General features: G+C 42.7%; 1 protein-coding gene across 1 annotated transcript; it reads left to right on the forward strand.

Annotated features, from left to right (window-relative positions):
• The first annotated feature begins 545 nt into the window (after window positions 1-545).
• RCHY1 (ring finger and CHY zinc finger domain containing 1) lies at window positions 546-61,207 on the forward strand. The gene is made up of 9 exons (XM_073601021.1): window positions 546-690; window positions 4,438-4,557; window positions 32,986-33,101; window positions 34,788-34,866; window positions 43,547-43,591; window positions 48,082-48,140; window positions 51,922-51,948; window positions 53,940-54,060; window positions 60,391-61,207. Exons 1-9 carry the CDS (start codon window positions 616-618, stop codon window positions 60,517-60,519), a joined length of 771 nt encoding a protein of 256 aa, XP_073457122.1. The 5' UTR covers window positions 546-615; the 3' UTR covers window positions 60,520-61,207.
• The last annotated feature ends 80,876 nt before the right edge of the window (window positions 61,208-142,083 follow it).

Genomic DNA, 142,083 nt, shown 5'->3' on the forward strand with positions numbered 1-142,083 from the left:
ATAGCGCAGCGCAGTGCCGATTTCCTGGCGGGCTCGGCACGTGCAGCATGCGAACACGCCGCAGCTCATCCATACTGACGACGAAGATGTCCGCTGCTGGCTTTGTGTTCTGTCACATTAGGAAACATTATTATTAAATAACATTAGCGCAGTCAGCATTTTTTGCTCAGAACGTCACTTCCGTTGGGTAGCTGTATTCTGACAGGACACCGGTGTTGTAAAAAAAATTCCTTGACTTATGAAAATCCTCTAACTCGTCACGCCTAAAGTGAAGCGCAAGAAAAAATGCACAGGTGATGCTGGAGCAAGTGCACCTAGATAGGAAGTGGCTGAAGGACATCAGCAGCATTGAAATGCAACAAAAAAAAATAGAAATTAAAAAAAAAAAAAAAAGTATATGAGTAGTAGTTTAATAGGAAGTCCCTGGACAGAAGTATGCAGGTAGGAAGGCAAGCCATGGTCCTATATAAGAAATGTGAGGCAAGCCTATATCTCTTGGTTTTCCCTCAGGCTGCTGCGAGCGCCGTACACAGAGAAGGTAGACTTTAGCACAACCCTCCGCCTGTCCTCGCTCTGTAATAGGCTGAACCGGGCTTCCGCTTCCTCGGGTCACACATGGCTGCCAGCTCGGGCTCCGAGGACATGGAGACGGCGGGCTGCGAGCATTATTCCCGGGGCTGTGAGCTGAGGGTGAGGAGGAGAGTCCGGGGATGGGAGGTCATGTGACTGTGGGGTGCGGGCCTTGTCCTTGCTATAACAATGTATACACACAGGGGAGCGCACAATAATATCCTCCAACCACACGTCCTGGGAAGCTTCGAGGGTCTTCGCTTTCTGCAACCTCAAGCCATTTAACCTCTTTATAAACAATTCTGATATTTCGCTTCTACTTGGGGAAAAAAAATCAGCATTTTTTTTTTTTTGCTGGAAAATTACTTGAAACCCACCAACTTTTTTCCATTTTATTTATTTTTATCTCTCTGTCTCTCCTCTTTCTTCTCTCTCTCTCTCTCTCTATATATAGATATATATAGATATATATATCTCTATATATAGATAGAGATATCTATATATATATATATATATATATATATATATATATATAGTCACAAGCACTGGAGAAAAAGGGTGGTTGCAGATTTTTTTTTTTTTAATATGTCATATGATATTTGCGCAGCTGTTTTTAAAACACGATGATTTCGAAAAAAAATGCATTTGATGAACTTTAGTAAACGCAATCTAATACCTGACATTTTGTTAGAATAAATATAAATGAGGTTCTGCCAAGTAAATGGACACCTAACCTGTCTCGCTTTAAAATTGCGTACGCCCCGTAGAATGGCGACGCATTCCGTTACTTCAAAAATCTCCAGCTTTAAAAGCTTTTACAGGTTATCAGTCTAGAGTTATACAGGAGGCCTGCGTTAGAATTATTGCTGTCGCTTTGACGTTCGCGCCGATACCTTACATGTGGGGTGCAATCACTGTTTACATTTGCGCATGAGCACAGGGGGATAGAGTGCTTCATTTTTTAAATTTTATTTTATTGTATTTATTTTATTTAACCACTTCAGCCCCAGGAGGATTTACACCCTTAATGATGACCAGGCCATTTTTTGCTATACGGCACTGCATTGCTTTAGCTGACAACTTGCCACTCATGCGACGTTGTACTAGGGGTGCAACGGATCAAAAAACTCACGGTTCGGATCGTTCCTCGGATCAGCAGTCACGGTTCGGATCATTTTGGGATCAACAAAAAAAAAATCTCCCCCACTGTAATATCTACAATCTCCCTATTGGCAGAGTATTGTCAGGACATTGCAGAGTATTGTCAGGACATTGCAGAGTATTGTCAGGACATTGCAGAGTATTGTCAGGACATTGCAGCAGGGTATTGGCAGGGCATTGCAGCAGGGTATTGCAGAGTATTGGCAGGGTATTGCAGCAGGGCATTGCAGAGTATTGGCAGTGCATTACAGAGTATTGGCAGGGCATTGCAGAGTATTGGCACTGCTGCCATCCGATCTCTCCCCTCCACTGTACAGATCAGTACACAGAGGGGAGAGATCACGTGCTAAACGGCCGCCGGGTGTACCAAGATGGCCGCCGCTCCGGAGCTAGGCCAAAGCCGCAGCCTTTCCTATGGCCGCGGCCACCAACCCCTCACGGATCGCGGGTGTCCCGTGCAGATCAACCTCCGCGGATCGGATCACGGATCGATGACGATCTGTTGCACCCCTACGTTGTACCCAAATAGAGCTGTCTTTTGGTGGCATTTGATCACCTCTGCGTTTTTTATTTATTGAGCGGTAACCAATAAAACATAGCCAATAAAAATCTTTTAAAAATCGAATTTCTTCATCAGTTTAGGCCAATATGTATTCTGCTAGATATTTTTGGTAAAAAAAATCCCAATTAGCATTTGGTTTGTGCAAAAGTTATAGCGTTTACAAAATAGGGGATAGATTTATGGTATTTTTATTTACTTTTTTTTTTCACTTGTAATGGCGGTGATCGATCTTTAGCAGGACAGAGACACTGCGGCAGACAGATCGGACACCTAACTGACATTTTCAACACTTATTTGGGAACCAGTGACATTATTACAGTGATCAGTGCTAAAAATATGTACTGTTACTGTACTAATGACACTGGCAGGGAAGAGGTTAACATCAGGGGAGATTAAAGAGTTAACTGTGTTCCTTCAGTGTGTTTACTAACTGTATGGGTGATGGGCTGCTTGGGATAACGGACAGATCTCAGTGTAATCCCCTGGCAGAACGGAGATCTGCCTTGTTTACTTCGGCAGATCGCCGTTCTGTCTCTGCGGGGAACAATTGCGGCCGGCGGACATCAAGTCCGCCCTTCCCAATGATTGGCTCCCCTGCTGGCCATTCGGCGCACGCAGACACCCACAGAAGCTAGTGCACGAATCGCCGTACAGGTACGGAGATTCACGCAGCCAAGCCACCTTGCCGCAGTATAACTGCTGCGGGTGGTCGGCAAGCAGTCAATTTTTTTTTTTTATTAACTTTATTGCTTTCACAAGGGATGAACAACATACCTTGTAATATCATGGGCAATAACAGGTACTGTTTACTGAGAGATCTATTAGACTTCACACATCTCCTTTGCAGCTAGAGCAGGGATCTCCAAACTACAGCCCTCAAGATGTTGCTGTTCCTGAACAACTGGAGGGCCATAGTTTGGAGACCCCTGAGCTAGAGGGAGCAGTTGCAGTCGCCCCATCTGCTTACACAAGCAATCGGTTGGCTGTAGAGCCGCTCAGATCACTTCTGCAGGAAAGCCCATCACTGTCCACAAATTTTAATTCCAGGATGATGGCTGCAGCCATCATCCCAGTATAACCACTTCAACCCAAGGGCATACGGGTACGTCCTAAGGGCGTGAGGTGGTTAAACAAGTTCATTTAATTTTTAGTGACGTCGCCCTCCTGTTCATATAATTGTGCTGTTAGCACAGGTATTATTTTTTCCCACGCCCTCTAGAACACACGGTAGTGCAACGCGTGTCCGTTGGCAAGTCATTCTGAATGGTATAGCATCGCATCAGCACGCATTACTGTGTTCAGCTCTTGGGGTAAGAGCAAACTCACACTTCCCCTCTGTGAAATTGTATAGCAGCGGAAGTGATTCGCTGCTCTGTTGCCACTGCGCAAGGGGTCAGTGTGACGCACAATTAATCGCATTGCACTGCTCCCCCTTTTTTTGGTTTTGTACTGTTTTGTACACTTCATTTACTGCAATGTCAGGCTGCGCTGCGCTGAAATTAAATGCAGCATGTCTGCATCTTATTGCAGCACCAGGCTGTATTGAAGTATGAATGGGACACATAGGAAACAATTGTTTCCTGTGTGTTCCTGCAGTGACAGACGTTTTACAATGCGGTAAAATGTCTGTCACCGCATATAGGGGTTGGTTTATCAAAACTGGAGAGTGCAAAATCTGGTGCAGCTCTGCATAGAAACCAATCAGCTTCCAGATTTGTTTGACAAAGCTTAATTGTACAAGCCGAAGTTAGAAGCTGATTGCCTGGTGGATCTGATTTGGATCCGATTTCCCCATAGAGGAGAGTGGGACTGTGTCCGTGTCCACTTTGCACAGCGGGCACGGACACAGATCTGCCGCTGAGCAAGCAGAATCCACTACATGGAGGCGCCCCTGTGAAAGGAGCCTTAAGGGGTGGTTTAAGGCAGTGGAGGCAAGAGGTAAAGTAGAAAGATAGCCTAAAATGTTGGGGCCCAGAGGCACCGATGGTGCAAATAGTTCCTTTTTAAGTGAACCCATGCAGATAGAAATGTGAAGGTTTACAGTGGCTGACTTGATTTAAAGATGCAGGCTCCTGGGCTGTTATCCTAGTCTTGATCTCAAGCCTTGTGTTTTTGTTTTTTTTTTGTGTTTTTTTTTTTTTTAGGCCCCTTGCTGTGGTAAATTTTACACTTGTCGATTATGCCATGATAACAAAGAAACACATAAGATGGACCGTTTCAAGGTTGTGGAAGTCCAGTGTCTGAAGTGCAAGTGCGTTCAGAAGGTATGTTATTTTACTATATTTTTACTATATTTATTTTTATGTATATGAGTAAAATTGAAAAGAACGCTTCTGAAATGGTTCTTCACACTTGTGAGATTTGTCATGTGACTTTGGACACCACAAGTCACATGACACCCCCCTTCTTTTCTCCCCCTCTTCCCTTTTCTCTTCTCTCTCTTCCCTTTTCTCTTCTCTCTCTTCCCTTTTCTCTTCTCTCTCTTCCCTTTTCTCTTCTCTCTCTTCCCTTTTCTCTTCTCTCTCTTCCCTTTTCTCTTCTCTCTCTTCCCTTTTCTCTTCTCTCTCTTCCCTTTTCTCTTCTCTCTCTTCCCTTTTCTCTTCTCTCTCTTCCCTTTTCTCTTCTCTCTCTTCCCTTTTCTCTTCTCTCTCTTCCCTTTTTTCTCTTCTCTCTCTCTCTCTCTCTCTTCCCTTTTTTCTCTTCTCTCTCTCTCTCTCTCTTCCCTTTTTTCTCTTCTCTCTCTCTCTCTCTCTCTCTCTCTCTCTCTCTCTCTCTTCCCTTTTTTCTCTTCTCTCTCTCTCTCTCTTCCCTTTTTTCTCTTCTCTCTCTCTCTCTCTTCCCTTTTTTCTCTTCTCTCTCTCTCTCTCTCTCTCTCTCTCTCTCTCTTCCCTTTTTTCTCTCTCTCTCTCTCTCTCTCTCTCTCTCTCTCTCTCTCTCTCTCTCTCTCTCTCTCTCTCTCTCTCTCTCTCTCTCTCTCTCTCTCTCTCTCTCTCTCTCTCTCTCTCTCTCTCTCTCTCTCTCTCTTCCCTTTTTTCTCTTCACCCTCTCTTCCCTTTTTTCTCTTCTTCTCCATTTTCCCTTTCTCCCCTTTCTTCTTGTCCGCTGCGTCCCTTCAGGAGGGGCATCAAAAGAGAATTTTAGACCATAGTGTTAGATTACATTTTAAAATAGAACATGGTCAAAGCACGTTTAGCCTGCTGGTTTTTATAGAAGGTAAGCACCCCTTGACCAATAGTTCTGGACTGGTAGTTACATCTGTGCAGACTTTTTTTTATCTTTAGCTTTTTATACCTTAGCATGTAAGGGACTAAATGAAGGGCTAGAAATACTAGGCATTTTATTAATATATAAAGTAAGTAAAATAAGTATTGCACACGTGCCGTGTTTTTTTTTTTTTTTTTTTTGGTCTACTGTTGCCATCTAGTGGCCTAAATAATACCATCACTTTCAAGGATTTATTTTGGCGATCAGCATAAATCCTACTTGCTTATATTTACCTATACCCACCAACAATAGCGCTGCACCACCACTGCATGCTCACTACATAACTTCAATATAGTATTAACTCATAAACAAGGAAAATGGTACAACACAACCCTAACCTATAAAATCAAACATAGCCACGTTCTTAAAACAAATATCCTCAGTAGTTACAAGTACAAATAATTCCAATACTAACCCCTATCCAAATACAACAACCTTTAACAAATATGTAAGACTAGCACAATTGGCTTGAAAAAGTACATATTTGTATGTATATACTGTGTGTATGCGTAACTTTCCTAAAGGGGGAGGAGCGCTAAAAATTTATGCTGGTATGTGTTTATCTAGCTATATCATATAATTTGGTCCTGTGTTGTGCCACAATGGATTTGAAATCAAGCAGTCAAGTTTTGATTTGAATGAAGTACAGACTTTAATTTCCGGGGTTTAACAATAAATATTTTGAGTTTTTAAAAATTAAAGCCATTTTCCCAAGGCGTCATCGCACCTGAGAGATAGTGACTCCTCCCACCGGACCACAGGAAACACCTTCTTCCTCCAGATCTTTAAAGGGTGGCACCTCCCTATCACACCTCAGTTTTTGTGTTTCCTCCAGCCCAAAGGGAACATCTTTTGGAAGAGAGCCAGGATCTCTTAGGTGCTCCTGAGTGACCAGGATCTCATAGGTGCTCCTGAGAGACCAGGTCTCCTCTCTTATTTTTTTTCCTCTTTTTTAGAGACCTTCAGCCCTCCCGTCTTACCAGGGCCTTGGGAGCAGTAGGTTCGGGCTCCGGTGCTCGGGGAGAGCCGCAGAAGATCCAGTGACCCACTCCAGTGTCCTGGGAGCGATGGTTGCACGTGCACTGCCAGGAATTCTCTGCCTCGCCAGAAGTGACACTTCCTAATAGCAGGTCACCGGGTCAGCGCCCAACGTCATTTCCGTCGGCTGACGCAGAGGGAGGAGGCAGGGCAGAAGCTGGCACCTATTTCTGCTTCCGGTCCGGTGCAGTGGCACTATGGGAATCCGGAAGTGGCGTGTGAAGCCACGAGTGGAGCACAGCACACCCGCTATGGAGGACGCGGCATCTGCAGCGGTGGGAACAGGCACAGGCACCAGCAAGGCTCAGGTAGGGAGCAGTGGATTAAGTCTGCCCATTTCCTTTACCTGGAGTTTCCGACCTCTCCTTTTTTTTTTTTCTTTCTTTCCCCCTGGTGACAAGGGCCTGTCAGTGCACAGGAGGCTGTGTTTGGTGCACCTTGTTGGGTGGTCTGTAAGAGGAGACTGGGTCTCACTAAGGGTCCCCTGTTTTGTTTTTTTTTTTTTTTTTTGTCTTTTTCTCTCTCAGGCCAAAAGCTCTGACCCGGGGAAAAAGAGATGCCCCTCATGCAAAGCCAAGATGGGAGAAAATTGTAAAAAAAATCCCTATGTATTACTTGCATTGCTTCTTTCGTCAAAGAGGAATCTGCTTCCGTTTGTGATGACTTGGTTGCCTCAGTAAAGAAGGAAGGATTGAAACATACCGTGACTCATTAGTTAGTCCATCTGCTAGTCAGCCCACCACATCAGAGTCTTCCCAGGGTTCACTTCCTGTCCCAGTGTTAGAAACTCTGTCTGAAGGTCTGTCTACCAGGGAAAAACAATCCCCCACACCTTCCATTGATGATTCGGAAGAGGAGGAGGGTGAAGGGGCTGAAGTGGCCCCCTCCAAGTTTAAGCCATCCCTGGAAGAAGTTGATGGGCTTCTTAGAGCCATACATGTTACCCTTGGCCTAAGTGGAAAAAAAAGGAATTAACTCTGCACGACCGCATGTACATGGGTCTAAGTAAGCCTAAAGTTAGGATATTTCCAGTTCATTCCGTCATTTCGGACTCCATAAAGAATGTCAGTAACCAGGGAAAAAAACTTTTTTCTCGAGCCCACAAGAGATGCTTTCCATTTGAGGAAGACCCCTCTGTGGTATGGAACAAGGTCCCCAGGTTAGATGCTGCCTACTCCCAGGTCTCTAGATCCACTGACCTGGCCTTTAAAGACATGGAGTCCTAAAGGATCCAATGAATAAGAGTATGGATCTCTTGCTCAGGAGATCTTGGCAATCGGTCATGAGCAATTTAAAGACAGCTATGGCCACAACATGCGTAGCCAGGAACCAGGAGTATTGGGTTAACCAGCTTAAAACTCATATAGTAGCTGACTCCCCCAAACAGAGGATTTTAGATTCCTTTTCTACCTTGTCCTCTGCAGTAGCCTATATAGCAGATGCTTCAGCTGAAGCAATTAGAATGTTGGCTAGATCAGCAGCCTTAAAAAATTCACCAAGAAGAACATTATGGCCGAAGACTTGGCCAGGTGATGCGGTATTAAAGAGTATACTCTGTGGGATTCCTTTTTCAGGTGACCTTCTCTTTGGCCCTGATCTAGATACCATTCTAGACAGGACTGCCGATAGAAAGAAGTCCTTCCCGGTAAAGAAGAAACAACCATCGAAGCGCTTTTTTTTTTCTAGTCCCAGGGGAGGAGGAAGAATTGGTCCACGCAAAAAGCTCAATGCAAAGGCAGAATTCTTTCATCCTCCTACGCAAGCCGAAAAATCCCAATGACTCGACCCTGCGGGTGGGCGGAAGGCTGAAAAATTCCCTTCCGCATTGGTCAGGCATAACATCAAATCAGTTTATACTGACCACTCTCTTTCTCAGGGCTACACAATATCCCCCCCCCCAAGAAGATTTCTTGTGACGAATACCCCAAAGGATCCAGGCCATGAAGTCCTCATTAAGGGAACTCATGCAGTATGGTGTAGTGATCTAAGTGCCACCAGAAGAGCGGCAACAGGGTTTTTATTCTCACATTTTCTTGGTAAGAAAGCCAACAGGGAAATTCCAATTGATTTTCAATCTCAAACCTCTGAACAAATTTTTCAAGTACAGAAAGTTCAAGATGGACTCAATTTTTTTCAGTTAGAAACCTGCTGACCCCAGATTGTTACATGGCGTCAATAGATTTAAGGGATGCATACCTGGATATCCCAATCTCACTCCAGTCCCAGAAGTATCTCAGGTTGGCAGTAAAGATGGAAGGCGTGATTCATCATCTGCAGTTCAAGGCCTTGCCGTTCGGGCTGTCGTCCTCACCTCGGATCTTTACCAAGGTGATGGCAGAAGCTCTAGCCCCGCTTCGTCTTCAGGGAATCGCAGTAATTCCCTATTGGGACAACCTACTATTCTTCTCCCCCTCAAGGGAAAGGTTGCAGGAAAACTTGGCCAAAGCACGCAACCATCTGGAATCTCTAGGGTGGAGTCTAAACCTTCAGAAATCCTCCCTAAACCCGTCCCAGGAGGTTCGCTTTCTGGGCTATCAAATCAACTCAATAGAACAGAAGATTTTTTCCCACCGGAGAACAAGGACAAGGTTCAGTGCACTGTCATTGCTGCAGACCAACCAGCCGATAATGATGAGGCAAGTTAGGTCGGCATTATGGATACTGACCTCAACAATTCCGGCTATTCAGTGGGCAAGACTGCACTTCAGATGTCTACAAGCTTTTCTCCTAAAGGTCATGGGATCACAGCTTAAGATCCCTGGACACTGAGGTGAAGTTTCCAACCCGTGTAAAGAGGTCACTATGGTGGTGGAAGAGTCAGGAGATCCTATCAAGGGGTCTAGATTGGGCCTTTCCAGTCGAAAAAAGACTGACAACAGACGCCAGCTCTTGGGGGTGGGGGGCCCACCTAGAGAAAAACTTCACTCAAGAAAGTTGGTCCAAGAAGGAGGCTCCAAGGTCCTCAAATTGGAGAGAACTGAAGGCGATCACTTTATCTCTAGTAGTATTCGCACAAGATCTCTGGTTTTACCACGTTCAAGTGTTAACAGACCACGCCATGGCTGTGGCTTATTTAAACAGACAGGGGGGCACAAGCAGCAGGTCCTTACAAGCACTGGCAATGGAAATACTTCTGTGGGCAGAGAAGCACCTGCTATCCCTGTCAGCAATCCACCTAAAGGGGACCCTGAACAGAGTGGCGGATTTCCTGAGCGGGTACCTCATTCAGGAAGCAGAGTGGTCTCTGAATCCGGAGGTCTTCGCAATGATTGCCAATCTGTGGGGACAGCCAGAGGTGGACCTGTTTGCCTCAAAGGAGAATGCACAGGTTCCTCAGTTCTTTTCCTTAAAGTGGAAGTCCTGCAAATTTTTAATTTTTTTTTAAAAAGTCAGCAGCTACAAATACTGCAGCTGCTGACTTTTAAAATAAGGACACTTGCCTGTCCATGGCGCCCGTGATGTCGGCACCCGAGGCCGAACCGTCCCTCGGTCCTCAGATGCTGCCACCGCCGTCTTCGGTAAGGCTTCACAGCCTGGTTCCCTACTGCGCATGCGCAAGTCACGCTGCGCAATCCGGATGGTCCCTGCAGTCTCTGGGACCCGTGTATCTCCCAGCAGACAGTGGGGGGGGGATACGGGAAGTGGGTGCAAATACCTGTATTATACAGGTATCTGCACCCCTCTCCCCCCTAAAAGGTGCGCCAAATGTGACACCGGAGGGGGGGGGGGGGTTCTGAAAAGCGGAGGTTCCATTTTTGTGTGAACCTCCGCTTTAAAAAAAAAAACTGCGACAGATCTCTAGGGATAGACGCTCTGGCGCATCCTTGGAGATTTCACCTTTGCTACGCTTTCCCTCGTTCCAATTAATCCCACTGGTATTAAGGAAGATCCAACGGGAAAAGGTACCAGTCATCCTAATTACTCCGTTTTGGCTGAAAAGGGCCTGGTTCTCAACCGTTCTGGGAATGGCGACCAAGCCTTGTTGGCATCTACCTCTCGGGCAGGATCTGCTAATCCAGGGTCCAGTAAATCATCCAGAAGTGGCCAGCCTGTCTCTCGCAGCCTGGTATCTGAGGAGCAGCTCCTAAAGAGCAAGGGGTTTTCTGACCGTCTGATTACAACATTACTATCAAGTAGGAAAAGGGTAACAAGGGCAATCTATACCAAAGTCTGGAAGGTCTATAATTCATGGTGCGATTCATCTGCCCAAGACCCAAGGAGCCTTGTTTCCATCTTGGACTACTTGCAAAATGGAGCAGATAGGGGACTAGCAGTCAGTACCTTGAAAGTAAAGGTTGCTGAGCTAGCGGTGTTCTTTGAAAAATCTGTGGCCTCTTAAACGCTGGTAGTCAAATTTGTTTTAGAGCTCTTGCAAGATTAAGGCCAGCACCGGTCAAGAATTTCCCTAAGTGGGATTTGTCGGTAGTCCTGCAATCCATAGCAAGGAGTCCATTTGAACCTCTGGAAGAGGCATCACTCAAATGTCTTACCCTTAAAGCTGTGTTCCTAATTGCCATTACTTCAGCACGCAGGATCAGTGACTTACATGCTCTGTCAGTTAGGGAACCTTACCTACCAGTGTTTCCGGATAGAGTTATTTTTAGGACAGACCCAAAGTTCTTACCAAAGGTAGCTTCAATATATAATCGTTCACAAGACATTGTGCTCCCAACCTTCTGTGCTAACCCATCGGGGAGCAGGAGACCTTTTTTCATACGTTGGATGTCAAAAGGATTTTGTTACGCTATCTAGAAATTACAAAGGACTTTAGACGTACAGACTCGTTATTTGTCCTTTTTTCGGGCAACAAGAAAGGTTGCCAGGCTTCTAAAGGATCATTAGCCAGATGGCTGAAGTTATCCATTCTGGAAGCCTACTCGCATGCAGGGTTGTCTCCACCAGAAGGAATTCGTGCACACTCAACCAGAGCGCTTACAGCCACTTGGGCAGAAAGGGCTGGTGCCACCCCTGAACAAATTTGCAAGGCTGCAACGTGGGCAAATTTCATTACAGGCTGGACCTCACATCTAAGTGGAGAATGATGGATGAAGGGCGCGTGATCAAGCTCACATCAAAACATAGAAAATTTAAAATTTATTTCAGAGGAAATAAAGAGCAAATAAAAACAGTAGAATAATACCAATACTACGTATCATGCAAACAGGTGACAAAATATAAAAGACATCAAAAATTAAAAATGGGTTAAAAATATATCAAGAGCCCATGTTTAGGCAGGTATTTAGAGTTGGCTAACGCGTTTCGAGGATGACCTCTTCATCAGAGCCTGTTTGAGAACCAGGGTGCAGTCTTTAATCGCCAGTAGGCCAAAGTATGTACATCAACATGATGGCTAGTTGGACAAAGCGGCCTGAAATGGAAGATGCGGTTTTCTGTGTTCCATACCAGTCCACCATCAAGCGTTCTAGGTGGAACAGAGAACAGAAGAGAAATATATATATATATATATATATATATATATATATATATATATATATATATATATATATATATATATATATATATATATATATATATATATATATATATATATATATATATATATATATATATATATATATATATATATATATATATATATATCTCTATCTATCTATCTATACACACACATATATATATATATATATATATATATATATATATATATATATATATATATATATATATATATATATATATACACACACACGTGTACAAATTATAGACGCGTGTGCACAGGCACACACGTATACACAGACAGTATAAAAAGGAGAACATTTGAATATGTGTGCAATTACATACATAGACAGAATATCAGCTAAAATTGCAGTATGGAGCACATGACGAGAAAATGCAACAAGAAATCAAACAAAACAAAACAGGAAGCGCATGATGGGTGAATATGCATAAAACAAAAGACACAATCACACAATAAGTGAATAAAAATGGATTGATGTATGAATGTGATGGAATGGGAACTCATATGTGTACAGAGAATTGGCAAAGGAACAATATCTATCCCAATTGGATATGGCATAGTGTTTAAGGATAGTATACATGAATGGTCAAAGAGAGAAAAATATATATATATAAAAAATATATATATAAACATATATATATAAAAAGATTTTTTAAAAGAAAAATAAAAAGAAAAAATGCATACATACGCATATATGTATATATATATGTGTATGACTCAGAAGGGTTAATTTAAGAGGTTGTTGTATTAGTTGGAAAATATATATATATTGACAAAGGAAAAACTGGTGCCTTGTCATGTAGAAAAAATACACCTACCTATGTGATAGTATATGGTGTGTGGGTTCTCCTTTAAGTATGTAGAGATTGGTTATGGGGTGGTGTGAACCTGGTGGAGGGGGCAGTGTTGCCAACCGTCAGTATTTTTACTGGCAGCCAGTAAAAAACAGGCATTTTTCTCCTGCCAGTAAATGCCAGTAAAAAGCAAAGGTTGCCAGTAAAAAATATGGCTGTGACGCTTGGCCCGGAGCCAGCCGAAACCATACGAGTGCCTGCTACAGTGTGTTCGGGCTGCTCTGGTGGAGGCGGTGCCTGAGCATGTCCTGTGATGTCATGGTGCAATGAAGCCAAGCAGAGGGGCCAGAGCCTTGTGTGCGGGTCTGCGGGGTGGGAGCAAGGCAGGCCGGGAGCAGGACCATCAATGCTGTTTGGACTGGAGGGACCGCCTGGCTTGGAGAGAGACTGTCACTGTGACTCTGGAGGGGACATGTCGTGTCGGTAATCTGTACTGCTGCACACTGCTATCAGTATCACCGTGAGAGTCAATTTCATGTTTGTGCTGCCCATTTTAATTTCTTGCCCTCCTGAGTCCTGTCCCTGAGCTACCTACTTACTATATCGAAAATAAAATAAGAAATATGTTTTTTGCCTTATTATCTACCTTAAATCACATTGCTAATTACATATTGTACTTGTTTATAGCCTAAATAGTGAAATTTGTACTTAAAACTATAGTTTTGTAACTTTGCCAGTAAAAATGTGGCTGTGCCAGTAAATTTTGGGTGTCGTGTCAGTAAATTTCAATCTGTTAGGTTGGCAACACTGGGAGGGGGGAGGGAGAAAAGGAACATGATGTTAGAGGAGGGGGGATCCCCCAGGACACTGGCAGGAAATCATATTTAGGCATGTAGCTAGATAAAAAGATGGAGAAGGCTGTGTACCTGTCACTGGCTGGGTGGAGGGAAGATCTTTTGTCTTGTAGCACTCCTGGAAAGGTATTGTCCAGTAAATGGAGGATGGAGGGGGGTAGAGGTCTCACGAGAGAATGCTGCAGCCGTGTGTGTTCGCAGCAGTCACTCTGTCTTATGTGAGGGAGAATGGCAGACGAGGATACTTACTATAAAGCCGGTTGAGGGGGCGGGCCTGAGCGTGGGCTGTAAGAGGATTGGATGACTGGGAGGTGTATGTGTGGCCAGCTGTGGAGCGCACGCCGTCAGGCGGGTGGGCGTGGTTGTGTGCTCCAAGGGCGGTCACGTGATCTGGCTCCTGTCAGCGCCTGGAGACAGAGAGAGCTCTAGGCGGAGAATGAGCCGGTCTGGTGTGTGTCGTGTGGAACGGATGGAGACACACGGACACACACACTCACACACAGGCGGCTCAGGTGTGCAGGGGCATCGGGAGGGGGGGATGTATATTGGAATACAGATGTATTGAAAATGAAAATGAAATGAATTTATGGAATAGCAATAGATGAAATGAGAATGAAACATGAAAATGAAAATGGAAAAATAAATAAAAGAATAAATAAAAAAAATAAATAAAAAATTAAATAATTGAATAAAATTAAAGTATTTGGAATGAAAATGATGATAAAAAAAAAAAAAAAAAAAAATGAAAAGGTGATGAAAGAATGATGAAAAAAAAAAAATAATGAATGGAAAATGAAAGTAGAAATAAACCTATTATTATAAATGGTAATATTACCAATGAAAGTGGTAACAGCGGCAAAACCGGTAAAAATTAAGAAAAATTATATATGTGGAAAAAATGGTTATTATATATAATATAATTATTTAATTATTATTATCATCACTATCATTAGTAAATTGATGAAAAATGATGGGAATGACAAGTCGGCAGAGGGTGGGTTGGACAGAGTGGGACTGGGGAGGGGTTGTGGGAATTGCTCAAGAAGGGGAATGGTGATGATGGATGCTAATGTAAATTTGGAGCTAAATGATGCCATGTATTTCCAGATCTTCATTTAGTCCATCAGGAACCATAGACCCGAGAGAAAATATCCAGAAGGATTCTTGTCTGCAGAGTTTTTTGAATCTCCTCCCAGCATCATCGTCTTTTTTGATGGTTTCGATACCAAACACTTTGAGACCTGTTGGGTTTCCATTGTGGTGCTCTCTGAAGTGCCTGGGTACTGAGTAGTTGTGGTTTTTCTTATTTTTTATGGACCGATGATGTATATTGCTGTTGATGATGCTGCATTTGTGCTCGCTAAACCTTGTCCTCAAGGGACGTGTTGTACGTCCGACATATAGTAGCCCGCATGGGCAAATAAGGCCGTAAATCACATAGGGGGTGCCGCAATTGATAAATTGGCCAATCTTATGGTTCCGGCCGTCTGTTCCAGTGACTTCTTTTTTTCTATGTGCCATGAAAGGGCAAGCTCCACAGTTTCTGATTCCACATTTGTAGTTACCCTTCTGGTCAAACAGGGATGTCCAACGGTCTGTAGGAGTCTTGGTTTGGTTCAGTGGTTTGCGTACTCTGCTTGGTGCTATTAGACCTCTGAGGTCTTTTGCTTTCCGGAATACAACTTCAGGTTTGGGTGGTAAGATTGAATTGAGAATGGGATCTTGCTTGAGAATGTTCCAGTTTTTCTGGATGGCTCTCTGTATGTCAAAGGCTTTGGTGTTGAATTGTGTGCTAAATCTGATGGAATCCTTCATTGTCTGCTTTTTCCTCTCTGTTTTTTTGAAGGTTGTTACCATGGTAGCTGTGGGGTGTTCATCATAGAGTGACCAGTATTTTAGGAAGGCTTGTTCAATCAGATGTTCTTTATATCCTTTCTCAAAAAATTTCTTTTTTAGAATGGACCCTTGTATTTCATAGTCACTTCTTTTGGTGCAGGTTTTTTTCAACCTACAGAATTGCCCAAAAGGGATGTTGCGGATCCACTTGGGATGATGGTGGCTTTTGGCATGAAGATAGGAATTCCCTGCACTGGGTTTGAAATGGGTTTTAGATGTGATCATTCCTTCTTCGTCGATAAAGAGATCGAGGTCCAAGAAGACAAGTGATGTGTCGTCAGTTACGTGGGTAAAGTTGATGCCAAAGGGATTGGAGTTGCAGTAGTCCAGAAATTTATTGAGATCTGTATGCGATCCGTTCCAGATGATCAGAATGTCATCGATGTATCTGGTGTACAGTGCAAGCTGATCCTTAAAGGGGTTGTTGGCCCAGATGGACAAGTCTTCCCATAGGCCCATGAATAGGTTCGCGTAGCTGGGAGCAAATTTTGCTCCCATAGCTGTCCCTTTTGTTTGTCGAAAGAACTCACCCACAAAAGAAAAGTAGTTGTGAGTGAGGCAGAATTTTATGGAGTCGAGGAGAAATTTAGTCTGTAGGGGGTGTGTATCGCTTTTTGATAGAAAGTACTCCACTGCTTCTAAACCGTATTTGTGTTCTATGGAGGTGTAAAGAGATGAGACGTCAAGAGAAAGCCATTTGTATTGCGGCTGCCACGAGACAGATGAGAGGATATCGAGCATATGACCAGAATCTTTAACGTAAGATGGGAGTTGTGATACTAAGTCTTGTAGGAAATGGTCTATATAGCAGGCTAGATTACTAGTTAGACTGTCAATACCAGCAATGATGGGTCTGCCTGGTGGATGTGTCTGGTTCTTGTGGATCTTGGGGATATGGTAGAAGTGGGGGGTGAGTGGGTATTGTTTGTTCAAGAAAAGGAATTCACTTTTTGTGATGACTCCGTTCTCCTTAGCTTGTTTAAGTAGAATTTCCAGAGAGATGGAGAAAGATGGTAAAGGATCGGCAGGGAGTTTCTCATAAGTCTCAGTGTCTCCGAGTAGTCTAAGAGCCTCAGCCATATAGTCGTCTCTATTTTGAATTACAAGACCACCGCCCTTATCAGCTTGTCTAATAATGATGTCTTCACGGTCTTGGAAGTTCTTAAGGGTTTCTTTGCAGACTTCGGAGTCTTTGTTCCTGATTTTAGTATATTTACCGTTGGTGTGGTCGTTCTGGCAAATCCTTTTAATTTCATCCAGCACTATCTCATAGAAGATGGGAATGTATTTTCCTTTTGCCCAGTGGGGATGAAAAGAAGACTTGGGTTGGAACTCTGTGTGTACGATCTGTTTTTCCATAAGGGCTAGGAGTTCTGGTTCTATTTCATAGTCCTCGCAAGCTCCTTCTTGGTATAGACTCTCTAGATTTTCGAGTGCATTATCTACATACGGAGTCTTGTCAAGTCTAGTACTTGTGAGTGAGGATGATGCTTCAGAGGCCGATTCCTGGAGAGCGAGATTTCTTGTGTACCTGTTGAGGTCTACGAAGATCTCGAAGAGGTTTGGTGGATTTTTAGGGGCAAAATTAAGGCCCTTGCGTAGGACATCTGGTTCTGTGTCATCAAAGACTGAACTGGATAGGTTAAAAATTTTGATTGTGGTGTGTGTAGGAGTTATCTTTTCCCTTTTTTTGTTTTTCTGTCCTCCTCGTCGTCCTCTTCTTCTCCATCTTCTCTTTTTCTTATCATCCTCTGTGGGAGTTCTAGAGGGATTTTTTGTTGTTGTTGTTGAGCTGTGGGGTTCTGACTGTCCACAGCTCTTTCTCCTAAAAAAATGCATGGTGATGTAATTTCTATCGGTTTTGGCTGGGTCGATGGGTTGGCCTCCTGTCGTCTGATGAGGTGGTCGGTGGTGGTGGCCACTGGTGGTGAATTGTGATTTGTATGCGTATTGGCAGTGGTGTTGGTGGGTGGATCTTTAGTGGGTGTTTTTGTTTTTTGGGGCTGGGCTCTTGATGTTGGGGTATGGCCCACTCTTGAGTCCGGAGGTTTGGTCCATTTGTTTCTGTTTTGGTTCCCATCATTGTGAGAGGAGGGTTGGGGGAAGGCTGATGCCTGAGGATCTTTATTGGTCAGAGAGTTCCCCTTATTTGTCCTCTTGAAGAAGTGGTTTGGATGGTTTTGTGGTTGGGAGCTTCTGTAAGGTCTCGGCTTATATGTGTTTCTTTTATTGGTGTTGTGTTTCGTGTGGTGTTGGGGGGTTATGGGGCATATGTTGTTTTGAGAGAGTGGTGGAGGTTTTTGGGGGTGTGCATCATTCGCATCTGAAGTTTTTTTTTTTGGACCTCGCATCTGCCAGCGATCGGGCATTTGGCAGGAAGGTCCTGCAGGCTGTTGTCCCGCCCTAAGGGGTAAGTCTCTGTTAGCCTCTCAGGTGCTGTCCTGAAAGACACCTTGGGAAAAATTCAAGTTAGACTTACCGGTAACTTGTTTTCCAGAAGTCTTTCAGGACAGCAACGACCCGCCCTATTAGTTTGATTTACTATGCTGTGAACAACGTATTTGCTTATGTGTTCCAACTGGGGCCTGAGGTTCTCTTCTACAACTGAGGTGTGGTAGGGAGGTGCCTCCCTTTAAAGATCTGGAGGAAGAAGGTGTTTCATGTGGTCCAGTGGGAGGAGTCTCCATCTGTCTCAGGTGCTGTCCTGAAAGACTTCTGGAAAACAAGTTACCGGTAAGTCTAACTTGAATTTTAAAAACAGTGCTTTGTCAGTGTCCAATTCTTTATGGATCTAATTGTATAAGGGAACATACCACTTATTTTCTATATCCAACTGTTTATATCTGCTCTGCAAACATGGCTTCTTAATAATTTTGCCTTCGATTCAAACCCAGAAGGGCTGTCAACATGCAATCCACCCGACACAGATAGAGCCATGTTCTGTCTGTGACAACCCAACCATTAATATCTATCATATCCTTCTTTGCATCGTCCATCTACCTTCACATACACATGCAAAGTATTTTCCAAATGCTTATAAAGGCATTGACACTTACAAGAGTACGGCCACGTACACACATTTACTTGTACAGCACACTGTACGCAGCACATGCAACTCTCCGAAAGGGGGAGGAGCACTAAAAATTTACGCTAGGCACATTGAAATGCCTAGATATCTTTGTGTATGAACTTCTTTTGTTTCAGATTGTATAGAAGTAATCCTATAATTACATTTCTTATGCTGTGTAAACAAAAATACATTTTCTGGCAGATTTAGGAAATACACTAGTGACATTTATTCAGATATAAACTTGTGTAAACAATACATGATCCAGCAAATTCCAGCCTAGTCATTACATGTTATTTGGAGAATCACTTGACTTCTAGTCATGTGGCTGAACATCTTGTGCTCTGTCCTCTCAATCGTTACAGCTTTATGAACCATGTCTGGGTTTTTTTTTTTGTTTTTTAATATTTTTTGCATAGGTCAGCAAAGTACCAGAATATCTGACATCTGCAATTGAAAAAACATTCATTTAGAATAACTTTAAATTCATGCTCTCAGTAAGAAACACTTATGTACTGCTTTACCTGCCAAAGGATTTTAGTTCTGTAGGGCCAAACTTGTGATCCACGCACATCTGTCATAGTACACAGCCAGGCTGATAGCATGATTATTTCCTGTAAATCAGGTAAGAGTAGTCATGTTCCTCTGACTACCAGAGGTGTGTTGCAAAGGTAAAGTTTTACAAAAAAAAAATCTTTTGGCATGCCAACACTAGACATATGTGTAGCACCCCGGTGTTTAGGCAGGGTTGCTACTAAACTTACCTGCCAGGTATAGCTGCCTTGGCTAATTGCCGCGTTCACACGATCGGTTTTCTCATCTGAAAAAGATATGATGGCTTTTCCGGGACGGGATTCCGCTCAAGTTTGCCTTGCATACACACGGTCACACAAAAGTTTGCTGAACTTACGACTGTCAAAAACGCGGTGACGTACAACACTACGACGAGCCGAGAAAATATAGTTAAATGCTTCAGAGCATGCGTCGAATTGTTTCTGCATAGGAATTTTGCGCGTCGGAATTGCCACAGAAGATCGCATTTTCGAATAGCAACTTTTTCCGACCGATAAAATTGAGAACATGCTCTCAATCTTTGCTGGCTGGAATTCGGCCAGCAAAAGACCGATGGAGCATACACACAGTCGCATTTTCCGACAAAAAACTCTCATCAGTATTTTGCGGGCTGAAATTCCGATCGTTTGTACGCGGCATAAGTCTGTAATTGCTGCACTTCTCTTTTTTGCCGCTAGGTGGCCGGGTACCTGGTGGCATTAGATATGAGAAGGGCAAAGCAAGGTCAGATTATGGGTATATGGGGTTTTCCAGCCAATAGGCAGTGGTTTTCTTAAATCCCTTGGCCTGCTGGGAGAACTTATATATTTGGGTGGAGTCAGGTGATCAGTGTTCTGTGCCACCTGGATGGCTGTCTGGGTGGACGTGTGTTGCATTGCCCAGGCTGCTAGGCTGGAGATTGGGCCTTTCCCAGGCACATCTGACTGCTAGGCTGTCCGAGGGCCTATCCAGGAGCAAGGAAGCAGTGCAGGGTTGGGATTGCGATTTGCAGTCCAGCCAAAAGTGACGGTTCTGGCGGCCGAAGAACCTGTTGTGGTTGGAGGTAGAGGGGAAGCTGTCGCCACTAAGGGTCCATCCACCTTATTACCAGGGACCACAGTGAGTAGCTGAAGCAAGTACTGGAGCAGTATTCTCACCAACCGGGGATGGTGAAGAATCGGGAAACTTCAGTCGGTATCAAGCCAGGGACCCAGCCAGCGGAGGTGACACTTGCAGAGCATCCTTGTGTGTCAAGCCAGGGACAGAGCAAGCCAGTGGGGTGGAGCTTGAGAAGTATCTTGGAGAGGCTCCTTCACCGCTCCGAAGATGCTGCTAGCAGGACTTTTTTTACCGTCCTGCCAGCGCATCGCTCCAGTGTGAAAGCCCCCGGGGCTTTCACACTGGAATGAAAGCAGCGGCACTTTCGGGTCGGTTTGCAGGCGCTATTATTAGCGCAATATCGCCTGCAAACCGCCTCAGTGTGAAAGGACCCTTAGGAACTGTTAAAGACTGTTGCCATAGGAGACCGCAATTCTACACATGCAGATGTGGCGTCTGATGGGATGCCTTTCCCTGCATGGTTGTCCTCCTGTTGAAGTCTCGGAGTCTGCCAATTAATTTTGCAACTACCTAAGGGTGTCCTGGCCCTAACCCTCTCCCAAAGTTCCGTTAAGAGAAATAAAATCTCTTCTGCATTCAAGAAGTGTCTGGCGCCCAATGACTAACTACTTTGCACCCACTATGCCTCACAACCCACCATATACATAAGGTGGTCGGCTATCTCTGGCCCTGGAGGTTCTCAGACCGAAGGAGGCCTGGGACATTTCAACATATGGTTTATATATTTAAACTGTGCATTTAGGTGTTTGTCTGGATTTCCCCTTTTACAGTTGCAGAATGTGTGCTTTTTATGGAATTAATGCTTTAACAGCCTTCTCTTTTTCTAGTTTATTTCTTCCCCTAAATCCTGGCTGATGAACTTTATTGCACATGATAAACCCAAGTCATAATCTCTATACTCCCATCAAATGCTTTTTGTGATATGTGCAAGGCACGTATCCTGAATTGAGATGGGGGAAGAATGAATCAAAAACAAACCAGAACACATGAAAAATGCTTGTAAACACACATGTAGACATGCACCCTGAGTGCAGAAATTGTGACAATAACCGATCCTATTGGAGATCTCCAACCATGTGTGATAAATATGTTCATGTGAACATGCTTCACCCCAATAGCAGAGTATGACTACATTGCAGACCATGGTAAAAGTGTGTGTGACCTCACCCAGAGTAATCAAACACCTGACTAGAATCTAGCAGCTGCTATATTACAAGCTGATGGGCTCATAATTTTTTAACAAATCAGTCACCAGTGATGGAATGTCTTAAAGTGTAACAAAAGCCAAGCTCTTTTTTTTTATTTTTTATTTTGGGTCGAGTAAGGAATGATGAAATGCCCTCTTAGGCTTAAATTTTACATCTCTGTCCCTTTGGAGAGCCAGCAAGGGAGTGACTGCCATTAGGTAAAGTAACAGCCACGGGGCAATAATTCTGCTGCTGATAGTGTTCCTTGTGGCAGATTTGCCAGTGTGATATGAGCCTAAGGCCTATTTTACACGGGCTTTATCTTGTATAAGAACAGTGCAAACAGCAAGCTTTGACAAAGCATTTGCAGAGCTTTCAGCAAGCATTATTAAAGTGGAAGTCCATGCAAAAACCAAAATCCCTGCATCTATAGCCACCAACATTCTAACACTGACCTCTCTAGTCCTGAAAAGAAAAAAATATATCTGTATACATACCTTTTTCTACAGGCGATCCGACCCGATCTCCAGCGGCAGAAGCTCTGATCCCATGGCTTTGCTGTGTGAGCGGGTGCAGAGGACACGTCCGTCAATGGAAGCCCCATAGTAACTCTATGGGTGACATCACTTTCCATTAACTTCACAGCCGTTGTTGTACGTGTACTCAGCAGAGCTTCGCCGCTGGAGATCGGGTCGGATCACCTGCAGAAAAGGTATGCATACTCATTTTATCTTTAGGCCCCTTTCACACTGGGGCGGTGGGGTAGTCGGCGGTACAACAGCGCTATTTTTAGCGCTGCTGTACCGTCGTTCTTGCAGCGGTATTCGGCCGCTAGCGGTTCGGTTTTAACCCCCGCTGGCGGCCGACAAAAGGGTTAAATCCGCTCCTACAGCGCGGCTATAGCCGCGGTATTACCGCGGTATAGCCGCGCTGTCCCATTGATTTCAATGGGCAGGAGCGGTGAATACACCGCTCCTTCCCCGCTCCAAAGAAGCGGCTCGCAGGACTTTTTTTACCGTCCTGCGAGCGCACCACTTCAGTGTGAAAGCCCTCGGGCTTTCACACTGAACAAACAGCGGAGGCTGTTTAGGGGCGGTTTTCAGGCGGTATTTTTAGCGCAATACCGCCTGAAAAATGCTCCAGTGTGAAAGGGGCCTTACAGGGCTAGAGAGGTTAGTGTTAGAATGTTGGTAGCTATAGATGCAGGGATTTTAGTTTTTGCATGGACTTCCACTTTAAAGCTTTTAAAAGTACCATTCAGCTCCAGTTTGTAAATGTTGAACACAGATCCTGATTGGAGTGGTGATTTCCATTTTAACCACTTGCCAACTGCCAGCCATCGATTGACGGCGGCAGAATGGCACTCCTGCGCAAATCGCTGTAGCTGTACGGCGGGCGCTTTAAGGGGCCGATGTGCGTGCCCGGCAGCCACGGTGTGCGCCGGGCACACGCGATCGATCGCTCCTGACAGAGCGAGAACGGGGGTTTGTGTGTGTGAACACATAAATCCGCATCCTGTCAGGGGAGAGGCGACAGATCATGTGTTCCTAGTATATAGGAACAACGATCAGTCTCCTCCCCAAGTCAATCCCATCCCCCCACAGTTAGAACACACACTAAGGGAACACATTTAACCCCTTGATCGCCCCTAGTGTTTACCCCTTCCCTGCCAGTGACATTTATACAGTGATCAGTGGCTGCAGATCGCTGAATAAATGTCAAGTGTCCGATCTGTCCGCCGCAATGTCACAGTCCCAATAAAAATTGCAGATCGCCACCATTACTAGTAAAAAAAAAATGCCATAAATCTATCCCCTATTTTGTAGACGCTCTTTGGGCAAAGCAATCAATATACGCTTATTACGATTTTTATTTTTTTTATTTTTACCAAAAATATGCAGAAGAATATATATCGGCCTAAACTGATGAAGCATTTTAATTTATTTTGGGATATTTATTATAGCAAAAAGTAAAAAATATTGTGTGCGTTTTTTTTTTTTTTTTTTTTTTAAATTGTCGCTCTTTTGTTTATAGCGCAAAAAATAGGATTTTTATAACAGCTTACCTGTAAAATCCTTTTCTTCGAGTACATCACGGGACACAGAGTCATAGTAGTAACTATATGGGTATATAGGCACCTTCAGGTGATGGACACTGGCATACCCAATGGAAGTTCACTCCCTATATAACCCCTCCTCCCACCAGGAGTACCTCAGTTTTTGTAGCAAAGCAATATACTTAAATCCCAAAAAGAGGGGAAGGACCTCTGTGTCCCATTATGTACTCCAAGAAAAGGATTTTACAGGTAAGCTGTTATAAAGATCCTATTTTCTTTATCGTACATCACAGGACACAGAGCCATAGTGGTAACTATATGGGAATGCTATTTGAGGGGAGGGAGACACAACCCGTAGGGTACCCCCAGACTTGAGGACTTATACTGCCGCCTGCAGCACACTGCGCCCAAAGGCGATATCCTCATGCCTTCTTACATCCACCTAATAAAACCTGGTGAATGTACTGAAGACCAAGTTGCAGCCTTACAGATCTGAGCCATGGAGGCCTGGTGACGCACTGCCCAAGAGGCACTAACTGCTCTGCGCTTTGACTTGAAAAGGTGGAATCTTACCCCTTAAATCATAAGCCTGAATTATAACTTGCTGAATCCATTTAGCTACAGTGGATTTCGACGCTGCCTGTCCTTTCCTAGGGCCTTCTGGCAGCACAAACAAGACATCAGTCTTCCGGATCTGAGCAGTCGTCTTTAAATAGACCTTGACCGCTCTCACCACATCAAGACAATATAGTGACTTCTTCTCTTCCCTAGAACATGGTTTTGGAAAAAACGATGGCAGGACAATATCTTGGCTCAGGTGAAAATCTGAGACCGCTTTTGGCAGAAAACCAGGACAAGGACGCAACACAACTCTGTCCTCATGAATAATCAAATATGGCTCTTTAAAAGAAAGAGCAGCCAATTCCGAAACCCTCCTTGCTGAGGCTATAGCAACCAAGAACGCTAACTTCCTTGTCAGAAGGACTAAGGGAGTATGCTGTATTGGTTCAAATGGCTGTTTTTGTAACACTGACAAAACTAAGTTCAAGTCCCAAGGGTTCAAAGGTTATCTAAATGGCGGATTAAGCTGCAACACCCCTTGCATAAAACCCCGGACTAAAGAATGTGAAGCAAGCGGTCTTTGAAATAAGACCGATGAAGCTGAGACTTAATCGTACTCAAGGCCAACTTCATCTCTACCCCTAATTGTAGAAAGGCAAGAATTCTGCCTATGATATACTTCCGAGGGTGCCAACCCTTGGATTCACACCAGGAAACATAAGCCCTCCAGACTCTATAATAGTTCTGGAAGCTGGCTTCCTTGCATTTAATCAAGGTAGAGACAACTGACCCGGAAAGTCCACATTTCTTCAGAATGTGGGTTTCAATAGCCAAGCCGTTAAATTTAGAGTTCGTAAGGTTGGATGGAATATCGGCCCCTGTGAGAGTAGATCTGGCCGTAGTGGAAGGAACCATGGATCCTCCACCGCCATCTTTACAATTTCTGCATACCAGGACCTTCTGGGCCATGCTGGGGCTACCAGAATTACCGACTTTCTTTCCAGCTTGATCCTGCAAAGAAGTCATGGCAGCAACTGAATAGGGGGAAATGCATAAATCGGCGAGAACTGATCCCACGGGGTCACCAACGCATCTGTTTCGCATACGAGTGGATCCCTCGTCCTGGACACAAAGTTGGCCAGCTTCACGTTGAACCTGGACGCCAGAAGATTTACGTCTGGAGTCCCCCATTTCGGGCAAATAGCCCGAAAAATGTTGGGATGAAGAGACCATTCCCCCGGGAGCAACTGCTGGCGGCTCAAGAAGTCCGCCTGCCAATTCTCTACTCCCGGAATGAAAACTGCTGATAGGCACGGAGCTTTCCTTTCTGCCCAAGTTAGGATATGGTTCACCTCCATCTGTGCTGCGAGACTCCCTAGTGCCCCCTTGGTGATTGATGTAAGCCACAGCTGTGGAATTGTCGATTGGATCCAGACAGGACAACCCCGTAACCTGAATGTCCAGGCATTAGAGCCAGACCCGCTGCCCGGATCTCTAGGATGTTGATGGGCAAGGTCCTTTCGGTTCTTGACCACTGTCCCTGGACAGTTGTCTTTTCTAGCACTGCTCCCCAACCTGAAAGGCTAGCATCTGGCGTTACCACCTTCCAGGTAACCGATCTGAAGGATTTTCCTTTCAGCAGATTCTGGGTTAGCAACCACCAACTGAGGCTTTGGGACACCCTTAGGGACAGCCGCATTGGCAAGTCTAAAGCTTGAATCGTTTTGTTGCAAAACAGAATCCTGTCTGCTTGGAACAGTTTCGAATGGAACTGGGCATAGGGAACCGCTTCGAATGAAGCCACCATCTTTCCTAACAATCACATGCAAAGGCGAATGGAGGGATCTCTTTCTGAACTATCTGCACCAGCTCTCTTATGGAGTTGATCTTTGCCTGAGGCAAAAACACTTTTTTTTCTGGGCTGTGTCTATGATCAAGACCCAAATACTCCCAGCCTTTTTAGCGGTTTTAAGGAAGACTTCTCTAGGTTGAGAATCCACCCCAGATTTTTCAGGTATTTGGTTGTAATGTGCATGCTTTGTTCCAAACGAGCCACGACTGGTCTATTAGCAATAGATCATCTAGGTACGCCAAGACTGTTATGCCCTGTGCCCTTAACCTGGCTAGGGGTGGAGCCAGAACTTTTGTAAACACCCGGGGTGCTGTAGCTAGCCCGAAGGGCAAGGCTGCAAACTGAAAATGCTGCTGTTCTACCTCAAACCGCAGAAACCTTTGGTGATCGAGAAATATAGGGACCTGCAGATATGCATCCCTGATGTCGATAGATGGCAGAAGTTCTCCTCCTTGTAGGATAGAAACCACTGACCTGATCGACCCCATGCGAAAAGAGCGGATCTTCAGGAACTGATTTAGATTCTTTAGATCTAGAATGCGTCTGACATCTCCATTCGGTTTTGGTACCGTAAAGAGGTTTGAATAAAACCCCAAACCTTGCTCTTCTGTGGGGATTTGTATGATCACCTCCTGAGCCAATAATCGGTCTAGTGCCCAAAACAGAGATTGCCTTTTCCCTGGATCTTTGGGAACGTTTGTCCTCCGAAAACGAGACGGTGGAAACTCCTGGCGCCTGGGCTACCACCAGCCCACTCACTGCAACTCCTGTCACCCCAGACATGCAGTGCTGGGCAGCCGATCCTTCTCTCTCCCCCTGGCTGGTCTTCATGGTTTCCCGGGAGGCGGGCAGTAGTCTGATGTCCGGCTGTGAGTGACATTGGAGGGGAGGGGGCCGGCCTCCTCTCTTCACAGGGCCGCTGTCCCCTCCTCCTCCCCAATGCCCGAGCAGGGTCCGAGCATGAATGGCTTCTCTCTGTGGAAGCTGTGTTGGCTCTCTTCTGCTGCCCGCGCCACATCACCGCCAAGCTGGCCCCCCCCAAAAGCCCACCTACACAGTGCGGGGTGAGTCGGCGGGTGGAGGTCAGGCTTTGGCAGAGGCTGACCCGGAAGCCTGTGTAGCCTCCACCTGACAGAGTAGGCAGACTATCAGTACTCGGAGCGGGAGGTTTTCTGGTGAAGGGTGGCGCAGGGCAGCCATCGGAGGGGGGGGTGTTCCTGTGTCGGTGCTGTGATATTCTCAGACGGCACTCCTTGTAAAATTTACTGTGAGGTGGAGTAGGGGAGATGAGGCAGCTATATATGCATTAGAAGATTCCGTGTGGGGGACACACGTGTAGGCAGGAAGTGGCTGCAAAGAGGCAGCAGAAGATCAGCAGCACTGGGATACTTCTTTCATCCTTTTTTGTATTTTATTTAAAATGTCTAAGGCTTCATTTAGATGTGCATTTGGGTTGTAAAAATGTGCAGTAGAGACATATTTTGGCCAGCCTTAAGCTGCATTAGGCAGCAGATGAGGGTGTTTTACATGCTACAGTAATGATGCATTAGGCATAATAAGGAGTTTCCCACTATAACAGGTTTTTAATGTCAGGCTGGGTTCACAGTATTGTAAATTGGATGTGGGTTTCCCACATCCAATTCGCATGTTAGAAGTTTGTGACCGGCTCTCTATGGAGCCGACTCACAGGGCTCCGGGACAGATTTGGAGCGAATTGCAGAAGGGTCCTGTGCGTCTTCTGGTCTGTTCCAGGTCCGAATTCAACCAAAAATTTGGACTGAAGTCGGACCTAAAACGATAAATGGGGACATACCGGACCCCCTGCTGTGAGCCGCTCCGTGCTGCAGTGTAAACCCAGCCTTACTCTTTCTGGCTAGCTCAGAACCCTGATGTAACAGCGTTACATTGGAGTATTTGACTGGGTGCTCCATTGCGAGTTAGGGGCCGAAAATTACTGACCTTACCCTGGGCGCTGACAATCCATACTATGCTAAAAAAAAACTGGCTCCTAACTTTTTTAACTGGCTCCTAGATTCAAAGCAAATTTGTCAAGCCCTGCTCTAGAGTTACCGTGGAGATGACCCATCTGTCCTGAGAACTGCAGAGGTCTTCCCCCCCCACCTTGGCGAGTAGGGGCACCCCTTCATAATGAGGCTTTAGAATTCTGTTTTGCAAGTTTCCGGCCCCATGACTTCTTTTGTGCCTGGGCCTGACCCTGAGGCTTCCCTCTAGACTCACTGCCTAGAGGCGGATGCCCCTGGCGCAGGAGAAAGAGTCCACTTGAATTAAGGGCGTTTATTCCTTCTCTTAACTGGCAAAAGAGTACTTTTCCCACTTGAAATCGTTTGGATGTATTTGTCCAAATCATCCCCAAATAGCCAATCCCCATGAAAAGGAAAACCAGTCAGGAGGTTTTTGCATGGTGCTTCGGCTGACCAATTTTTTAACCACAGCATTCTATGCATGTTTGGAAACGCATGCAAAGGCTGTGAAGGTTTTAAGGAACCCAAGGAAGAAACCAAACTTTCTACTGACTCCGTTAGGGGTAGCTTGAAAGTGGAACAAACCATTTCCGTAAGGGACTGTACCAGTAATTTCTCAGATTGAGAGGCTGAAAAGGGTTCCTCCACCATTGTTTCCTCTGCAAAGGAGTAATCGGTTTGTCTTTCCTCCTGATCACCTGAAGGTAACACCTCATCCTCTACCCACTATCCCCTTGGTAAAGGGTCTAAAGTGGGGGAGGGGGATCTAACACGCTTCCTATCCTTTTGGATGGAGGATGCGATTAAAGCCGCTAATCTTCCCTCTAGGCCCAGCAGGGCAGAGGAAAAGGCATCTTCAGTCACGTATATAGGGGCTGAGATGTGAGAAGCAGCTGCACCACCAATTTGTTCTGATGACTCACCCTGGCTTGCCACATCTGGTATTTCAGGAGATGACAGTGTGGAGGCACGACGAGTTCCCAGCTCCTGGGGGTGAAATCTTTGGTACCTTTTTTTTTTTTAAAGGTCTTTGTGGTGTCTTTTTTGGTAGGCATAGTCCTAAGCACAAAAAGCAGAGACATTATTTAAATGCACTAATCGCTGAACAATAGTCTGACAGTATAATGCCGCTAATACAAGTTCAGCCTAGCGCTGGGAAAAATTTACAAATTTACATATTAGGAATGCCCATCTGCAGCCCTTACGTGCCCCACCGCTCCTGTGTCCCAAGTGTAGTCAGCTTGCTTCTCCTCGCTATACAGCCGACTAGAGACTGCTTGAATTAATGTCTTAACCCTGTGCCGTGCGTCCTCTTGGATGCTACGTCCTACACATGGTGCCATGCCTAGGCCCCACCCCCTCCATCAACCCGCCGCCCGCGCGGGAACGTTTTTTGAAATTTCATCGGGGGCGGGGGGGCGGAGCGGGGCAGAGCCTAATGATGCCTGAGCAAGAGGAAAAAACTTCTGGAGCCGTTAACCGGACCTCCGCACCCCCAGAGGGGGTGGTATTGTAAGAGGGTCAGCAACAATTGTTGATTCCCTAACCCTCTTGGTCCCTCCAGGGGGGAGAAATGCAGGATGGCAGATCTCTTACCTTTTAAGAGGAATCCCCGCTGTGCAAGCTGCTGCTGACACACACAGACTGCCACTGAGCAGTGAAGACAACAGATTAAGGTATGTGTATATACTCCCTCTAGTGGAGAATTAGGCCATGACAGCATTTTTCCTTAAGGAAAAAAAAAACATAGGTGGACTTTTACAGTTCCTAGGCTTCTTCCCTTACCTTATCCTTGCCGCAGGATTCTGCTGAATTAACAAACAGATCTAACCTTCACGCATCACGGCGGGCTGCGTTTAGCAAACCTTTAAAGACCGGGTCCCTTTTTATTGGGGTTCCACTCCCTTGGACTCACCCCGCCAGGAAAAAACTTGTAAGCATTACCAAAGCCCTGGGTCCCAGGGTATCATCCGCCTTGGCCTCAGTGGCACTTTAGATGGATCCGGTCTGTGGAGGCTATTTAAATCCAGCAATGATCCCTCCTGGAGCTCCTCAGAGCACATCTTCACTCGTGACCAACACCTTAGACACTGGCAAAAAAAACTGAGGTACACCTGGTAGGAGGAGGGGTTATATAGGGAGTGAACTTCCTGTATTGGGTATACCAGTGTCCATCACCTGAAGGTGCCCATATAGTTGCTACTATGGCTCTGTGTCCCGTGATGTACGATAAAGAAACATAATTTTGTTTGGGTACAACGTCGCACAACTGCGCAATTGTCAGTTAAAGCGATGCAGTGCTGTATCACAAAAAATGGCTTGGTCAGGAAGGTGGTAAAGCCTTCCGAGGGTGAAGTGGTTAAGCACTTCTTGAAGCTTGTTAAAAGCCTGCTAGCAGCTTGCATAAAGTGACAATCAGCACTCTCATTAGAATCTCTGTTCAGCATTTACAAACTAGAGCTGAATGGCACTTTAAAAGTTTCAACAAAGCTTGCTGAAAGCTCTGCAAATGCTTTGTAAAAACTTGCTGTTCGCACTTCTCTTATACAAGCTGAAGCCTGTGTGAAACAAGCCTTACAGCTTTTGTTCCCACAGCTGCTAAAAATATTGCTTGGTGGTCTTGCTGTTGTATGGAAAGATGTTTTGTTCTTTATAGAGAATGTTTCTTCCCTATGCAAGTCCTCCCCAGCATTTCCTTTCTTTCCAAAAATATAAAGTGGGTGACGGCTGTAAACAGTTAGCCTAAAATAGATACAACAATCTGGGAATGAAGGAGATGGTGGGGCTAAAGAGGACTGATCATATGAAACGGGACAGCAGAGATTTTTCCTCTGATTTCATGCAATACAGAAAATTACTAGTACATTGTCAGTTTGGTAGTGTTATTTTATCAGTGCATAGCAAGACTAAATTGGCAAATAGCACTATTATCATTGGACACTCATCGACTCAGTTTCTGTCTTTCACCTCCAGTCCTCATAGACCCTTAAAGTGATTGTAAAGGGTGTTATTTTTTTCCCCCATAAAAATAACAAACATGTTATACTTACCTGCTCTGTGCAGTTGGATTTGCACAGAGCAGCCTGGATCCTCCTCTTCTCGGGTCCTTCCTTTTCCTGTGATCCTGGCCCCTCCCTCCTGTTCAGTGTCCCCACATTAAGCAGCTTGCAATGGGGGCACCCAAGCTGAGTCACAGCTCCCTGTGTCCATTCAGACACGGAGCCCAACCCGGCCCCGCCCCCTCTCTCCCCTGATTGGCTCGCTGACTTTGACAACAGCGGGAGCCAGTGGTGCCGCTGCTGTGTCTCGGCCAATCAGGAAGGAGAATCTGGATGGCTGAGACAATTGTGGACATCGCTGGACAGAGAGTGACCTCGGGTAAGTGTTAAGGGGGCTGAAGGGGCGGGGGGCTGCTGCCTAATGCATTGAATGCATTAAGATGCAAAACCTTGTGCCTTTACAACCCCTTTAAGGGGAATTAATCTTGTTCCCAAAGAAGCAGGCTTGCCCCTATACCCTACAGGCCATGAAATTCAGGTTTTGGCTTTATGCCAGTCTGTTGTTAGTCTATCCCTTTTCGGTTCATAGAAATATATGAAAAATCCAGCATGGAGATGATGATTTATATCGGCATAAATCTTTTTGCATTCATCACATTAGCACCAACAACAGATACAATTGTGGCTCAAACAAATGCTAATGCACCATCCACATAAGTCAGCCTCTGCCCCCTAGATAAATGTGAAGATACACTTGTGTAGCATAGGTAGTTCATAAATGTTCTTAAGGAGTTTATAAAAATCCCAATAGAAGAGTGTTGTACTTCAGTAGGCAGCTCCACCTGAGACAGGTATGAATGCCTGGAATTACAAAAAGGAACACAAGGGGGTGCCAGCTAAGTGCAGCATCAATTGGTTTATTATGATTAAAAAGCCAAATGAAAACTCACAGAAATATAAATTCAAAGAGCTTATTTGCAACCATACCACATTGGATAGAAGCCGTTCATCAGAAGAGACACTTGTTACAGCAAACAGCGTGTTGTTGGTGACAAAACCAAGTCCAATATTCCAGGAAGTGAGGAGAGCCACTGTGGAACACAAGGCAGGATGTGATGTCACGCCTGGGGTGGACTGGTTGCAAGGAGAAAGGGAGAGGCTAAGTGTTAGGGTCATCAGGATATTCCAGAGCTTTGCCTATATAGCCTTTTAATAGCAAGGTTAAGGCTCCATGCACACTGAAGCTCAAACAGCTGTTTTTGGGAGTTTGGGCGTCTTTTTTAACAGCCCATAAACTCCCCTCTGTTATCCTATGTGTCCATGAACACATGCACGTTTTTAGATGTTTATCAGCAGAGGAGTTTATGGGCTGTTTACTGTACACCATAAAATCTAATTCAGGAGTCGTTTTTCTGACCGCAAAAAAACGCCAAACACTGATGAACGTCGATAAATGCTCAAAAACGTGGCTCACCCGCGTTTTTTAACGTTTTCGATCCATTGAAAAAAAAAAATTAAAAGAAAAACGCTGACACTAAAAAAACGCTAATAAACGCTATTGCAAAAACGTTAAATGTTGAAAGACTCACGGCAAAGCTACTGGCGTTTTTTAACGTTATTTTAACGCCCAGTGTGCATGGAGCCTTAAGGTTTGCTGTAGGTATATAGATCGCTCTAGGTGTGTGCACTTTATACCTGCAGCAGTTTTATATTTTCTTTCATGACAGAATTGTCTTTAATAATTGTATCATGTGATGTCTGTATAAATAATACACAGGCATGGACTCCAAGTGTTTTTCCTGCTAAAATTGTGTGCCACGCTCCTAGTAAACGAGATCCATGGTATAGAAAGTATGGCATATGTGTTTTTAGAGGTAGCACCCCAAAGTAATGAATTTAGATGGTCTCAAGCTATCAGTCTTTTTCTGTGACAGTTCCTGTATCTTACACAATATGGCAGGCATTGATTTGTTTTCATATTTGTTTTCTCTTCAGGCTCAAAAAAGTTGTGAGCATTGTAACCATGTTTTTGGAGACTATTACTGCGATATATGTCATCTTTTTGACAAAGACAAGAAGCAGTATCACTGTGATGGATGTGGTATTTGCAGGTATGTCTGCCGTTTTATTTTTTCAATTGCAATCATAAACTATTATGTGAATTTAGAGGAATAGTAAAAACACAAAGTATCAACATTTTCATTTTCATAATAATATTTTACTGACAGCCTGTGGGAGGGACCGTTGTAAAGAGCTATAGCATCCTTACCTTAGGGACCTAAGAAAATTGGGTTCACCCTTTATTGGATTGTGCCCAAGGTTTCTGTACAGCATGGAAGGAATTTGTGCAATCTTTTTTTCAGTGTTCCTGTTTTGTGACATTTGACTTGTCAGAAGAGCCATTTCTGACAAGTCAAGCTGAGGTACATGGGGACAGAGCTAAGCATGGTTGGGTGTTGCGATTCCCAATCAGATCTGCTCTGACTGCTGGTGGCCTGGGAGGGGGAGAAGCTGAGGTACATGGGGGCAGAGCCAGCATGGTTGGATTTTGCCGTTCCCCATCAAGTCCTCTCTTATGGCTTGCAGGAGGAGCCAATTCTGCATGTTTATAATTTGATTGGCCCCAGCCAATTAAATTATAAACAGAAAGAAATGGCTCCCCCGCCAGCCATCAGAGTGGACCTGATGGAGAACTGATCGCCAAAACAGCCGAGAAGGAGAACTATGGCCACTTACATTGTTGGTAGGATGCAGGCGGCTTGAGGCTACTCGGGGTGACTGACAGAAGGGTTGATCCAGCTCATTAGTACTTAGACCTCCTAGAAGCAGTACTTAACCCCTCAATACCCAGGGGTCATTGATTTTTAAGCGCTCAAGTCTAATTTATTAGCGCCAACATTCATTACTAAACTTGACGACAATTCTATGGTTTATGTGCATACCTTAAACTTTTTGTTCTCTGTTTTCTTTATACAAGCTGACAAATGCATAAGACTGTAAAAATTAAATAAAATAATCATATTTATGGCCTAAGGAACCTCTCAAACGTTAACACAGCTGACACTTTTTTTATGGTCTTCTTCCAGGTTTGGCTTCTATGGTCTTCTTGATTGGCCAGCCCAGGATGATGCAACTCCCGTGCATGGACACTGGAGTTGATTTATCCTGGCACCAAGGTATGCTGAAAATGTATACTGATCTGCACATGTGCGGCAAGTGTGCATCCAGAAGAAGCATTGCTGACAGGCAGAAGAGGCAGCCTTTATTTTAGAAGAGACAGTCTATTTTGTAATATTCTAAAAGCCTACCTGCTAGCAGTGTTTCTTATAAAGATTTTAGTTCTGCTTTAAACATATGGCACTGCAGATGAACACTATACCCTGAAGGCAACAGTGTTCATCTGCAGGTTAAAAGCTTTAATATTTTCAGTAGAACCTCATGCCTCCACATGATCAGAAACCATGCTAACTGGGGATCTGAGCTGTCAGGGATAGCTGGGATTGAGTGCCATCAGCTGCTGGTAAGTGTTTGGTAGCCCTCAAAGCAGAGAATGTTAATAAATCTATCTCCAACACAGTACAAAGTTTATATATGGATAGTGGGGTAGAAAGGGTTAAAGTTAAAGAACCATATATTTTGATTCTTGGATGTCAGATCAGAAGTGCATACTGCTTAATACAGCAATAAAATACTAGATGTCTCATCCGCCACTTTGACACGCAATGCACTCTCACTATGACTTTTTTTTTTTTTTTTTTTTAATTCTCAAAAGGATTAACTCTTTGTTTATCCATTAGGATTGGCCCAAAAGAACAGTTCGAGCATTGTGCAAAGTGTAACTTATGTCTGCCATTAAGCTTCAGAGGAAACCACAAGGTAAGAAAGCAAATTCTATCTTTTATATTGAGACTTGCAATTCAAAGGGAAAGAGAGATTTTTTTTTTAAATGCAAAACACATGCCAAGAATACAGATGTCAAGAAAGTTTTCGGTTAACCTTAACAAAGTTGATCAAAAATGCAGGAGAGACTCTTGGCCTGGTGGTATAAACCAAATTTGGACCCCCATTCTGTAGGTTGGTTATTTATTTATTTTTATCTTACTTATGCTTGTTTATCTCAAGAGAAAATAGAAAAACAGTGAGAGCCCTTTCACACAGGCTGATCAGGTCCGCCTGTCGGTTTCAGGCAGACTTGATTGGAAGCTTCATGCAGCTCTATGAACAGGCAGGTTTAAATGAACTTGTGCCCGTTTTTACCTGCCTACCTTGGAGTCTGTCCAGGTCCGAAAGTTTTTTTTTTTTCTCACCTAAAGTTGATGGATCGGCGGTAGCCTGATGTAAACAGACAGTGGAGCTCTTTTACATCCAAATGCCCATAGAGCCATCACGGATTTGCTCATGTCCACTGTGTAATTGCGGGCACTCACTGAACAGGCGCGGATGTCAAAACACTAACATCTGTCCCTTTCAGCACCAGTTCAGCCAGGGATCCGCTCACAGATCTTCTGTTGTACAGAGCAGAACAGCTCTGTCTGAAAGAGTCATACCTGTAATAGAACAATTATTGTATAATTTAGTTGCTGTGTCTGATTTCTCTTGATGCAGAGAAGGCAGACAACAACTTGTTGGTGCACCACAGGCAGGCCAGTGTTCAGGAGGCCGAAAACATGGATGCAAAAGCATGTTTCATGATGCACAAATCATAATTCGGACTTCCAGTTTAGTAGCAGTGCTAGTGACAGGTTTTGTTAACACTGGTTTAGTGAAAAACTTTTTTGGTTCGTTAAAGGGTATTTCCACCTTTTGCAGCCAAATTGAGATAACACCTGCTTTATATTTGTTACAAGTTTCCCCTCACATAACATAACATAAAAAAAAAAAAAAAATAAGCTTCCCTTCAGCAAGAAAAAAAGTCTTAATTCTTTTTGTTATGAGCGGGGCTGGGAAGTTGTGTTCACTATAGTTAACCCTGTACGTACTGTACAGAGCAGATATCCTATCCATTGTACTAGATTTGAACGTTGTCTGTCTTAGGAAAAGGGTTTAGGAGCTAGTTGTCTCCATTGCATGCTATTGGAACAGATCATGCTGAGCTAATTTAAAGGGTAAGGGGGGAAAAAAAAAGTTTAGTGCTGCAGTGCGAATAGGAAAACATAACAAACGTATAGCAGGGTTTTCTTAATTTTGACTGCAAAATGGAAATACACTTATGGGTTTATTTACTAAAGCTGGAAAGTGCAAAATTAGTCTCACTTCTGCATAGAAACCAATCAGCTTCTAACCTCAGCTTGATCAATTAAGCTTTGGCAATACAACCTGGAAGCTGATTGGTTTCTTTGCAGAAGTGAGCCTGATTTTGCACTCTCCAGCTTTAGTAAATAAACCCCTTAAAGTCAGCTCACCATAACCCCAGCTAGTCTGTAATGATATCTACTGAATATTAATGACCATCATAAAGTATATGTCAAGGCAAATTAAAATAAAACCTTTACTGTACATCTCTTCAATACATGCACACTTGCCAGTATTTTATTCTACACGTCTAAAACCACACCTATTGTGCAAGAAATCCAGTGTACTCCTAACTTTCTGTTTGGGATGATTGCTGCACAAAAATCCCAACTAGCCTTGCCTGCTGGGCAACCTACTTCTACCTATCCCCCACAACTTTATTGCCCTAGCCCACATGCATTCATTATTTTCTTTCCTAGCAATACCATGCAGTTGCATTGACTCCCATGAGCCTGGCAGCAAACTAGGAGCCATTTATATATTCTTTCATGCAGCAAAGCATGTTACAGCTTGATTAATAAATCATTCCCTCTGCTGCTATAAGCACTGCAATAGAAAGAAACCTGGCCCTGACTACTTTCTAAATATGCATCTATGTGGATTGAAAATCTGTCTTCTTTTTGTCTATTTAAGCAATCTAACTTGTTTAATGTTATGGAACAACACAAACTTTATTTTTTATTTGTTTGCATGCCTTTAGTTAACCTATTCCTATAATACAGAGCAGCCACACCTTGAGTGTCCAGGATATAAATAGTTGATATTTGCAAAAGTGTATGTCCGCTTGCCGACCCGCTGCAGTACATGTGTGCACCCATACGTAGCTGCCTGTTTTCAGGTTTTAGGAGTGTGTGCTTCTGCCCACCTGCTTCCCTGTGGTTCAAAACAGCGGAAGTCTGTCAGCACATCCAAGCCAATGATTCATGGCCGGGACCTGCTGATTGACTGTGTCGAATCACAGTCCAAAGCCCTGTGTTAATAATCATCATAGGGCTCTGTAGTAAAAAGAAGCACTTATTACACACATTACACATTGTTAGGCACATAATTAACCCCTTGACTACCCCTAGATGTCAACCCCTTCCCAACCAGTGTCATTAGTACAGTGACAGTGTACAGTATTATCACTGATTATTGTATTAGTGGCACTAATGATGTCAGTGGCAGTCAGTTCCCACAGAGTGTCGGTGTCAAGTTGCCAGCTGCACTATCACAGACCCACTATAAGTCCCTGATCGCCAGCATTACTAGTAAAAATGATTTAAAAAATGTGTGTGTGTGTGTGTGTGTGTGTGTGTGTGTATATTTTTTCTTTTTTCACATAAGTGAGTACACCCATCTCATTTTTGTAAATATTTTATTATATCTTTTTATGTGACAACACTGAAGAAATGGCACTTTGTAAGAGTGTCAATTTTTCTGTCCTCTCAAAATAACTCAACACACAGCCATTAAGGTCTAAACCGCTGGCAACAAAAGTGAGTACACCCCTATATGAAAATGTCCAAATTGGGCCCAAAGTGTCAAATTTTTTTTTTGTGCGGACACCATTATTTTCCAGCACTGCATGCAGCCCCAGACCATGACACTCCCACCACCATGTTTGACTGTAGGCAAGACACACTTGTCTTTGTACTCCTCACCTGGTTACCGCCACACACGCTTGAAACTATCTGAACCAAATAAGTTTTATCTTGTCTCATCAGACCACAAGACATGGTCCAGTAATCCACATCCTTAGTCTGCTTGTCTTCAGAAATCTGTTTGCGTGCTTGCTTGTGCATCATCTTTAGAAGAGGCTTCCCTCTGGGACGCCATGCAGACCAAATTGATGCAGTGTGCAGCATGTGGTCTGAGCACTGACAGGCTGACCCCCCCACCCCTTCAACCTCTGCAGCAATGCTCTCAGCACTCTTAAGTCTATTTCCCAAAGACAACCTCTGGATATGACGCTGAGCACGTGCACTCAACTTCTTTGGTCGACCATGGCGAGGCCTGTTCTGAGTGCTCATAAGTTTACATACCCTGGCAGAATTTAGGATTTCTTGGCCATTTTTCAGAGAATATGAATGATAGCCCAAAAACATTTTTTCACTTATGGTTAGTGTTTGGCTGAAGCCATTTATTATCAATCAACTGTGTTTACTCTTTTTAAATCATGATGGCAACAGAAACTACCCAAATTACCCTGATCAGAAGTTTACATACCCTGGTGATTTTGGCCTGATAGCATGCACACAAGTTAACACAAAGGGGTTTGAATGGCTATTAAAGGTAACCATCCTCACCTGTGATCTCTTTGCTTTTAATTAGTGTGTGTGTGTAAAAGGTCAGTGCGTTTCTGGACTCCTGACAGACCCTTGCATCTTTCATCCAGTGCTGCACAGATGTTTGTGGATTCTGAGTCATGAGGAAAGCAAAAGAATTGTCAAAGGATCTGCAAGGGAAAAGGTAGTTGAACTTTATAAAACAGAAAAGGGATATAAAAAGATATCCAAGGAATTGAGAATGCCAATCAGCAGTATTCAAACTCCAATCAAGAAGTAGAAAATGAGGGGTTCTGTTGAAACCAAACGACGGTCAGGTAAACCAACTAAAATTTCAGCCACAACTGCCAGGATAATTGTTCGGGATGCAAAGAACACCCCACAAATAACAGATAAAATACAGGACTCTCTGAAAACATGTGGTGTGGCTGTTTCAAGATGCACAATAGGGAGGCACTTGAAGGAAGATGGTTTGCATGGTCAAGTCGCCAGAAGAAAGCCATTACTACGCAAATGCCACAAAGTATCCCGATTTCAATATGCTAAACAGCACAGAGACAAGCCTCAAACCTTCTGGCACAAAGTCATTTGGAGTGATGAGACCAAAATTTAGCTTTTTGGCCACAACCATAAATGCTACATTTGGAGAAGAGTCAACAAGGCCTATGATGAAAGGCACGGAGGTGGATCGCTGAGGTTTTGGGGATGTGTGAGCTACAAAGGCACAGGAAATTTGTTCAAAATTGTTGGCAAGATGAATGCAGTATGTTCTCAAAAAATATTGGAGGAACATTTGCATTCATAAGCCAGGAAGCTGCGCATGGGACGTTCTTGGACATTCCAACATGACAATAAACCAAAACACAAGGCCAAGTCGACCTGTCATTGGTTAAAGCAGAATAAAGTGAAGGTTCTGGAGTGGCCATCTCAGTCACCTGACCTCCAATATCATTGAGCCACACTATACGGCACTGCGTCGCTTTAACAATTGTGCAGTTGTGCGACGTTGCACCCAATCAAAATTGACGTACTTTTTTTTCCCCCCACAAATAGAGCTTTCTTTTGGTGGTATTTGATCACCTCTGCGGTTTTTATTTTTTGCACTATAAACAAAAAAAGAGCGACAATTTTGAAAAAAAGCTATTTTTTTTAACTTTTTGCTATAATAAATATCCCCAAAAAATATATAAAAACATATTTTTTTTCTCAGTTTAGGCAGATCTGTATATTTCTACATATTTTTTGGTAAAAATAATCACCATAAGCGTATATTGATTGGTTTGTGCAAAAGTTATAGTGTCTACAAAATAGGGGATAGATTTATAGCATTTTTTTATTCATTTTTTTTTTTTATTAGTAATGACGGTGATCTGGGATTTTTATTGTGACTGCGACATTATGGAGGACACATCGGACACTTGACACCATTTTGGGACCATTGTCATTTATAAAGCGATCAGTGTTATAAAAATACACTGATTGCTATGTAAATGGCAGGGAAGGCGTTTCCTGTGTCCTAGGGAGGTGTGCTAACTGTGGGGGGGGATGAGCTTCCACTGACATGACAGCGATCACTGCTCCCGATGTCATGTCACTAGGCAGAATGGGGAAAAGCCTTGTTTACATAGGCATCTCCCCGTTCTACCTCTCCACACCGCAATTGCGGGCCGACAGTGAACATCGAGATCCCGGGGCATGCGCACGCCCGATAGGCAGCAAATTTAAAGGGACGTACAGGTACGCTCATTTGCCTGACTGTGCCATTCTGCCGATGTACATCTGTGTGGTGCAGTTAAAGGGGACAATACACGGTATTAAGAACTGGGATATGTAAACTTTTGATCAGGGTCATTTGGATATTTTATGTTGCCATTATGATTTAAAAAGAGTAAACACAATTGATAATAAATGGCTTCAGCCAAACACTAACCATGAGTGAAAGAAACATTTTTGTGTTATCATTCATATTCTCTGAAAAATGGCCAAGAAATCCTAAATTCTGCCAGGGTATGTAAACTTATGAGCACAATTGTATGTGTGTGTGTGTGTAGATAATATATATATGTGTGTGTGTGTGTTAAATATAATCGCAGCATCGATGCATCGTGATTCAATAGGGAGAAAACGCTGAGCAGCATGGAGGAGGGGGAATCGACTGACACTGGCACTCACCAGTTCTCATTCTGAATGATCCCATCATCCCTCTGCCTGTTCCCATCCATCCCACCATGCCTCTGATCCCATCCATCCCTCTGCTTGATCTCATCCATTCCACCATCCCTCTGATCCCATCCATTCCACCATGCCTCTGATCCCACCATCCCTCTGCCTCTAATCCCATCCATCCCACCATCCTTCTGTCACTATCACTTATATTTTGTGCATTAAGGACAGAAAAGCATTTCAGGTCTTTGTTAAAACAATCTACTGAGCAGCCCAGAACTAGTTTGTGGGAGAGTCAGTCTGTTCCACATTTTCACAGCTCTTATGGCAAAGAAGCCTTTCTGTTTTTCATCTAGATCACAGGTGGCAAACACAAGGCCCGCGGGGCGAATCCAGCCTGCCAGGCCTCGTCATGTGGCCCGCGCAATGGCCGGCGGCTGCCACCTCTTTTGTTTCCCAGGCAACAAGAGTAAACATCCTCCGGCACACGAATGGCGCCGGCTTTGTGTGAGCGCATGGGTGGCCAGCCGATCTCCAAGGGAACATCTCCCGCTCTCTCTCTCCTCAGTCGCTCTAGCAACGTCAGCTGTTTCTGAGCCGAGCGCATGCACGGTTGGCCCGTCAGTGTCGGAGGTTCCTGACAGCTCCGACTGTGATGTTTTTCTTTTTTTTATCCAGCGAGTTGCAGTCTGAGAGCAGGCTTCTTAAGGATTTGTTGTGCTGAATATAGATCCTCATACACAGGAGGTACCAGAGCTGGGCCAGGTAGGAAAGAGCACAGATGTGAGAGGTGATTTTTTTTTTTTTTTTTTTTGGGGGGGGGGGGGGGGTTTGAGGGCTGTGGAGGGTTCCGATGTCAGATGTTGCACTGCATAGCATACTCCTGTACCCCGCGCTCCGTACGCAGCATACTCCTGTACCCCGCGCTCCGTACGCAGCATACTCCTGTACCCCGCGCTCCGTACGCAGCATACTCCTGTACCCCGCGCTCCGTACGCAGCATACTCCTGTACCCCGTGCTCCGTACGCAGCATACTCCTGTACCCCGCGCTCCGTACGCAGCATACTCCTGTACCCCGCGCTCCGTACGCAGCAGACTCCTGTACCCCGCGCTCCGTACGCAGCAGACTCCTGTACCCCGCGCTCCGTACGCAGCAGACTCCTGTACCCCGCGCTCCGTACGCAGCAGACTCCTGTACCCCGCGCTCCGTACGCAGCAGACTCCTGTACCCCGCGCTCCGTACGCAGCAGACTCCTGTACCCCGCGCTCCGTACGCAGCAGACTCCTGTACCCCGCGCTCCGTACGCAGCAGACTCCTGTACCCCGCGCTCCGTACGCAGCAGACTCCTGTACCCCGCGCTCCGTACGCAGCAGACTCCTGTACCCCGCGCTCCGTACGCAGCAGACTCCTGTACCCCGCGCTCCGTACGCAGCAGACTCCTGTACCCCGCGCTCCGTACGCAGCAGACTCCTGTACCCCGCGCTCCGTACGCAGCAGACTCCTGTGCCCCGCACTCGGAACGCAGCAGACTCCTGTGCCCCGCACTCGGGACGCAGCAGACTCCTGTGCCCCGCACTCGGGACGCAGCAGACTCCTGTGCCCCGCACTCGGAACGCAGCAGACTCCTGTGCCCCGCACTCGGGACGCAGCAGACTCCTGTGCCCCGCACTCGGGACGCAGCAGACTCCTGTGCCCCGCACTCGGGACGCAGCAGACTCCTGTGCCCCGCAGTCGGGACGCAGCATACTCCTGTGCCCCGCAGTCGGGACGCAGCAGACTCCTGTGCCCCGCAGTCGGGACGCAGCAGACTCCTGTGCCCCGCAGTCGGGACGCAGCAGACTCCTGTGCCCCGCAGTCGGGACGCAGCAGACTCCTGTGCCCCGCAGTCGGGACGCAGCAGACTCCTGTGCCCCGCAATGATGGCTATGAGAATTACCCTCCCCCAAAAAAGGATATTGCGCTAAGAGCAGATGGAAATAAAGAAATGGAGTCTCAAATCGTGGGACAAGTGAAAATGTGCACCCCTGATATAATAAAAATATATATATATATATATATATATATATATATATATATATATATATATAATGCTCATCTATTAATATACACTAAGGCCCCTTTTACACTTGTATGACCTGAAAGTCGCATGACTTTGCAGCAACTTAAAGCAATGCCTGTATATTCTTGAGCTCTATGGACCTCAAGTTGCATCAAAGTCGGACCAAAGTAGTGCAAGGACTACTTTGACGTTGCTGCGACTTGAAGTTGCACATATATGAATGGTACTAATTGGAAACCATGGGGTATGACTTGTCATGAGACTTTGAAGTCCTAAATCGCATGAGAAGTCACACAAATGTGAAAGGGGCCTTATTGGCCTAAATGTATGAAGAAATTGGATTTTTTTTCACTTTTTTTATTTGATATGTCTTATAGCAGAAATTATTGTTTTTGTTTTTTTAAGTTTCGATCTTTATTGTTTATATAATATATACATACCGCCAAAAGAAAGCTCTATTTGTGTGAAAAAAATGTATATAAATTTAATTTGGGTACAGTGTATTGCATGACCGAGCATAGTAGCACAATGTAAAAAACGGCCTGGTCATGAAGGGGATAAGTGGAATACAGGCAGGTTTAGCACCCTTTTTAATGCCAGCAATATAACTGAGGGAAACTGTGCTTCAGGGCGCTTGTCAACAGGAAATACCTGATAGTGTGTGGTATCCACAAAACTTTGTTTTCCTCAATATAAGCGCACTAAGGAAGGGAAAGCAAAAAAAAAAAAATCAGATACTTGGAGTGTTCATGCATTTATTTATTTTTATTTAGTGCATAGAAAATGTCTCAAGACAAGACTGTCCTATATGTTTAGAGGTAAGTAATGTCATGAAAGTATTGCATTGTTTTTATGTTCAGTGTTTTTTGTCTGGATGCCTTCTGAATTTGATCAATGTTATTAGTTTGTCAAGTTTAACTTCCCTTCTAGTAAGACGAGAACAAACCCTTTTCCTTTATCTTTAGCCTGCCATTATTATTTTTTTATCTATTATTTACAGACATATCTTTATTGTTTTATCAAGTGGGGAGAAGCACAGTTGGGTGGTTGAGCACTAGGGTTGCACCAATGCCATTTTTTTTTTTTTTTTTTTTTTGTCGGTGAGGACGAGTAACGATGCTTGTGCTCAAGAACTCGCCGATACCATTGTGGTAAATATCTTCTGTCAATACCAAAGCCAAGAAAATCAGTATTTTGTGCAGTAAATGTGATTAGTAGTACTATAAAACATCTCAGATTTGTACACTTTACTTGTTTTATTAAGAGCGGTGACACCTGACCCCTACACTATCGTAAAGTTTTCGAAAATGAATAGTTAATTTCCAAAGATCTGACCTTGATCTTTCCCTGTCATGATAAAATATAGGTTAGCTTATGAAACCTAGTGGCATCTTTCTACATCTTTAAATCTATGACTGCTAATCTCACACGTAGTGTGAGAACGATTTATTGTTTGACAATAAATTGGAAGGGATTAACAACATTTCAGAAAGTTATATCTCATGTCTGGCATCATGTTATGTTCTGGATATCGTACAGTCTTTTCATTTATTATTATTTCTTTTTTTTGTCGGGTAAACCATACAATAAATAAATGTATAAGCTGCACCAAAGTTGTGAATTGATGGGAAGTTCTCCCTACTTGCTAGTAAAATGTCTGATGAACTCTATTTCTGGCTGTCCTCTTTTAAAACCAGTGTAACAGTTGTAAAACCATTTTTTTTTCGTTGTCCAGAAACACAAGAAGTCTTCACCATCAGGTTATACTGATGCCTACAGAAGTATTGGACACTGGCCAACTAAAAATTGTGGGCCAGCTCAGGATAACCCATTCTACAGCCAACATAATTCAGTTTTTTTTTTCTAGTTTCCAAGGAGGATAGAAATGTTTCTTAAAGCGGAACTTCACCTCCTCTGTCACTTTTGCTTTTATTTTTTTTTGGGAGGCAGGTACCTAGTTTTGGCTTCCATGTTCCTTTAATCCTTCTAAAATCAGGTGAGTTAAGGCTTAGGGCCTTTTCAGTTTAGAGCCAGAGCCACATCAAAGTTACCCAGTGCCCAGGATGAAGATTCTAAACTGTGCGCCACCCCATCCATACCATATTTTTTTCCAGGGGATTTAGCTCTCTGAAACGATTAAATAGAAGCACTTTCTAATTATTAGATGCACTTAAGTCGTTTTGTCAAGCATAAACACAGAAGAGAGATATGAGCACACTAGTGATTGAGGGGTGGGTACACTCTACAAGCAGTCCTTGCAGAGCCTAGGCCCCCCTGCTTAACCCATTAGGGCAGGGTATACTGCTTGTATCCCCCCCCCCCCCTGTCAGTGGCCCTGGGGTTTGTAATATGGATTTGGGGGGTTTAATTGAGGGTTGGGTTGAAGTTAGAATGGGTGAGGGTTAGGTGCAGGGTTTTGGGGAGTTAGAGCCCTTTCATACTGGGGCGGTTTGCAGGCGTTATTGCGCTAAAAATAGTGACCTTAAACTGCCTCTACTGTTTCTTCAGTGTGAAAGCCTGAGGGCTTTCACACTGAAGCGGTGCGCTGGCAGGAGAAAAAAAAAACTCCTGCAAACCGCATCTTTGGAGCGGTGAAGGAGAGGTGTATTCACCACTCCTAAACCGCTCCTGCCCATTGAAATCAATGGGGCACCGCGGCTATAGCGGCGCTATGCGAGCGGTTTTAACCCTTTTTTTGGCCGCCAGCGGGGGTTAAAACCGAACCGCTAGCGGCCGAATACCGCTGCAAAAACTATGGTAAAGCAGCACTAAAAATAGCGCTGTTTTACCGCCGACGCCCCCACCGCCCCATTGTGAAAGGGGCCTAAGTGAGGGTTAGGTGTGGTGTTAGGGGGAGGAGTGCTTTAGGGATAGATCTCTCTGCACAGTAAGTGGCACTGAGCTGTCAGTACCTGATTACAATCTACCTCTGAACCTCAGAATATTTTTCTCTGACTATCCCTTAAAGATAAGCATGTGATTCACTCAAACATGTTTATGCCCATGAAGCATGTGGATGATGAACCATCAGGCAGGTCCAGATCATCCAGAGAAATAAACCGTAGTGGTCACTCCTAAGTATAAAACATACCATTCTGTTTTCTTGCCGTAAGATCGGTCAACCGGGATAGTCTTGTGCTCACTGCTGGAATCCACAGACATGGGAATCCACTCCTAGTCTGGCCACAGTTCATATTAGGCTCTTTCACACTAGTGGCCAGGGGGAAGGTAAAACATGAGGTGCTCAATGGTTCACAGTCATGGTTTTACCATCTTCCAGTCGTCCACCTTGACTCTAAAATACCACTAGAGGGGGATGTTCATATTCTGCGGCCTGTCGCCTGTCAAACTGCCATTCAAGTCAATGGGGTAAAGTGGCAACCATGAGATAAACGCTTGGTTCATGATTGTGGTGTATTAATCCCATTGTAAGAAAAACAAAAAACAAACATTTGACAGTGGCTGCTTAGCTGCACACTGAAAAGGGATCCAATGTTGATCCCTTTTCAGAGCATGGGCTAGTGTGAACATATCCTTTTGGTTTTGGTAGCTTGTTGGCAGGCAACCTCTGGTATGGTCCCTGTAGATTTATTCTCAGCCACTCCTAAATGCTATCTTGCCACAAAGAAGAAGAGCAGAGATTTGGAGAGCCCCACACCTGGCAGACCTCCTCCCACCCTGTACTGGTAGTGCCCATCCATGCCACTCATCCAGCTCAGCACTCTCCTGTTATTTTGTCTGCCGAGCTGAAAGCCCAGATCCTTGGCACGTGACAGGAGGAGAGTGCATTACTACCAGGCAATATGTCCTTAGCCTGAGCTTATACTCTGTCCCTACATTTCCACTTATCTTCTGACTTTTTTTTTTATTTTTATCTTTATCCCTTCCTTTTTTTTTTTTCACTCTGAGAGTGAGGGTAAGGAAGCTCCACAGTGCCATCTAGTGCCCCTTGGTCAATACTGAAGTTCTACTGCATTGTATTGTAAGCTTTGTTACAATCCCAAAATGTGGTATTCGGAAGAAAAATAAAATAACCAGCAACCCCCCCCCAAATAACACTACCCTGCTTAGAGCATCTCTGATCTTTCTTCTACCAGGACTTCAGTCTTAGATTCTTCTGTCTGGTCCTAGTTCTTCCAGGGGAGTTCTTTCTCATTGTTGACCACAGTTTAGGTTGTGTGTCTTTTGCCTTAAGGGAAATTGTTTTTGATCAGCTTTTCATGTGTATGGTCTATGGTTTAATGTTTTCTCTTCTGAAAATGTTCTCACTTTTTATTTAAATGTTTTTCTTGGTCTTTGGGCATTATGTGTACTTCCACATTAGTTATCATGTTCTCCTTTACCAGGTGGATGGTTCAGCCTTACCCATTGCCAGTTGAAGACATTTGTTGTACAGGCAGCCCTTGAGCTGTAAAGTGTCCCTAGTTCACATTGGGTTTGGTAGTGATTGTTTGCTGTTGGGCTTCTTTTGGATGTCTTGATGGTGAAGACTTGCTGTGTTCCACAATGGATGAGAAAGAAAATAGGATTTTAAAGTCTCACCCCTGTGTGTTTTAACCATGCTTTTGGTACATATTGGTTGTATGAGGGATTACCCTGGGCTGGCCTACAATTTTTTTGTTTGCCAATGTTTGATCCTCCTGCAGGTGCAAGTATAACCCAATGGCAAAAACTTCCTGTGGTCCCTCAATGGGCGGCAAGAAAGGATTCTAGTACACAAATTCCCTTATTTGCTGTAGCCCTGTGCACTCTTAGTGGTTAGTAACTGGTTATGTTATCATTCGTAGGCATTTATGCTAGTATTTGCTTATAGCATCATCCTGTTAGTATATATTTACAGATTAAGATATTATGTCTGTCAGGCTTTAGCAGACAAGAGCGTGTGACAAGGCTTATAAAAAGTGGCTTTTGTTTTCTTTGCTGGAGAATTCAAGAAGTGTGTACTGGCTCTTACAGGTTTGAGGCAATGGAAATGCAAATCTCGAAGAAGCCGGGACTTTTTTGTGTTTTGGTGCTTTTCTGTGTTTTGGTGCTTTTCTGTGTTATGAAAGTAATTGACAGACATTTCCTAGGTATTAAATTAGCATTATTATTAGACCCAGAAAGAGCAGAAGGAACCAGAAAAAAAAAGATGGAAGGTTATATTTGCACGATATGAATGGAAACATTAATATATTAAAGGGGTTAAGATGAGGTGAAAGTGGAAATATTTGTTATTATTGTACTCTTAATCCGTTGTATTTTTTGGATAAATTAGACATGATAAATATATAAGAACTCCACTTTTAATTCAGCATTGCTCTTACAGGATATCCATACCTCCAGAGTGGGAGCGCGTGTGCTTCCTTGTGGACATCTCCTACACAGGTGAGAAACTGCTTGGGTAGAATCACTTTCTCATAAAGCATAACTACAGTGCCTTGAAAAAGTATTCATACCCCTTGAAATTTTGTTATTTTACAACCAAAAGCATAATGTATTTTATTGGGATTTTATGTGATATACCAATACAAAGTGGTACATAATTGTGAAGTGGAAGGAAAATGATAAATGATTTTCCAAATTTTTTCCAAATATATATCTGAAAAGTGTGGCGTGCATTTGTATTCGGCCCCCCTGAGTCAATACTTTGTATAACCACCTTTCGCTGCAATTACAGCTGCAAGTCTTTTTAGGTTTGTCTCTACCAGCTTTGCACATCTAGAAAGTGACATTTTTGCCCATTCTTCTTTGCAAAATAGCTCAAGCTCTGTCAGATTGGATGGAGAGCGTCTGTGAACAGCAATTTTCAAGTCTTGCCACAGATTCTCAATTGGATTTAGGTCTGGACTTTGCCTATTCATGTGTTCGAATCGCGTTGATCTAAACCTTTCCATTGTAGCTCTGGCTGTATGTTAAGGGTGGAAGGTGAACCTCCGCCCCAGTCTCAAGTCTTTTGCAGACCCTAACAGGTTTTCTTCTACAATTGCACTGTATTTGGCTCCATCCATCTTCCCATCAACTCTGACCAGCTTCCCTGTCCCTGCTGAAGAAAAGCATGCCCACAACATGATGCTGCCACCACCATGTTTCACGGTGGGGCTGGTGTGTTCAGGGTGATGTGCAGTGTTAGTTTTCCACCACACATAGCATTTTGCTTTTAGGCAAAAAAGTTCAATTTTAGTCTCATCCAACCAGAGCACCTTCTTCCACATGTTTGCAGTTCCCCCCACAAGGCCTCTTACACACTGCAAACAGGACTTCTTATGGCTGTCTTTCAACAATGGCTTTCTTCTTGCCACCCTTCCATAAATTCCAGATTTGTGGAGTGCACAACTAATAGTTGTCCTGTGGACAGATTCTCCCATCTGAGCTGTGGATCTCTGCAGCTCTTCCAGAGTTACCATGGGCCTTTTGGCTGCTTCTCTGATTAATGCTGTCCTGGCCTGGCCTGTCAGTTTAGGTGGACGGCCATGCCTTGGTAGGTTTGCAGTTGTGCCATACTCTTTCCATTTTCGAAAGATGGATTGAACAGTGCTCCGTGAGATGTTCAAAGCTTGGGATATTTTTTTTTTATAACTTAAACCTACTTTAAACTTCTCCACAACGTTATCCCTGACCTGTCTGGTGTGTTCCTTGGCCTTCATGATGCTGTTTGTTCACTAAGGTTCTCTAACAAATATCTGAGGGCTTCACAGAACAGCTGTATTTATACTGAGATTAAATTACACACAGGTGGACTCTATTTACTAATTAGGTGACTTCTGATGGCAATTGGTTTCACTAGATTTTAGTTAGGGGTATCAGAGTAAAGGGGGCTGAATACAAATACCTGTCACACTTTTCAGATATTTATTTGTAATAAATGTTTGAAAACCATTTATCATTTTCCTTCCACTTCACAATCATGTGCCACTTTGTGTTGATCTATCACAGGGGTAGTGAATTAAAATTCAAGGAGGTCCGGTAACTAAATAATTTTTCCAGCCAAGGTCCAAATCACAAGTCCGTGCTATGAAAGATTGTACGTTTCTTTTAGTTTTTTGGCGCAAGCTGCACTCTCTGGGGCTTTTCTTACTGTTTCCTCCACACACTCTGGTAACACTCTGTAAATGTCCCCAATAGTTTTCCCCCTTACATCAGGTGCCCCTACCAGCGTAATTTATTACACTGGGTGCCACCATCAGACTACCTCCATAAATCAATTGCCACCATCAGGGTGTCCCTATCAGAGTGCCCCCTTACATTGGGTGTGCCTATCAGGGTGCCCCCTTACATCGGGTGTCCCCATCAGAGTGCCCCCCAGCATAAAATAAAGAGCATGCTGATGGACACTCTGATGGGTGCAACAAAATATGCCCATTAGCGTGCACCTTAACAAAATATGCCCCACATACCTTGAGAGCAGGAGTCAGCACATTCAGCAAGCTGCAGGGGGCGGAAGCTGCAAGATATACCTCGCAAGTGAGAGCCAGTAGCAGGGAGCAGCGATCAGTAAGGGTGCAGGGCATGCACGTGATGTCAAGCCGGGGCGGTCCGGGCAGGAGCGTTGCGAGGGCCGTCATTTAGTGACGGTTGGTCTGTCACACAAAATTCCAATACATTTATGTTTTTGGTTGTAACATGACAAATTGTAGAAAATTTCAAGGGGTATAAATACTTTTTCATGCACTGTATAGTCAAAATGTAAAATCATATATTCAACATTGTATTTCAATTATTTCTAGCCTACTCCTAATAATCAGTGTAATTTTGAAGTCTGTAAACTTACTTTAGGATCCCCACATATTTACTACTTTGAATTCTGTGACACATATTCACTATGCCCTGTGATTAGGCACTGATGTGTCACATATTTCACAGAGCCTGCCTTCTGAACTACAGAGGTGCTGAGAGGAGGAGTTTCAGGAGGTGGAGTCAGTACAGTAATCACTGCTTACAGACAGAAAGTTACCATGAGATATGTAGTTCTTAGACAATGGAAAGTAAACAGCAGAGGAGAAGCTGCAAAGCATGCAGGGAATACAGGAAGTTCTGGAATGAGATGGCCAACAGACAGGCAATACAGCATGAAAGGAGATTTATCAAGTAAAGTTGATATTGGATTGTAAAAAAACAACTATGCTTTGTAGTGCTATTACAATCTGGATGTTATAAAATGAAAGTGTATGCTGTGACCTTATATTTCCTTTAAGTATTGAAACTGAAGTATGTTCTAAAGGTACCCACAGACAAAAAATTGTTGCTGGACGATCCTGGCTATGGGGACCTTGAATGCTGCCATTGAGTTTTGCAGAAATCTACACATTTGTATTTACATACCTGATAACATTCACTGTTGCAGCACGATTGATCTGTGCTGCTAAGGTACAATTAAAGAAGAATCAATTTTTCCAGCATTATGTTGGGTAAAAGTATATAGATTGCTTACAAAATAGGAGGTCCAAGAAGCCCAATCAAGTTTGTCATACACACGTGGAAGATTGGATGTTGGGGTGCATGTTCCCTAATCAGCCCATACAGGGAGATGAAGAAGCAGGGCCCTATTTAAAGACGTGTTTGATTATGTTTGTTAAAGAGACCCTGTAACGAACCTAAAAAATTTCAGGAAAAAACACAGAAAAATCTGAATGCTTACCATTCCTTTTGATTTTTTTTTTTTTTTTTTTTTTATTCTTTTGCAATGTTTTTCTAAACTTTCTAGCAAATCTGACTACTGAGAAAAGTCAATTCCCAAGCACAGCCCTCTCTTCTTCTGGGATTGTCTAATAATTGTTCTAGACATACTCTTTGCCCCTTCTTTCACCTCCTCCACCTAATCATTTATGCAACAGCTGGGGAGGAGCAAAGAAGAATATTATATAATGTCAACTTCTTTGACATCTGAGTCTGCTGGTGCTACTGATACAGCCAAGGCGGCAGTACTTTTACAGGCAAGTGCACATACAATCTTATGGGAGTATGTTGTGAAAATAAATGGTTTGGTAACTGGGTCTCTTTAAAGTCTGTTGTGTCTTCTAGACATCAGTCATCCAACTTCTGTTGGTATCTCTTCAGCTTGGTGTACTAATCGTGTTTATTTAAACTGTTTATATATGACCATATTGATACATTTTACATGGACGTTCGTTCTATAAATTCTAATGTGTTGTACTCTGCTTTCCTCCAGTCCATGCTACGAGGACATGCTAAAACAGTAAGTACATTACACAAATCTAATTTGTGCATCCTGGCCGAATGTAATTGTATTGTTTTGTTGATCCAAAACGAAGCCAACAATGCGCAAATACATACTGCTATACATGCCTATATTATAGTTTGGCTCTTCTCTATATGCCCAAACAATAAAACATTCTTTTCATAATCTGATTTTAAATTATCATTGCTGGCTTCAGACTTTATTTGGGAATGGCCTTTCATTTGACTTCCTTGGACTGATAATTTCCAGCGAACAGAGCATCAGATGATACTGCATTATTACTGTAACTTCAGGATTTTATGCAATATATATATATATCTATCTATATAGATATGTATGTATGTATATATATATATATATATATATATATATATATATATATATATATATATATATATTTTTTATATCGATAGATATATTATGTCTAGATATATTATATATATATCTGTATAGATAGATAGATATATCTCTTATAGTGTTGTGAGCTCAGCATCCAGGTTCACAATGTTGTGGCCTCAGCATCCAGGTTCACACTGTTGGGAGCTCGGCACCCAGGTAGGAGGGATTGAGGACAGGAATGTGAAATGGGGGGGGTCGAGGTCAGGAATGTGAAGGAGGGGGAGGTTGATATAAAGGGGGCAGAAAACAGGAATCTTAAGGGGGGGTGTTGACAGGGATGTGAAGGGGTGAATATGAAAGGGGGGGGGGGGGTGAGGACAGGAATGTGAAGAGTGGGTGAGGGGAGGGGGGTGATACAAGGGGGAGAAACGACAGGAATGTAAATGAGGAAGAGGCTGATATAAATGGGGGCAGAGGACAGGAATTTGAAGGAGGGGGCTGATATAAAGGGGGCAGAGGACAGGAATGTAAAGAGGGGTTGATATCATTGCTACTTGTGTTCTGTGTGTAGGCAGCCCATTCATTTCAATGGGCTTTGTTACATGCAGAAAAATAAGTCCTTGACCCTCTTTTTAAATTACGCTGTATGTGCGACATTTGCCGATCCTCCGAGGTGCCATTAAGAATCAAACATGCGATTCGGACCTCTGCCAGAAAAAAAAATTTGTGACTGAACCTCCATGAATTTTAATTTAATACCCCTGTTATTCAGGGTGTGCATGAAAGGTAGGAGGGGGGAAGGGAATGTTTTTAAGGATAGTTATTCCACTTTAGGTATTGTGTAAGTGAGCTATTGCAGCAATGTGCAAGTTTGCACAGCAGACATTTAACTTATGGCATACCTGCCTGTGTGCTATCGACGTGAGGGCCACAATCACCTTTGTCACTCTGTCACTGCTGCTTACAACTATTGCCAGTCTTCCTCCAAGTGCAGCACCTTTTGTGTATTCCATCGGGTAGCCATGGATGATGTAACTCCTGTACATGCACTCGGGCGTTAGCTCATTTTAGCACCTGGCTACATTCCTAGCATCTGGAAGGGCCAGTTCACACCAATTGCTGCGCAGAAACACACTGCCAGCTGCGGAAGCCAATAATTCTTCATAGCAGCCCCAAGCATCTCGCAAACGTGGGTGCGTCCACGGCCACAATCCACATGGTACCACAGGATGGGCAACTTCCGGTGGAAGCCATTCTGTATTTCTTTGTGTTATGTGAAGGAATAGCAGTGGTGTAAAATGATGCAAGCTCATTGAGAAAGGAGAAATGCATGAGGATTGTTAGAGAAAAAATTTACAATCTTTTCCTTTTTCTCATCACTATGGTCGAAAAATATTGTTGATTTGTCCCCACTAATCATTAGAAAACTGAATGAACATTCCGAAAACAAAATTTTTTCCAACAAAATTCTACTGGTGCTTGGCCATCTTAATTCCCCAGCATCTACCAGAAATGGATCTATCTTGAGTGGAGTGATTCTTTAAGCCTAATGCAGATCCTTGGCACTAATGAAATGCTTTTTTCCCACTACTAATGAAACCTTTAGTTGGGATACTTATCTGCATTTTCCATTGTTTATTTCTTTACAGAGGATACCGGTGTCCACTGTGCATGCGTTCTGTATTGGACATGACGCAGTACTGGCTCCGACTGGATGAAGAAGTTGCTCAAACACCAATGCCCACTGAATATCAAAATATGACTGTCAACGTAAGCAATTTGATTACTTTATTTTGATTTACATGCTGTTAATCTCCAATTTTTTTTTATTTATGCCGTCGACATATTGTCGCCTATTGCTACCTTTTATATAGAGATTGGTGATAAGCTTTTAAAATATGTGAGAATAATCACTAATGTACACTATTTTGTAGTCAATATGCAAGTAGGCTTTTAGATTAGATTATACAAAAGAATAGTGCATGGCGTTCAGTTCAGCTATAAAATTGTATTGCTGAATAATCATTTTTAATGGTATTTTGTAATTGTTGCATGTTACTCAAGAAGAGAGGCAATCGGCAACAGAGAAGGGCATGGAGGGCAATACAGGAGCATGGAGAGATTATTTTGTTTCCCCAAAACAGTAAAGGGGAACAACATTATTTAAAAAAAAATCTGAAGTAAGGCTTTAACACTTGATAAATTATGTAGTACTGTTTCATGTATTTTTTCTTTTCAAAAGCATGCATACCTTTTTCTCTTAATGTACAGTATATTATTTATGTATTTGTTACATAGTTAGTCAGGTTGAAAAAAGACACAAGTCCATCTAGTTCAACCAAAAATAAAAAAATACAATCCCATATATACACAATCCTTCACCCACAGTTAATCCAGAGGAAAGCGAAAAAGCCCAGCAAAGCATGATCCAATTTGCTACAGCAAGGGAAAAAATTCCTTCCTGATCCCCTGATAGGCAATCGCATCAACTTTACCTTTTAAATGTCAGTACCCCGTTATATTATGTACATTTAGGAAAGAATCCAGGCCTTTTTTAAAGCAATCTACCGAGCTTGCCAAAACCACCTCTGGAGAGAGTCTATTCCACATTTTCACAGCTCTTACTGTGAAGAAACCTTTCTGTATTTGGAGATTAAATCTTTTTTCCTCTAGATGTAAAGAGTGCCCCCTTGTCCTCTGTGATGACCCTAAAGTGAATAACTCAGCACCAAGTTCACTATATGGACCACTTTTTTTATTGATGTTGATGTGATGATGTATTACGTTAATCATATCACCCCTTTAATCTCCTCTTCACAAGAGGGAATAGATTCAGTTCCTCTAATCTTTACTCATAGCTGAGCTCTTCTATGCCTCTTATCAGTTTGGTTGGAAAAATGAGGTTGGTTGCCCTTCTCTGCACTGCATATCCCAGATGAGGTCTTACTAATGATTTGAACAGGGGCAAAATTATATCTCTCTCTCTGGAGTCCATACCTCTCAATACAAGAAAGGACTTTGCTCGCTTTGGAAGCTGCAACTTGGCATTGCATGCTATTATTGAGCTTATGATCTACCCAAACCCCCAGATCCTTCTGCACTATGGATTCCCCTAGTTGTACTCCCCCCCCTAGTATGTATGATGCATGCATATTCTTAGCCCCTAAGTACATAACGTTGCATTTATCAACATTGAACCAAAATCATTTGCCATGTAGTTGCCCAATTAAACAGTACATTGAGGTCGGCTTGTAAGTTGGAGACATCCTGTAAGGACGTTACTCCACTGCATAGCTTGGTGTCATCTGCAAAGACAGAAATTTTACTTTTAATCCCAGACCCTATATAATTTATAAAGATATTAAAAAGTAAGGGTCCCAGCACTGAACCTTGGGGCACACCACTGATAACCTTAGACCATTCAGAGTAAGAATCATTAACCACTACTCTCTGAATTCTGTCTTTTAGACAGTTTTCTATCCATTTACAGATTGATCTTTCCAAGCCTGTAGACAATAGCCGTGTGTGGGGAACTGTGTCAAATACTTTTGCAAAATCCAGGTATACCACGTCCACAGCCTCTGTCCAAGGTTTTACTTGCCTCCTCATAAAAACAAAGATGTGTTTAGCATCAGCTGGTGAAAAGCCACATCTCTAGCACTCCGAGGAGACCGGACTGATCCCTTTTTAAATACGGCACCACATTGGCCCTGCGCCAATCCAGTGGTACCATTCCAGTCATTAACGAGTCCCTAAAAATTAGAAACGATGGTCTTGAAATGACAGAGCTCAATTCTTTTAGGATCCGTGGGTGGATGCCATCTGGTCCAGGTGCTTTATCCACCTTTATTCTGTCTAAATATTTCTGGACCATATCACTTTTGAGCCATTGTGGATAATTTGGGGCTGTGTCACTACCACCACCATTATGGTCATGAGCTCTGCCATGCTCCTTTGTATACACAGACCTGAAGAAAGTATTAAATTTTGCCTTCTCTTTGTCCCCAGTCACCCATCCCAGATTATTTTGTAAAGGGCCTACATGCTCAGACCTGACCTTTTTACTATTAATATATTTGAAAAAAATTTTGGGGGATTGCCCTACTATCTTTTGCAATTTAGTAGGTAGTATGGGTATTGAATTGTGCTTGTATGTACTTACAGGGAGGATTATTATTATGTTTTTTAACATTTTGGGCATGTACGATGGGATGTATAAGCACAAGGATACTCCTATTTTTACTTGTACAGGTCTTCTGCTTTCACAAAATATATGGTTTGAGGAGGCCTTAAGTGAACTGTTCATTTTATTGGTGCATGTTAAAAATTCACATTTGGCTCAGCTATCTAAGGCCTCTTTCACGTGGCCGTTCTGATCAGGTTCGCCTGTCAGTTTTTCAGGCAGACCTGTTCGGAAGGTCCATTCATTCCTGTGGACAGGCGGGTGTAAACAGACTTGTGTCCATGTCCACTCGGCAGAAACTGAGCGGACACAGATGTATCACCCACCTGCTCTGCTCTGATCAGCAGAGGATCTGTGAGGTGATCCCTTGCTGATCGAAACAGAATCTGCCCCATGTGAAAGAGATCTAAACGTGCAAAATGGGAGCTAGCCCATGGCAGTAAAAGGGTTTTTTTTTGGGGGGGGGGGGGGGGTAATGGACACATAATTGCATTAATTTGTGTTTTTTTTTCTTTTCTTTTTTTTTATATCTGCCTGGAGTTCACCTTTACTGTATGTCTGCAACTCTTTATTGCCTGTTTGAAAAGTTCTCTATTACTGCTGTGGTACAAAACAGCATGACGCCAACCTTTTTCTAATGCGTCAGCTGGAGGCTGCGCAAGCTGGCCGAACATTTTTTTTCAGCCCACTAGATTCTTCTGGGCTGGACTTGGCAACTGGATTTTTTGCCTTGATAAGAATTGTGACTAAAATTGGACTTGGCTGTGCCCTAAAATTGCCTGTCTGCTCTACGGTGGCAGTGGGAGAACATATTAGGTTTATCTCTGTAAAAAAAAAAAAAAAAAAAAAAGATGCAGCACTAAAAGTTTAAGAAAATTTTAATGGAGTAATTTGACTCAATTCCTCTTAACTGCTTACGCACCAATTCATGTCTTTCAACGATGGATCGGTGGCCCTTTTTTTTATACCCAGTGCTGTTTATAGATGGCACTGAATAAATAGCCATTTGGCAGCCGATCTGCCTGGTGATTGCTGTATCCTGAGCTGTTACTAGAAGTCTGAAAAAACAGAGACACTGTATCCAGCCTATACGAGGGGTCACATGATACTATTTACAGTACTGATCCCTCTCCTTCCACTTACAATAGGGGAAGGAGAGAGATTAGTACTTATGGGTACAGAATGAATGGATCAGCGGCTGCAGCTACTGATCTATTTGTTCTGTTACAGTGACGCAAGGATTTATTTATTTTTTATTTCTTTACCCTTTCTTGCCAACCTCCTCTCTTACACATGCTATCTCCATTACTTTTCATTAGTGACCTGTAAATTAACCCCTCACCTCCCTTATCCTGCCCATCTGAACATTAACTCCTTCATCTCCATCCTCCCACTGTATGTTACCAGTATGTTAATCCCTTCATTTCCCCCTACATGTGTGTATTACCTGTACATTAACAAATCTAGTGCACCATTTTCAAGCTCCATGGTTAACCTCCTTAGTACCGGCACATTTCTTCATTTCCACAAATTAGATCACCTTGGTGTGTCTACTTTCCAGCTTACCATTCCTTGGTTGTGGCTGCATTATATTTCTCCTTTTTTTTTTTTTTCAAGGTTTTTTTATGCCTTATGCACACAGGACGTTTTTGCCACCTCTTCTAGACGCCTTTCCTCCTGGCAGCAATGTTTTATCAGAAAAAACGATTGACGCTTGTAAACATGTGTAACGCCCTTAAGCGCCTCAATCGCTTGGGCATTTGTTTATTTCATTGGCCAGAATAGTAATTTATTCTGTCCATTGAATTAACGATCAAGTGCTAAATACGCCTAGCGTTAACACGCAGTTATACGCGTCAATCGTTTTTTCTGCCCAAAATGCCACAGCTCCTGGACGCGCTTTTTTTTTTTTTTCTGCCGCCAGGCTCCTCTAAATGCTTATGTATGCATAGGCACACAGGCTAACATGCAGAGGTGGTTAGAGGCAGAAAGAAAAATGCCAGACGTCCATTGGAGCAGCATCAAAATCGTCCAGTTTGCATGTGGCCTTATTTTAATTTGATCCTGCCATCCAATCCTAGGATGACAACAGAAACAGGACAGGACAGGACTACTACTATATACTACACCGTCTGCTTGTATATAACCTAGACAAGACCGGGTCTTACAGTCCCTTGAACAATATAACTGATAAGAGTGCAACACAGGCAGAGAGCACAGAATGTTATCAGTTGACAAGATTTCTTGCAAGATCAACAGGTATTTTTCATGCTAATGGAACAAATATACCTTACATATATCCAGTGAAGTGCCTGGCCTCAGATGATGCACATAGATTAAACAAATCCTCCTAGATGGGTTGTACCTGTTTATCTGCAGTCTTCTCTTCTCTACATCTAGTCACAGTCCAAAATTTATAAAGCTTGCTTAAGAATTCAGAAAAAAGGGAACAAAGCTGAAATTACATACTTAATAGCTCAGTAAGAAGAGCTCTGGGAGCTGATTGGAGGGAAGGGACACACCCATCTCCACACAGCTCACAGCAACAGAGCTGAGGCTGTCAATCAGCTGGAGATCCCTCCCCTGTCACCATTTTTCTCTTGGTGTCAGGAAAACTTGTCAAATTATTTGTGCTGATAGAGGAACAAGGCAGCAGACAGAAATGACACTCAGTGCTCTGAACTGAGAGGGATATGCTTTGTTCATATTTCATGTCTGAGGTTTACAATCACTTTAATCCTTACATTGTAATCATTATGGTATGTCATTTTGGCACCAGCACCAATTTGTAAACAAACTCCTGGCCATGATGGCAGTCAGGAGTTTGCCTTTTTACACTGAGCTGTTGGCTTTGTAGTAGAAATGATTTTACTGCCCTCCAATTGTTTTACATCTGTATGCCTCTTGGCCCCCACCTACATCCACCCACCCTGAAACGGGTCCTGAAACTGCATTTCTCTTATGGATGCCTTGGACCTCCATGGCACTCAGCTCTGAGCAATTCCAGGTTTAAAGCTGCCAAACCTGGATTGAGCAGTTTTTAACAATGTGTAGAAGTGGTATTAGCAGTCTAATAGAACCCTGATGTTTTTTTTGCAGGACCTGTCACCTTTCCTGTGCTGTCACAAAGGGAGCTTGTCAGCCACCTTGTGTTAGCAATAAAGTTAAGTTAGGAAAAAAAAAGTTTAAAACTTTAAGTTCAATAAAACAAACGCCTACAAAAAAACAGCCCTCCACCCCAACATACACATGCATTAGGTGCTGAGCATATGAAAACTACAATTGTACCACATTGTGGAGTAAGACCAATAATTCCAGGACCATCATTGTTAACACTAAGCTGATGACCTGTAAATGTTTTTAAGCATTTCCTATGGACACTTTTGAGTACCATAGTTTTTTCAGTTTCACAAGTGTGCGCAATTTTAATACTTTGCATCTATTTACTCAGCGCAACCTCATCTTTTATATTTAATCAAAAATTGGTTATTACATTGTGTTTCTGTATTGTTTTTTATAGAAAATATAACTGATAAAAAGTAGCACAAATATTTTTTGACATTAAAAAATTTAAGCTACCACGGTTTTATTCTACAGGGCCTCTGCTTTCAGAAATGTATATGTTGTTTGGGCGGTTTGAAGCAATCTTCAGGCCTAAGATGCAATTAACACGTGTACAAAAAATTGCTCCTGCAGCAGAGCAAACAGATAAAAAGGGAACATTTAGGAGAAGCACATTGTTAGAGGTTCATGTACGTTAAATGTTTGCTTATTGCAGTTTCTACATAAAATATTTATGTAAATAAGCTTAGTTTGCAAAGGACAGTTATTCTTCATTTGATTCTCCACATTAAACATTCAGTGTACTTGCATCTGACAGATCTATTTTCACTAATATACATTTTTCACCCACACAGATTCTTTGCAATGATTGCAGTAAAAGATCTACGGCACCCTTCCATGTTCTGGGGATGAAATGCGAGAGCTGCAAGTCATACAATACCACACAAGAAGGGAAGCTTCTATCACAGTCCGCAACTCCATAACCTCAAACCCTATTCTCGGAGGACTAAAGTTTAGATGCTATAGCAATCTGTCCTTAAACAGCAGAACACTGAAAACAATAAGGAAAATATTGGTTATATATATATATATATATATATATATATATATATATATATATATATATATATATATATATATATATTCTCAGTTGAACATGTAACTGAAAGAAGATTGATAGTTTTAATTGTTGCCAGTTGCAAAGTTCTGCTATGTTAATCCCTGAGGACTGTAACCACCCATGTTTTCAAGAGGCAAAAGAGGAGTATCTGACTTTCTATCATAAAACAAAAAAGAAAAAAAAAAACACAAAAAAAAAGGATAAATGACAAGAGGAAGGAGATGTATAAGATAAGAGTTTGGCAATATAGTTAGAACAAATGAAAACTGATTGTTGCAAAGTATTAGTAAAGTATACTAGTAGATGTAGAGTCAAAAGTAAGTGCACACGGGCCTATGGTTTTGCTTTTAACATCAGATGTGTAATGCAGTGTTTCAATTTTGAATAGGATCTTAAGGAATTGTATATACTTAACTAATCTAACATGCCCCTGTACCCTAAATCTAAAACAGACCCTGCTAAATTAACTCTCAGAGAGATGTTTAATGCTGCACTAATATGGGCATGGGTATTGTATTCCTGTAAGTTCCAATTAAATGAAAATTATTTTTTGTGTTGTTTTTTAAATTATTATGCAATATATTGCTACACATGCCATCTTGTTGCTTAACAATATTCAAAACAACCCTGTTTCAATCTGCACTCAGCTATGATTTGCTAAGCAATTCAAATTTACAGTACCTCTTTGGCAACCATTGGGAAATTTAGCATGCTGTTTGTGTGAAAACAGTTCTGAAATCTCATTACCCGTATGCATAACTGGTTCACTGCTTTTCCTCAAAATCTGCTCAAAGTTTGAGGTGAACTCTGAAGCTTTGTCAATTCTGTGCTAATGTTTGCTGCACTGAGCCTTTCGTTTTTGGTGAGATAATGCCAAGAGTACTGCTTGTATAAAGGGACACTGGGATGCTAGTTTTCTCTTTTTATAAAAATGCGGGACTGATTATAGCAGGCAGACCGTTAGCAGTCTGGGAGGGTCAGTGGAGACTAACTCTATCCAGAGAATAGAGGCAAAGGTGGAGTTTCTCTTTAAATGATTGATCACCTTGCAGGTTCCTTGTCTTTGAACTAGACTACTGCAGCTTGATTTCCATTTTCAATTGTGGAACGACTGCAGGACACCTGTTTGGTATATTTTTTTTCAAATACTAATTTGTACCTGCCCTAAAATGCATTTGAAATTAACAGTTGAGCCTTTCTGCAGCCATTGGCATGTGGCTGACACTCAAGAGCAGATTAGAGACCCGACCCTGACAGCAACCCATGCCTATTAAGGTAAACATTTCTAGTTAGAGTACCCACGTAAGCAGGTGCTCGGCTGTATTTTATAGATAATACTTTGCCCCACTGTGCTGAAATTTTTTTAATACTCGCTTCCTACAATTTCGAGAGGCATGCAGCTGCTCCCTGCCCCCAGCCCTACTGCCAGCAGAGGTCCTGGCAGGCAAGATCTGCATTAACAGTGTTTGCAGATTGTGTGAGGCTTCTCCAGCCAGTCAGGACCTTGGCTAGCCTCAGGGCTTTGGAGTGGAGCAGCTGCATGCATCTGGCACACAGAGTGTCAGGTGTTTAAAAAGCAGAGGTATGTTTTTAGCACAAAATATTCAATAAATTACTTGCACTTAGGTATAAAAATTCACAACTGCAGCTAAAACCATTTGTAGGCAACAAATCGTAAATGCATATAAGGAAAAGTGTAGTGTTTCCAATAAAAAATTATAACGCAACAAAAAAAGTCTAGAAAGAGTCCATGGGAATGTAGCCAGAACACCTCAAACGTGCCCAGAAGACATGCTGTCAGTATGAAGATGTGATGTCAAAACAGCTCCTTCCACCATCAACAAGAACATGGACCAGCATGGTGTTGATCCCCTGAGCGGTCAGATAGCGCTTATGTTGTAAATCGCCGCATCCATCCACCTCGGTCTGCTATATACAAGACTCGCTGGACACTCTGAGCACCCCCACAAGCCACGAGCCTCGTTTCTCATAGACATAAATCATAAAAGGACAAAGAACCACCTCATGGTGTAGTATAAAATGAACTCACATTTCATTAAAACAGTGTACACTTTACATAGAACTAGATAAAATGAGCATATCACAGTATTTCCAAACATCACCAACAAGATGGCCATGGTTCACAGTGTGATGTCATACGTCCATAGCTCCACCCTACGTGTTTCGTCACATGATGTCGTCAGGGGGTGTGCTGATTTTAGCACAACAGGGGCAAATAATTTCAACCAAGTACTGCCTAGTATTTGTTTAGGTGAGTACTTTAACTTGAGATGCTAATCTTAATTGGCATGGAATGATGACAGGGTCTCTTTAAGGAGACCTGCCTGGTATGAATTGATAATGCCATTACAGCGTTGTTTTTAAAGGTGCATGCTTTAGGGTTATCCTTACCACTATCGCTTGAGGAGGGACCATCCCTACATCCACCAAGAATAGCACCAACACCAGAGCAGGGTGTAGAATGGATTGGTTAGTATAATTTCTCGGGGGGTAGGCTGGCCATCATCGGACACTGTTCCTTTTCCCTGAATGGACAAAGTAATGTCTCTTTAATCCCCGACCTGTGATGAGGATGTGTATATGATGTACTGATATACTGTTTCAGGGGCAGTGGCTAACCAAGTAGTGAAAGAACTGTACTATTTACTGCTCTAGAACAGGCAATTTAAAAACAAGTCAGTTTATGGAAGCTTTCATATATCATTCCTCACGGGTTCCTTTAATAAAAAAAAAAAAAACAAAGTACTAACAAACTCCATCAGATGATGTATTTCCAATAAACTGGATAAAAATTTTTTTTTTTTTTTTTCTTCCTTCGAAAACATTTTTTCATTGCAAGCGAGGAATATAGCAATAGTTAATAACTTTATTTTGTTGAAGATACCTTTATAATAAATATTTATTCGGCAAACAATTTGTTACGGGAGCCTATATTTATTTTTAAGTTTGTGATTATATATGGTGGTTATATCCAGTTGTAATGTCAGTGTGAAGTTATGCTTCTGTCTAAGTCCAGACTGGACAAATTCCAGATGGCAGAAAGTGGGTGGGCTACAGATGAACCATTCTATCTTGGTAGCATTGGAAGTACAACATCAGGTAAAACATTTGGTGGCTTCAAGACTGGGCCATCGGCCTTCAGTAATTGTATTCACCGGATCATATCTGTAAGGTAGGGGAACTAATGCGACCTTCTGCCGAGGAGTGTAGGCAAAAATGCCCAATTGTGTTACCTAAGGCTAAGAGGGTTAGAAATCTTTCTTACTGATAAGCTGGTGGCATAGGTGTCTGCAGCATGCCCACCTGCTCTTTATACCATAACACAAATGGTTGCCTTATGATCCAGGATGCGCTGAGTGGCGCAGATCCCTATGGGTAGTCAGATCATGATTGTGCTACTAAATAGCCCTTTGGCATCTATGGCTAGCTTTAGAATCCTGTGTTTCTAGGATATTTGTACATGAAAGCTTGCCTTACTACATCTCCTCCTGCTTTATTATCGTACTGTATTTCCACTGTATAGCACTATTGTATTATCTACTCTACAAAAGCCCCCCATACACTGTAACGAATGCTCTGCATGTTCACATGCCTAACCAAGCCTAGTGGAATAAACGCACAGCATGTAATGTGTGAAGTATGGGGAAATATACCTATATTCACTTCAAACATTGGCAATCCCCTGCACATGATTGGCTTTTCAGCTCAATTCACATTCGTACATGAGTAAATTGGGTCCACAGCATTAAAGCATGCTTTTTACCTAAAGAGGAGCTCCAGGTTCCTTCAGAAAAAAATAAGTCAGCAGCTATACAAATAGCTCAAGACAGGGCAGCACAAAATAACCAATCAATATAAATGTCCTTTTAAAAGTCCATAAATAAACATAACATATGATGAACATAAGATGTGCCACCGTGTTAGGCATGTGCATCCAAACTTTAACCATGCAAGTGTCAGCGTGAGTCCAGCCCATCCACCACAGACATCTAGTGCTCTCTGTAATCCTCAATTTAATTAATAAAAAACAATAACACACTTACAAACAAGATTTATTTCTTCAACCCCTGGAGACCAAAACAGAAGCTTATCTTAAAGACAGAAAACATATCACTCAGATTCTAGAAACATTAACTAGTACCTCTTCATGTAAACTAGTGACAGCCAATGTGGGCTTACTATATACCATTATTGGTCATGAAGAATGCCTTGGCATCAGTTAATTGGGCTTTGGCTGCTTCAGATTTAAAAAGGAAACACAAAGTTTCTCTTAAATATTCTTAATTTTTATTTCTGGAAAAACTATTTTCAGTTTCTTTTTGTAGACCAGAGGCGTTGCGATGGACACCCGCTTCGCTCCCATTGTGGCCAATTTATTTATGGCCCACTGGGAGAAAGAGGTAGTTTTTAAGGACGTCCCCCGCAACTGGTGTGCTGTAAAAGGTACATTGACGATTTAATCATGATTTGGGAAGGTGATAGAGACAGTTTGGAGGTTTTTACCCATACATTGAATACTAATGGAAAAAATATCAATCTTACTTGGAATATTGATGCACATCGGATGACCTTTGTGGACTTTTAAAAAGGGTGATCGGTTTAGGACCCTTAACCATTTCAAACCAACGGACCAAAATGCTTACATACCTACAAAACGTTGTAGGTATACATACGCTTACAAAACGTATATGTAAAAAATTCCATAGATAAGGAAATTGAAAAGGTAAGGGCCATGGACAGGAATTCCAATATAGCTGATACGCAGAACCGAAGGTCTATCAATAATGGAGAATATCATATGATTTTGGATTATAGTATCCAGCATAAAAAGTTTGAAAGGGTTGTGATCAAATACTTGGGAATACTCCAAACAAGATCGGGTCCTTGGCGCATTGCTCCCTACACATCCACAGTTTATAGAAAGGCGCCCTCCCTCTGGGATAACATTGCCCCAGGAATCATTGATCCCCCAAGAATTGCTCAGATTAAAAAATGTTTTTCTTATCGGGATTCTATGCATGTAGGAGGTGTGCAGCCTGTAAGAGCTCTAACCACTCAGGGTATAGTATATATGCTCGATTACAAGTGTGGTCTCCAATACATTGGAAGGACATCTAGGGCCTTACTTTTAAGAGCAGGTGAGCATCAGGCCCGGACGGGACAAAAAATAGGCCCAGGCATTTTAAGCTGAGCAGCGCATTTTTTTTTTTTAATACAGATCAGGGAAGCATGACGTTTGTTATTTAACCAAGCCCCCCCGGCCCCCTCCTGTCACAGTGCGCTGCCAATCTTAAGCAGCCGACGCTCAAGATAGTTCAGACCAGTGGCGGTGTGTCCATAAGGGGCGCACGGGTGTGGTCCCCTCTCCTGCCACCTCTCTACCACCATAGATAGATTCATGCATTGCAGCGGCAAGCGGGCGCGTGCCCGTGGGTCCCTGTGGACTCTATGTCCGCCGGTGGCCCGTGATCATGGCACGGAGAGGCAGAACGGGGAGATGTAAAAAAGGCATTTCCCTGTTCTGCCTAGCAACATGACAGGGATCTACTGCTCCTAGTGATTGGGAACAGTAATCTCTGTCATATTCTAGTGAGCCCATCCCCCCTACAGTTAGAACACACTGAGGGAACACACTTAACCCCTTGATCGCCCCCTAGAGTTTTAACCCCCTTCCCTGCCAGTGACATTTACACAGTAATCAGTGCATTTTTATCCCAAAATAGTGTCAAAAGTGTCCGATCTGTCCACTGCAATGTCGCAGTCACGATAAAAATCGCAGATCGCCGCCATTACTAATGAAAAGAATTACCATAAATCTATCCCCTATTTTGTAGACATGATAACTTTTGCGCAAACCAATCAATATACGCTTATTGCGATTTTTTTTTTTTTTTTTTTACCAAAAATATGTAGAAGAATATTGGCCTAAACTGAGGAAGAAATTTGTTTTTTTTATATATTTTTTTGGGGGGGGGGGATATTTATTATAGCAAAAAGTAAAAAATATTGCTTTTTTCAAAATTGTCGCTTTTTTTGTTTATAGCGCAAAAAATAAAAACCGCAGAGGTGATCAAATACCACCAAAAGAAAGCTCTATTTGTGGAAGTCAATTTTGTTTGGCTACGTCGCACAACCACGCAATTGAAGTTAAAGCAACACAGTGCCATATCGCAAAAAAGGGCTTGGTCAGGAAGGGGGTAAATCCTTCTGGGGCTGAAGTGGTTAAAGATGGCCGTGGGATGGCAAATTAGTTAAAATTATTTTCAAACAATAATTGTTTTTCGTAATTTGGGGGTCGGAGTACCCCTTTAAAACGATAGTCTGGATTGGTTCATTTTTAATACTTTTAACAAGTTTAGCAGTAGTATTCTGCCTTTCATTCGGGCTGTTGTACTACACAAGCAGACATGGTGTTATCAGCAATAATGTGTAATGTGTATAGATGTGTATTCTTTGGAAGACGTGCTGCTATGCCTTCCTTTTTTTATATTTTTGATGTATTGGTTGCAGCTGCGCCTCCTGTATCGGCAATACAGTGTAGAGCATCATGTTTCCATGATGGCCGGGAGGGTGTGTATTTAAATGCGGGTGACCTTGTAGCTCCATTCCCGCTGACCAAGTCCCGCCTACGGAGGTAAAACACACGGGGGAGGAGCTACGCACTGACATCACCCGTGGCCATCTTATTGGTTTTATTTGTAACCTGAGCGCTCGGTGCATGCACTTTCCTTAAGTGCTTGTTAGTGTTTTATCGTTTTTTATTAATTAAAGTAAGGATTACAGAGAGCACAAAGTTATTTTTTATTTCAATTGCATATCGTGGGGAGATCTGCTTTTCCATCAACTGTAAAGTGATGATATCCGGTGTCACTGCTTGACCTATGGATTACTATTGTTCCCCATTTATGGGAAGGTGATTTTAGACCCTTGGGTCAAAGATTATTATTACTATTATACAGGATTTATATAGTGCCAACAGTTTATGCAGGGCTTTACAATGTAAAGGGAGACAATACACCAACAGTACAATTCAAAAGAAGAGGGTTAGAAGAGCCCTGCTCCTGCAAGCTTACAATCTAACACGGAGGGGTTGGTGAAACAATAGGTAGGGACTTTGAGGGATTAACTGATGAGGGGAGTGAAAGATTTGGTTGTTAACTGGGGGGGCAGGATAGGTCTCCGTGAGGAGATGAGTTTTCAGGGATCGCCTAAAATTGGACAGAGTAGGAGATTACCGGACAGATTGGGGTAGTGAGTTCCAGAGGATAGGAGAGGCTCTGGAGAAGTCCTGGAGATGAGCATGGGAGGAGGACAAGGGATCTAGAGAGCAGAAGGAGCGGAGAGGACGGCTTGGGTGATATTTGGAGATAAGATTGGTGATGTAGCTCGGGGAAGAATTGTGAATGGCTTTGTATGTTATTGTTAGCGTTTGGAATGTTATTTGTTCTGCAATGGGAAGCCAGTGGAGGGAATGGCAGAGAGGACTTGTGAACACTGAACGGTTGGTAAGGTGGATGAGTCTGGCAGTGGTATTCATGATAGACTGAAGAGGGAATAGCTTGCGGAAAGGTAGGCCAATGAGGAGGGAGTTACAATAGTCAAGGCGAGACATAACAAGGAGGTGAATAAGTTGCTTAGTGGTGTCAACGGTTAGAAAGGGGCATATTTTGGAGCTGTTTCGGAAGGTGAAGTCCTATACAATTTGGATAGTGATTGAATTTGGGGCCGAATTGACAGGTCAAAGTCTAGGATTACACCTAGTACCTTGGCGTGAGGGGAGGGACTGATGGTTGTATTATTGATCTTAATGGAGAAATCAAGGGGGCTCACGGGCTGGAGGAAAAATTATTACTGGATGGAGATGGTGGTGGAGAAAGTATAGAGTTAAAAGTAGAGAAGAGGCGTGAATGCATGCTGGGAGTTGGTTTTATGCCACACTTGCTCCAGTGCTTGGCTATGTCTCTTAAGGTTTCTGGTGTTGTCAATCTGCCAAATTTGTAATAGTCAGGCCTTAAATTTTGTGTAGTGAGAGGAGCAGTCCATTGAACTGTTGTAGATAGAGGTGGCCAGGTTGGGCAAGAGAGGGTGAGATTTTGTCATGGAGGTGGTCAGTTGCAGAGTAGAAAAGAGAATGAATAAAGTGGTGAAGGTTTCTGCCGGTAATTGTTTTTTGCTTGATGGGACAAGTGGTTGGAGGCAAGCATATTGTTAAAGTGATGAGGTTGTGGTCAGAGAGAGGAAAGGGGGTGTTGGTGAGGTTGTAGGGGGTGCAAAGATGGGAGAAAACAGGGTCGAGGGTATTACCATCAGATTGAGTGGGGGGACTGTCCATTGTGTAAGGTCAAAGGATGAGGTTAAGTTGAAAATTTGAGATGCAGCTGGGCTGTTAACATTGGCCGGGATGCTGAAATCACCAAGGATAATAGTGGGTATTGCAGAGGAGAGAAAGTAGGGTAGCCAGGCAGAGAAGTCATCAAGGAAGGGTGACACTGGTCCAGGAGGCCGATAGATTACTGTACTCATAGAAATGTGAGAAAACAGACAAATACAAGGTGTCTCAAAAGAAGAGAAGGAGGGGTAGACAGGACTTGAAGGGTTCTCATTGGGGATAGAAGCAAACCAACTCCGCCTCCTTTCTGTCCACTGGGTCTGGGTGAGTGAGTCCAGTGGAGGCCTCCATGAGAGAGGGCTGCGTGTGAGGCAGAATCTGACTTTTGAAGCCATCATTCCGTGATTGCAAGAAGGTTAAGGGAGTGGGAAACAAAAAGGTCATGGACAGAAGTGAGCTTATTGCAGACAGAGCAGGCATTCCAGTGGGCACATGAGAAAGGGAGGGTGGTTTTTGGGAGCAGGGGGATCGATATAAGATTAAGAAGATTGTAGCTGATGCTGGAGGAGGGAGGGTGCCAGGTGTAGGGGGGGGGGGGGTACTGGAGGACCAGGATTAAGGGAGGAATCCCCAGAGATTAACAGAAGGAGGGTGAGTAAAGTAGGATGGGAGCGGGATGTGTATGAGTGCATGTGCTTCCCTCTCCTTGTGTGTGGGTCAACAGGTGGGTTAAGTATTAGCAGGCAGTAGGGAGAGGGTAGAAGTGAGGGTGATATGTACAAGTTTTGGGGGTAGAGAAGAGGGGAAAAGAAGTGAGAATTTAAAAGCAGAGGGGACATATTAAAGGGTGGGGATAGGATTCAGACTTGCAGGATGCCTTCCAAAGTGGTGGTTTGTGGTCAATCCAGCAGCATGGAGCAGAGTTCTTTGTGGTCTTTTCTTGCTGCTTTCGTTATACTGCTGTGTTCAACTGCTGATTACTATTGCAGAAAAAATAGTCATGACTGCAAATATTGCTCTGCCTAAACCCCTGTCTCTGACTTCCCCCATGGGCACAACTCAATTTATACAGAGATTATCAAATTAGGAAATCTTCCACACCCCAATTAGGGACTGATAAGGAACACATGAAATCGGGGGAGGAATGGTCACAGAGACACAGGCCACAGTCAAAGATATGAGGTCTGTGGTCTGTGGTGGATGGGCTGGACTCTTACATGCTTAAAGTTTGGATGCACATCCTCAACACTGGCACATCTTATGTTCATCATGATATGTTTATTTATAGACTCTTAAAAGGTCATTTTATATTGATTTGTTATTTTGCGCTGCACGGTCTTGAGCTATATGTATTATTAAGGTGTTGTGTGTTAACCTTAATGTCCAGCTTGCAAATCTATTTAGGTACATTCAGGTGTGTTCTTGCACTGAATATTCTCTCTTTTATTAAGCAGCTATACAAATACTGTAGCTGCTGACTTTTTATATAAGGACACGTACCTGTCCAGGGACTATGCTTTATCCTCACCCAAGCCAATTCTTCAGCCAGCTTTGGGTGCAGGCACCAGTATTTGTAGTAAGGGAAACAGGAAGTGAAGGCTAGTCTACTGCGCATGCGTAAGTCACGCTGCACTAAACTTCCAGCTCAGTTCACCGTGGCGATCTGAGCCAGAAGTGGGAGCGGATACCTCAAAACCAGATACCAGCCCCCCCTGCCCAAAAAAAAAAAGTTCCAGTGGAGAGGGTGCAAACAAGCGGAGCTTCCCCTATTGGGTGGAGCTCCACTTTAAAGTAATTGTAAAGATTATTTATTTATTTTGTAAAACAAACATGTCATATTTACCTGCTCTGTGCAATGGTGTGTGTGTGTGGGGGGGGGGGGGGGGGGGGGGAATATAAGGTTTTTTTACCTTGATGCATTGGGTAAAACACCTTCAGCCTTTACAGCCATTTTGAAGTGGAGCTAAAGTTTACATTTATAAAAAAAAAAAAAATCAAGTAGACTATTGCAAAAAAGAAATGCAATATCTGTTCTGCAATACCACCCAAACAAAATTCCAAAAAAACACATACTGCATCTATGACACCATGACTTTGTAGTATAAGAGTCTGAGTGCTTAGCTGGCCTGCCTGCAGTCCAGACCTTTAATCAAAGTAAAATATTTGGCACATCTTGCAACAAAAATATACGACAAAGAAGACCCAGGACTGTTGAGCAGTTCAAATTCTATATCAGGCAAGAATAAGACAACATTCCTGTCCCAAACCTCCAGCAATTGGTCTCCTCAATGTTTATAGTGTTGTTAAAAGAAGACTGGATGCTACCTGGTCCTGTCCCAACTTAAAGACATGTTGCTTCCATTGTCAAAGAGAAGAAAAGGCGCCAGTCACCTCTGTGACCAAGCCCCAGTGAACGGGGCAAAAAATGTCAGGGCTGGACATGGCTGGAGCGGCGCTGGCGGGAGCCAAATTCATCGACACATTAATGCACTGGGTTGGTGAGCAGCTCCTTTTCTTCTCTTTAATAATGCTCTTACACCTCTGAATGATGTACTGACGCCATCTCCCTTCACTGCACCCTGCGGGAAGATCTCTGTCTCAGCTTAGAGCACCACTGCAAGTTTCGTTTAGATCACTATGTTGCTGCTATTGGTTTCAATATTACCTTATTTTTTCCTAAAATGGTACATTTTCTCAGTTGAAACATTTAAAATGTTTTCTATTTTCTATTGTGAATAATAAAATATGACTTTATGAGATTTGCAAATTATTGCATTCTGTTTTTATGTAGATTTTACACAGTGCCCAACTTTTATGGCATTGGGGCTGTAAAATAAAAATACCTGCCTGCTCACAGTTGTCTTTAACTACTTGCTGACTCACTGCAGTACATATACTGCAGCAGGGCGGCTCGCACAGGCACCATAATGTACCTGTATGTTGTGGCTTCCTTTTGGGTTCTGGGCGTGCCCGCCGTCTTTGCTGTGATTGAACACAGTGGGACTTAGCATGCCTCTGCAAATGATTCATGGCCAGGACCTGCTGATCGGCTGTGTCCAATCACAGCCCAGAGCCCTGTGTTGACAATCAACACAGGGCTCTGTACAGAGGGACTGATCTCTCTGCAAGGGATAAGAAAACAGATATTTAGTAAAAAGCAGCACACCCACTGCAAAACATTTAACCCCTTGATCACCTGAGATGTTAACCCCTTCCCAGCTAGTGTCATTAGTACAGTGACAGTGTATATTATTGGCACTGATCACTGTATTGGTGTCACTGGAGATGTCAGTGGCAGTTAGTTCCCACAACTATCACAGTCCCAATGTTAGTCGCTGATCATTGCCATTACTAGTCTAAAAAAAGGAAAAAAAAAATACAGTATTTTACCATCGTTTGTAGACGCTATAACTTTTCCACAAACCAATTAATATACACTTACTGGAATTCTTTTTTACCAAAGACAATAACAGAATCTATTTTGGCCCAAATTTATAAAGAAATTAGATTTTTTTATTTTTATTTGATATATATTTTAACAGAAAATAGGGGGAAAAAATCATTTTTTTTTTCTAAATTTTTGGTCCTTATATAATAAAAAATAAAAAACCTAGTGGTGATCAAATACCACCAAAAAAATATATTTTTGTGTGAAAAAAATGATGTAAATTTCCCGCTGACTACATTTTTTCAGAAGGAGCCTGGAGCTCCTCTTTAAGTAATTAACAGGAGCTGACACACCATATATGGTTGCTTACCTAATCAAGAGTTTTAGATAATGCTGAAATAAAAAATATTTAATATCTATTACACTCCTGTGTGGTGCCATATTGTTTGTTACCATTACAATACACCATGAATGACTATAGAAAGGTGTGACTGACTCTGTTTTCTTTTAGCATCTCAGAATGTTTATTTGCCACCACCTATTCCATAAACTAACCATTTCACAGGCAACATGAAAAATGGGTGGAGCTTTTTAAAAGGATGGCATGTCCTTATAATTGGGGTATAACACCACATTTCTAGCAAGTAATGAGTGTCTACATTTCCTATCCTCCGTTTTTGCAGCAGGTGTTTTCTTAACACTGGTGGAGTGTGCAACTCATCTTCCTTCGGGTTAGAATTTTTCCATAACTCTGAAGAATATTAGCTTGTTTGTTTCCACCTTGTCCTCATATGATCCAGTTCTATTTTTGGAGCAATGTCCCTTTAAGCATGTCTTCTGGCACTTGATTTCATCTGTTAACCAACTGGAATTTCGGCAGGGGACAAATAATTCTTTCTTTTGCCTCAGTTTTCCCTCTTAGTAAACAGCGGGGGTGCACTTTGACATTTCAAACATGCTCTGTAAGATAATATTGCTATCCAACATATCACTGGATCAGTTTATGAGTTTGACATTAAATGAGTATTTCATAATTACATTTTGCAGTACAGATTATAAATGGTACAACTTTGCCACATTTTTATAAACAGAACTATTAGGTTGTAATGATTAAACATTTTGGCATCTTTGTTTTTTTTTTCAGTTTCCAAGTACTACTTTTCTCAAAATACATGGCCACTAAGTTAACTGACCTACAGTGGGTATTTCACGCTTTTCCAAAACACATGGAACACTATCCAGAATTGACCTGGCAGTAGGTAACACAGCCATGCTCCCCTCCATCTCAGAGGCGATGTACAAACCCCGCAGTGTGTCGGACCATTCACATATGGTGATTAGCTTAATTATATTCCCACTGTCCAGGCTTCCTAGGGCACCATGGTAATTGAACACTTTTTGGCTGAACCTATTTTTGTCTCATGACAAGATGGACCGGAGCGTGAGAGAATTTCTTGATAGCCGGGACTTTGCGGGCTCCCCCTTGACACAATGGGATGCCTTTAATGCCTATGTGAGAGATTGCTTGTCTCGGAAATTGTTAAGGTAAAGAAAAATTCTTCTGGGCATAGAGAGAAGCTTGAGAAGCAGGTGCAGGAATTGGAGGAAAGATATGTTCACACCCCTACTGACTCGGCTAAAGAGGCATGGCAGTCGGCTCAATCTGCTTATGAGCTGCTGCTATCCTCCACGGCAGAGAAGAAGCAATTTTTCTCCAAGCTAGCCTTTTTTCAAGGAAGGGGAAAGCACAGGATGCCTTTTGGCTAGGATAGCTAACTCGCAACAGCACTCCCCTGCTATCGAAGCAATTAGAACACCTGAGGGCAAGATAGTGAGCTCACCTGACCAAATTCTGCAGGAATTAGCCAGGTTCTATGAGAACCTGTACCTTCCAATGGGTAAATACACCCCGGAGGAACTTACAGAGTACCTACAAGGCATTACCTTCCCACAACCCACGAGCGACCAAAGGAGGGCCCTGGACGCCCCGCTTACTGTGGAAGAGCTACAAACGGCACTAGCGGTATTCCCTAACTGCAAGGCCCCAAATCTACAAACATTATGCTGGAATACTCTTACCTAAGTTACTGACGGTGTTCAATGTGGCTAGGGAACAGCAGAACTTACCACCCTCTATATCCACAGCCAACATTGTCTTAATACTAGAACCCGGGAAAGACCCTGTAGATCCAGGCTCATATAGGCCCATATCTTTGCTACAGAGCGATATCAAACTCTTAGCCAAAATCCTGGTGACCAGGCTGGATTCATGCTCAACAAGTCGATGGTAGTAAATCTAAGGAGGCTCTATTTGAATATGCAATCCCCGGTGGATAACGTAGGACAGAGGGCCCTGCTTTCACTGGACGATATGAAGGCCTTTCGATAGCGTTGAGTGGGGGTACTTGTGGGGGAATCTTCAGCGATTTGGATTTGGAGATGAATACATCCCGTGGGTGCGCCTGCTATATTACAGCCCGCAGGCAGCCATCCGGACATCGGGAAATATGTCACACGCCTTTGCCCTGGGCAGGGGCACAAGACAGGAGTGTGCATTGTCACCCCTGCTCTTTGCACTAGCCGTAGAGCCCCTGGCAATTAAAGTCAGGGCCCACCCGGATATCACTGGTTTCCAGTATGGAGACAGACAAGAAAAACTGATGCTATACGCAGACGACACTATGATCCTGCTTGGAGATGTCGACGGCTCCCTTAAGGAAGCCATGTCTACCATAACGGAATTCGGCAAGTACTCCAGGCTCCAGATCAACTGGACAAAATCCTCCCTGATGCTCATTGACGAGGAGATACATAAATAGTGGATGGCAATCAGACACATCTGCATGATCAAACCTTCATAAATGAGCACACTTGTGTGGCACCAGCAGACAGCCCTGGCATCAGGGAACGAGAGCTTTGCAGTGCAGCCTGTAGACTCTTTTCCAGAGATTATTTAGCCAATAATGTCTGCTGAGGGTAGATGACACACAAAAACATTGTCAGGATAGGGCAAGTATTATCTTATGTTTATGGGTGCCTTTCCTCATCATCAAATAAGCTGTATGATGTAGAAAGTTTGGTTCTTACTGTAAAATGTATATGTATACTTTTCTTCTCAGATGAACAGGTCTTTTGGAACTCGGTAAATGCTTTCTGCTTTCCACTTTCCAGCAGTGTTTGTTGATTACATGTACTGATAACCAGAAATGTAAACCAAGTAGTTTAGCAGCCCCCAATGACTGGCAGTACATCCATATAGACATTGTTGGTGTTTCAGGTTCAGTGTGCAATATATGATTTTACAACTACTATATTACTCCTTTATATTTTCCACCAGACATTGTCTTGTATAAATGCGGTAAAATGCACAACTTAACTATAATGTTTTTAGACTATGCATGTATGCGTCACTATGTTGTGAAATATTGTGTTGGTGCTTGGTTGTAAATAAACCACAGCTATATTGTGCAGAATTTGTGTGAGTATAGCACACTGGCCTACAATTTTGGGATATTATCTGAATGTGGAACCATCTAATATGTACTCGTTTGGGATAGAAGGTGGTGACATTCTTTTAATTTCGCCTCCCACCACTAGTACCATACCCCTAACCACCTCATTCAGATACTTAGTGGTCCAGGTGATGCCCTAGGTTTGTGACTATGGAAGACTGAACATCTGCCCGCTGCTACAAAAGTTCAGGGATCAGATTAAGACATGGAATTCACTCTATCTGTCGGTAGCCGGTAGGGTGAACCTTATTAAAATGATCCTCATGCCTCAGCTACTCTACATGCTACACAACTCACCAGTCGTAGTTACCCTAAAAACATTTAGAATAGTGAACTCCCTATTCTGAATGCTTATATGGAATAACCGCCCCCCCAGGATTAAACTTGAACATCTACAACGCCCTAAGGACGAAGGGGGACCAGCCTGCCAAACCCCTGGCTATATTATCTAGCCGTGCAACTGCAGCACTTGATAGGAGTCATGACTAGGGGAATGTGGAGAGGGGGCACTGCTTGCAACTCTTCTGAGTCAGTGATGCTACACACAGTGAAGGGTCTGTACCAGTGGCCTTCGAGGCATTGGCCTTTGGCAAACCCCATAAACTTTACCCGACCTATAACCTTATCCAAAAAATCTGGAACAAAACTAAATATCTGCAGGCAGTGACAGGCTACACGGAGTTTAGCCCGATTTGGTCCAATGAAACATACCCCGAATTAGCCAAACTGCAACATGGAGCACTATGGAAGAGATACGGGGTGGTATACATTAGGCAGATTTTTCATAATGGGATACTGCAGCCATTTGAGATCCTGCAGGAGCTATTTGGAATACTGCAATCCATGCGATTTTACTATATGCAATTAAAACATGCAGTAACAACTCAGAGCAGATCCTCTGAATGGTCTCCTTCACCAACCTCACAATTTAATTTGATCACAAGAGCTTCTAATACCAAGGGATTTATATCGCAATGTTACAGTATGCTATTACAGAACTCCCTGAGTAAATACAACCCTGCGAATGCTGGCTAAGTGGGAGGGAGATGTAGGACAGATGGACGGTGATCAGTGGGAGGAGGCTCTGCAGGTGGTCCCCACCTGTTCATTAATTGTATCGCAGAGACTAACGCAACTATATATTCTACAGAGAGTATATTATACCCCCCACAGAATGTACATTATGGGTCTCCGACCTTCCCCACTATGCACCAGATGCAAAAGAGACCATGGAGAACTGATCCATCTACTGTGGAGGTGCCCAAAACTCCAACCCTATTGGAAGGGAGTGGTGGACACCATAAGCAGGGTATTTTGGGTCTTTTTGCCTACGAATCCAAAACACTGCTTACTTAATGTACTAGAGGAATTTGAATGGGAAGAGTGCATCAGGGTGGCAGTTACCAAAACCCTATTTTTGACGCGCAAACTAATAATGACACACTGGAAATTGGAGGACCCACCCGCTGTTAAGGAGTGGCCTAATGCAGTGGGAGCAATGGTCCGAAAGGAAAAGGTCAAATACCAACATAGAGGATGCACCCAGTAGTTTGAGAAACTTTGGGGCCCATGGCTGGATGTACTGGGGGTAGCCCCGGTGGACCTGGTCATAGGTAGGCTGTTGGGTATGAATGCTGGGTGAGACAAATTGATAGAACACTGGATCAGGGAACCTGGGTAAAGCAATACAAGTAAGACCCTGGGAAGGGAAAAGACCAGGTTGTCAGAGATGTATTTCTAACTGAACCATGTCCATGATACTGTTGTATACGCAGACTGCAAAGTAAGAAAGATTACTGTGACTTGTACTCAATTTTATGTGAAGCCTCGGTATGTATGTATACTTCAATAAACTTTTTCTTTGGATAAGGACCTACAGTGGGTATAGAAAGGAATCACCTCCTCTAAAAATAATCACATTTTGCTGCTTTGCAGCCTGAAATTAAGACAGACACAGTTTTTGCTTTATCCAGCTGTATTTACACAGTACAACCTTTAATATTCAAGTGAAAGATATAACACCAACATGTCTGAAAAGAAAAAAAAAGAAAAAACAATCACTGAATTGGAAAAAAGGACCACCCCCCCCTCCTAAAAATGGCTTGTAAACTCAATTTGGTATAGCTAATCACCTTCTCAATAGCATGCAAAGCCATTTGACTTTCAACTGTGATCAGCTGTAGACATTTTGATTAGCTCAGCATGAGAAAAGCTTTCCTGGAGCATTTCAGTTTCTGATAGTGAAACTGAAGCAAACAATAAATTATGGGTGGCAAAGTCCTGTCACAAGATCTCCGGGATATAGTTGTGGACAGGCACAAGTCAGGAGATAGATACAAAAAAAAAAACAAAGTCTTTAGCAATGCCTAGAAGCACAGTAAAGTCTATTATTAAGAAGTGGAAGGTATTTTGTACAACACAGACCCTCCCTTGATCGGGACGTCACTCCAAATTGGATGAAAAAGCCAGGAGCAAACTGGTCAGAGAGGCTACAAAGAGGCCTACAGCAACTCTGAAGCAGTTGCAGGAATTTATGACAAAGTGTAGTCATTGTGTGCATGTGACAACAATATCACAAATTCTCCACGAATGTGGCTTGTATGGGAGGGGTGCAAGAAAAAGCCACTCCTCAAGAAAGGCCACATGCAGTCACAACTGAGCTTTGCCAAAAACGCACCTTGAGCATTCTAAGGCCACATGGAAAAAGGTGTTCTGGTCAGATGAGACTAAAATGTAATTATTTGACCTCAACACCAAACGATGTCTGGTGGAAATTCAACACAGCTCACCATCCAAATAATACTATTCCAACAATAAAGCATGGAGGTGGTAACATCCTGTTATGGGGGTGTTTCTCTGCAGCAGGGACTGGAACACTTCCCAGGGTAGAAGGAAAAATGAACGGGGCAAAATACTGTCAAATTCTTGAGGAAAATCTGCTGCCCTATGCCAGAAAGTTGTCAATGGGAAGAAGGTTTACCTTCCAACATGACAATGACCCAAAGCACACAGCAAAAATGACCACACAGTGGTTGAAGGAGAAAAAGGTGAATGTCCTTGCATGGCCTAGTCAGAGCCCAGAGTTAAACACTATTGAAAATGTATGGAATGATGTGAAAACTGCAGCCAACAAACAGTCACCATCAAATGTAACTGAACTTGAGCAGTTCTGCAAAGAAGAGTGGGCAAATTTTGCAAATTCTAGATGTGCAAAGCTAGTAGAGACATATCCCAACAGACTAAAGGCCGTAATTAAAGCAAAATGTGGTCCAACAAAATACTAACATGGGGGGGGTGATCCTTTTTCCAACTCCGTGATTCTGTTTTTGATTTTTTTTTTTTTTACATGTTGGTGTTCTATCTTTCACTTGGATGATATAAATTGCAGTAAACACAGCTGGATAAAGCAAAAATTGTGTCTGTCCGCATTTTATTGCTTTGCAGCCTGAAATTAAATTATTTTTAAAGGGGGTGATTCTTTTCTATACCCACTGTAGGTGTAGGTCAGTTAACTTAGTGGCCATGTACTTGAAGAAAAGTAGTTCTTGGAAACTGAAAAAAAAAAAACCAAAGATGCACAAACTTTTAATCATTACAACAGCTGGATAAAATAAAAACGGTGTCTGTCTTCTTTTCAGGCTGCAAAGCAACAAAATAATTATTTTAGAAGGAGCAAATAGGCTGTTAACTTTGAAAGGGCAAATTAACTTTGCAAAGGATCTCTGCCTTAGCTTAATGAATTTGGTGAAATTCACTTTGCAAAGAATAGCCTCATGTACAAGGAAATCTTTAAAAAAAACAGCATTTTTGCTTGCAGATGTTTGGATGACAGAAGTGAGCAGAGGTTTGCCTCACTCACTAAAGTTGGCCATACATGGTTAGAAAATCATTTGAAAATTCATCATTCAGAATTCTAAAGATCTGTCGAACTTGCATGTGATAACGCCATTATTGTATCAATAGATGTCACCCAATTATCAACATATTCTAGATCGATAACATAAATGGTAGATTTTTCGTCGATCGATTACATGCTCTGGAGTTACAGTCTAACACGTGCATGCGCTGTAGATTTGTTTGCACTATTTTCAATCAATTTGACTACTAATGTTTTGGAAATCGTTCCTTTCGGCGCAAACAATCTGACAAGTTGGTTCTTTTTTTGCCATAAAAATTAGCATTTTGATAAGCGAACTTAGCTCACTAATGTTTTAAAAGTCGAACGTTTGAGCGTATTGAATGCTTTTTCAAACGATTTTCTAATTGTGTATGCCCAGCATAAGTTAAAGGAGTTGTAAAGTCTTATGGTTTTTCACCTTATTGCATTCTATGCAATAAGGTGAAAAAACTTTTGTGCTGCAGCTGCCCCCCCCCCTTTTCCTACCTGAACCCGATCGTTCCAACGACGAGAATGAGCCCAGCAGCTCCAGCCGCTGTCTCAGGTCCTCATTGGAAAGATTGATAGCAGCGGAAGCCATTGGCTCCCGCTTCTGTCAATCAAATCCACTGACACGGGAGCCGGGGGGCGGGGCCGGGTCCTGCTGTCCGTGTCAATGGATGCATTGGCAGGACTCGGGAGTGCACCCGAACGAGTGCCCCCATGGAAAGCGGGTCCCTGAGGGGGCACTCAATGCGGAGGAAGAGCCAGGAGCGCCGCCAGGGGACCCCAGAAGAGGAGGATCAGGGCCGCTCTGTGCAAAACCCCTGCACAGAGCAGGTAAGTATAACATGTTTGTTATTTTTAAATAAAAGAACCTTTACAATCACTTTAAGTGAACAACCTATTTGTCTTTAGTAAATCAACCCGTTTGTCCATCTTTGACTTTAGCCTGCTACTCTGCTTTACTTGCCCTGGCTCTAAGGCTGTGTTCATGCTTGAGTTCAGTGTCTTTGGTTGTTTTTTCTGACTTTTTTTCTTCCTTTCTTTTTTTTTAGCGCTTGTAAAACCCGTTTTGCATGTGTCTGAGGCTTGAGGGTTTTAAGAAATATTTTTAGTCAATAAAAAGCTAATTACTAGGGGAAAAAATGCTTCATATATGCGTTCTTGTGCATGACTGTGTGTTTTTCAGGTACTCTCATGAAAGTCTAAAACTCTTGAAGCTTGTAGCTTAAAAGAAACTTGCACTTTTTCAAGATTCAAATGACACTATTTACTTATTATTTATTATTTACTAAAGGAAAATCCACTTTGCACTGCAAGTGCACTTGAAAATGCACTTAAAGTGCACTTGGAAGCATAAGTGTGCGCAGCCTATTGCATTAGGGTGTGCACCCCAAAGCTCAAACACACATGTCTTTCTCTGCAGCCTCAGATGCACGGGGCAATGAATGAATCGGAAGTGCTCTGTGCTTAGTGGCTTCATGTTCATTCACAAACTGAAGCAAAGTAAACACAGTTTACTATACTTCAGTTATGAATGGACACAGTGAGCGAGTGTGTTCACTGTATTCACTTATAAAAGGAAGGGGTCGGTAAATTACATATTTACTAGCACCTTCCCCTGCAGCAGCCAGGGGGGAGAGGAGAGGAGGGAAGCCAGCAGCACTGCAGGGCCAATCAAGAGGGGGGGAAGCCTGGGCAGTAGGGGAATCTGCACTGCACATAGTGATTAGAGTGTGCCCAGGCACACCTGGCACACCCCCTGCGCACACCTATGCTTGGAAGTAAAGTCACTGTAGATCCGAGGGGGACATGCAAGGAAAATTAAAAAACAGCATTTTAGCTTGCACATGATTGGACGATAAAATCAGCAGAGCTTCCCCTCATTTCAGATCTATCCCTTAGATTTAGAGCGACTGCACTTGAAAGTGCACTTGCAGTGCAAAATGGATTTGCCTTTCCTAAATAACCCCCTATGTGCTGGTGTGAGCAGACAAAACTGAAAATTTTGGATTTTGGAAGTTGAGTGTTCTGAAGCTTTAAGCTACGAAATGCTTACGTGTGAAATGGGCCTAATTGTTCTTCCACTTGGTCCGCAAACCATTTGCTTATTTCATACATTTGATTTGATTTGATAAGCTATCTTTGATGCTGACACACAGCGGAATTCAAATCTTTTTGTGCAGGATAGCAAATAATTCTTCAACCTGACATTTAAAATAAGGGAGAGGAAGAGATAATCACAGCATGTCAATCTGGATACTTATCATTTTTGAGAAGTACAGATTTTGACACAATATTAAACATTTTAAAATGGCCCATTAGGTAGCTTAAAAATGCAGTTATAAAGTATAAAATGCAATAACAGATCAGCTACATGTGTACAGATTTTGGCAAATTTAAAAATACATTGTTTGCTATGGACTATTGTACTTTGCATTTTAATAGTGTTAACACTGTCCACCCCTTATTCATGACACATACTGTGTTTCCGCAAAAGTAAGACCTACCTTGAAAATAAGACCTAGCGTGATTTCCGGGAAGGGCTGCAATATAAGCCCTACCACGAAAATAAGCCCTAGTTTAAAGTGCTTATAAAATGCTAGAACCCACTCTATTACAGTATTATATCATGTAAACTGTGTTAAATACCTTCTTATAGCGCTCAGCTTGTCTCCCGCTGCTCTCCTCATCTTCTCCCAGCTGTCAGCGTAGGATCTGCCCCCCCATGCAGTGCTTGGAGCGGGGAAGACAGCTCAGACAGGAAGTGCTGAGCGGCGCTATAAGAAGGTATTTAACACAATTATATTACAGAAACATACACAGTTATACGCACATAATACTATAATAGAGTGGTTTCTTGCATTTTACAACCACTTTTACTCGGTTCCACTGGGGATTCCTGACAGGCGGGAGGGAGAGAATGCCTAACCAGAAAGTAATCCCTACTGTGTCTTTTGTTGACAAAATGAATATAAGACCCGGGCTTATTTTCAGGAAAACACAACATATAAAGTTGTGCACACAGCAGCATCAATTAAATATAAGCTGATTAGCATTCATTCCACTTAATTTAGGACATACAGTATTCCATGCACTAATTCAGCTATGGTCCTCTATACAAAATCTTTGGTATTATAATTCAGGACCTTGCTATACCTGTTCCTCTTGTAGCAAAACTTGTAGTAATTATAGATTATTTAGTAAATAAAATAGAAATGCACTTTACCCTGGGGGGGGCAAAATGTAGCTGGAAACTAAAATGAGATTATCCATGAGCCGAACAAGTTTAATAACAAATATGTAGTGATATAGATCTTATTGTTACATGAAAGCTACACTATTTATTATTAGGCTTCACACCTTAGAATTCCCCACCAATGCTGTAAAAATGTGTCGTAATATCATAGTTTTTGTTATGAAGGTTGTTACCCTGTTTACACTGAAAACACTGAAGCCCCAAGCCAGATCAGGCTGGCAATTTTCAGTGCACAGATGATGTAATCCTGATATACAGTAGCCTTGACTAAAGTATTTGTCAGCTTTGGTCCTTAACATTAGATTAAAGGCACAGACTGCATGACATGGGTTTTATATGGCCACAGCAGCCAAGTTTTATCAACCAAAGAATAAAATAACATCACATAAAACATAACCGTATGTGCAAATTTTTAACAAAGTAATGCCCAACAAGAGGTCTTTGGGTGTCTTTTAAGGCACAATTTATAACTGGAATGGTCTATGTCCTCAGCCGTGCCCCAACCGTCTCGAAGGCGCTCTGACATCACACATACTTCCATATTCCCCTCCCCCAGGGGACCTAGCTCCTGGGAGAACCACCGCTAACCAAGTGGAAGCGCCATACCTTAGATGGGCCCCACTAATCCTGTAACCATGTAATTCTTCACTGACCCCCCAAAGACCCCTTGAACCGCCACATGAGTTTGATTGAAAACCTCATTCAAGCGAATCCCTCCACACCTGCAGAGCTCTCACCACCCCTTCCTAAAGGCCCAAAGACAAGATGTCTATGCCCACAGCATTCAGGTCACCAATAGCAGACAGACTGATCCTCCAGCTCCCGGTGCTGAACCACTATGCCCCCAAGCCAGGCCACAAACCTTCCAACCTCCCTGTTCAACTTAATTCTTGCCTTGTTCAAGCAGCCGACGGAGTGAGCAAAAAGCCACACCATTCTAGCCACGATATCCAACCATACAATGATGCAGCCAGGAAAATCGTGCATCAAGCGCAAAATATCAAATTTGACATCCCTCACAAGATCCCTGGTGGCCCGCACCCCCAAATCATTGCCCCCCGCACCTGCAGCACTAAAACATCTGGGGGCCTGTCAACTCTCGAATAGTAGTGAAATTCGGGGAGAACCTGGCCCCACATCATGCCCCGAACCCCTAACCATTTAAGAACAGTTTCACTCCGTGGAATACCAAGTTGCCTCCCCTCGGGCTGAACGTCAGCCCTAACAGCCCCCCAGAAAACATATGAATCCCCCAAGATCCAGACCAGACCAGGGGGAAGATCTGAAATAGAAACAAAAAGAAACATAGAACCATACAAAACACTCAAACAAGTGTAACTTCAAAGCAGATGAGGGCGAACATAAATCTTGAAACGATCTGACACCCACCTCCCTATACGTCTCACGCCCTGGGAACCCAAACACTGTCTGGCCGCCTCCGTAACTCCGCCACTGGCCAGAACACGGGATACGAAAACCATAAACAAAACCATCAGCCAAAAAACTCGCCGCCCCCCCCTCCACGGATATCTATTTAGATACAGCACCATCACAGGAAGGCTTACTGGCATCCTCCCTTTTTGAAGCAGACTCACCAGGTTGGGACTTCCCTTTTTTAAAACATTTGGCGTAACTGTGGGAGCCCCCACAACCTGAGCACACGTGGCGGAAACTACAAGCCGCGCCAAAACCGCATGACCCCTCGTTGAACTGCCAGCAAATTCCTTTCTTTTGGGTGGCCAACTGTCCAGCGGCACATGAACCGCTGGGCCCCCCCGAGAAAGGGCTGACCTGGATCCCTCGCCTGAGCCATGAGCTTCATCCAAAGCCCAATGTCCTTATGATCGCAGCGCAAGCCCAGGCGCAAGGCCTTGCGCTGGTGGAACTGCTCGTTTTAGCGCAGCCAAGCAGTACCCCCGTAAACTCTGTACGCGTCACCAATGGCGTCCAGGTAACAAAAAAGCAGAGAGCAATTCTCCAGTGCTTTTTCGCCAATTACGCTGGCCAAGATGGCAAATGCCTGACGCCAATTCGCAAAAGTACGGGGGATAATCCGCCAGCGCCGCTTCTCCTCCTCCTTCTTGCTTTCATCCGCCTTGCCCTTTTCTATATTAAATTTCTCCAACAGCAAAAGGGAGAATATTCAACATATTCCCCCTTCCAGATCTTTTCCCATACGTCCTGCTTTAGATGGACCCCCCGCGGGCCCTCAAAGCACACGTAAATCTTGCACTTCGCCGCATCCGCCAACCTTACCCTATCATCAGTGGACTCCTTCGCTTTATTCGTTTCTGACCCCGAGTCTGCGACGCGGACGTCATGCTGGCAACGAGGGACCCGCTGAGGGAGGCTATACTCGCCCAATCCTCTGGAAAACAGCGCTTCTCCACATACAGGGGTGGACTGTTCCTGCTGTCCTCACATATAGAGCTGGTCTATGGGCGTGATGACTTTAGGAACAGTGCACCACACAAGACCACGGGGATCAGGAGCAGCAGGGACTGGTCTTGCGCTTGGAGGATCGGTGGATTAGGTAAGTATATCTCAGTTCTTCTCACTCCAAGACAAAAACAAGCAGTTAACCTATGTAGCCCCACTGCATGGGGAAAAAAATGTTTTTCCTGGAACTCTTTAAAGCACAACTGTACTCACCTCTGCTCTAGCATTGTGGTGTTCTAGAGCACCCGCACCGGCCACTGACATCTTTGGCCAGTCTTTTTTCAGGTTCCAATCTTCAGCCATTTTGATTGGCTGGGCCAAAATGATGTCACTTCCTTGCATGCAGGAGCTCAATATACAGTGTGGACAGGCATTAAAAAAAAACCTGCCTGTTTCTTTTTTTTAAATTAACCACATGCCGACCAGCTGCCGTTGTTTGACAATGGCAGAATGGCTCCCCTGCGCAAATCGCCGTAGTTGTACAGTGGCTGCATTAGGGGTATAGGGGGCGCACCTGCACACCCGCTGCGTCACTGAGGAGCTGATGCACGTGCACGATGCACGGCAGCAGGAACACAGATCTGAGTGTGTAAACACACAAATCCACGTTCTGTCAGGGGAGAGGAGACAGATTATGTGTTCTTAGTATATAGGAACACCAATCGTTCTCCTCCACCAGTCAGTCCCATCCCCCCACAGTTAGAACACACACTGGGGGAACACATTTAACCCCTTGATTGCCACCTAGTGTTAACCCCTTCGTTAAAATAGTGGCCTAAATAGTGGCTATTTATAGCACTGGTCGCTGTATAAATGTCAATGGTTTCAAAAAAGTGTCAAAAGTGTCCGATCTGTCCACCGCAATGTCGCAGTCCTGATAAAAATTGCAGATCACCGCCATTACTAGTAAAAAAATAAATAATAAAAATGCCATAAATCAATAACCTATTTTGTAGGCGCTATAACTTTTGCGCAAACCAATCAATATACGCTTATTGCGATTTTTTTTTTTTAAATGGGATATTTATTATAGCAAAAAGTTAAAAAATTTGTGTTTTTTTTCAAAATTGTCATTGAGGTGATCAAATACCACTAAAAGAAAGCTCTATTTGTGGGAAAAAAGGGACATCAATTTTGTTTGCCTACAACATCGCACGCCTGCACAATTGTCAGTTAAAGTAACGCAGTGCCATATCGCAAAAAACGGCACGGTCAGTAAGGGGGTAAATCCTTCCGGGGCTTAAGTGGTTAAAGTTCCACTTTAATTAGAATTCTGACAATATACCTGACTAGTTTAAAACTGTCCCCTCCCACCTCCTAACATGTATGCTTACCAGCCTGTGTAATGAAGATGTATATACCACTCACTCCTATCTCCTGTAGCTGCCACTGACTGACATAAGGCAGATCATGTGACCGGGCAGGACCTGAAAATAGGTACAGTATCTGACAAAAGTGTGTACACCCCTCACATTTTTGTAAATATTTTTTTTTTATATCTTTTCATGTGACAACACTGAAGAAATTACACTTTGCTACAATGTAAAGTAGTGAGTGTACAGCTTGTATAACAGTGTAAATTTGTTGTCCCCTCAAAATAACTCAACACACATCCATTAATGTCTAAACTGCTGGCAACAAAAGTGTGTAGACATCTGATTGAAAATATCCAAATTGGGCCCAATTAGCTATTTTCCCTCCCCGGTTCATGTGACTCGTTAGTGTTACAAGGTCTCAGGTGTGAATGGGGAGCAGGTGTGTTGAATTTGGTGTTATCGCTCTCACTCTCTCATACTGGTCATACTGGAAGTTCAACATTTCACCTCATGGCAAAGAACTCTATGAGGATCTGAAAAAAAGAATTGTTGCTCTACATAAAGATGGTCTAGGCCAGTGATGGCGAACCTTGGCACCCCAGACGTTTTGCAACTACATTTCCCATGATGCTCCTGCACTCTGCGATGTAGTTGAGTATTATGGGAAATGTAGTTCCAAAACATCTGGGGTGCCAAGATTCGCCATAAGAAAATTGCCAAGACCCTGAAACTGAGCTGCAGCATGGTGGCCAAGACCATACAGAGTTTTAACAGGACAGGTTCCACTCAAAACAGGCCTCGCCATGATCGACCTAAGAAGTTGAGTGCACGTGCTCAGCATCATATCCAGAGGTTGACTTTGGGAAATAGACATATGAGTGCTGCCAGCATTACTGCAGAGGTTGAAGGGGTGGGGGGTCAGCCTGTCAGTGCTCAGACCATATGCCGCACACTGCATCAAATTGGTAAGCATTGCTGTTGTTCCAGAAGGAAGCCTCTTCTAAAGATGATGCACAAGAAAGCCCGCAAACAGTTTGCTGAAGACAAGCAGACTAAGGACATGGATTACTTACTGGAACAATGTCCTGATGAGACCAAGATAAACTTATTTAGTTCAGATGGTGTCAAGCGTGTGTGGCGGAAACCAGGTGAGGAGTACAAACACAAGTGTGTCTTGCCTACAGTCAAGCATGGTGGTGGGAGTGTCATGGTCTGGGGCTGCATGAGTGCTTCCAGCACTTGGGAGCTACAATTCATTTAGGGAACCATGATCCTCTCCCTTCAGATACTGGGCCGCAGGGCAGTATTCCAACATAAGGACCCCAAACACAACTCCAAGATGACCACTGCCTTGCTAAAGAAGCTGAGGGTAAAGGTGATGGACTGGCCAAGCATGTCTTCATACCTAAACCCTATTGAGCATCTGTGGGGCATCCTCAAACGGAAGGTGGAGGAGCGCAAGGTCTCTAACATCCACCAGCTCCGTGATGTCGTCATGGAGGAGTGGAAGAGGACTCCAGTAGCAACCTGTGAAGCTCTGGTTAACTGCATGCCCAAGAGGGTTAAGGCAGTGCTGGAAAATAATGGTGGCCACACAAAATATTGACACTTTGGGCCCAATTTGGACATTTTTTTGTACTCACTTTTGTTGCCAGCGGTTTAGACATTAATGGCTGTGTGTTGAGTTATTTTGAGGGGACGGCAAATGTACACTGTTATACAAGCTGTACACTACTACTACATTGTAGGCAAAGTGTAATTTCTTCAGTGTTGTCACATGAAAAGATATAATAAAATATTTACAAAAATATGAGGGGTTTACTCACTTTTGTGATATACTGTAAGTGTATACATTTTTCTTACACTGGTTAGTTAGCATAGGTGTTAGGAATGGAAGGGGGGGGGGCAATTTTAAGATTAGTTAGGTGTCTGTCTGCTCCAATCTTGGTAAATTCACTTTGATGTGTTCTAAATTATATGCAATGCCTATTCTTTCAGTATAAAAAAAAAACACAACTGGGCAACACACTGGCGTAGTGGTTAGCACATTTGCCTAGCAGCAAAAGGGTCACTGGTTCAAATCCTACCCACAAAACTACCCGCCTGGAGTTTGCATGTTTTCCCTGTGCCTGCGTGGGTTTCCTCAGGGTACTCCAATTTCATTTCACACTCCAAAAGACATGTGGGTAGATTAATTGGTTCCTGTCTAAAATGACCCTTGCATGTGTATGTATTATACTGTAAGCTCATTGAGGTCAGGGACTGATGTGAATGTGCAATGTATATGTAAAGTGCTGCATAAATTGACGGCACTATATAAGTACCTGAAGTAAAAGTGTGTTTGTGTTATTTTAATCTGAACCTTTAATTCATGTTTGTATTTGTTGAAATTCTGTATATAGCCCTATAGAACAGACAGTGCACAGTCCACATGGGATATGCTGCTTAACTGCAGACAGGAAACAGGAAACTTTATCATACAGAGAAAGTACAGAGTATTACCATAGATGCAGCTACAAACATGTAAACACTGCCATCTACTGGTTGAAGAATATATCTCTACTGAACACTGATATTGATGTAGTTGTTGCATAAAATACAAATAAACATTGTATTCCAACAGTAATTAAGATTACACAGCAGTGACGAGTGTAGTACACTGCCTAAGCCTGCAGAGTGAATGTGTTACCCACTACACCCTGTGATGTAAGGTGCATGTACAGTAATTATGCTGACATCCAGGTAAAAGGGAGAGAGGCTGATTTCAGTGAGTCAATCTTGAGTATAAGACACCAATATCACTCACACTACAACTATTGCTTTTAAAGAGTCATAATTATCTTAGCATGAACATGAACTTGACTGCATGCATAACACAGAGAGCACCTAACAATAAGTAGTTTTCCATTTTAACACAAATTTGTAATTTTATAAAATTATCACTTTGCAAAGTAAATAATATGCAAACTAATTAGGAATTAGCATTGTCTACTGTTTTAGTAAATTATCCACAATGAGTCATTGGCCTGGAACAACTGAGCAGGTCAGGAATTCCAGTGTCACTGGCTGCATACTGTTCCAGAACAGTGGTTCACTAAGGGCTCGTTCACACAAAATCAAGAAGTTCATCTGCCCTCTGACCACCCACCTGAATGATAGCAACTAACTGATTAGGATAATGTACACGCTGAAGCCATAATTCTAAGCTGTGCTACAAATTAAATAGCATGTCACATTCAGCAGGGCGGTACTGCTGAACATGATCTATTTAAGTGAATGGGGCTGCTTTGCAACTGCTCTGCAACCAAGCGCTACGCACATGGTTGCAGCAAGGTGGGTTGGCATTTTCAGAGTACAAAAAGGCAGTGAGGAGGCGACATATTGCCTCCTCATCACCCGTCAAACACCTCTGAAGTGATCCACCGCAGAGTGCTTTTCAGATGGTCGGCAAAGGCTGCTATATGTATGGACGAGCTCTTAAGGTCCCATGCTTCTACTAAGAACTGGACCTACTCATACAGCCATCAATCAGAATAAAACTTTTTGGGCAGGTATTCAATATACAGTAATTGATCACTCATGTACCACATCCTCATTATATCTATAATACACCTACAGAACAAGGGCGTCAACTTATCGAACTTTACCGGCACAATTAATGGGGCGCTCAGTTAGTTATAAACATATCAAATTTGATTACATGAGTATACATTAAAAACCACAGTCAGACCTATTATAGGTCATAAAATCGGTACCACTACATCAAATGTTAACTGCAATTAATTCCACACAGTCATCATATTCCATAAAAATACAGTACATGCTTTTTGTAATTAATCTACACACCACGACCTGATTTTTACTAACAGCATGCATAGTGAAATACAGGAAAATAAAATTAATGATTCCCTTTGTGAGAACATGGTGATACATAGGTTAATTATTAGATATGCTGTGTAATGGGTGAGTGCATCTGCTTCCAGGCATGGTACATTTTTACCTAGGTACATTGTTACATTTTGTACCAATGTAACTAAGTATATACCATACCTGGCCAATGCTCCTGGATACTGGACATCACTCTTGTGGACTCTCCTACTCCAGTGATCTCCATTTGCTTCCCGGTCCTGTGCTAAGTAGTCCACCTGATACATTTGGAACACTGGAGGAGGCCCTTCAGTATGGGTGCCATTTAGAGAATGCTTTGCATGCCAGGTATGGTATATACATAGTTATATTGGTCCTAGCTGGATGTAAAAATATACCATACCTGGAATTCACCTTTAACAAAATACATGGGCACATGGTCCCCCAGGGGAATTATCCTACTTTCCTTTGTGTTTGTGGGGGGACTCCTGTGGGGAGTCCAGCTCTGGCTTAACTAGTACCTGTTGACAGCCCTTGGCACAACTGCTTCAGGCCTTACTCCAATGGGCATAAGTTTAATTTCCAGGAGATGTCCCTACAGTGCCTTGAAAAAGTATTTATACCCCTTGAAATTTTCCACATTTTGTCATGTTACAACCAAAAATGTAAATGTATTTTTTGCCATTTTATGTGATAGACCAACACAAAGTGGCACATAATTGTGAAATGAAAGGAAAATTATACATGGTTTTCAATTTTTTTAACAAATATCTGAAAAGTGTAGCGTGTATTTGTATTCAATCCTCTTTACTCTGATACCCCTAACAAAGATCTAGTGGAACCAATTGCCTTCAGAAGTCACTTAATTAGTAAATAGAGTCTACCTGTGTGTAATTTAATCTCAGTATAAATACAGCTATTCTGTGAAGCCCTCAGAGGTTTGTTAGAGAACCTTAGTGAACAAACAGCATCATGAAGGCCAAGGAACACACCAGACAGGTCAGGGATACAGTTCTTGAGAAGTTTAAAGCAGGGTTAGGTTATAAAAAAATATCCCAAGCTTTGAACATCTCACAAAGCACTGTTCAATCCATCTTCCAAAAATGGAAAAAGTATGGCACAACTGCAAACCTATCAAAACATGGCCATCCACCTAAACTGACAGGCGGGCAAGGAGAGCATTAATCAGAGAAGCAGCTAAGAGGTCCATGGTAATTCTGGAGGGGCTGCAGAGATCCACAGCTCAGGTGGGAGAATCTGTCCACAGGACAACTATTAGTTGTGCACTCCACAAATCTGGCCTTTATGGAAGAGTGGCAAGAAGAAAGCCATTGCTGAAAGAAAGCCATAAGAAGTTCTGTTTGCAGTTTGCGAGAAGCCATGTGGGGGACACAGCAAGCATGTGGAAGAAGGTGCTCTGGTCAGATGAGACCAAAATGGAACTTTTTGGTCTAAAAGCAAAACGCTATTTGTGGGGGGAAACTAGAATTGCACATCACCCTGAACACACCATCCCCACCGTGAAACATGGCGGTGGCAGCATCATGTTGTTGGGATGCTTTTCTTCAGCAGGGACAGGGAAGCGGTCAGAGTTGGTGGGAAGATGGAAATAAATACAAATTGCCAAATACAGGGCAATCATAGAAGAAAACCTGTTAGAGTCTGCAATAGACTTGAGACTGGGGCGGAGGTTCACCTTCCATCAGGACAACGACCCTAAACATACAGCCAGAGCTACAATGGAATGGTTTAGATCAAAGCATTTTCATGTGTTAGCATGCCCCAGTCAAAGTCCAGACCTAAATCCAACTGAGAATCTGTAGCAAGACTTGAAAATTGCTGGTCACGGACGCTCTCCATTCAATCTGACAGAGCTTGAGCTATTTTGCAAAGAAGAATATGCAAAAATTTCACTCTCTAGATGTTCAAAGCTGGTAGAGACATACCAAAAAAGACTTGCAGCTGTAATTGCAGCCAAAGGTGGTTCTACAAAGTATTGACTCAGGGGGGCTGAAAAAAAGGCATGCCACACTTTTCAGATATTTATTTGTAAAAAAAAAAAATCAAAACCATTTATCATTTTCCTTCTATTTTGTGTTGGTCTATCACATAAAATCCCAACAAAATACATTTACATTTTTGGTTGTAACATGACAAAATGTGGACAATTTCAAGGGGTGTGAATACTTTTTCAAGGCACTGTATATAGAGGTTGGAAGTAACATGAGACAGTTTACTGTATTAATATGTAGCACTACCCCTGCAGGGGCTGCTGGTAACTAGCTCCCCTTTTCCTGCACAGCCAGGCAACACGCATTTTCTACTTGCGTTCAGACACAAGAAATCAGTCCCTGTGCTTGTTTTTGTTGTTTTTATTAGGGATAACAACTTGGATGGGGTAGAGAGGTTATGGGATGTCCAACTTGACTGAAACAACAGACTGGGGGCAACGACCTTCCTATGTACAGGGAAAAGATCCTGGACTGCTCTCCTTCCTGGACGCAAGCAGTCTTTAAGGATCAGTTAGCAAAAGTCCCTTGCAGACTAGGAGCTCTTAGTCCCCTTTGGAAAATAGCACAAAATGTTGCAAAACCACATGCAGGTATATCTCCTCTCCTCTGTAGAACTGCTTCCAGCTCCAATGCCTGCAGGTACTACCAGCCCTGCTGGCTGCTTGTCTACCAGCCCACCTGGCTGCTCCAAAGATCTCACAGGACAAGGGATAAAAGGGTTAAGCACAGCTCTGTCCTTTGAAAGCTTGCTATATGTGGCAGTCTCTCCCCTTGTGCTGATGTACTCACTCTGTCCTCCTTGCTCCCTGCTGCTCTTAGGCAAGATTCCTTTTTAAATGGGATGCTGAAAGGATTCTTCCCAGCCTGGAGGCAATGCCCCCCTTAGACCTAGGGGACCTCTCCCAGGCAACCGACAGCCTCCTCAGCACTCCATCTTCCACCCGACTCCCCTAACGGTCAGACTCCACCATATTTAAGGGCTGCCCCAGCCACCCTGACTAGGGATTGGCCAGATTCCCTCAAGTATGCTGATCAGGACCTCCTGGCCTTCGCCCACTAACTTCCAGAAGCTTCTCCAGACTTCAAGATCCAGGGGGAGGTACCAGAGACTTGCAGTGTAGAGCCATCCAGTCAGACCTGCAGTAACCTGACCTAATTACAGTCCCACAGCTACTATGAGTCATACCAAAATAAATGTACCTACACTGACACTATTAGCACACTAGAGGGTGCTACAAATAGAAGCAAAGGTGTTTACATACTTCAGCCATCCGTTGAAGGTGGAAGCACTGAGCTTAAATTACAAAAACAGTCCAGCATAGATCAGAGAGATTTGGCATGAGAGGAGAGACGACAGGAAGCCAAAGCAATGGGATGCAAGTAGTCCCAAAAAAAGGGAGGGGGTGTTGCAAGTGCATTCTCTGTGTGCTTCCAGCACAATGACCAGGAGTAATGATTGGGAGCAGCCAGGACTGGCTCCCAATCATGTGGTCACTGACAGGTGTGAGCCAATCACAGTGGTCACATGATTGGGCAGACCATCTCAGCCCACCACTGTAAAAACCCAGTTAAAGGGAAGCTGAGTGGGATGGGGTTAATACACAATGTACAGGATCTCTCTGATTACATTAACTAGCCTATTCAGTTAATCATCCCTCTAGTAGAAGGTGGTCTGAACAAAGTACACCAAGAGCAAGTAGCTTAAAAAATAAGAGCAGATTTAGAAATTATTGTATTAAATTTGCAGCATGGAGACTTATAAAAAAGAACAATGTCTAAACACATTTTGTTGACGTGTTTCTTGTTTAGCTGGTATGCAACTGCGTTGACTAACCACATTCTGAGTAGGTATTTCAGTTATAGGTCACATTCTGCCTTTATTATGGGTCATACCACAGACTAATACCCATGGAATTAACAGTCTTAACTTCCTCATGTCACAGTGTAGCTGTTTGTAATATAAGCACTAAGAAGTGACATATCTATGTAGCTTTATGTCAAGTGCAGGGACAAAGAGACAGTGCAGCCATCATGTACGTCATACACCTTTAATAAACGCATCTCAGTGTATTATTGCATTGTATTATTGCTCCCAAGAAAACAACAGATGTATTCAGTATGTAACAGGCATTTTGAAACAAAAGGAAAGTACAACGGCTAGAATTTCATTTCAAACCTGGTAGCTATTATTTTAGCTGTTTATTTAAAACTCAGGTTGCTAAAAAGAACCGGCCATGACTGACATGCTAGCACAACTTCCCTTTTTTTAAAAGGGTAAGAAAAAAAATTCCCAGCACTTGTAAAAAAAATTTAACTTTTACTGCAATACTCACTTCTTCCCTGGAGCTCTCTCATTACAGAAAGTTAGCTTGTCCACTAGGCGCCGCTCATCATCAGGGTTGAATGATGGTTAGCATCAGACATTCAATCCACTTCCCATGTCCCCAGGTTGTCATTAACACACCCCCTGGGGATGCATCATCACGCAAGCTTTAGCTTCCACTACCACTGCACAGAACAGTATTCATGTCCCACATTATTATATGAGCACTGTTCTGAGCAGGCTTAAAAATCATCCACTACCACGAATGAACAAGGTTTCCACTTCAGTGCTCAGTGGTTTATTCTGGAGGCCCCTACGTTACTACTGCATCCTTTTGTAAAATAGGGGCCAGCAGGAGGAACCACAGAGAACAGTGGAAAGCCAGGAATATGTCAATCCTAAAAGTGTTGGGTTCTGAAGTTTCTTCAGGTAACTGTTTCCCTTCAATATATCAGTGAGGCAGCAAGGAGAACCATAGGCCACAGTGGAAGACAAGTAATATGTCAACCCTAAAAGTGTTGGGTTCTGACATTTCTTCAGGTGGCTGTTTCTTGTTAATACAGCAGAGTGGCAGCAGGAGGATCACAGACAACAGAGGAAGACCAAGAATATGTCAATCCTAAAAGTGTTGGGTTCTGGCATTTCTTCAGGTGACTCTTGCTCTTCAATACAGCCGTGAGGCAGTAGGAGGAACCATAGGCAACAGTGGAGGACCAGGAATAAGTGAATCCTAAAAGTGTTGGGTTCTGATGTTTTTTCAGAGGCTATTTCTTTTCAGTACAGCAGAGTGGCAGCAGGAGGAGCCACAGACAACAGTGGAGTACCAAGAATATGTAAATCCTAAAAGTGTTGGGTTCTGAAGTTTCTTCAGGTTACTCTTTCTCTTCAATAAAGCAGTTGTCCGCGGGCTGGTCAGTAAGTAAGCTTGGAATTTTTTCTTGGATTTATCCTTGGCCTTGTTTATATCTATTTTCCCTCCAATGCTGCTTATTGTAATGGCCAGTCATAGGTGGGGGTAGTGGACCCCTTTTTTGCAACAATGTTATATTGGTCAGGCTGCGCACTGACACCTTTGCAGCCATTGTGCGATTTGCTGGGTGGTCAGTGTGCACCTGTACTTTTAGGAAGGAGTGGGCCCCCTTCAGTCCATCTGCCCTCCCCTACTCATCAGAATGCATGTGCTTCCACTGTGGAGTCACTCATCAGTCAGTGATAGGTACTACAGATACCATGGTGCCTTGACATGGCCTGTAGCTTATGAATGTATTTGGAAATGTGTGCAGACTAAACCCCTGTTTTTAACACATACTGTTAGACAGGTTGATTTGGTTGGTAAGTAAGCTTGGAATTTTTACTTGGATTTATCATTGGCCTTGTTTATATATGTCAATCCTAAAAATGTAATGTCCTGAAGTTTTTTTCAGGTGGCTGTTTATCTTCAAAATAGCAGTGAGACAGTAGTGAGAACCACAGGCAACAGTGGAGGACCAATAATACGTAAATCCTAAAAGTGTTGGGTTCTGACGTTTCTTCAGGTAGCTGTTTCTCTTCAATACAGCAGACTGGTGGCAGGAGAAATCACAGACAACAGTTGAGGACCAGGAATATGTCAGTCCTAAAAGTGTTGGGTTTAGAAGTCTCTTCAAGTGACTCTTTCTCTTCAATATAGCAGTGAGGCAGCAGGAGGAACCACAGGCAACAGTGGAGGACCAGGGATGTGTTAATTGTCTCCTGTCTAAATTGCCCTAGTATGTGTATGTATGAATGTGAGTTAGGGAACTTAGATTATAAGCTCCTTGAGAGTAAGGGACTGATGTTAATGTACAATATATATGTGTAAAGCACTGTGTAAATGGATGTCGCTATATAAGTACCTGTAATAAATAAATAATATGTCAATCCTAACAGTGTTGGGTTCTGAAGTTTCTTCAGGTGGCTGTTTCTCTTCAGTACAGCAGAGTGGCAGCAGGAGGAACCACAGGCAACAGTGGAGGACCAGTATTATGACAATCCTAAAATTCTTGGGTTATGAAGATTCTTCAGGTGGCTGTTTCTCGGGAAAATATATAGAGGGAGACAAAGCGCACTCCGAAAAGATGGTGGGATTTTGAAGGGAGGTGATGTATCTGTTTGAAGGTGAGCAATACCACAACAGTTAATATAAAAATATAAATTTTTATTGAAAATATATAAAATGTACAGTAAAAGATCAATCAAGTGACATGATACGACCGTATAGAAACTTTTTCTATGAAATCATTTGTAATCAGCCAACATGTTTCACATATTTGCTTCATCAGGCATTACAAGCATCACAGATTTCATCTAAATTATATAAAAATATAAATCATTAATATGATCATACATGTCAGATAAATTTAAGAGACAACATTTCATTATGTAGGTACAAAGCAAATAGGCACAGAGTGTAATGACTAAGCTCACCTGGTCTATTACAGACAAGAGGGCCACTGAATGCGCATCATTAACAGCCAAATGTCTCTTTATGAACCACCTGGTGCTAGTTAACCCATGGATGCCAGGTCCAAATGGGCCACGCCAGTAGGGGAACTGGACCGTGTTCACGATAAATGCTAATCTGGCAATATTAAAAAATATAATAATAATAATGATAATAATAATAGTGATGATAATAATACTAATTACATAATAATAATGAATGATAAAGCAAAGAGAAATTTCTTTAGTAGAATCCCCTTGCTTTGGCATAATAGTATAGCCGGTATTGACCTAGATTAAGGTCAACCTCAGGTACCTATAAGGGCAACAGTAATGAAAATAATAATAATGAAAAATAAGAAATAATAATGAAAATAATAGGGGGGCAGGAGGCGGAGCCTAGCGGAGCAGACATGCATTGTTAGAGCTCCACACCGCTGAGGAGAGAAGAGAAGGACAAAGCGGAGCCTGCAGGCTCAAAAGGTATCCATTTGAACCTTTTTGCCCCTGGGAACAAACTGTGAAAGTTTGGGCAGGAAATATGGTACTGGGAGGAAACCGTGGCAGAAATAAAAATCACCTCACAAAGAGCTCACAGGCACTCACTGCAGCTGAAGCAGCTCCAGTCACCTCACAAGATACAGCATCAGGGCGCTCTCACAGACAGAAAATGTCACAGCAAGACTCTCCATTTGAGTCAGATACAGAACAAATCCTCTCACAAACTTCTCCACAAGCCTCCTCAGTATCCCCAGTAATATTATTACAATTTGAAAAGATGCTTCATAAGGCTTTAAAACAAACCTCAGACCAAATAACAAAAAGCCTAACCAAAGAAATAAGAGAGCTGGGAAACCGCACCGCAGCCCTAGAAATAAAAATGGATGAAATTGAAATTACAACCCAAAAAAATATAACAGAATTGGAACAATTAAAAAAAGAGAATTTAATACTTCAAACTAAGCTCGAAGATTACGAAAATAGAGCCAGACGTTCAAACTTGCGCATAAGGGGAATACCTGAAACTGTGACAGACCTGCAATCTACTATTACTGCTCTATTACAAGAACTAAAGCCAGATATCCCTATTGAACGTTTAGAACTGGACAGAGTACACAGAGCCCTCACAGCCAAAAAGAAAGATGGACCCCCACGTGATATAATCACAAAATTTCATTATTACAGAACGAAAGAACAAATACTAATTGCTGCAAGAGAAAAAAAGGAACTTAATTTTCATGGACACAATTATCAAATTTTTGCTGACCTATCCCAACTTACTATTACTAAAAGACGATCCATGAAACCCCAACTAATGGAACTGCAACGCCACAACATTATGTATCAATGGGGCTTCCCCTTTTCAGTCAGATTTAACTACCAAGGTACAATTTACAGAAGCAGATCAGCAGATGAACTACAACAAACCCTTCTAAAATTAAATCTGACAGAACCCACAAGCAGCAACTCTCCCACACACAGAAGAATGGCATCATCTTCACCTTCAGGCAGCACCCAGAAAATTTCAGAACAAAATGGGAATCATCATTCTCACAAAAGAGGCCGTTATGCCACATCATCCATGGACCAAGAAGATTCAATGGACTGACATTCTAATTCCTGATATCTCTTCATTTATTATACTAAGAGATGGTTCTCTATAAAAAACCTGTATTTATAACTGAATGTAACTGCATTCTGATAGTCACACACTGTGTGGGATCATGTTACATTCCAGTTATATTTCTTATTACTTCTGATTCATATAGCCTTAGAATATATAAGTGAAATAAGGAAATTCTTGTTCAGTTATATATTATCAGGTAATAATAATAGATTTATTACTTTTTAGGACAAATATGTTCAATAATCCAGAAGTAATGGAAGCTTTTTCTTTCTTTTCTTAAAACAAATATATTATTACCTAACTAGTTCCTAGAATTATGTTTTTGTTTATTCTAATCTGAAGCAATACAACCTCAATTTTATGAGTTAACATATCTAAACAGTTACATATGAATAAAATATGTAATTGTTTACTCTAAAAGGGTTAAAATCCCAAAATAATTCAAACTATCTTCATCAATACCAAAGTTATTAACAGTACCTTTCTAACTGAATTATTTAGCCTAGGGCAAGACTAACCATATACAACCACCCTGGAATAAATAATTTCAACAAAAACTATATTCTGCACTCCAATTAATGAAACATCATTTTGATGTCTTTTGACATAGCACTTCTCTCCTGTAAGCGGAAGATCCGTGTACCCCCATTAGCCCTCCTCATTCTCCCAACCATATTATGTGGGAGTGTGACGAAGGCACTTATTCCCCTGAGAGAGATATTTATTCTCTTTCAAGGGTAAATTGTGATTACTTGCAAAAAATAATTTATACAATGTATCATCTAATCTCATATGTTTTTTGTTTACTCTTTACTCCAGAATTCACTGGTTTCTTTTCTATCTATTCATCTCTTCAGTCCACACAGGTTGATCTGCGTAGTCAGCTCTGCATAACAAAAAGTAAGTCAAAACTATTTGATCTATTGCCATGGCACCACTGAATATACTTTCCCTGAATGTTCAGGGAATAAATGTCCCTCAAAAAAGGACCAAAGCCTTCCGTACTTTCCATAACAAGAAGGCTCACATAGTATGCCTCCAAGAAACACACTTCACCAAAGATTCTACTCCAAAATATATTTCTCCTTTTTATCAACAAATTTACACGGCTTCTGCCTGTACCAAGCAAAGGGGAACTCTAATTGCATTTCACCGATCCACACCATTCACCTTATCATCAGAAATTAAAGACCCAGAAGGTAGATACCTGATACTCATGGGTTATATAATGGATACAGCAATCACAGTGATTTCCTACTACGCTCCTAACAAACAACCTACACCATTCCTCTCACATATATTACAAGTGATTAATACACACAAAATAGGAACAGTGATAATGTGTGGGGATTCGAACCAGGTCCTCCTCCCATTTCTAGATAAATCACCTTTTACACCATCCAAAATAACCTCTAGATTACCTTTTTCTCAACTTCTTTCCAAATACAATCTGGTAGATTCATGGAGAGAAAGTAACCCAATGAAAAAGAAATTCACTTATTTCTCGCACCCTCATCAAACCTTCACCAGAATAGATCATATTTTTCTAACAATAGGAATGATACCAGAAATTATTGCATCAGATATAATTCCGATTCCGTGGTCTGACCATAATGCAGTATACACTACTATAGCCTCAGCCATACCAAAAGCGCATGACCCAACGTGGTACTTACCGGACATAATGCTCAAACACCCACTACATCAGATGGCCATTGAACAAGCTTTAAAGGAATACATATCAATTAATAATACAACAGACATCTCCCCAATAACACTGTGGGAAGCTCATAAGCCTGTCTTGCGTGGTACAATACAAAGACAAATGGCACTATTTAAACGGGAACGCAAAAATCTAGCAAAAAAACTAGAACTCAATTTTAATGCAGCCTACATATCATTTCAAGATAATCCATCTCAGAGTACAAAATCTCATCTGGAAAAATCTAGATTGGAATACGATCTATTTCTCACTGAGTCAGTTGATAAATCCCTCAAACGCTCCAAACACAATTTCTACATGAATACAAACAAACCAGGTACATATTTGGCTCGAGCATTAAATTCAACTAACAAATCTTTCAAACCAATACGTTTGAAATTATCAAAAAATGTTTACACTTGTAATCCAGTTAAAATAGTCCATAAATTTCACTCACATCTCGCAACTTTATACAAGACAAACAATGAATTTAATACTACAGAGGCTGAATCCTTCTTCTCAAAAATAACCTTACCTGAGTTATCTCAGAATCAAAAAAGCAGTATCAATTTATTTGACCTATATACACTCTACCTGTAAACAATATGTATAGTAGGTATAAATCATTTAAATACCTACAAAAGTAACTAAGGAAATTATATATATCTTTAATTTAGGTTTACGTGAACCCAATGTTTAATATTTGAAATTTCATGATATTTACCTATATAAACCCTACTGTAAAACAATGAGCTTACTTTATAGATCCTTGTAAACTTACTTTATGTATCTTTATAACATTGTATACTCAATAAACTTCTTTTGACAAGGAAAATAATAATATTAGATGCAAAGTATATCTAATGCCAGATATCAAAACCTCATTTAGGTAACTTGTTAATATATGTTAATAACATTATTGTTACCAATGGCAAATATATTCATTAACCTTTAAGCAGTGTGTATTTCTGTAAGCTCCTTGAGGGTTAGGGACTGATGTGAATGTACAATGTATATGTAAAGCGCTGCGTAAATTGATGGCGCTATATAAGTAACTGAAATAAATAAATAGAATAGGCTGAATAATGTCCCACAGCAAAGTATCAATGGGTACTATCATACTATGGACAGCCAGCCCCTATACAAACAGCCATACATATAAGCCTGTAATGGACACACCAGAGCTTACCTTATAATAATGTAGATAAGTGTGGCCAAGTCCTGTAAGGTACAGCGGCGGTCCGAGGATGCTAGCCCCGCTACCGAGTGCGGGGTGTGTCTGTCGGGCAAAGAGTCGGCGCCGCCGTCTTTTACCTGCACGGTCCTACCGGAAGTGAAAGGTCGGATGCGACCTCTGGTAACACTTCCAGTCCGGACGTCCCTGCGGAGGTGCGCGTGCACAGGGAAAGCCTGTGCACGTACACTGTCCATTCAACGCTCAAGCGTGGATGGCATGTGAGGACGGAAAAGGAAAGCTTCGCCCTCATAGGCAGGGACGGCCGAATTCCCCTACCTTTGGCTAAAGGCAAATAGAGTGAGCCATCAATGAACATTGGCGTGAGGGAATCAGTGGTCCCCTAAGGACAAAGAAACAGCAGAAAAAAAGCCATAAAATATCAGGACCAAAAAATAATCATAAATAATAATAATAACCTACAAAAAAAATATAAATTGACCCATACTGTGTTCCATAATAGAGAACCGGGGGTATCAACATACATATAGAGTTGCCCCATTATAGGAATTGCATTGTAAGTAGAAATAAAAAAAAAAAAAAGGGAATAGGAAAAAGAGGGTGTGTTAGGTAAATCATAAAAATGGTTTATAAGATAACGCTGTATTTAGGCCTGGTGGATAAGTAGCTTTTTGATTGAAAATCCATCTGGCCTCTTTTTGGAGAATTTTATTGTCTACATTGCCACCCCTTCCTAGTTTGGGGATGACTTCCAATGCGGTAAAGGAAATAAAGCTATGGTGAAGGCCCACATGTTTACATATAGGAGTGTAGAGTAATCCCGCATTCAAGTAATATAAATGGTCCTGGATGCGTTTAGCAAATGAGCGTTTTGTTTTCCCAATATAAAAAGCGCCACAACGACATGTGGCAAGATAGACAATGCCAGTGGTGCAACAATTGGCATATCCTTTAAGTTTGTGGAAACCCCCTTTGGGAAGGGGGCAACCAATGCCCTCTCTAATCCACGGGCAGTACTCACAGTGCCCACAGCGAAAGGTACTACTTCCACCTATCGCTCCTAATGTGGGGGCCGAAGGGGGAAGGTGGCTGTGGACCAGCCCGTCTCTGATAGTGCGGGATCTCCTATATGTAATTTGTGGTGCCGCAGCCACATATTTGGAGATAATGGGGTCCTCAGAGAGGAAATGCCAGTTGTTGCTAATGAGTTTACGAAAAATGTCTTGATGGGCAGTATATGTCATGATTAGTTTTGTAGTGGGATTCGTATTGCGAGCTTTATTTTTGAAAATCAATGATTCTTGTGTGTTTTGTTTGGCTCGCTGGTATGCCTTTATAAGAACTTTTTTACTATATTCTCTTAGAATTAATCTATGATACAGAGCCTTAGCTTCTAGTTCAAAATCCTTGTCTCTTGCGCAGTTTCGTTGCAGCTTTAAGTATTGACTAAAAGGTATGCTGTGAATAAGAGACCGAGGGTGCAAACTTGAGTAGTGCAGTGTGGTGTTGCCGGCTGTCTCTTTTCTATAGAGGGTACTATACAATGTGCCATCATCATTGAGGAAGAGACGTAAATCCAAAAAGGGGACAGTGGTGGTGTCTGATTGGATGGTGAATTTTAGGTTGAAATCATTATGAGAAAGAAAAATCGGAAAGCAATTCCGCTGTGCCAGTCCAGATGAGCAGAACGTCATCGATATACCTCCGCCAAAGAAGAATGTGGCGGAGGTATATCGAGGCGCTGTCATCGGGGAAAAAAGGGAACGCTCCCACCCCCCCAGGTACAGGTTGGCATACGATGGGGCACATGAAGTCCCCATCGCAACCCCCTGTACCTGGAGGTAGGTGGAGCCGTTAAACAAGGAAATGTTGGTAGTCAAAATATGTTCCAACAGAGTAGTGATGAATTGACCCATTTCCCAATTATTGGTATCTTGTTCTTTAAGAAATGTGGAAACCACCGCTATGCCATGAGCATGCGGGATGCTAGAATAAAGCGCCTCAATATCGATGGCCGCTAATATTGCTCCTGGGGGTATTGTGAGTCCTTCAATAACTTTTAGTAACTCCAAGGTGTCCTTGAGATAAGAGGGCAAGCTCATGACATAGGGACGAAGATGGCTGTCCACAAATTGACTAGCAGTTTCAGTGTGACTGCCTATTCCGGATACAATCGGGCATCCAGGAGGGTTTATAATGCTTTTGTGGACTTTTGGTATTGAATAAAATGTTGGAGTGACAGGCCATTTAATCTCCAGATATAGGTGGCTGTTTCTCTTCAGCGGAGAAGCAGAAGAAGGGATAAACTATCTTCTTTGTATCTTTGCAACTTTATTTTACTTTTTTTAGTTATGAAGCAGGACATGTTATAAGTGTAGCGGATGGCTGGGATGGGGCGGCGGGGGAAAGGAGGGGGGAGGATGACCTGGTAAATCCCGGGGTGGGCTAGGGGATTTAAGGATTACCCCACTGAGCTCAACCCTCGGGGGGATAACCGTAGGGCCGGGTGGAGTGTGTAGGGCCACGGTTAATGGGGCCACTGGGTGGTCCGATACCCCCAAAAGGGGGGACGGGGGGGGCGAGACGGTACAAACCTCTTTTCCTCTTGTTATATGGTTTAGAAAAGCAGATTAAATGGCCGGAATAAAGCTAGTTACTTATAATGTGAGGGGCCTCAATTCGCCCATAAAATGTGCGAACATAATGGGCGAATTGAGATCCATCAAAGCAGAGGTGGTCTTTCTCCAGGAGACGCACCTATATCTGGGGAGAAACCAGAAAATAATTTCTAAGGACTACCCGTTTTGGATATATAGTGACTCCCCCAATAAGAGGTGCAAAAGGGGTGGCGACTGGTTTTGCAAGGGAAGTTCGTTTCCAGATAGAGGAGAGACTAATTGATCCTGAGGGACGTTTTTTGTTCCTGAGGGGCAAATTGAATGGGAAGGAATATACTTTAGCCAATATATATTGCCCAAACACCAATCCAGGAAAATATGTACTGGGAGTCCTATCAAAGTTTGAAGGTTTCAAGAGGGGGAGGGCTATTGTGGCAGGAGATTTTAACTTGTGCCTTGAGCCGGGGAGAGATAGTACGTCGCATGTTCGGGGGAATGGAGGTGTATGGATGAATAAACTTAAGAAAAAATTACATCATAGTAGATGTGTGGAGGATGCAACGTCAGATGAAAAAGGACTACACCTTCTACTCCCCCGTGCATGCAACGTACTCCAGGATTGATCTCTTCTTTGTAGATCATAGGGATTTAGAAGAGGTAGAAAGCACAAATATAGGACCTATAACATTTTCAGATCACGCACCGGTGATGTTACGAATAAAACAAAATATACAAAAACCTCTGTATAACAACTAACAATAAATGAAGACCTCCTGCATGATAGGAAAATTGATAAGTTAATAAAAGAAGAACTAGAATTTTATTTTAAAATAAACACTCCAAAGGAAACATCAGAAGCAATGGTCTGGGAGGACCATAAGGCGTACATCAGAGGGATTATTATAAAGGCGAATGTAGAGAAAGAGAGAAGGCAGGCAAAGAAGCTTCGTGTGCTACAGGAGGAAATCATAAAGCTAGAACAACAACACAAGAAGTCGGGGGAGGGAGCGATCTTGGAAAAACTATTCAGATCTAGAGAAGTCATGAGACAACAGATAGAATTAGAAAATCGAAAGAAGTATAACCTAGTCAAAAAAGAAAGATATATTGCTGGTAACAGACCTGGTCGTCTCTTGGCAAGGGCGTTAAGTAAAAAGAAAAGTAATAAATATGTTGATAAAATAAGGACCAAATCAGGGGAAATTAGATATAAAGACGTAGATATAGCAAAAACTTTCCAAGAATTCTATGGGGAATTGTATTCTATAAACAAAAATGATACAAGCAAAGAGAAGGAACAAAAACAAGAGAAAATTAAAAAATACTTAAAAGGAACTGGAATGTTAAAAATAACCGAAGAGGAGAGAATATCCTTGGAGGTCCCCATTACAGAGTCTGAAGTGAGGAAGGCTATTAGAGAGACACAAACAGGCAAGAGCCTGGGTCCAGATGGGCTGACAGCGTTATATTACAAAAAATATCAAGATTACTTAGCTCCAAAATTATGCTCTTATATGAATGAGATAGGAGAGATAGGGGAAATGAGTAGAGATGCACTAGCAGCCAACATAGCGATTATACACAAAGAAGGAAAAGATGACACACTATGTTCTAGTTTCAGACCCATATCCTTATTAAATGTGGACACAAAACTATTTGCAAGAGTAATTGCGGATAGAATAAAGCAAACAATAAAAAGGATCGTTCACCCAGATCAAGTGGGGTTTATATCAGGCAGGCAGGGAAGGGATAATAGTATTAAAACCCTCCTGATAACCCAGGAAATTAAAAAGAGTGGAGTCCCAGGTCTACTGCTGTCAATAGACGCTGAAAAAGCGTTTGATAGAGTAGACTGGGACTTCATGATGGAGACACTTAAAGAAGTTGGTTATGGGGGGAAGATCTGTAAGTGGATAGGGGCTCTGTACTCAAGGCCGTCAGCGAGAGTAAAGATAAATGGGATCCTGTCTGAGTCCTTCTATATGTACAATGGAACAAGACAGGGATGCACAATCTCTCCTATGCTTTTCCTGCTATCACTGGAACCCCTTCTCATGAGGATTAGACAGAACCTGGATATAAGAGGAGTAATAATAGGTGGCATTGAGTACAAGCTCGCTGCCTTTGAAGATGATATTCTGCTTTTTATAACATGCCCAAGGATTTCCCTACCGAACATTATAGCCACCTTAACAGAATATGGGAAATGATCTAACTTTAAAGTAAATCCAACAAAATCAGAAGTGCTAGACATAAATCCCAATAAGATGAGGGACTACCCATACCAAAAATATTTCCCTTTGTGTGGGGGAAAAAAGCTCTAAATTACCTAGGTGTTAAAATTACAACATCTATCGAAAAGCTATATCAGGTGAACTTCATGCCGCTTATGAATGAGGTAAAATCAGAACTAAATAGAATACAGCAGGGACAACTGTCTTGGGCGGGAAGAATAAATATTTTCAAAATGGTCTTATTACCAAAAATAACATATAAAATGCAAATGCTCCCAATTACGCTGCCACCTACATATCTTAAAAGATTACACTCAATGTTATTAAGATTCATATGGAAAGGGAAAACACCCCGCTTAAAATACACCCAATTAATAAACACTAAAAGTAAAGGGGGATGGGGAGCACCAGATATCCGGAAGTATTATGAAGCCATTGCACTAGTGAGAGTGGTTGATTGGGTTAAAAATAAAAAAAAACACTGGGTAGAAATCGAAAACAAAATTAGTAATATAAAACTGCACAAAATCATATGGAGCCCACTAAAATTAAGAAAACACAGCACTGAAATTCACGAAATCACTAGGCATGCACCTAAAACATGGGACACTATACACAAAAGGGAACACTGGGAGTATAACTCACCGTTAATGTCACTTAAAGATGTGGATTACTTCCCCCCAGGGAAGGAGGAGTGGTTTGGTAAATGGCTACTAGAGGATAATATACAACTGAAAGATGTAATGGATCGGGGTAGAATATGCCCAATACAAGAGCTTAAGAACAGGAGAGATAAGATAATTATCAATCCATGGCGTTATAACCAATTAAAGCACTTTATAGAATCCTTACCTCAACCAATTAGAACAATAACCAATCTACTCCCGCTTAAGAAAATATGTATGGAGGCAGATGAAAAAGGTAGCTTTTCCTGGATATATAAAATATTGGTTGAACTGAGAAGGCCGGATAGTCCGGCCTTTATAGGGAAATGGGAAAAGGAGCTAGGAAAACCACTACTAGCGACAGAAGTAACTATGATACTGAAGAGAGTTTCGGCCACATCGGTTAATAGCAACCTGTTAGAGCTAAACTACAAATGCCTGACAAGAATGTATCTGACGCCGGATCGGATGCAGAAAATCCATGGGGAAAAATCTCAGCTCTGCTGGAGGGGATGTACTGAAATAGGGATGACGGCCCATATGTGGTGGCTATGTCCTGAAATAGGAACCTTCTGGGATGAGATTAGAAAATACATAAAGGAGATCACGCAGTTTGATTTGCCAAAAGATCCTGGGGTATTTCTATTTCATATGAGTGATATGCCTACTAAAACCTATCTTAAAACACTCCTGCCCCATCTTATAGATGCTGCTAAAAGCTTAATTCCTAAGACTTGGAAAAGGAAAGAAAGACCAACTATGAGGGAATGGTTCAATAAAATAAATGAGATACAGGAATTGGAGTATCTGAGGTTTAGCGAAGGGATAAAAATGGAGGCTTACAAGATAAAGTGGGGAATATGGGAGGAATTTAAAAAATCCTCAAGAGCGGTAGAGATGTGGACAACTTAGGGTAAAGGAGAGGGTAGAACTAGCCACAGAGCAAGACAAAACCGAAATAGGGGTGGTTGGCATGAGTAAATGGGAAGGCAGAGCGGAAGACTGGGGGGGGGGAAGAGGTCCGGTCTCGGGAAGAGGGGGGAGGGGAGGGGGGGGAGTAAGCCAGGAAGGAAGTAAGAGTAACTAGTCGGAAGTTATTGTTGTGCATTATTATTATCATTATCATTGTTATTTTTTTTTTTTTTTGTGTGTAAAAAAAGATAAAAATAAAATAATGACTTAAGTAACGAAATAGATCTAAAGCTACAATGATGTGATGATAACAGGGAAATATTTTGAATACTACCTATTTGAAAAATGTATTCCCTTGGTAAACTTCCTCGCTGACGTGGCAAAAAAAAAAATAAATAAATAAGTGTATCACAAAGTATATTGTCATTAAATAAAGCCCATAGCCTTTTATCAGCATGTTTTAGAGTACAGAATTAGATGTTTTTACATATAAATATATACTTTTCAGTTTATAGATAATTGAACTAAAAGTTTATTATTATTTTCCAGCATGTGCACTACTGCTTGGTGTTTTTGCCATTAAATCATAGTAGACATTTACACATTATACTCTTGTGGATTTCTATCATATACAGATCAGATGCTCTCGTTTAGTTGTGTCTCTTTCTTTCTTTATAAGACATATTTTTTTTTTTTATTTTAGGTTTTATACTCATAACCTGCCATGTTGTGATAATATTGTGTCCAGTCAGTTTCCGTTCCATGATATCCTCAGTCACAGTAGGAGAGAGATGTCCACACTTTGCTGTATCAAGTGCATCGTTCTAATAATAACGCTATTACATGGAAACCTTGACATTGTACTGAGACATTACATCGAACAGTGAGCTACTGGCAAAGAAAATTACAGACATTTCAGACTGCGTCTGGGAGATCATAAAAGAAAAGTTCTTGTGTACTGGCCATTCACTGAAAAATCAAATCAAATTCAGCAGTCAGTAATAAATACCCTATTTGAATTTCAATTCAGCTCTATTATTTTTGTTGAATAAACCAGATTTCATGTATCAAAAAAGCTGGAACTGGTACTGTCTGTGTTGCCAATCGCATTCACTGTCAAACATCTGCTAGAAGAAATGTTATGCCGTGTACACACGATCGGACATTCCGACAGCAAAACCGTGGATTTTTTTCCGAAGGATGTTGGTTCAAACTTGTCTTGCATACACACGGTCACACTAATGTTGTCGGAAATTCCGAACGTGAGAATGCGGTGACGTACAACACGTACGACGAGCTGAGAAAAAGGAAGTTCAATAGGCAGTGCGGCTCCTTCTGTTTGATTCCAAGTATGCGTGAGCTTTTGTGCGACGGACTTGTGCACACACGATCGGACTTTCCGACAACAAGTGAAGTTGGCGAAAAATTTGAGAACCTCAAACATTTGTGGCCGGAAATTCCGACAGCAAATGTCCGATGGAGCATACACACGGTCGGACTTTCCGACAACAAGCTCACATCGAACATTTCCCGTCGGAAAGTCCGACCGTATGTACGCGGCATTAGAGTTTTATTTCCCATAAACTTCTATTGGATCAAGCGTTTTTGGTGCATTTTCTGATAGCGCACCAAAATTCCTGCATGCAGCATCTTTGGTGTGCTTTAAGAAAACACACCAAACTGCCTGATCTAATAAAGTCTACAGGAAAGTGCACTGCAGGTACACTGCGTGGCACCCGTGCTGTGGGGAAACTACAATGGGGCAATGTGAAAGTGCCTTTAGAATCATTAGGCCCCTTTCACAGGGGAGTCTCCGCTAAGCGGAATCTGCTTGATCAGCGTGGATCTCTATCTACGAGAGTCTCATCTTGTACTGTATGCACTATAGGTGTCATAAGGTTCATGAATAAAATTTTCATATCACACAGAACAACGAGAATGGTATGTGTGTTGTCCAGCTATGACCACAATAGAGCGGGCAGGGGGTCCCTGAATTCCCTACACATTTTCCTCCATCAGCAGTTTGGCAGGAAAATGCTTGACACATGTAAATGCGTGTAAACGCGTCTAGACATCTAGTCTCATGTAAACGCACCATTTGAATGAATGAATTAACGCTCAAGTGCTTGAAGTGCCTGTTGGAAGAAAAACAACATGTAATGTAAAGTTGTTAATAAACTGACAATACTGTATGCATTATACCTATATATGCAGCAGGTGGCTCTGTGGTATTATAGTGTATGTTCTTATATTCTATAATATAACAGGATATATTGTCTATCTATGCTCAATGCACTCGTTTGTGTTCTCTTCCTGTCAGTCTCCATGATGATAAAAAGCATGTAATGTATTTCTCCATGAAAGTAAAGCTAATTGCTGAAACAAGAAGCTTCCAGCTCATAAGTATTCAGTAACCTGCTAACAGGTTATGGGTCCTAGACACCCAGGCATTGGAGAGAATATCTCAGGCACCCAGCAGCACCCAGTGGCAATAGAAAGAATACTCGGGGAGTACAGCAAGTCAGTGAATACTGTATACAAGCTACTGAAAGATGGCAAGCGGTTCAGATGTGAGGTTTGCAATTGCAAAGCTGAACAATGCCAATTACCAGCTATGGAAGTTTAAATTAGAAATGCTTTTAAGCAAGGATGACTTGTGGCAAGTGAGGAATACAGACAGACCCACAGACGGAGAGACGGAGGAATGGGATAGGAAGGATAGACAAGCAAAAGTCATTATTAACATTAATAAATCACCGGGACCAGATTGCTTGCACCCGAGGGTACTTGGGGAACTCATTTAAGTAATTGCCAGACCATTGTTCCTAATTTTTACTGACAGTCTACTGACTGGAATGGTACCAGCTGATTGGAGAAAAGCCAATGTAGCACCAATATTAAACAAATAGCCAAAATACATCCCTGGGAATTACAGACCAGTTAGCCTAACATCAATAGTATGCAAGCTCTTGGAGGGGATGATAAGGGACTATATACAAGATTTTAGTAATGAAAACTGTATCATTAGCAGTAATCAGCATGGATTCATGAAGAATTGTTCTTGCCAAACCAATCTATTAACCTTCTATGAGGAGGAGCTGCCATCTAGATAAAGGAAGGCCCGTAGACGTGATGTATCTGGATTTTGCAAAAGCATTTGACACAGCTCCCCATAAACGTTTACTGTACAAAGTAAGGTCCGTTGGCATGGGCCATAGGGTGAGTACATGGATTGAAAACTGGCTACAAGGGCGAGTTCAGAGGGTGGTAAAAAAAATGGGGAATACTCGGAATGGACAGGGGTGGGAAGTGGGGTCCCCCAGGGTTCTGTGCCAGAACTAATCCTGTTTAATTTGTTCATAAACGATCTGGAGGATGGGGTAAACAGTTCAATCTCTGTTTTTGCGGACGACACTAAGCTAAGCAGGGCAATAACTTCTCCGCAGGATGGGAAAACTTTGCAAGAAGATCTGAACAAATCAATGGGGTGGGCAACTACATGGCAAATGAGGTTTAATGTAGAAAAATGTAAAATAATGCATTTGGGTGGCAAAAATATGAATGCCAAACTGCTGCTAACAAAGCAAACAGAACATTGGCATGCATTAAAAAGGGGATTAACTCCAGGGATAAAGCAATAATTCTCCCACTTTACAAGACTTTGGTCAGGCCTCACCTGGAGTATGCTGTCCAGTTCTGGGCACCAGCCCTCAGGAAGGATGTACTGTAAACGGAGCAAGTACAAAGAAGAGCAACAAAAGCTAATAATGAGTCTGGAGGATATTAGTTATGAAGAAAGGTTGTGAGCACTTAACTTATTCTCTCTGGAGAAGAGACGCTTGAGAGGAGATATGATTTCCATTTACAAATACAATACTGGTGACCCCACAATAAAGATAAAACTTTTTTGTGTAAGGGAGTTTAATAGGACACGTGGCCACTCATTAAAGTAGAAGAAAAGAGGTTTAACCTTAAACTGTGTAGAGGTTTCTTTACTGTAAGAGCAGCAAGGGTGTGGAATTCCCTTCCACAGGCGGTGGTTTCAGCGGGGGGCATCGATAGTTTCAAAAAACTATTAGATAAGCACCTGAAGGACCGCAACATACAAGGATATACAATGTAATACTGACATATAATCACACACATAGGTTGGACTTGATGGACTTGTGTCTTTTTTCAATATCACCTACTATGTAACTATGTAACTATGTACTTATAAGCGTATTAGTGGAAGATGACCAGCTTATCCACATAAGAACAGAGAAAATGGCCAAAGGTATGTGGACTTCATTACAAAAACTGCATGAGTCTCAACAGCAATTCATTTTTGCTAAGAATGTTGTACCAGATGAGACTAGAAGAAGGCCAGCATATGTGTACTCGCTTCTCTTTAATCACGTCTTCCATACTGAATCCCTCACAGCGGCCATCTCAATGATCCCCAAACCCAATACAGAAGACACTACCTGGTCTAATTATAGACCAATATCTATACTCAAACTTGATGTCAAATTACTAGCTAAAGTCCTTTTGATTCGTCTCAATTTAATTATTGGCACTCTTATACACAAGGACCAGCCCGGGTTCATCCCAGCCCATCAAGCAGGGAACAATATTCGCCGGACAGCATTACTCGCCCATACGACACATACCTGCTGCATCCGGACTTGCTTTCTTTCTCTAGATATACGCAAATCGTTCAATATGCTCTCATGGCCATACCTCCACTCCATCCTGCACCGTTGGGGCTTTGGTACACATTTTCTGCAATGGATATCAGCCCTCAATCAGAGCCCAAGAGCTCATGTTTCTTACTCTGGCTTTCGCTCTTCTGTCAGTTATAGCATCTGAGGTAGTCTTCGGGGTTTTAGTCAGCATTCATTCAAACTTGTGGAGGATATCAGGTTGGGAGCCTATATCCTGGAGGGCTGGGGGGATAGTGTCATATTCAGAGTCAGACTCACCCACCTTTTTTGATGTTCTAGGGCGCCTTGGTGTACTAGGTGTGTGAAACACTGGTGCAGTGTCCGGCCGGGAAGATGGAGGCGCCGCCATCTTAGATAATGTCCTGACCAGGACGCCCGAATAGATTTCGGCTTGATTTTTGGTTTACAGCCCTTGTAAACCATCACAGGTAACTCAGCTCAGTCCTGGCTGTGTGTGGAGCCGGCGGGTGTATTCCAGCGGGGATGAGATTCGTGGTTGTGAGGCTGTCAGGTCCCAGTAAATGCTGAGCTCACGTTAGGATGTCCTGCTGCGGCGGCTTCGCGCATGAGCCTACTATTCATGTTTTTCTTCCACATTTATCAGCAGGTTAAGCTGACCAGAAAGTAACAGTTAGAGAGGTTAGGACAAACCACATGACACTGCTCTGGGTGCAACAATCAGCTTTTATGCATATGGTTTAACCCTTTTGATGCTGCCAGCTATTATGTCAGTGCCAGCCATAGTTTGTTTACATTTTTACTCCCAGCATTCTAGTAGAAGTGATTTGGGTGGCTTTAAGCAGCCTGGTCACTTCTGAAATCCACACCATCACGTACATACACACAAATGCAAACGCGCATATTAAATTCACACGTGTATTTAAATAATTAAAAAACACACATATTAGGTATAACCCCACATGCCAGAGTGAAAACAATGAGTCTAAGCCCCCTTTCACACGATCGGACCGTTCAGGTCCGCCTGTCAGTTCTGACGGCGGACCTGAACGGGCGCTCCATGTTAGTCTTTGGAGCGTCGGATGTCAGCGGAGACATGTCCGCTGACACCCAACCTGGTCCAATGCGTTAAAAGCAGACGGATGGCTCTACGTCCAGGTCCGTCACTGGCGGATCGGATCGGGTGAGATCGGATGAAAATGGACATGCTGTCCGTTTTCCTCCGATCCCTCCATAGGCGGCAGCGGCGCCTGACAAGCCCCTCCCTGCTCAGTGAGCAGAGAGGGACCTGTCATCCGCCGGCTCAGCGGAGATCAACGGACTAATCTCCCGCTGAGCCGACAGACCGAGGCGGGCTCTGTAGAAACGGAGTCCGCCTCATGTGAAAGGGGGCTAAGGCCATCATTCATGATTAGCTCAAAATGAATAAGCTGTAAGGGCCTTTGGACAATTTTGGGTACCATAGTTTTTTGCCGTTTCCCATGAGAACAATTTTGAGGCTTGACATATTTTGTATCTATTTACATGACGCGTTCTCATCTTTTATATTTTACCAAAAAGTTTGGTATTATATTGTGTTTGTGTGCACCAAAATTAATTTGACTGTCTTGTTTACTGATAATATAGATTTAATAAAGAGTAGTGTAATTATCGTGTGACATAAAAAATTGTGACTGCCACCATTTTATTTTACAGGGTTTCTGCTTTCAGAAAAATATATCATGTTTTGGGTGTTATAAGTAATCTTCAGGCCTCAAAATGTGCATTTTAATGTGTATAAAATAAATAAATGGCTCTGGCAGCATAAGGGAAATGCCTTTTTTTTTTGTTAGCAGGATCAACATGTAATACAACTTTGTTACAGCTACAGCAATACCAAACTGCTGTGTGACAGACTGCATTATATATGTCATTTTTTATTTTTCTCATAGTTCCACTTTAACCAGCTAATTTTTCTCATAGTCAAATGACGGCCGGACTGGACATTCACTGTTCCAGTGGACATCATATGACGTCCTCCCGGAAAGCGCCTCCTGCGCCCCACAGGCCGTGCTTCAGTGAACACAGCAGATGAGTGATCAGTGTACCAGCCACTGCCAGTACCATGTGATCGCTGTGACCAATCACAGCAGATCACATGACAATTGTACACAATGGATGGCTTTCATTCATGCCATCCATTGTGTACGATTGTCTTGATCTCTGTGATTGGTACAGACAGGGTCAATAACAGATATGTTAGAATACTGCCCTGCGGCCCAGTCTCTGAAGGTAGGGGATCATGCTCTGCTTCAGTATGTCACAGTATATGTTGGCATTCATGGTTCCCTCAATGAACTGTAGCTCCCCAGTGCTGGCAGCACTCATGCAGCCCCAGACCATGACACTCCCACCACCATGCTTGACTGTAGGCAGGACACACTTTGTCTTTGTACTCCTCAACTGGTTGCCGCCACACACGCTTGACACCATCTGAACCAAATAAGTTTATCTTGGTCTCATCAGACCACAGGACATGGTTCCGGTAATCCATGTCCTTAGTCTGCTTGTCTTCAGCAAACTGTTTGCAGGCTTTCTTGTGCGTCATCTTTAGAAGAGGCTTCCTTCTGGAATGACAGCCATGCAGATCAATTTGATGCAGTGTGCGGCGTATGGTCTGAGCACTGACCCCCCACCCCTTCAACCTCTGCAGCAATGCTGGCAGCACTCATACGTCTATTTCCTAAAGACAACCTCTGTATATGACGCTGAGCATGTGCACTCAACTTCTTTGGTCGACCATGATGAGACCTGCTCTGAGTGGAACCTGTCCTGTTAAACCACTGTATGGTCTTGGCCACCGTGCTGCAGCTCAGTTTCAGGGCCTTGACAATCTCCTTATAGCCTAGGCCATCTTTATGTAGAGCAACAATTCTTTTTTTCATATCCTCAGAGAGTTCTTTGCCATGAGGTGGCATGTTGAACTTCCAGTGACCAGTATGAAAGAGTGAGAGCGATAAAACCAAATTTAACACACCTGCTCCCCATTCACACCTGAAACCTTGTAACACTAATGAGTCACATGACACTGGGGAGGGAAAATGCTAACTGGGCCCAATTTGGACATTTTCACTTAGGGGTGTACTCATTTTTTGTTGCCAGTGGTTTATACATTAAAGGCTGTGTGTTGAGTTATTTTGAGGGGACAGCAAATTTACACTGTTATACAAGCTGTACACTCACTACTTTACATTGTAGCAAAGTGTCATTTCTTCAGTGTTGTCACATGAAAAGATATAATAAAATATTTACAAAAATTTGAGGGGTGTACTTACTTTTGTGAGATACTGTACATACCATAGTTTGTGAACTCTATAACTTTCCTGCAGACTAAATGATACAAACTGATTTGGGTTATTTTCACCAAAGAAATGTAGCAGAATAAAGTTTAGCCTAAATTTATGAAGAAAGATTATTTATTTGCAAAATTTTATAACAGATACGAAGAAAGACTCTTTTCTTTTCAAAATTTTCGGTCTTTTTTCATTTAGCAAAAAATTAAAAACCCAGCGGTGATTAACCGCTTCAGCCCCGGAAGATTTTACCCCCTTCCTGACCAGAGCACTTTTTGCGATTCGGCATTGTGTCACTTTAATTGACAATTGCGCGGTCGTCCGACATTGCACCCAAACAGAATTGACGTCCTTTTTTTCCCACAAATAGAGCTTTCTTTTGGTGGTATTTGATCACCTCTGCGGTTTTTATTTTTTGTGCTATAAGCAAAAAAAGAGCGACAATTTTGAAAAAAAGGCATTATTTTTTACTTTTTGCTATAATAAATATCACCCAAAAATATATAAAAAAAAAACTATTTTTTTCCTCAGTTTAGGCAGATATGCATTCTTCTACATATTTTTGGTAAAAAAATCGCAATAAGCGTATATTGATTGGTTTGCGCAAAAGTTATAGCGTCTACAAAATAGGGGATAGTTTTATGGCATTTTTATAATTTTTTTTTTTTTTACTAGTAATGGTGGCGATCTGCGATTTTTATCAGGACTGCGACATTATGGTGGACACTTTGGACAATTTTTACACATTTTTGGGACCATTGCCATTTATACAGCGATCAGTGCTATAAAAATGCATTGATTACTGTAAAAATGTCACTGGCAGGGAAGGGGTTAATACTAGGGGGTGATCAAGGGGTTAATGTGTTCCCTAGTGTGTGTTCTAACTGAAGGGGGTAGGGGGACTGTGTAGGGGAAGAGATAGATCGCTGTTCATACTCTGTATGAACGGACGATCTGTCACTTCTCCCCTCAGAGAACCAGAAACTGTGTGTTTGCACACACAGATACCGGTTCTTCGTGTGCCCCGAGCGATCGCGGGAGCCCGGCGGTGATCGTGACCGCCGGGCACTCGCATCGGCTCCATGGGCGAGCAGGGGGCGCACGCCCCTAGTGAACAAAAAGGGAGCCAACGTAACATGACGGCGGTACGGGCAGCTGAGCCATGTTGCCGCAGTATAACTGCGGCGGCTGGTCGGCAAGCGGTTAAATACCACCAAAAGGAAGCTCTATTTGGGTGAAAATAAAATACAAAAATATCATATATCTACAGTGTTGCATGCCCACGCAATTGTCATTCAAAGTGTGACAGCGCTGAAAACTGAAAATTGGCCTGGGCAGGAATGGGGTGGAAGTGCCCAGTATTGAAGTGGTTAAACCAAAAGGCTTCTGACTTATTTGAATTTGTGTCCCTCACCAAATTACAACTTGTTCAATGTATCATTATGGAAACATTGACAGATCTGTAAGCTCTGTGACAAGATATTATTTGTCTGTACTCTTCTGTCATCTGTCTCAGTATTACCAGACACTGTTAAGACGGGCATCTGTTTCTAATAGTATCCAATGAATCTGCAAGGAGACATCCTGTATCACCATTTCCTTGGTTATAGAACATCCTTTGATACAATTACATTAAGTATCCTCTCCTCTGTATTTTCAATGACCCTCTGAGTTCATGGCCTCTTAACCAGGCTATAATGGTTGCATTAAGAAAACATAGACTTCAGATAATGGTTGGTCATACCGTCTTCATATATAAAGAAATCCCTTTTTTCTTTTTTCAATATTGTAAGAGAGGAGTTCTAAAGAAAAGGTTTTCTTTTTGCCCAGAGCAAACAATTAGAGTTTTCATTTCATTGACGAAGTGCGGAATAAATAGCAGCAGGAGGCTGATTAGATGCTTTTAGGAATAAAAACACATTCATTTAGAATAGCTTTTATACGTCAAGATGAGTTGTCCAATGCTGTGAACTGAACTAGCAGTGGCACTGTGAACTGAAATACTTATCTTTTCAAGCAAGTCAACAATTAGAGAACACCTGTACTGAAAGAAATATGTAGTCTTCTGAAAAACGCTGATTGTCAGTTACAACACCTGCTTTTTTGTTCTAGGCTAGAATACAGATCAAAGCCATTGGACTAGTCTGGCAGCCAGGAGGCCAGGGGCGTAGATAAGGGGGGCTCAGGGGTGTTCAAACCCCCCCCCCCGAGCATCCTGGCAAAATACCCAGGTAGTGTCCCTGCTGCTGCGCTGCTCAGCTTCAACAACAGCAACAGTGCAGTAGAAGCAATCAAGAGTTTCAGAGTGCAGCAGCCAGTCCCCCTTCTATTGTGCCCAATCCCCATAGGTTTAATAAGGGTTCCCCCCAAAAGGCATGAAATTCCTGTGAGGTCCCGATGCTTGCAATACCTCCAAACAGGTCTCGGACACCTGCAACTGACATTACACGGTCGAGGGAACTCCTAGATTCCTCCTCGTGGAACATATGACACAGCAGAAGGGAGACTGGGGCTGCAGAACTTTTCCTGCTTCTGTGCAGCACTGAATCTGAGGTCTGGCAAATGGAGAGGCATAAACTTTCTGTTTGGGAGAAGGCGGGAGTGAGAATTCTTGCCTGGGGGAGATTCTTTTGGAGGGGGGGTTAAGGAAAGATAGGTGGGTTTGCTTTTGGAGAAGGGGGGATTTTTTGTGGAGAAGTTTACAGGGATGGTTAATGGCAGGGATTTGCTTCTGGGAGGGAGTTTGATTGAACGAAGGGATAATTTTTTCATAGCTAGGAATCTGGGGGGGGGGGGTGTTGACTGAGGGAGATATTTTTGCTTTGGGGGTCAGTTTAGGGACGGGGGTTTCATTTTTTGGGGGAATGTTTGAGGGAGGGAGGTATTTTGCAGTGGGAATCTTTGCTTGAGGAGGGAAGGAGGGGGGTTCTTTGGAGACCACCCCCCATGTTCACTGGAGCGCTGGGCTGTGGAAGGAGCAGCTGGCTCAGGATCTTAGCAGCTCACTGAGAGGCTGAGCCAACTGCCAGTCCAGGGATCTGGGTGAATCCCGACTCAAATGTTGGGGTCTTTCCCCAGCCTGGACCTGCTGAGTGATGTAGCAGCCTTTATCCATCTGTCAGCTAAAAACAGATCACAGAAGTGCAGAACAGACTGCCAAATGACCAAAGTGGTATGCCGTCCCTTCAGAGCACATGGGTGGGTGACGTCACCTGCTGCTTCCCATGTGAATATCTCCTAAACATCACATGTTTAGGAGATATTCATTGTACCTACAGGTAAGCCTTATTATAGGCATACCTGTAGGTACAAATTCAAAAGCTGGGTTTACTACAATTTAAGACTGAATACGAGCCAACCTTATTGACCAGGTGCACCTGTGGTAGACAGTGCACTATTTTATTTTTTTAAATCTCTTAAAACATTTCAGAAAACTTCTTAGGACACTGTTTTACTGCCTACCACAATATGTTGCCCCTAGCACCTGCTCAGGTTCTACAGTAAAGTTAGCTAAAATCCAGTCTTGGGTCTCATTCATATATCCTACATGACCATGGTGCTGCAAGTATACTGCAAATACCTGCTCCCAGGATCTCAGATGTTCCAATCTCTGCTCAGCCTGTACACCTGAGTGATGGGCTGAAAACAGCCAAGGCTGTCTGCTGCTGTAAACATGTATCCACATGTATCCGCAGGTCCAGTGGTTACCTGCAGGTAGGGATACATTTTTTCCCTTGGACAAAATCTCTCTGCATCCAGGGTCAGAAACTGGTCCCTAACAGCAGGTAACCACTTGATGTGCCGATACTGTACCCCCCCCCCCCCAGAACACATCTGTCAATGCTTGCAGCCATTGGCTGAGAGTACTGATTGGATGCTGGTTGGCTGTTGGTTTTCAAGCATGCTCATCTGACAAGAGGTGGCGGTGAGATCGGTTTCTGTCAGACAAGTGCCTATACACATGGGCCGAATGTCAGTCAGTTTCTACTGTACCAATGGATTTTGGGGGCTTAAGACTGGATAATAGGCAATCTTACTGTGCAACCTGAGCAGGTCTTTGTGAAGTTGGCTCAGTTTCTATTATTTAAAATAAAATATTTACCAGGTACATGCTGCATATGTTACACAATGAAAATATGCAGTAAGTACCAATTATAATTATTTTTTTTTAATACTATATAAATGTTAAATGAACAAAATCAGTATGGATGCAAGTAAAAAAATTAGCCCAGGAAGGACAAAGCTGGTATATATTTAAAAACCTTAGGATGTCAGCTACATAAACACTTAAGGCTAGTTTCCACTAGTTTTGCACTCTGAAGAGTACCGGTGTTCAGTTTGTTCTTCAAAGAGCATATGGCAGGCAGCAAGGAGGCGCAGTATTGCTTCCTGATCACATATTTGAATCCCTTAAACTCTGCACTACTGCACCACAACCACATTTAGTTGAATGGGGATAATTTTTGCTGTGCTGCCTTGCAAATCTTTATGACCTAAATTATGCCTTTGAGTTTGAAAGACCCTAACCCCCCTAGGAAAAAAAAATATCTACGGCCCTGCAGGAGGCTAACAGTTTTAGTTTAGAAGTAACAATGGCAGTCTACATATTTTTTTCCGGCACTATTTTCCATTGCAATTAAGCTTCACCTCAGGGGCATAACTACCACCATAGGATAAGAGCACCGCCGGCACAGTCTCCCAGCCAGGGGAAGAGAGAGGAAAGGAAGAGGTGAGCTGTCCGTATCAGCAGAGAGCTGAATTGCCCGATGTAAGAGCTTTCATTAGAACTTCCAGTGTTCCCGGGGCTCATGTCACATAGCTCCACATTTTGGCCCGGTGCCTTTGATAGACAGAACGCCGATCCAATGCGGGACACGTGACGTCATCAAAGGCGTTGGGCCAAGAGGTGGGGCTATGTGACAATGAGCCCCGGGAAGACGGGAAATTCAAATGAAAGCTATTACAGCGGACAATCCCGCTCTCTGCTGATCCGGGTGGCTTGCTTCTTCCTCTGCATAGGTGGGGCTGTATGGGGCACAGGCAGACCAGGCTGTATTGGGCACAGGTCACGCTGTATGGGGCACAGGTCATGCTGTATTGGGCACAGGTCACGCTGTATTGGGCACAGGTCATGCTGCATTGGGCACAGGTCACGCTGTATGTGGCACAGGTCACGCTGCATTGACACTAGGGCAGCTGTGGGGGAGGGGCTGTTTGCAGGGGGGCCCCATACAACATTTTGCTATGGGGCCCTGCTATTTCTAGTTACGCCCCTGCTACACCTTGAATACAGTTGGCCTTATTTTATCCACTTGATCTCCGGAAGATTTAAACCCCTCCATGACCAGGCCATTTTTTTTGATAGGACAATTACTTTAACTGACAATTGCTCGGTCATGCAACACTGTACCCACCAATAGAGCTTTCTTTTGGTGGTATTTGATCACCGCTGTGTTTTTTTTTTTTTTTTTTGCACACGATAGAAAAAAGTCTTACAATTGAAAAAAAAAAAAAAACAATATTTTTTACTTTCTGCTATAAAACATATCCAATAAAAAAATGGAAAAAAAAATCAAATAAAAAAAAAAAAAGTCTGCATAATTTTAGGTCAATATGTATTCTGCTACATATTTTTGGTAAAAAAAAAAATACCTGTAAGTGTATTTTCATTGGTTTGCGCAAAAATTATAGCGTCTACAAACTATGGGATATATACTGGAATTTTTATTCAATTATTTATTTATTTGTACTAGTAATGACGGTGATCAGCAACTTATAGGGGGACTGCGATATTGCAGCAGACATTCTGACACTAACTGATGCTTTTGACACTTTGTGGGAACCAGTGACACTAATACAGTGATCAGTGCTAAAAAATATGCACTGTCACTGTACAAATGACACTGGCTGGGAATGGGTTAAACATCTAGGGTGATCAGTGGGTTAAATGTGTGCCTGGGTAGTGTTTTTGTGTACTTTTTGAGGCGCTTTTACTAAGGGATGTGATGGATTTTATTCCCTGCATTGCAGGGAAAGAAAATCCACTACCTCCTCGCTGTCAGAACGGAGCTCTGCCTTGTTTACCTAGACAGATCTCTATCCTGTGTGTCTTCCCAACGATCGGTGGGTGCCGGCAGGACATCCATTGGCCAGCACCCACTGATCAGCTTCTGCTGTGACTAGGCAGAGCACAGAACGGCCGCCCTGTAGCAGTAAATCTTCTTTAGGATGGTCGTTAAGTGGTTATACTGTATGGCAGTTGTGTGCATGTTAGGTAGTGCAAAAGTTTGATTTTTGGAAATGAAGAAAAATAGTTTAACTTATCTCAGCTATATCTGCTATTGTGACATGCAAACAGCACATAGGCACCCAAGAATAAACCTCAAACAGGGGAAAGAGAGTGAAAGTTTTTATCGAAAACCCAGATTCCATTCCGACTACCCCATCAAACTCCCACATAACAGTACATGCCCCAGATGCAAGATATTTGAAAAAACTGCTTCCTACCTACACACTGCAGTGTTCTAAGATGGCAGAGCTGAGTAATAAACACACCTCTCAGCACAGGCTTCCTCACCAAGACCCGAACTGCAGAGAAGCACCAGGTCGTACTCTGGTGTTTAAAATGTAAGACTATAGTAATTAACATTTTAAGTACAATGTCTTTCTAACTGTATAGGTATTTTTTCTACTTCAATTGGGCTTTAGGGGTTTAATAACTATAAGGGTCCTTTCACACTGGGGCGGTTTGCAGGCGCTATTGCACTAATAATAGCGCCCGCAAACCGACCCGAAAGTGCCGCTGCTTTGATTCCAGTGTGAAAGCCCCAAGGGCTTTCACACTGGAGCGGTGCGCTAGCAGGACGGTAAAAAAAGTCCTGCCAGCAGCATCTTCGGAACGGTGAAGGAGCGGAGTGTATACCGCTCCTTTACCGCTCCTGCCCATTGAAATCAATGGGACGGCGCGGCTATACCGCCGGCAAAGCGCCTCTGCAGAGGCGCTTTACGGTGGTTATTGACCCTTTCTCGGCCGCTAGCGGGGGGTAAAACCGCCCCGCAAGGGGCCGAATAGCGACGGTAAAGCGCCGCTTACAATAGCGGCGCTTTACCGCCGACGCCGTCCCCGCCTCAGTGTGAAAGGGCCCTTACTGCATTATTGCAGTGGCAATAATGTCATACAGTGGCAACAAGCTCAGCTAATATGTACTAACAGTAGCTCTCTACTAGATTACTGGTGAGAGCGTGGAAATAGAAATGATAAAATACTGAGTGCTGAGAAGACCAGAAATGAGAAGGAATTTTGAAGGCTATAAGAAACTCTGCTAAAAGACAAGGTGATTGGAGGCAGTTTTGCATGGAGTGGAGATGGATTAACACCTGTCAGTTTTTATTGCGGTCTCTGTTCCCCTTAGGGTGAGTCACCCTCTTTTTTGTCCTGTTTACCATTATCATTGAAAGTGATTGGGAAGTTTAAAAAATCCCAAATTTTGGGTCGACATCAGAACCGTAGAGGGGAAATCTTCCAAATGGGACACTAGTTCTGGTGACCCTGGTGAAACCCTAGGATTTCCTCCCTTTGGAGGGTTTGTTCTCACTTCCTGTTTTGGCTATGGAATAGGAAGTGAAGGGAAATCTCCCCTGTGGGATTCAGATGGGGGGGAGGGGTAGCCGACAGGGGTTAAAACCCTTCCTTACTCTATACAAAATGAAAAAAAACAATTTGCCTTTGGGTACACTTGAAGGGATGATAATTTACTTTGCAAGGGAAGTTGCACTTTGCAAGAGAATTTTTCCCAGAGCTTAGTGAATGTCATGAAACACTGCTGACTGTCACCATCCAATCATGTGTAAGCAAAAAATGCTGTTTTTTTATTTTTATTTTCACGTGATTGGATATTCTTTGCTAAGTGAAATTTTACAACATTCACTAAGCTCTGGTGAGAATTCCCTTGGAAAGTGCAACTTTCCTTGCAAGGTCAACAGCTTATTTGCATGCCTTTAGTAAATAACACCTTAGAGTAGAGACCAAAGAGAGGCGGAAGAAGAGCATCATTAGTGCAAGCAAGGTCCAGAGGTCGATGGATACTGAACAGTCAAGAGGAAGATTAAAATAATTTGAAAAAAATGGACACAATTAGGATTCATTAGGATATTTATATATCCTAACTTAACCTCTAACCCTAACAAGCTGGGACTCTCATAGGACTTGTGTTCACCATAACTATCCCTGAGTTGGCCTGCACAGACTTCACTTACTGTATCTTTTTCCTTTTCACCTCTCATGCTCTCCAACCTTTCCTCCCTCTCCACACCTCACTGTTTACTTAGTTGAGCATTTTTTCTGCACACTGCTACATGTTATCACTACTGTTTTAATGTGCAAGAACACTGCTTTTTTTGATAGTCAAAAAAAATCCTCATATTGTAGATTCTCTTCTTGCTTCTCCTATGTAAAGCAAACAGGTCATAAGGATACATGCTACACCTCATCTGGACATTTATAGTTCTTTATTACATTTTGTCCCTGGTTAGAACATATTACCTCACCTTGATTTTAGTATTAAGGATACTTCTGTGCTTGTGAAATAGGAGGTGGGATGCAGACAATTTGGGATGGTGGGATGCAGATGTCTCGGGATGGTCGGATGCAGATGTCTTTGGATGGTAGGATGCAGACATCTTGCCACACTTGGTATTCGGTGTACCCCTTTTGTATCTTTTGAGCCTGTAAATCTTTGATAAAGATACATTCAAAGCAAAGAAGCTTCTTTCAATATTGTTAAATTTGATTCCTAGGAGAATTAAATCTAATGTTGTTGAAAAATAAAAACTTATATTACTAACTGTTAAAATGTAAAATTTTATAACACCACAAAAAAGAGAGAGAGAGAGAGCTTAGGGTATGGCTCCCAAACTTAAATCAAACCATCAAATGTTTAGCATAAAAAAATTAAGATAAAAAAAAAAACTTATAAATGAATATGCGAGAAAATAAATTGCTACTTACCTAATCGCAGTCTTTGATCAACCAACCAAAACCTCCTCCACATTCCGAAATCCCGCTACAAATCAAAGGGAGAACGAAGATTCGCAGTCCAAGGACCACGGCTATGGAATACTCTACCGACCAACATCCATATGGAAAAAAACCATCAGACCTTCAGGAAAAAACTCAAGACCTACCTCTTCTAACAAGCTGGACTTCATAGGACAGACCAAGCGCCTTGAGATGATTCAGTTCGCATTTGCAGCGCTATACAAGTCATTCATTCATTCATTCATTCAATAAAAAGCAAAACTTTATTAGCCAATTATCCCTTAAAACCCCTCTAAGGACAAAACAACTAAAAACATTTAAAATAAAGAAACAGCATTAGCCCTATGACCTTTAAATACCAAATATAATGAATATACATATTTTAACCTCTGGATAATAGATCATTAATATGAAAAACAGAAATTGTCAAGTTAGATAAACCTCTAAAGTCCCACTGCACATTGTAGCTAATAAATTATCCATTTCTCCCTTAATGATGAGTGTAGGATGTAATAAATAAAGCTGCCACAGTAATAAGGTCAACAGATAAATTATCCTTGGAATGGAGCATTAAATAAGCACAGATAGGGGAATTCAAGGAAATAACTTATGGGGGGCCAGCTCCAGAAGGCTAAAGAGTCAATATGGTAATCTTCTGAGGGCTGGCATTTATTAAACCGTCCTTACGAAGATGCAGTGGATTTGCAAATCTTGGCTGATTTATGTACTGGATAAGCTTAAAGAGGAATGACCATTAATAATGTAGTACACTGTTATCAGCAATGATCACTATCCAGAATAGGCTGATGTTTTTAAATATTCCGAAAGAAAATTTCATGGTTATCCACTTTTTTTTTTATTACATGCCAACCAAGCTCAGATGTTCAAAAGAAGAAGAAGCACACTCCATTTTTTTAAAACATCAGGCTGTTAAGTAATATAGGTGGCCACATCAGAAGAGGAAGTCCAGTCACATCATAGTAGAAGTTAAGCAATATACCAGAAATAATACCAACTCCAGGTAACTTCAACAGCGCTGTTCAGAATTCCGAATCTGATGTAGCATATTATAATGCATAACGTACCACAGGAGAGTTCATAGAAATAGTGCTTGGCTGAAGTTCAAAAGTCACTGCAGACAAAGTCAATCAAACCCATCAAGATGGCATATAAATGCATAGGCATATCAGAAAGCAAAATCCAGCCAGTTCATAAAACTTGACAAGACAACTAATATAAACTTCATGAAAACTCTGATGAAAGAAAGTTCAAGTGCCTTAAAGCGGTATTAAACCCCAAAACAATAATGTAATATATTGCAGATTACCAATTCTTACATGTGGTGGCTGCAATCGTTTTCTTTTTTTCGCTCCCCCCCCTGTATTTTCACCTGGTGATCCAGCCAGTAACACACTTTGTGTCTTAGGGTGTCTGCATTCTAAATTAAGTAGTAGCGCAAACACCTTTGGACAGCAGCATTTGTCAGTCTGGGGAGAGGGTAGTGTTTAGATGGACTTGACTAACAAATTGAAGCTGGACTCCAGCTAACACTTTCACCAGCACTTTCCCCCTTCCTGCCCAAGACAATTTTCAGCTTTCAGTGCTGTCACACTTTGAATGACAATTGCGCGGTCATACAACACTGTACCCAAAATACATTTTTATCATTTTATTCCCACAAATAGAGCTTTCTTTTGGTGGTATTTGATCACCACTGGGGTTGTTTTTTTTTTGCTAAACAAACTAAAGACTGACATTATTGAGAAAAAAATGTTTTTCTTCATTTCTGTTATAAAATTTAGTTTTCTCCTTCACTGACGGGCATTGATAAACCGGCACTGATGGGCACTGATGAGTTGGCACCGATAAGGTGGCACTGATGGGCACTGATGAGGAGGCACTGATATGTTGAATTGATGGGCACTGATAGGTGGCACTGATATGCAGCACTGATGGGCACTGATAGGCGGCACTGATATGCAGCACTGATGGGCACTGATAGGCGACACTGATAGGCACTGATAGGTGGCACTGATGGGCACTGAAAGGCAGCACTGATGTGCACTGACAGGTGGAATTAATGGGCACTGACAGGCGGCACTGATGGGCACTGATTGGCACTGATAGGCGGCACTAATTGGCACGGACAGGTGGCACTGATGGACACTAATAGATGGCACTGATGGGCAGCACTGATCATGAGGTACTGACAGGTGTTACTGATAGGCATTGATTGGCACTGTGATGGGCATTGATTGGCACTGTGGTGGGCACTGATTGACACGGTTATGGGCACTGATTGGCACTGTTATGGGCACTGACAGGCGTTCCTGATGGGCACTGACTGGCAGCTAATGGGCACTAATTGGCATTGTTGTGGCACCTCTCATGGGGGCTGCGCTGATAATCAATGTGCTGATTATCAGTGCAGACCCCCCCCCCCCCCAACAGGGATAGCCGCCGATCGGTGGGGATAACTTCCTAATAAAGTTTTGCTTCTATTCATTTACAGTATATGTTATTGTGTTACTTTTTATGTTATTGTTAAAAAACTACACTACAAATCCCACAGTTCATACTTCATCTTGCAAGTAGAGCAGAAGAGAAGGTAAGGTTCACACATACAGTAAAACCATGACGAATGAACATAACCACCTTCACAGCAACAAAAAAAATAGGGAATTTGGAGATTTGGAGGGGACAGAGCAATAGAAGGCACTTTTTCAGTTAAGAATACATGCTTGAGAGGGTGCATGCATGGACTCCAGGAAGATGGTCGCCTAATCCCCGAGCTTCACACCAAGGCTACCGAACTTCCCCAGCTGTGGCGCCTGCAGCATGCCACTGCTGCCGGTACACAGCAGGGCAGCCACGGGTACCCCACAGCATCCTTGTACATGGCTGATGGGTTGAACGGACAGCCCACTCAAGGAAGCCACCAGCCAATCGCACTGCATGCATCAGGACAAGATGGCCACCACTCCTTCCTCTCACTCCCCATGTGATTCCAACCTGGCCGCAGTGGAGGGAGGTGAGGACTTTTCTGAGCCTACTCCCAAGCTCTTCTCCCTTGGCACAAGTTTCCTGCCTCTCTAAAGAGTCCCTTATAGAGTGGGCATGGGAGGACTTGCTGGATTGTCAACACTCAGCTCCTTCTCCTAGCCACCCTCTCTTATCTCATGTAGCAGTTTTGGAAGAGTTCAGTAACCAGGCGCTGTTAATGAAATCTTCTGATATGCTTGAAAGCGGACTGGGTAGAACGGCAGCACGTCTCTGATTTAAAAATGGATTTACAGGGTTTGGGGACCTGCATCGAGGCACTGAAAGAAAAGTATTACTGTCTCACGTACCAATCAAAATATTCTGTTGATCCAAGATCTACAGGAGCAATTGGAGGCAGCCTTATGCCCCGTACACACGGTCGGATTTTCTGACGGAAAATGTGTGATAGGACCTTGTTGTCGGAAATTCCTACCGTGTGTAGGCTCCATCGCACATTTTCCATCGGATTTTCTGACACACAAAGTTTGAGAGCAGGATATAAAATTTTCCGACAACAAAATCCGTTGTCAGAAATTCCGATCGTGTGTACACAAATCCGACGGACAAAGTGCCACGCATGCTCAGAATAAATAAAGAGATGACAGCTATTGGCCACTGCCCCGTTTATAGTCTCGACGTACATGTTTTACGTCACCGCGTTCAGAATGATCGGATTTTCTGACAACTTTGTGTGACCATGTGTATGCAAGACAAGTTTGAGCCAACATCCGTCGGAAAAAATCCTAGGATTTTGTTGTCGGAATGTCCGAACAAAGTCCGACCGTGTGTACGGGGCATTAGAGAAAATAGATGACCTGGAGAACCGCTTAAGGAGATGCAATTTCAGGATTCGGGGGCTCCCCAAATGAAGGAGGTGGAACCTACTGTGCACTTGTTCCTGAAAGACCTTTTCTCAGATCTGCCAGGACACTGGTTTGGAACTGGATAGGGCTTACAGAACCCTTCAGGCTATTCGTCCAGATGGACTTCCTTGCGATATTATCATCAAGCTGCATTAGTAAGCAGTGAAGGAGATGGTTATAAAAGCTTCCAGGGAATCCACTGGACTGTCCGTTCTGAGTTATCCTGTGTAGGTTTTCGTGGATCTCCCCCCTTATACCATTTTAAAAAAATGCTCTCAAAAACCTCTGCTTCAGGCACTTACTCACAAGGAGATCAAGTATCGGTGGGCCTTCCCCACGCAGCTCTTGCAGCTGGGCATCATTTCTCAAGAGCCATCTATTTCTTCATCGAAACGCAAACCCCCTTTAGGGTTTAGGGTTTTCCTCCATGCTCAATTTCCCCACTGTGGCAAGCTTCCAGATCTAAATCTGATCAAAATGCTCTCCCGCCGTGATGACCTTTTGTTTGGTGGTGGGCTACTTACATTCTTGACGGCTTTTTCAGGACTACTCCTTCTGAACGTTTCTTCATTTTTCAAATTTTTTAGTGAGATGTTATAAGCTCTTTTCCTCTTGACCATTTACAGTTGTTACATATAACTCTAAGGCAGATGTCCATTTTCAATTTTGTTGTGTTGCCGTTTTGATAGGATCAGGTTCCGACTCTGTAGGATGGAGGTGGGAGGCCCCTTAGGGGGGTAGATGATCTTTTATAGATGATCATTTCTTTTTACTTGACATGCTTCTCCCTTACGAGTTTATTACATGTTCTTTGGCAGTTAGATTGAAACTTATATTTTTTAAGTTCTTATGATAGTGAAATGTTCTAATAGTTGAAAGGACCCATATGCTGGAGCATGCTAGCCTCGCCCCTGGCTTGCTGTACAAGTTTATTCTTGTTTGGTGACTTGGGCTAAGTCTGCTGTTGCTCAGGCACTTTTGGTTGTCCTGTGGCTCAGCCTTTACTAGTTGGGGTTTCTGAACCACGGGTTGATTGTTTTCTTGCTCTTCATCTTAGCTCTTATATTCATGATCTTACTTTTCCTTTTTCTTCTATTTGAGGTTTCAAGTGGATGGTCTCCCTTGTTGCAGCCATTATTGCCTGCCTTGGACCTCCCAGTCTCTGGTTGTTCTGCATGGTGGTGGGTACTAGTGGTGGTGGTAGGGTTGATTCTCCTTATTGGATCTGTACTAATGGCTTGCCATTATCCCACTATGTTACGGCTTATCTCTCACAATATGCAGGGCTTGAATTCCCCAATACAGCCCCACAACTAACTTCAGTACTTTCATTCACAAAAGGCGAATGTAGTCTTTTTACATGAGACCCACTTCCCTTCTTCTTATACAGTAAGCTTCCTTTTTTACATTATCACTACCCTACTTTTTTTGGCTAATGCGGCGGATAAAACCAAAGGGGTGGCTATCCTTTTTGCTAAGCATGTTTCTTTCTCTTTGCTGCTGGAAATTGCTGATCCTGGGGACCGATTCCTTCTTCTGAAGGGACATATTGGTCCTCAGCTGTTTACGATAACTTAGTACTATACCCCCAATAAGGGCCAGTCAACCTTTTTTATGGCTATGTTCCGTCAGCTAGGCCCACACCTAGAAGGCACAGTGCTCTGTGAATGGGATTCAAACATAGCAGTAGATTTGAGTCTTCACAAGTCCAGATGATCTGGTTGTCCATTACTTCATCCCCACCAGGTCTGTTCCAGGATAGGTCATATATTTTCTTGCCTTCCATAATTCCTCTGATCCACAAGGTCAATATTTGTGAGATGGCATGGTCGGATCATTCATTGCTCCTATTTGTGTTTTTTAGCCCTCAAGTGACAGCATGTTCTTCCCATTGGTGGCTAAATGAATCCCTGTTGAGCGACCCGGTGAAATGTGCAGAGATTAAACATAGTATTGCAGAATACTTTCAGCATAATGTGATGGATGAGATCTCACCCATTTTGGTTTGGACGACTCATGAGGTGATGATACGGGGTAAATTAATTCAATTGACGTCTCGACATTGCTCGTCTTTTTAGAAAATTATAGGCCTTGTGTAAGGCTCATAAAAAGCACCCCAATGCAGATATTCGCTAGCAGACTGAGGCAACTAGACTTTCCTTCAACTTACTATTGACTACCCAAGCTGAAAAGAGCATTAGCTGGTCCTCACCTAAGGTTTATATGCAGAGAGATAAAATTGGGCTGATGCTGGCTACTAAATCGACCCTGAAAATTAGACAATCAGTTATACCTAATATTTAGAGTTTTAACAGAGTCTATACCCTGGATCCTAAACAAATCCTGTTGGAATTATTTTCCAACCTGCATACATCGACAGGAGACAAGCAAGCTCAGTGCCATCTTGGGCCAGCTTAAAGAGGAGTTCCAGTCTGTAGAAAGAAAAAATCCCACAATGTCGGCACCCCTAGCCGATTCATCAATCAGCTTCGGGTGCAGGTGCCGGAATCTGTAGTAAGAGAAACGGTAAGTGAAGCCTTGTAGCTTCACAGCCTGTTTCCTGCTGTGCATGTGTGAGTCGTGTTGCGCTTTCTGAATGGTCCGGATGTCTTCTGCGACCTCTGTGTGTCCCAGAAGGCAGCGGGGCAAAGGAGGAGGGGCCGGAAATTATGTAGATTTCTGTGCACCGATCTTACCAGGAAGTGGTCATAACCAGGTACCCGCTCACCTCTCCCCCCAAGAAAGTGCCAAATGTGGCAGTGGAGGGGGGGTGCCAACAAGTGGAGCTTCCCCTTTTGGGTGGAGCTCCACTATAAGTTGCCTAGGCTGTCAGCTCCCCAGAAGGCGAAAATGGAGATGCCAGGTTCTTCTGCGAAAATAGCTTTTGTGATCAAATAGGCCAAATGGAAATCTTCTCTGGGTCCTGATGGATTTTCTGTAGCATATTATAAAAAGTTTTCTTCTGTCTTGGCTTTGTTTTCTCTGAGAAAGAGACAGCCATTGGACCCGACTTTAAACACGGAGTTCATATCTGTCATTCCCAAACCAGGAAAGGACCTAGGTAAGGTCGAAAATTGTTGACATACTGAAATAAAAAATTCTGGGCAATTGACCCCCATCCTTCATTAACAGGTATGTACATAAGGATTAGGTGGAATTTATACCCCGAAGTCAGGGTCCTGACCAGGTGAGTTGAGCATTAGATATCATCTCTCTATCTCACTTCTGTTGAGATGGCCCCCCCCCCCCGGTGGGGTTGCTACTTTCTATAGACCTGCAAAAGGCCTTTAATTCGGTCACCTGGTCTTACCTGTTATAAATCCTGGATACTTGTGGCTTTGAGCATAACTTCCTCAACATAATACAGATGCTATTTTCTAATCCAATGGCTAAGATTAGGTTAACTGGACACCACTCCACTCCAAACATGATAGCTAGGGGGAACATGCAAGGCTGTCCTTTATCCCCACTAATTTTCATTATCACTCTAACCCTGGCTGACGCAATTGGAACTGATCCCAATGGCCAAGGCACTTCCTGTGGGAATCAGGTTCTCTTTGAGGACAATTAGTTTTTTTTAATTATGTCACCGCTTTTATTGATTCCCAACTTTGTACAGCTGTTGACTAAATTTGGGGCAATCTCGGTTCTTCGGGTGAACCCATCAACTTATTCTAATTCCATATATTGGTATACTTCGTGTCTTGGATTATGTAGTTGAGTTTGGGTATGTGAAGATTATTTTTCACATGCTGGTATATATGTTCTCAATATTATGTTTTGGTTCATATACTCATGTCCCATGTTTGTTTATTTGAGGGAAATATGTTTAACATGTGATTAGAGTTTCCCTTTTTATTACTAATTTTTATGTATTTTATTTATTTAAGTGTTATTATTTGATCCTCTTTTGAGAGTCCACTCTACATATATATAATTTAGCCTGTAAAGGTAATATTGTCATACAGACAATTCAACTTCCAAATGTTTCGGTACATTATTTTATATTATTTATTTTTCACACATACCTGTTTACACACTCACACAGATATTCACTAATATGGATATATACACATATACCTGTTTTCACATTTTTATATATTCATATATATAAGCTTTTTCTTTTATATATATATATTCTTTTTCATATATATTTTTCATATATATTTTTTACATATTTTTCATATATTTTAATTCTCTCTTTTCCCCATGGGTGGGTACTCCCACTCTGTGCACTCACGTAGCCATTTGTGGCTATTCACCCCACACTCTTTATGTCAGTCCTTTATTTATTTTTCATTTGTTACCAGGTTCACTTCACTTGCCCTAGTAACTTACACACACCAATACGGCATCCTCAGCGTGTGATCCTGTCATGCAGCGTCATGTTTCCATGATGCCGCATGATGTTTTTTTCACTTCTGCGCACTGCGTTCCTTTGACGCGCCTCCCATTATATCAGGACTCATCACGTCACTTCCCCTTATCTGCGCACTTTTATTCTGTGGAACGCATGCTTTGGGCACATGCTTCTGACGTCACACCGCTCGTCAGGTCACTCACTCGCAGTGTACCTGTCTTTTTTCTTGGTTTTATCTATTGCACGTTTGGATCCATTTAAAGGATTAAACTATGGATTTCGCCCACATTATTTAATGTACTACAGGCCATTTGTGCACATACAATGCCTAATTGACTAATGTACTTCCGGCCCTAAAACGAGGCGTGGAACGCACGCTGAGCGGCCATCTTTCTCAGATACCGGAAGTGTCACGGATTGTATGCGGAACTGAATGTGAGTTGACTCTCATGTTGGATTATTACATTCCCTATATAAATCTTGTTAGCAGCAGTGGTGGGACCCCCCAGACGATGTCCAAGGAGATGAAACGCGTCGGTTGGGCCCCACTGCCGCCATTTTTATCTATATAGCGCTGGTTTTATCTATTTACACGTGAGTGTAATTTCTTTACAAAAAATTTGTCATACATTTTTTCCATACGGGATTACACTATGTGGCCTTTCTTTGTTTTTCCCCATCCATTATAACAATCTTTACTGAGGACATCACCCCTGAGGCTCATACGGTTCTATACACCATCTTTGGACCTTTTTCCTTCTTCCACCATTGATGACCAAAGCTTGTTTGACCCAATGAAACATAGGTTTCATTGGGTCCAAAGGTTCCGGTAAGCCTTCTTATTGGTGGGGGTGTACCTTCGAATCATCCTTTTCTTTGTTTATGGATGCGTGCAATATGAAGTCACATACATATTGAGGACTACCATCACTTTGCCAGACACATTCCTTGGGGACTATTAGGACTTTTCCGTCTTTTTATATACTTTTTATGTCCTCTTTTGTGAAATGTGCATTTGAGGAATCTATCGTTCTTCATATCATACAACACATGGTTGTTTTATATTAGCGCTACACTATTTTTTGTTTTTTGAACCCTCATAAATCGGTCGCCTTAAATATTTCGGTCAATTCATTGCTGTGGACTTAACTACAGGTCTCCTTCTCCTTTACATGGAAACCTTGGGATTTGCATGACCTTTTTGATTGCGCAACTGTGTCGCTCGAATTATCCACCTCTATATAAGAAACTCGAGGGCGATCTTCAAATGTGGTTAATATATGATCTGTCCTGGATTGGCAGGGTTAATTCTATTAAAATGATGTTGCTTCCTAGACTGTTTTATTTCCAATCCTTACCTATCATTTGGAATCGGGCAGACTTATTGAAACTACAAGCTAAACTTATTAAGTACGGACTAATACCAGTCTCATTTCTCCTTTCATCTGCTGGCACACCTATTTAACAACCCAGCATTTCCTCCTGGTATGGACCCGAAGGCCTTATGGTGGTGGATGAATAAAGGCTTATATAGGATTGGTCACTATTTCATTCATCCACTCTCCAACATTGCAGCAAGAGACTTAAAATGCCAGAGTCATAGACGTTCCACTTTAATCAAATTGCCCATTACCTACTTAATTTATGGTTTAATCCCACCGTGGTGTACACAAGAGAAGAGGTCTTTTATTAGATGCCTGCACCAAATTGCCTTACATGAGAGACTGGGAGGCTGACTTTTCTATTGATAGGAAATTGGAATCATGGCATGCTTCACTTCAAAAGTTTTATAAGGGCATTCTGAATGTATCTTTAATTGAAGCCAGAGTAAAAGTTCTCACCAGATGGTACTTGGTCCCTGCCCGCCAGGCATGTACTGGCCATCGGGACTACCGGGAGATTCCCGGTGGGCCGATGGCTCAGTGGGCCAGTCAGGTGCGGTCCTGGAGCCGCTCCTCTCTGACAGTGAGTGATCGCAATTTCACTCCTGTCAGGAGGAGCAGCTTCCGTCATATGCTGGAGAGAGCATTAGGCGTTATGCTCCCTCCAGCCAGCAGGGGGAGATAGACCAACGGCAGACTTTCCTTCCTCTCTCCCCTATCACATGACTGGAGAGAGGAACGAGAAGCTGCCTTCAAAACGGTGAGTACATGTGGGAGGGGGATGAGAGGAAGGACACTGATGTGAAGGGAGCAGCTGATGGGGGCTCTCTGATGGGGACTGTGATGTGAAGTGGGCTGCTGGTGGGGACTGTGATGTGAAGTGGGCTGCTGATTGGGACACTTTGACGTAAGAGGGATGCTGTTGGGGACTCTCTGATGTAAGGGGGACACTGTTGGGGACACTCTGATGTAAGGGGGACGCTGTTGGGGCCACTCTGATGTAAGGGGGACGCTGTTGGGGACTCTCTGATGTAAGGGGTACGCTGTTGGGGACACTCTGATGTAAGGGGGATTCTGTTGGGGACACTCTGATGTAAGGGGGACGCTGTTGGGGACTCTTTGATGTAAGGGGGACGCTGTTGGGGAAACTCTGATGTAAGGGGGATGCTGTTGGGGACACTCTGATGTAAGGGGGACGCTGTTGGGGACACTCTGATGTAAGGGGGATTATGTTGGGGACACTCTGATGTAAGGGGGGCGCTGTTGGGGACACTCTGTTGTAAGGGGGACGCTGTTGGGGACACTCTGATGTAAGGGGGATTCTGTTGGGGACACTCTGATGTAAGGGGGACGCTGATGAAGACACTCTGATGTAAGGGGGATTCTGTTGGGGACACTCTGATGTAAGGGGGACGCTGTTGGGGACACTCTGATGTAAGGGGGACACTGTTGGGGACACTCTGATGTAAGGGGGACGCTGTTGGGGACTCTCTGATGTAAGGGGGGCACTGTTGGGGACTCTCTGATGTAAGGGGGGCACTGTTGGGGACTCTCTGATGTAAGGGCGACGCTGTTGGGGACACTCTGATGTAAGGGGGACACTGTTGGGGACACTCTGATGTAAGGGGGATTCTGTTGGGGACACTCTGATGTAAGGGGGACGCTGTTGAGGACACTCTGATGTAAGGGGGATTCTGTTGGGGACACTCTGATGTAAGGGGTGACGCTGTTGGGGACACTCTGATGTAAGGGGGACGCTGTTGGGGACAATCTGATGTAAGGGGGATTTTGTTGGGGACTCTCTGATGTAAGGGCGACACTGTTGGGGACACTCTGATGTAAGGGGGATTCTGTTGGGGACACTCTGATGTAAGGGGGATTCTGTTGGGGACACTCTGATGTAAGGGGGACACTGTTGGGGACACTCTGATGTAAGGGGGACGCTGTTGGGGAATCTCTGATGTAAGGGGGACGCTGTTGGGGACACTCTGATGTAAGGGGGATTCTGTTGGGGACACTCTGATGTAAGGGGGACGCTGTTGGGGACTCTCTGGTGTAAGGAGGACGCTGTTGGGGACACTCTGATGTAAGGGGGATGCTGTTGGGGACTCTCTGATGTAAGGGGGACGCTGTTGGGAACACTCTGATGTAAGGGGGACGCTGTTGGGGACACTCTGATGTAAGGGGGACACTGTTGGGGACACTCTGATGTAAGGGGGCGCTGTTGGGGACACTCTGATGTAAGGGGGGCGCTGTTGGGGACACTCTGATGTAAGGGGATGCTGTTGGGGACACTCTGATGTAAGGGGGGCGCTGTTGGGGACACTCTGATGTAAGGGGGACGCTTTTGGGGACACTCTGATGTAAGGGGGGCGCTGTTGGGGACACTCTGATGTAAGGGGGTGCTGTTGGGGACACTCTGATGTAAGGGGTGCGCTGATGGGGACACTCTGTAAGGGGGACGCTGTTGGGGACACTCTGATGTAAGGGGGGCGCTGTTGGGGACACTTTGATGTAAGGGGGGCCCTGTTGGGGACACTCTAAATTAAAATGGGCCAGTCATGAGGAAGTCCAGGGCCAAATTTTTGTCCCAGTCCAGACCTGCTGCCCGCCTAGAAAAACTCTACCCGAGCTTGTCACCTTTGTGTTTTTGGGGATGTCAAATGTAGGAAACTATGTAGAGAACTAAGCCGTGTCTGGTGAGAATGCCCCCAAATTCAGGGGTTTTGGAACAAGGTATTTGCCCTCCTAAGGCGGGTAACATGAGTCTCCAATTTATATTACAGTTACTGAAGCGCTGATATGTTAAAAAATCGTTACCCAGTGTTAAAATATACAATACATAGTGCATACAGTGATATATGATAAAATCAAATATAAACGTGAAAAAACATTAATTCAAATATGTATAAAAAAACCAACATTACAAAGACCGTAGGCAATAACCAAATGATTGAAAAAGCTTCTCTTATGGGTAAGTGCTCTGTTAATCACTCTAAAACCAGTATATAATAAATATATTATACGTGCGCTAATAATCAACTACCTACTGAAAAAATAGCCGTGAAAGTAAATATAAAAGATCCTTAGGCGCTTCAGAAACAATCAGACCGCTGTATGTGGTTCCGATCACCATTCACATACTGTGTCAGGTGACGTCACTGGCTCCTCCCGACGCGTTGCGTCACATGTCACGTGACTTTATCAAGGGTAGCCATATGATCACCCAGTCTCCATTTATATGCTCATTGAAGCGTGCCGGTTGCCAGGGTAACCTGCGGTGATCAGCGGTATCATCATATTTTTTTTTCACAGGTATATCATTCACAAAAAATTACATAAAAAAAACAATCTGCATAGCACTAAAAAACAAATAGGAATCCGATTCTAATATATCCATTTATTTCCTAGAATTACTCCCTCCGTTGGTTGGATACATGTATAGCTCATCATAAACATTAAATGACATTTCAAATCATGGCGTTGGTTATAATAAACAACATCACAAATTGTCATGTATACATGAACAAAATCCCAATTATGTATAGATAATCTATCACATGGATAAGGAAAAATATGAATAAAAAACAGGATGGAGAATTTTGTAATATAATCAAATATTTAAAATAAATAAAAAATATTAAAAAGTTTATTATTTATTTCTTAAAAAATATTTAAAATTTATTGAAAAGATTTGCATTATTAAAAATCAGAGATAAAACAATTCAAATCAAATTCAATGTTTAGGCCTCTGGGAGCAAAAGTGTCAATCCCGAATATCCAACGAGACTCACTTTTGCTCAGTTCTCTCACTTTGTTGCTTCCTCTCCAATGAGGCTTATATTTGTCAATTGCCCAAAATTTAAGTGAGGATGGATCCTTATTATGATATAACGCAAAATGTCGAGATACGCTGTGTTTGGGGAACCCACTTTTTATTTTTTTTATGTGTTCTCTTGAACGCTTCCATAGGGGGCGTTTTGTTCTCCCTATGTACTGTAATTGGCAAGAGCATTGAAGGATATAGACTACTCCTTCTGTCCTACAGGAAATGAACTTTCTAATCATATGTTCCTTTTTAGTACTGGTGGATACGAAACTAGTACATTTCTGACCATTATAATTTGTGTTAGTGCACGCATAACACCTCTTACAGGGGAAGAACCCCTTCCCCTGAAAAAGGTTATCTGATTTGTTTTAATTGGAGGGTCTTTCACGTTCTTGGCAACCAGATCTCTGAGGGTGGGGGCCCTCCTGTAAAGGAAACGGGGTCTCTCAGGTAGAATTGATTGTAGTTGTTTATCTGCCATAAGAAGTGGCCAATATCTCACAAAAATCTTTTCAATCTCCTTGTGTTGAATGCTGTAATTCATTATCATGGGGATTTCCGGAGTCTTATTTGATGTCCTATTTTTATCCTGAATTAGTTCTTGCCTTGGAATCCGAAACACCTCTTTTATCTTCTGTTCAATGAATTCCTGATTATAGCCTTTCCCAATAAACTTTGTTCCAAATTTGTTTGGCTTGTTCCAAAAAAATATTATCATCAGTACAGTTTCTTCTGAGGCGTACCAACTGGCCTTTCAGAATATTTATTAGCCACGGTTCAAAATGGCAACTATCAACTGGAATATAACTATTTCTCTCCACTGGTTTGAAATAGGTTTGAGTGCTGATAGTGCCTTTATCCAGTTTTATTGTTAAATCCCAAAAAATTATCTGGCTATTACTAATCTCATAGGTCAAGTGTATATTTTTTTGATTATTATTTAATTTTTCAAAGAAAGCTATCAGACTCTTTTCGTCACCCTTCCATATCAAAAAACAGTCATCTATGAATCTCCTATAAATGACCAATTCCTCCGGTATGTCCTCAAAAATCGTTTGCTCCTCCCATTTGGCCATAAATATATTGGCAACACTCGGTGAAAATTTGGCCCCCATTCCTATGCCGTTGAGTTGTCTATAATATTCACCGTTATGCCAAAAATAATCGTGTTGAATACCATAAGCCAGACATCGTAGAATGTAACGCTTTTGTTTTAAAATAAGTTTACTGAAACATTCCATCGCCCATTTAGAAGCAGAAATAGCCTCTTCATGGTCAATTATGGTGTACAAAGACGCTACATCTGCCGTGGCTAGGAGGTAATTATCTTCTGATCCCAAATGTACATTACTCAAAACTTGTATTAAATGCTTAGTATCCTTCAAAAAGGATCTTGTTTCCAACACCAAAGGTTGCATAAAATTGTCCACGTATTGGCCTATTCTCGAATTGATGGACTGTATACCATTTATAATGGGACGTCCTGGAGGGTGTGTTTGATTTTTATGAATTTTTGGTATGGTATATATTATCGGGATCCTGCATTTATCAGGTACCAAATATTTCGCCTCTTTTACAGTAAGAATATTTTTTTGGGTTCCTCTTAATATTAGTTCTGACAGTTCTTTCTTGTATTCCTTTGTTGGGTTCCCCCTTAATCTGATATATGTATTCGTATCATTTAATTGATCCTGTAATTCTTTCTGATAATACTCCTTTGACAGAACAACAATTGCACCCCCTTTGTCGGCTGGTCTAATTATTATTTCCTTATTCTTCTCCAGTTCTCTAATCCCTCTTTTTATACTCTGTGGATCACTTTTCCTTTTGACTTTTAGTTTTTCCAGATCCTGTATAACCATCCGGCTGAACACCTCTAATGCCCGTACATACGGTCGGACTTTGTTCGGACATTCCGACAACAAAATCCTAGGATTTTATCCGACGGATGTTGGCTCAAACTTGTTTTGCGTACACACGGTCGCAGAAAGTTGTCGGAATTTCCGATCGCCAACAACGCGGTGACGTCAAGCACGTACGACGAGACTAGAAAAGGCCAGTTCAGAACCAAGCGCGGCACCCTTTGGGCTCCTTTTGCTAATCTCGTGTTAGTAAAAGTTTGGTGAGAGACGATTCGCGCTTTTTCAGACTCGTGGCTTTTAGATCGTTTTCTGCAGGTCAGTTTGTACTTGTGGGTTTGTATCTGCTCTTCAGTGCGTGCAAGCAAGCTACGCGTAACTTTAAGTAGTCATTGTGTTCTTGTTCGTTCGTTACTGTTTTTCAGGTCGTTCTTCACAAGCCTTGCTGTTCTTCAGTGTGTTCTGTTACTTCGTTCTGAGCAGCCGACCGTTTTCTAGCCATGTTGCGTATACGTACTCCTCGTAGAGTTCGTGCTGTGCGGGGGGTTGGTGTTGGGGTCCTGACCTTGACACAAGTCCAGTCCATGAACAGGGTGGGGAGGAGTTCATGGACCAAGAATTGGTTGCTTCAGCGTGACCAGTTCTCTCATATGCCTTTGCTCCGTGAGATCCGTGAGAATAATCCTGATGATTTCAGGAACTTTCTCAGGATGACGGACCCCGTATTTCACCGTCTGCTGGCTTCGCTGACCCCTTATATTAGCAGGCGGGATACCTGCATAAGGCAAGCCATCACTCCAGAGCAGAGGCTCGTCGCTACCCTGCGGTACTTGGCGACAGGGAGAAGCCTGCAGGACCTCAAGTTCTCGACAGGCATCTCCCCCCAGGCTCTGGGTATCATTATCCCAGAGACCTGTTCTGCCATCATCCAGGTCCTACAGAAGGAGTATGTGAATGTAAGATTTTTATCCTTTAATATCACATTTTATTGTATTTAATGTTTGCTAAGATATTGTATATCTTTCCTCATTCCCTAATTACCATGATTGGAATATGCTGTGAATGTCCCCTTTGTCCTCATTCATGCAGGATTTTTACGGAATTATTTTTTTACTCCTTCATACATATTTGCCTTCACTTACCTCCCCAACATGCTCTCCTGGCCCTATAGTCACCTCATGTAGTCACTTAACAATGTATTTTGTCAGCTCCATAGTAGTGCTTTACCCCAAACACCCCCTAAAATGTTTAGAAATGTGATTTGTGCTTTAAATTTAGGCAGAGTGCCAGAGGCTTTTTT

The sequence above is a fragment of the Aquarana catesbeiana genome, linkage group LG01 (genome assembly GCF_042186555.1).
Source record: "Aquarana catesbeiana isolate 2022-GZ linkage group LG01, ASM4218655v1, whole genome shotgun sequence".
Lineage (NCBI taxonomy): Eukaryota > Metazoa > Chordata > Amphibia > Anura > Ranidae > Aquarana > Aquarana catesbeiana.

Bases quoted from the DNA above. Each gene is read 5' to 3' on its own strand.
- RCHY1 (XM_073601021.1), top strand. From the start codon at position 616: ATGGCTGCCAGCTCGGGCTCCGAGGACATGGAGACGGCGGGCTGCGAG. The intron at 43,592-48,081 runs GTAAGTAATGTC...TTGCTCTTACAG, and splicing joins ACTGTCCTATATGTTTAGAG to GATATCCATACCTCCAGAGT. The intron at 48,141-51,921 runs GTGAGAAACTGC...GCTTTCCTCCAG, and splicing joins TGTGGACATCTCCTACACAG to TCCATGCTACGAGGACATGC.